At 27.5% G+C, this 144,179-nt stretch overlaps 28 protein-coding genes across 38 annotated transcripts in view; 12 read left to right on the top strand and 16 right to left on the bottom strand.

Annotated features, from left to right (window-relative positions):
• LOC128956294 (homeobox protein extradenticle-like) overlaps positions 1-2,373 on the bottom strand; it is a 149,685-nt gene extending 147,312 nt beyond the window's left edge. For 2 of the 3 annotated variants that reach the window (XM_054301991.1, XM_054301989.1), the window contains exon 1: positions 438-2,372. In XM_054301991.1, the coding sequence (XP_054157966.1) occupies positions 438-709 (272 nt within the window). In that variant the 5' untranslated portion in view covers positions 710-2,372. Of the gene's footprint in view, positions 1-437 lie in introns of all 3 variants that reach the window. The other variant, XM_054301990.1, reaches the window with a different exon arrangement.
• A 548-nt stretch (positions 2,374-2,921) lies between these two features.
• On the top strand, positions 2,922-8,992 carry LOC128956313 (target of rapamycin complex 2 subunit MAPKAP1-like). Of its 2 annotated transcripts, none has more exons than XM_054302014.1 (8): positions 2,922-3,199; positions 5,404-5,612; positions 5,666-5,857; positions 5,918-6,440; positions 7,593-7,699; positions 7,844-7,957; positions 8,375-8,629; positions 8,796-8,992. In XM_054302014.1, exons 2-8 carry the CDS (start codon positions 5,456-5,458, stop codon positions 8,990-8,992), a joined length of 1,545 nt encoding a protein of 514 aa, XP_054157989.1. In that variant the 5' UTR covers positions 2,922-3,199; positions 5,404-5,455. The 2 variants fall into 2 exon arrangements, with proteins under 2 accessions (XP_054157989.1, XP_054157988.1); XM_054302013.1 differs by having other exon boundaries at positions 5,326-5,612.
• A 5,496-nt stretch (positions 8,993-14,488) lies between these two features.
• On the bottom strand, positions 14,489-16,930 carry LOC128956091 (aspartate--tRNA ligase, mitochondrial-like). The gene is made up of 6 exons (XM_054301773.1): positions 16,130-16,930; positions 15,866-16,042; positions 15,611-15,790; positions 15,432-15,518; positions 15,109-15,342; positions 14,489-15,034 (listed from the first exon to the last, which is right to left on the bottom strand). The coding sequence occupies exons 1-6, from the start codon at positions 16,928-16,930 to the stop codon at positions 14,489-14,491; spliced, it is 2,025 nt and encodes a 674-aa protein (XP_054157748.1).
• Positions 16,931-17,652: 722 nt separating this feature from the next.
• On the bottom strand, positions 17,653-20,024 carry LOC128956342 (kelch-like protein diablo). The gene is made up of 4 exons (XM_054302060.1): positions 19,628-20,024; positions 18,561-19,526; positions 18,047-18,478; positions 17,653-17,967 (listed from the first exon to the last, which is right to left on the bottom strand). The coding sequence occupies exons 1-4, from the start codon at positions 19,836-19,838 to the stop codon at positions 17,819-17,821; spliced, it is 1,758 nt and encodes a 585-aa protein (XP_054158035.1). The 5' UTR covers positions 19,839-20,024; the 3' UTR covers positions 17,653-17,818.
• Positions 20,025-20,894: 870 nt separating this feature from the next.
• On the top strand, positions 20,895-21,514 carry LOC128956089 (uncharacterized). The gene is made up of 2 exons (XM_054301772.1): positions 20,895-21,088; positions 21,163-21,514. The coding sequence occupies exons 1-2, from the start codon at positions 21,012-21,014 to the stop codon at positions 21,512-21,514; spliced, it is 429 nt and encodes a 142-aa protein (XP_054157747.1). The 5' UTR covers positions 20,895-21,011.
• A 354-nt stretch (positions 21,515-21,868) lies between these two features.
• Positions 21,869-23,542, bottom strand: LOC128956088 (meiosis 1 arrest protein-like). The gene is made up of 2 exons (XM_054301771.1): positions 22,932-23,542; positions 21,869-22,861 (listed from the first exon to the last, which is right to left on the bottom strand). The coding sequence occupies exons 1-2, from the start codon at positions 23,448-23,450 to the stop codon at positions 21,869-21,871; spliced, it is 1,512 nt and encodes a 503-aa protein (XP_054157746.1). The 5' UTR covers positions 23,451-23,542.
• A 1,485-nt stretch (positions 23,543-25,027) lies between these two features.
• On the top strand, positions 25,028-25,707 carry LOC128956087 (tetratricopeptide repeat protein 32-like). Its single transcript, XM_054301770.1, has 3 exons — positions 25,028-25,216; positions 25,318-25,475; positions 25,559-25,707. Exons 1-3 carry the CDS (start codon positions 25,089-25,091, stop codon positions 25,705-25,707), a joined length of 435 nt encoding a protein of 144 aa, XP_054157745.1. The 5' UTR covers positions 25,028-25,088.
• Positions 25,708-25,888: 181 nt separating this feature from the next.
• Positions 25,889-26,601, bottom strand: LOC128956086 (uncharacterized). The gene is made up of 2 exons (XM_054301769.1): positions 26,076-26,601; positions 25,889-25,980 (listed from the first exon to the last, which is right to left on the bottom strand). Exons 1-2 carry the CDS (start codon positions 26,599-26,601, stop codon positions 25,889-25,891), a joined length of 618 nt encoding a protein of 205 aa, XP_054157744.1.
• A 751-nt stretch (positions 26,602-27,352) lies between these two features.
• Positions 27,353-28,542, bottom strand: LOC128956085 (cap-specific mRNA (nucleoside-2'-O-)-methyltransferase 2-like). Its single transcript, XM_054301768.1, has 2 exons — positions 27,424-28,542; positions 27,353-27,370 (listed from the first exon to the last, which is right to left on the bottom strand). Exons 1-2 carry the CDS (start codon positions 28,540-28,542, stop codon positions 27,353-27,355), a joined length of 1,137 nt encoding a protein of 378 aa, XP_054157743.1.
• Positions 28,543-33,107: 4,565 nt separating this feature from the next.
• On the bottom strand, positions 33,108-33,758 carry LOC128956084 (uncharacterized). Its single transcript, XM_054301767.1, has one exon. It carries the CDS (start codon positions 33,756-33,758, stop codon positions 33,108-33,110), a length of 651 nt encoding a protein of 216 aa, XP_054157742.1.
• Positions 33,759-53,688: 19,930 nt separating this feature from the next.
• Positions 53,689-58,764, bottom strand: LOC128955047 (RNA helicase aquarius-like). Its single transcript, XM_054300679.1, has 3 exons — positions 54,898-58,764; positions 54,575-54,828; positions 53,689-54,511 (listed from the first exon to the last, which is right to left on the bottom strand). The coding sequence occupies exons 1-3, from the start codon at positions 58,523-58,525 to the stop codon at positions 53,819-53,821; spliced, it is 4,575 nt and encodes a 1,524-aa protein (XP_054156654.1). The 5' UTR covers positions 58,526-58,764; the 3' UTR covers positions 53,689-53,818.
• Positions 58,765-59,055: 291 nt separating this feature from the next.
• Positions 59,056-59,800, top strand: LOC128955338 (HIG1 domain family member 1A, mitochondrial-like). The gene is made up of 2 exons (XM_054301003.1): positions 59,056-59,434; positions 59,508-59,800. Exons 1-2 carry the CDS (start codon positions 59,245-59,247, stop codon positions 59,708-59,710), a joined length of 393 nt encoding a protein of 130 aa, XP_054156978.1. The 5' UTR covers positions 59,056-59,244; the 3' UTR covers positions 59,711-59,800.
• A 2,497-nt stretch (positions 59,801-62,297) lies between these two features.
• LOC128955149 (partitioning defective 3 homolog) lies at positions 62,298-69,021 on the top strand. 4 transcript variants are annotated; one of them, XM_054300790.1, is made up of 10 exons: positions 62,298-62,382; positions 62,485-62,703; positions 62,778-65,490; positions 65,662-65,799; positions 66,027-66,101; positions 66,441-66,833; positions 66,915-67,777; positions 67,917-68,054; positions 68,236-68,745; positions 68,829-69,021. In XM_054300790.1, the coding sequence occupies exons 1-10, from the start codon at positions 62,347-62,349 to the stop codon at positions 68,988-68,990; spliced, it is 5,247 nt and encodes a 1,748-aa protein (XP_054156765.1). In that variant the 5' UTR covers positions 62,298-62,346; the 3' UTR covers positions 68,991-69,021. The 4 variants fall into 4 exon arrangements, with proteins under 4 accessions (XP_054156765.1, XP_054156766.1, XP_054156767.1 ...); XM_054300791.1 differs by lacking the exon at positions 66,027-66,101; XM_054300792.1 differs by lacking the exon at positions 67,917-68,054.
• Positions 69,022-70,614: 1,593 nt separating this feature from the next.
• LOC128955163 (mitochondrial import inner membrane translocase subunit Tim9-like) lies at positions 70,615-71,194 on the top strand. The gene has a single exon (XM_054300807.1). The coding sequence runs from the start codon at positions 70,806-70,808 to the stop codon at positions 71,061-71,063; it is 258 nt and encodes an 85-aa protein (XP_054156782.1). The 5' UTR covers positions 70,615-70,805; the 3' UTR covers positions 71,064-71,194.
• A 1,066-nt stretch (positions 71,195-72,260) lies between these two features.
• LOC128956343 (zinc finger CCCH-type with G patch domain-containing protein-like) lies at positions 72,261-74,228 on the bottom strand. Its single transcript, XM_054302061.1, has 3 exons — positions 74,041-74,228; positions 73,853-73,961; positions 72,261-73,740 (listed from the first exon to the last, which is right to left on the bottom strand). The coding sequence occupies exons 1-3, from the start codon at positions 74,110-74,112 to the stop codon at positions 72,287-72,289; spliced, it is 1,635 nt and encodes a 544-aa protein (XP_054158036.1). The 5' UTR covers positions 74,113-74,228; the 3' UTR covers positions 72,261-72,286.
• Positions 74,229-75,037: 809 nt separating this feature from the next.
• LOC128956345 (beta-1,4-mannosyltransferase egh-like) lies at positions 75,038-76,915 on the bottom strand. Its single transcript, XM_054302062.1, has 2 exons — positions 75,765-76,915; positions 75,038-75,654 (listed from the first exon to the last, which is right to left on the bottom strand). Exons 1-2 carry the CDS (start codon positions 76,585-76,587, stop codon positions 75,062-75,064), a joined length of 1,416 nt encoding a protein of 471 aa, XP_054158037.1. The 5' UTR covers positions 76,588-76,915; the 3' UTR covers positions 75,038-75,061.
• Positions 76,916-77,188: 273 nt separating this feature from the next.
• On the top strand, positions 77,189-77,962 carry LOC128954867 (60S ribosomal protein L21-like). Its single transcript, XM_054300467.1, has 2 exons — positions 77,189-77,315; positions 77,413-77,962. Exon 2 carries the CDS (start codon positions 77,414-77,416, stop codon positions 77,897-77,899), a length of 486 nt encoding a protein of 161 aa, XP_054156442.1. The 5' UTR covers positions 77,189-77,315; position 77,413; the 3' UTR covers positions 77,900-77,962.
• A 30-nt stretch (positions 77,963-77,992) lies between these two features.
• On the bottom strand, positions 77,993-79,564 carry LOC128954866 (tRNA (guanine(6)-N2)-methyltransferase THUMP3-like). Its single transcript, XM_054300465.1, has one exon. It carries the CDS (start codon positions 79,288-79,290, stop codon positions 78,103-78,105), a length of 1,188 nt encoding a protein of 395 aa, XP_054156440.1. The 5' UTR covers positions 79,291-79,564; the 3' UTR covers positions 77,993-78,102.
• A 66-nt stretch (positions 79,565-79,630) lies between these two features.
• On the top strand, positions 79,631-82,038 carry LOC128954865 (glomulin-like). Its single transcript, XM_054300464.1, has one exon. The coding sequence runs from the start codon at positions 79,884-79,886 to the stop codon at positions 81,789-81,791; it is 1,908 nt and encodes a 635-aa protein (XP_054156439.1). The 5' UTR covers positions 79,631-79,883; the 3' UTR covers positions 81,792-82,038.
• Positions 82,039-82,230: 192 nt separating this feature from the next.
• LOC128955100 (N-acetylglucosamine-6-phosphate deacetylase-like) lies at positions 82,231-85,041 on the bottom strand. 2 transcript variants are annotated; one of them, XM_054300738.1, is made up of 4 exons: positions 85,011-85,041; positions 83,526-83,764; positions 83,321-83,430; positions 82,231-83,248 (listed from the first exon to the last, which is right to left on the bottom strand). In XM_054300738.1, the coding sequence occupies exons 2-4, from the start codon at positions 83,740-83,742 to the stop codon at positions 82,346-82,348; spliced, it is 1,230 nt and encodes a 409-aa protein (XP_054156713.1). In that variant the 5' UTR covers positions 83,743-83,764; positions 85,011-85,041; the 3' UTR covers positions 82,231-82,345. The 2 variants fall into 2 exon arrangements, with proteins under 2 accessions (XP_054156713.1, XP_054156712.1); XM_054300737.1 differs by lacking the exon at positions 85,011-85,041 and having other exon boundaries at positions 83,526-83,816.
• A 3,735-nt stretch (positions 85,042-88,776) lies between these two features.
• Positions 88,777-92,436, top strand: LOC128955141 (putative sodium-coupled neutral amino acid transporter 11). The gene is made up of 12 exons (XM_054300781.1): positions 88,777-89,298; positions 89,711-89,855; positions 89,944-89,999; positions 90,127-90,204; positions 90,343-90,418; positions 90,559-90,624; positions 90,865-90,971; positions 91,127-91,206; positions 91,348-91,418; positions 91,519-91,793; positions 91,863-92,000; positions 92,069-92,436. Exons 1-12 carry the CDS (start codon positions 89,221-89,223, stop codon positions 92,372-92,374), a joined length of 1,476 nt encoding a protein of 491 aa, XP_054156756.1. The 5' UTR covers positions 88,777-89,220; the 3' UTR covers positions 92,375-92,436.
• A 1,428-nt stretch (positions 92,437-93,864) lies between these two features.
• LOC128956362 (cyclic AMP-responsive element-binding protein 1-like) lies at positions 93,865-96,387 on the bottom strand. 2 transcript variants are annotated; one of them, XM_054302090.1, is made up of 6 exons: positions 96,220-96,387; positions 95,821-96,009; positions 95,007-95,117; positions 94,489-94,867; positions 94,208-94,370; positions 93,865-94,119 (listed from the first exon to the last, which is right to left on the bottom strand). In XM_054302090.1, exons 1-6 carry the CDS (start codon positions 96,220-96,222, stop codon positions 93,975-93,977), a joined length of 990 nt encoding a protein of 329 aa, XP_054158065.1. In that variant the 5' UTR covers positions 96,223-96,387; the 3' UTR covers positions 93,865-93,974. The 2 variants fall into 2 exon arrangements, with proteins under 2 accessions (XP_054158065.1, XP_054158067.1); XM_054302092.1 differs by having other exon boundaries at positions 94,498-94,867; positions 96,220-96,384.
• An 867-nt stretch (positions 96,388-97,254) lies between these two features.
• LOC128956361 (mucin-2-like) lies at positions 97,255-104,822 on the top strand. The gene is made up of 3 exons (XM_054302089.1): positions 97,255-97,630; positions 101,329-101,587; positions 101,803-104,822. Coding segments are annotated over exons 1-3 (3,222 nt in total). The 5' UTR covers positions 97,255-97,628; the 3' UTR covers positions 104,764-104,822.
• Positions 104,823-106,394: 1,572 nt separating this feature from the next.
• LOC128956083 (neuronal PAS domain-containing protein 2-like) lies at positions 106,395-108,893 on the top strand. The gene is made up of 4 exons (XM_054301766.1): positions 106,395-106,410; positions 106,787-106,862; positions 106,987-107,401; positions 107,463-108,893. The coding sequence occupies exons 1-4, from the start codon at positions 106,395-106,397 to the stop codon at positions 108,891-108,893; spliced, it is 1,938 nt and encodes a 645-aa protein (XP_054157741.1).
• A 2,064-nt stretch (positions 108,894-110,957) lies between these two features.
• Positions 110,958-113,401, bottom strand: LOC128956082 (striatin homolog). The gene is made up of 6 exons (XM_054301765.1): positions 113,288-113,401; positions 112,676-113,181; positions 111,814-111,898; positions 111,581-111,716; positions 111,241-111,495; positions 110,958-111,160 (listed from the first exon to the last, which is right to left on the bottom strand). Exons 1-6 carry the CDS (start codon positions 113,399-113,401, stop codon positions 110,958-110,960), a joined length of 1,299 nt encoding a protein of 432 aa, XP_054157740.1.
• A 1,785-nt stretch (positions 113,402-115,186) lies between these two features.
• LOC128956081 (nose resistant to fluoxetine protein 6-like) lies at positions 115,187-126,427 on the bottom strand. The gene is made up of 14 exons (XM_054301764.1): positions 126,420-126,427; positions 123,959-124,374; positions 120,938-121,170; positions 120,736-120,847; positions 120,035-120,661; positions 119,218-119,411; positions 118,951-119,030; positions 118,445-118,526; positions 118,082-118,122; positions 117,469-117,779; positions 117,233-117,300; positions 116,919-116,993; positions 116,336-116,667; positions 115,187-115,199 (listed from the first exon to the last, which is right to left on the bottom strand). The coding sequence occupies exons 1-14, from the start codon at positions 126,425-126,427 to the stop codon at positions 115,187-115,189; spliced, it is 2,592 nt and encodes an 863-aa protein (XP_054157739.1).
• Positions 126,428-126,526: 99 nt separating this feature from the next.
• LOC128956080 (33 kDa inner dynein arm light chain, axonemal-like) lies at positions 126,527-127,856 on the top strand. The gene is made up of 5 exons (XM_054301763.1): positions 126,527-126,540; positions 126,638-126,813; positions 126,894-127,072; positions 127,172-127,336; positions 127,839-127,856. Exons 1-5 carry the CDS (start codon positions 126,527-126,529, stop codon positions 127,854-127,856), a joined length of 552 nt encoding a protein of 183 aa, XP_054157738.1.
• A 1,365-nt stretch (positions 127,857-129,221) lies between these two features.
• On the bottom strand, positions 129,222-141,618 carry LOC128954871 (laminin subunit gamma-1-like). 3 transcript variants are annotated; one of them, XM_054300473.1, is made up of 9 exons: positions 140,968-141,618; positions 136,316-136,748; positions 136,033-136,220; positions 133,728-133,913; positions 133,516-133,633; positions 132,520-133,415; positions 132,034-132,219; positions 129,621-131,885; positions 129,222-129,537 (listed from the first exon to the last, which is right to left on the bottom strand). In XM_054300473.1, exons 1-9 carry the CDS (start codon positions 141,473-141,475, stop codon positions 129,284-129,286), a joined length of 5,034 nt encoding a protein of 1,677 aa, XP_054156448.1. In that variant the 5' UTR covers positions 141,476-141,618; the 3' UTR covers positions 129,222-129,283. The 3 variants fall into 3 exon arrangements, with proteins under 3 accessions (XP_054156448.1, XP_054156449.1, XP_054156450.1); XM_054300474.1 differs by lacking the exon at positions 132,034-132,219; XM_054300475.1 differs by lacking the exons at positions 136,033-136,220; positions 136,316-136,748; positions 140,968-141,618 and adding an exon at positions 134,071-134,197.
• Between the last annotated feature and the right edge of the window lie 2,561 nt (positions 141,619-144,179).

The raw sequence follows: 144,179 nt of genomic DNA, 5'->3' as shown, positions 1-144,179 counted from the left end.
CAAACTAATATAAATAATAATAAAATAAAATAATTAATTTTTTTTAATACTAAAACCTAATATAAATTTTTAAATATCATTAATATATTTTTTTGGGGGTAAATAAAAAACAACAATAATAACAACAAATTAGTGTAATAATAATAATAATAATAAATGATAAAAATGCATGAAAACAAAAAATATATAATAAAACTAATAATAATAATAAATAAATAAATCGATCAGTAAAATAATAATAATAATAATATTTCTATTATTAATAATAAAATACTACTAATAATAATAACAATATATAATCGTTTTTTTATTTTATAAATATCATATAAGTTATAATATATGTATTATTTTATATAATACTACTAAATTAACTAAAATAATAAAACTTTTTTTTATAAAAAAAATACTAAATTAAATGGCAATAAAACAATAAAAACCTGTTATTTGATGACAATACAGACCTGGCCTGAGCCTCATCGAGACTTTGGTCAGTTATGTTCATAATTTGTTGCAATATTTCCGATATATCGTGTTTACGTTGATCGGCGCCGCCGACTCCGCCGTCACCGTTGCCTCCTGTCTGGCCAGCCGTCGATAGGTCGCTTAGTCCGCCGTAGCCGTGCGGCGGCTGCGGTACTACGTGGGCAGACATTTGTTGTGAGACGGCATGCATTATGGATAGCGAATGAGAGTGTCGGCTATTGTCCATAATATGATGAAAAACACACAATTATTTTATTAATTTTTAAAAAAAAATTTATTTAAAAAACACTAATAATAAAGTTTGCGGCGGCGGCGGTAATATAGTCTCCCGGTGCCGATGAGTCAAATATGGACACAATTTCAACAATCAATTGGGTGTCCGCTTTGATTTGATTGATTCAATTGCCGATTATTGGCCAATCAATTATTATTATCTTAAAATAAAAAGTTTTTCACTATTTTTTGTTTATTGAGTGTTAATTAATCCTTCACTAAAAAAAAATGTTGGCCACCACCAGTTCCCGACCAGTTCCACGGGTCGCGTGAATCGGGTGCGCGCGAGAGCGGTATATATATATATATAACACACACCGAAACTGCACGTGTTTTCTATTTTTTGTGATTTAGTTTCGGTTGATTAAACCGTTGCGGTTATTGTGTGTCTTATTTGCAACAAAAACAAGAAAGTCTTGTTTTTTTTTGTTGTTTTGTTTATTATTATTATTATTTAATGACAATATTGTTGTCTTTGTTTTTTTTATTTGTTGTCACAAATCGCACGACTCTCTCTCGTATTGTTTACTATATGTGTGTCACAAGTGATGGTAGTGATGTATCTTCGCGAGTATGTCTCTCTCTCTCTCTCTCTCTCTCGCATCCAATTGGTTAAACAAATTAGATTTAGTGATAATTTTAAAAAATCAATTTTAATTAATTGACAGATCAGATGGTGATTGGGATCAGATTAGACACACCGCACACATCAACAACAATAATAATAATTAGACAGTTGTCTACTTTTAAGTGGTTAGTGTCGGTGATGGGTTGATGATGATGACAAACAATGTATATATATATATATTATTGATGTGTCAACTGATTGATGGCTGCTGTCTTAGCTGATGAGGAATAATAAGACACGGCATATGTCACCACTAATCAAAAAAACACACAAACAATTTGGCGGTTTGTTTACAAATTGAAAATAAAAATTATTTTATTTTTATTGTTGACACTAATTATCCATTAATTTTTGACTGATTGGTCTATCATTTAATTTTGTTTGATGTCTTCAATTGTCAGCAACGACAACAACAGTGGTGGTACACATGTGACAGTGTGTGACAGCAATATTGATAATAGCAGTCATCGCGTTGTTGTCGTTGATGTTGATGTTGTTATTGTTGTCGTTGTTATCATTGTTGTTGTAATGACAATAACAAACAAATATTATTATTATTATTATTATTAGTATTACTATTACTACTAATAATAATTGTTAGACAATTGAGAGACATATCATTCTATTGTAAATCAATGAGAGTGAGAGTGATATAACTTAAATGAATTGAATGAATGAATGAATGAATGACTGACTCGACTGATAGATATATTATACACAACAAACACAAACACAACAGTCCTCTCAGTGCTTATCAAACAGTGTTTTAAGCACTAGTATTGCAAATCAATGGCAAATCAGTCATACATACACACACAGTGTTGTTGTCTATCAAAAACTGTATGTACAGTATGTATACACTACTATACAGAGAGAGTCTGTCAGTCTGTTACAAACACAACACTACTACTAGCGCTCAGTTAGCAAAAGTTTTATTTTGATGGACAGCCAGAGCTATTGAAGAGAGCGCGCGAGGAGATTACCAGTTCCTCTCTTTCAGTCTCTCTCTCTCTCTCTCTCTAAAAGGTGGATACCATTTGTGAAATGCCACTCAAAACCCAGCCATCAACTCTGGTGTATGACATGCCTACACAACTATTACCCCCCCTTTCCCTTAATGTACACACATGTTGACAGTGTGAGAGGGCGTGTATGTGTTTGAGAGAGAGAGAGAGAGAGGGCAGACCCTATATAATAGGTTTCGCCGTTTTAGTAGTTTTTTTTTGAATCGGTTTCGCCAACCAATCGGTGCCTGAGTTACAAACACGAGTTGCACTCTCTCTCCTCTCTCCTCTCTCCTCTCTCTCTCTCTTATCTATCTAACAGTGCTGTCAGGGGTCGCCCTAAACGCTGGGCTCAGTTAGCCTGACGTCAGGCGGGTTTTGATTGATTGCTGGAATCGCTGGCAAAACCAGGAATAAAATACCGGTATCGCCTACCCATTAACAATTTGGTACTATTCTATACAAATAGGATTGTATGCAAACTCTATCCAATTGATTCTATATGAAAAGGTACCAAAACTACTGGATTTTATAACATATACTGAACCACAATGGCTGACAAACTGGTTGTCTGTATGTTTTGGTTGTGTTATGTTTTTGACTGACAGCTGTGTTGTTGTGTTTGTGTTATGCTATGTGTGTGTGTGTTGTGATGTGTTTGTGTGCCGGGAGTTGAGTTAGTGTTTAACATACAGTTTCTCTTAAATTAATAAATGTTTTGTTGAAGAAAATTAGTTTTTAACAAAAAAAAACAATTAACTAACTAATCAATTGGTAAACCAATGATTATGATCATCGGTACAACCATTTTGTAAGTATATATATATATATAAAGTTTATAATCATATTATGAATAGTCAGTCAATTTTGTTTTGCATGTCTTTTCATATGTCAATCCCATTGTAAATGTCTGGTTAGTATACACTATGTGTGGTACTGTATATCCTATGTATGCCCTAATTGATGACTACCTGTGTGTGTGTCTATGTGTGCGGTGGTGTCGTTGTCGGTGCAGTCATATCTGGTGTCATATTAGTAGTTTGATAGTCTATATACTGACCATCAAATATTGTTGTTGTTGTAATAGTATGTATGGGTTATGTATGTATGTATGATATGCTAATCGGTTATATCATCCAACAAAATGTTAGGTTTTTTTTAATAACAACAACGAAATGCTATATATTTTTTGTTGGGTCCACATATATATATATATATATATATATAATGCACGTACAGTTTATATGCGGTATAGGGTTAGAGTATGTGTGCATAAAGTGACGGCACTCGCACTGGGAAAGGGAGATCACTCTCTAACTCTCTCTCTCATAACTACTGTACGGCTCCGGTATGTTGTGGGAAATCGAGGCATACAATCATTAATTCTAATTTTACTTTATATATATAGATATCTAGTGTTGGATTTTCGTGGGTTATTGTGTTTAATGTGATGTTGAGTGACATTAATGGAAAAACTGTGTATAAAACTTATCATCAAAAATAGTTGAGTAGAAAAAAAGTGAGACTGAGTTAGCTATATATTCATCTATAGTATATAAAGAGCTGATCCAATGATCATATATATATATATATATATGATATCCAATCGACAATAATAACAACAACAATACCACCAATGCTTTTGTGTGACTTTTGACACAAATCATCATATTTTTTGCTCTCTCTCTCTCTCTCTCTCTCTCTCTCTCTCTCTCTCTCACTCCCCATCGCTCATGTATTTTATAATACATTTAGAGATAATTATTATATGTTTTGTCATAAATGTATTATATGTGAGACTATATAATATAATATATTATAATATATTTGTATTTTTTTTCAACAACAAAAAAATTATTCATAACTTTTATTGTATTTGACATATCATATCATCTCTCTCTTTCTCTCTTAAGTTACAAATTAGTTAGTATTATACGGTATTAACTATTACTTTATGTATTATTATTTTTTGTATATTTCAAAATCATTACTTTTAATAAAAAAACGTTATGTTATGTTATATTAAATGAAAATCAAAATATATTAGTTACCGATATAATTACTTAACTTATATTATATAATATATATATATATATAATAAATTTGCATATCATTTAGGGATATCATTTCATAATATTTTATGATAAATGTGTTTTTTTAATATACCATTTGATGTGATAGTTATTTAATATACTTTATATATACTCTCTCTTTCTCTACCATATAATCACTTATTACCACTAATTACTGATTTAATCAAAATAGTCAAAATTGAATTGATTGGTGAATAGATTTAAGAGCTAAATATACTGTATGTATATATATTTTTTTATATGTGTGTATAAATAAAAGGGTTTCTAAATACTATTGCTATTAATATATAATATAATTAAAAATTATATTTATTTATAAATAATAAACTGATGTATGAAATGTTTGCAAAAAAAAAGTTTGAGCGACACATCCAAAAAAAAATTTTTTTTGATGACTTTTAATGAAAGAAATAGTCATTTAATTGCCAGTCCTGTCAATCAAACAAAAAAACGGGTGCTCTGAATGTATTAGAGAGAGAGAGAGAGAAAATATATATTTAATTTTGCATTAATTTCTTGTGACTGTCAAGACTTCACTAAAAACTCAATTTTATAAAAGTTTTATATCAGTAATAGTTTGTATGCAAAATAAAATAATAATCAAATCTTATTTGTTTATGACATCATAGTTAATATGTTTTTTTTCTCTCAAAAAAATATACTTAATTAATAGCTTTTTTATATAACAACTAAAAATTCTTGACTTTAATTTTTGTAAATGTTTAGAGAGAGAGAGAGAGAGAGAGAATGAGAGTGAAAACAATTTTGAATAAAATTAAATTATTATAAAATAAATTTAGTATTTATTAACGTTAGTTTATTTTCTCTATCTATTATCAAATAGGTTTACGACAATTACCTGTTAATACAGTGATAACTTAGTTTGTTTTTCTTGTATACAAATTTATGATTGCACTGGTAGTTAGTGGTGGGTTTGTGTACGTTTGTTTGGGTATCCTCTCTATAAACGGGTGATGGCTTTCTACGATGACAAGAGTTTTATACTATCGCATATAAGACACTCGTTTATTACCTGCGATGACACCGGTATGTGCGAAATGGTTATGCTTAACGAATCCATACGCAATCAATATGACGATAATGATGTCGAAGATATGGATCTATTGAAGAGTATGTGTATTAGAGTTTGTTGTTGTTGTCTAACTTTTAATGCAAAAAAATAGCTATTGAATTGGAAACCAAATCGGAACTGTTAGAGGCGGCCCAGTCCTACGATATTATGTCCGATATGGAACTGATTGGTGTCAGGCGCCGATCAAATACTGCCCAACGGCTGGAAAAGTTAAAACTTGAAAAGAAAAGCCAGTCTAAAGTCAAAACAATCCAATGGAAGACAAGTCCGTATTCGTTGACAGGTTTGTGTTGGTGTTGTCGTTGTTGTTATTATTGTCAATAATTTTTTTTTTGGTTCATAGACTATGAAATAAATGAGTTGTTTCCGAAAAAAGAGCTCAAAGCCGACGATAATGATGTAAAACTGATTGAACAACAAACGAAAGACACGCCGAAACCATTGAAGAAAAAATCGGCACTAAGTTTACAATTGGAAAACTGTCCGAACATTCCGAATAACCCGTTCCTTGAATACGCCCGTTTCGACGGCCGGGTCAGTGAGGGAACACCAACCAAACGGATAACAATCTATTTGACAATGTTAGCCGGCGAACAACGTCAACACCCCATGGAAGTGGTCATACAGATCAATGCCCGAGTCGGCGACCTAATCGGTCTCATTTGTTGGCAGTACACCAATGAGGCCAAAGAGCCCCGACTCAAACCCAATGTTGCCAACTATTCCCTGAGGATTGCCGAAGAGAATGGTGAAGTTGATCCCGATTTTCCTAGTCTTAATGCTAAAGAATTTATGGCCAAATTCGGTTTCCCGGTGCTGGCACTGGTCGAAAAAGATGAACACGAAAACAATATATTAGTTACAATGTAATTGCAGTGATATATATATATATACAGTCGATGACAAAATTGATGAACGAGGTTTTTTGTGTATATCTTTAGAATGGAAATGAACTAGAACAAAAAAAATTTTTTGCTACTATTATTTATTGGGACGGTCAGTTTGGTATTGCCACTTTTTTTGTAATTGGGCACAGGTATGCAAGGACAGGGATGGTCAATATCTCGAAAACTATAATAGATATTAAAGTTTTATAAATTGCTAATTATACTAAATCTGATAATATTGGACACGTGTTTTGGCATTTTTAATTTTATTGCAAAGTATTCAAACAAAATTAATTTTTTTGTTGCAAAAATCAAAATTTAAGAGACCATATCTTTTAAACGCATCATTATATCATGATTTAGTTAATTGATTTAAATTCTATATTTTAGTACTAACAATTCATCTATACATTAAATTTAGTTAGCTTGTTTAGTTTTTTAAATATTTGTAAATTAATTTTTTTCTATTGTAATTAAGTACTAATTATTGTCTTCTATTACATAACATTGATAACAAAATCTATAAATAATTACAATAGAAAAAAATTAATTTACAAATATTTAAAAAACTAAACAAGCTAACTAAATTTAATGTATAGATGAATTGTTAGTACTAAAATATAGAATTTAAATCAATTAACTAAATCATGATATAATGATGCGTTTAAAAGATATGGTCTCTTAAATTTTGATTTTTGCAACAAAAAAATTAATTTTGTTTGAATACTTTGCAATAAAATTAAAAATGCCAAAACACGTGTCCAATATTATCAGATTTAGTATAATTAGCAATTTATAAAACTTTAATATCTATTATAGTTTTCGAGATATTGACCATCCCTGTCCTTGCATACCTGTGCCCAATTACAAAAAAAGTGGCAATACCAAACTGACCGTCCCAATAAATAATAGTAGCAAAAATTTTTTTTTGTTCTAGTTCATTTCCATTCTAAAGATATACACAAAAAACCTCGTTCATCAATTTTGTCATCGACTGTATATAGCTTATATAGCTATATATATATATATATAAGTATAGACTTATATACAGTATATAATAATGATTATTATTTGATAATTTATTTTCTCATTTATTATTTTTTTTTTATATTGTTTGTTATTATCTATTAGTTATATCGATGAAGTTTTTTCCAAAATTCAAGTCAATAGTCTTCAGCTAACACTTCAAGAGCTGTTGGAGTTGACTATCAAAAAGAGAAGACCATCTCTAGTGAAAGGTATATATATATATATATATATATACAGTATATAAATATAAGTGATTGCTATCATCAATGGGATAGCGCTCTCTCACTCTCTCAAATGTTTAGTCACTTATCATCATTTATCCAAATTATTTTTGTTTTTTTTTTGTATTATAGGTGTTAGCTATAAGCTGGAGAAGCGTAATGAGCCCGGCGTTGCCTTAGATTTGAAGCAAACATTAAGCGATTGTAATACACTTGAGTTTGTATTGGTACCCGACCAGCCATTAGGTAATATTAATAATAATGATGTTTTTGTTTGACCATTATTTTGTTGTTGTTATCATACCTTATCGGTAATACAAATACAGTAATACGGTAATACAGATACATACTCTAATATTATTATTTTATAATTAAAAATTATACAAATTATTTAGTATATTTAAAATTTATTTATTTATTTCACTAATTTTATATTTTACTATATTGTATGAGACAATTGATTGCCAAATAAAAGCCAAATATTATATAATATAATAAGTTTGAAGTAATAGTAATAAAATAAAAGTTAACTTTATATTAGTCATATCTATATATAGGTTATATAAATTATTTTTACAAATAATTAGCTTTAATATATGATTTTTGTAAATTATCGCTAAAAATAAAATTGATTTTTTTGTTTGTTTGTTTCAATTTGTTTAGTTGAAGTCAATGATAGTCGTCCGACAAATCGTTATGACTTAGATATGACAGCAATGGAGGCACCACTCTATAAGTCATACACTGTAACGGCTATTAACAAATACGGCCGAACCGCTGAAGTCGAATTGGGTATCAGTGGTGATAAAATAGAGGTCACACCGATGGCCAACAAAGGCTTCTTTCAATGGCAACCAAAAGCGGTTACCGTTAATGACGAAGACGTTATACTTTGCGAATTGTTGGCACATAAACTCAGTTTAGTTTTTTTATTGTTTTATTATATCGGTGTATAATATAAGTGTGTGAGTGAGTCTGTGAGAGAGAGAGAGAGATTATTGTAAACTAAATGATAATTATTTTTTAATTTATATATTAATTATGATTTTTTATTATTTATATATATATATATATATCTGTATAGATACGGGAAAGTCGACATTCAAAGTTGTCTACTGGAATGGTATAGACTATAAGCACTGGACATTTGAAGCCGAAACTAGTATAACAAATGAAATATTGAAAAAATTACATTTTGTTATGAAAATGAAATCCAGTCATATCCGAGACGAGTACTTTGTACTCAAAGAGCATAAGAATCTTAAGAAATATAATTTTTAAATTTATTTTATATAAAAAAAAAATTTTAAACGAGAATTTAGTCATTTTTAAAAAGTGTATATTTTTAATGTGAATGTAAATATATATATATTTTGAATTGTTTGTTAATATTTGTAATGATTTAATAATAATATTTTAGAATTTATTGCATACTTTTTAATACAATATTATAGTTATAACTGTTTTAAGTTTATTATAGTTATTAAAGTCAATAAAAAAAAGTTATTGGAATATATGAATTAAATTATTATTTTATTGTTAATTTTTAGTTACTAATTATAATGCAATTTAAATATTATATACTAAAATAATTTAATACTTACCGTATATACTGGAAAATACTATGTTTTTTACACTCAGTATTTGTATACTATATTATTTCAATCAAATAATTTTATTTATTTTATATCTATATATATATATGACTAATTACTATTTAAAATCAATAATAATATTATTAAGTAATATATATTTGCATTGTTTTTAACTTTAAATTTAATTATCAAGTTTTAAATATTATTTTTTTTAATCAAAATTAATTTTAAAAATAACTTACTAGATATGCATGCGACATCTAGTGTATCAAATATTTAAGTTAGCAAAAATTATCCAGTTAAAATTTAATAATTTTAATTAATTACTAATTAAATTATAGTTAATTTATATATATATATAATTTTTTAATAAATAAAAACAATTTATTTTTTTAGAGATTTTACTCACCATTAATTGTTTTGAAATAGTTTAACATTTTAATTATTAATTTATTTTTTAAATTACAAAATAAATTGCACATGTTTGAAATTGAATACAAAGTTTTATTATTATTATTATTTTATTTTATTTTATTTATATTTTATCACTTATTGAACACAATTTAAAATTTAAATTAATACAATTGCAAAAAATATAAATAAACTAAATTATTATTATTATTAGACTTTAATAATTTATGAATGTGTTAGTAATATTTTTCAACTAAAAATTTTAATTTACTAATTTTAACACTAATTAAACAATTTTTTTAATAACATGAAACTTTGATTATAAATAATAAATAATAATTTACATATCTATTAAAAATAAATGTTTAAATGACTTTATTTGACTAAATTTTATTAGTTTATAAGTTTAATAAAATTACTAATTATTTACAAAAAAAATTATTTATATATTATTAATAGTTTATATTTTTAACATATATATATAAAGTTATATATTTATACAGTAGAAATAGTTCAATTAGTACAGTATTGTATATAATTTTTGTAACCACTATTTGGTGTTATAATAATATAATAATAGCTATAAATTTTATTTTTTGTTTGTTTTATTAATAAATAGTTATATATTTATTATTTTAAAAATTATTAATAATTCCTTATTAAAACAATATTTATATTTAATTAATTATCAATTATAATTATTTTAAGATTTACAGTTTGTAAAATAAAATTTATTATATATATATATATATCAGGGTTAAGCAATGTTTTGGATTTTAGGGGGTAGACCGGGGTAAAATTTACAAAATTCTCGAAAAATCTTGGGGGGGGGGAGGTATTGGGTGGGGTAAGATTTTTATTAAATTTTTAAAGGGCTCTTTTCAACAAATAGGCAATTTTTAATTTTTTAGTTTAATATTTTAATTAAAATTATGTTATTTTTAGATGAGTTTTAACGTTATTTTTAACTTTTTTTTACTTATTTTTAATCAATAATTAGATTCATATAAATTTTAAAAACAAAAAAAATTTTAGGGGGGGTCAATTTTTCCCATTTGGTCAAAAAGTCTGGGGTTGTAAAATCCCAAAATCTCGATCTTAGGGGGGTATTTTGGCCTTACCCCTCTTACTAACCCTGATATATATATATATATATATCAATAGTATTATTTTTTTTCATTAAAAATATATATATATATAATTAAAAAATGTTTTTCTAAAATTTATAATATTTTCAAACTCAATAATAATTTTAGTTATAATTATTTTTACTTAATTATTATTTGTTATTTAAACATTTAAATATTAAATAAAATATGTAAGGCTAATAAATTAAACTAATATAAATAATAGCTACAAAGTTTTCATTTATTATTAATTTTTATTAATTTTTTGTTTGTTTATTATAATATTAACATTAAGTACGGAATTAATCGATTTAAAGATTTTTAATAATATAATTGAATTTTAAATTAAAATTATTAGTTAACAAAATTTATTATTTAAAAAAAAAACGCAAAATCATTATTAATTTACTTAATTAATTATTAGTTATATATTTTATTTTTTTTAGTATTTATTAGAACTATTATTTTTTGCTGATAAATACTAAGCAATATAAATTTAAATTTAAATTTATTAGACAGTTTTATTAAGTTTTTAAATAATAAAATATATTTAGTTTAGTTAATGTAATGTAATTTATAATAATAGTTTATTAATATTTATAATTATTTGTAGTTTTATTAATGCATTATTTTAAACTAATGTTTTTTTTTAAAAAAAAACAATAATAATATTAATATTAAATAAATTAGTAGAAAATAAAATAAAATTTAATTGACTAAAACAATTTACGTGAAAATTAATTATTTGAAAAATAAAATATTGCCAAAACTTTATATTATTTTAAACGAGTTTAACATTAGATTCGTTGAGATAATTATTATTTAGAAAATATTAATAATTATCTATCGATTGTTAACAATATATTCAGTTATCTAAGACTTGTTTCACATTTTTTTTTATTGAAGAATGAATAGATCGCCAAAAGACTCGTTCGAGCGCTTCGGCGACGACTTAACTGAACTGTTGTTAACTTATCTGACATTTGAAGACAAATTCAGATTTGAATCGATATCCAAACAATGGCAACAATTGATGTTCAATACAGTCGATGAACTCAATGTCGATGTAGTGGTAATGTTAGTCAATGGCAATACATTTGATCCATTAATGTATCCGAAACTCTGTTCAGATAACTGGCAGTCAGTGTTGAGAAAGTGTAGAAACATATCGAAAGTTTGGCTTAAAATTGATTACAATTTGGAGAAAAAAGTCAAAGAATTGGTAGTCAATGATGAAGAGTCAGATAATGATGAACATGTAGACAGTGATGAAGACGTAGACAACGATGAAGAGGTAGTCAATGATGAACTGGTAATCAACGATAACGATGACAATATTGACGACGATATGGTCGAAGAGGAAGTAGAGATCGATGAAGAATATATTGAGGAAATTATGGATAACAGAAAAATTGATGCCTTTATAGACAAAATCTATGATGAGTTGACTGTTTTGGTGGTCAACGAGTTGAGTCAATTGACACACTTTACATCCTATGCCAAGCATTTCATTAGTGACAAAACGGTCGTCAAATTGTTGAACAAATTTGGCGGACAATTGAAGTTATTTAAAATTTCCGAATCAATGAGAAAACAAATAAGACAATTGTTACCATCGATGCCACGATTGCAAACCGTCAGCTATTGGCTTACCATCGATGACATTGTTATCGGTAATGTTGACGATACTACCGGTGAAGACACAACAAATTTGATTATTAAACAACTCAAACGCTTCTACATTGTCCTAACTAATGACTATTATAACAATACTGTCGACAAGTTTGTATTGTTTGCCGATATTTGCCGCAAAAGACAAATACCGATATCAGAGCTCATGTTTTGCATTACTAATCAATACATTGAAAAACTTATGAATTGTTTTACATGTTTCGGTTCATTAACTGATGTCAATATTTTTCTTTTCTATGGAAAGTTTAGTAGACAACAGTTCCAGCAATTGGTAGACAATTGTCCAAAATTGAGACGATTTACCTACAGGTCAGAAGTTTTTATGGATGACTTCAAGCCATTGATCGATGATATCAATGCAGTGTTTGGCGGCACTCGTGTGACTGGACTATCAGTTTCTGGTTATCCAATAAACTACAAAAACTTTGTGCTGACCAGCGATATGTTGAACCGATGTCGACAATTGACACAATTGACTATCAATGGCGTCCAAATACAGGATCCGTTTTTTGCCGATCTGGCCGTCTATTTGCCAAAACTCAATCATTTGATATTAAGTGGTGTTGTATTGACAGACACGGGATTACAATCGTTGTCCAAATTGGAGCGATTGGTCCGATTGACAGTCACACTGTCAAAGCAAAGCACATACACCGAGTCAGGGCTTATGTATCTGAAAATGAGACCCAAGTTTAAACAATTTCTAATTAAACAACAAATTTTCTATTGATATCTTAAACACTTTTATTTTATTTACTTTTAGTTAGTTTTTTTTATTTAATTTTATAATATATTTAATTTAATTTATTGTAAATGAAGTTTTTTTTGTTAACTAATTCAATAGACAGTATTATATTAGATAGTATTTAATAAATATTTTTTAAAAAATATAAATATTTTGTTTAATTTGTTTGAACAGTAATTTTCAATATATATAATATATGTATTTTTTTAATTAATTTAAATTCTATTAAAGTCTATTAAAAATTCATATATAGAGTAGTAGTATTACAGAGACATTGAATTTAGATACTGTTTTTTAAAATACTAATTTTAAAAATAGTATTTTAATATAGATTTTTTTATTCATCATAATTAATACAAATTGTTTATTGATTTATAAAATTGTTTTATTTTTGTAATACGTGTCTCGATATATCGGCCAATGATTAGACATTATGTCAATTATGATTCAATTATGTATTATTATCATACTTTACAATGAATGTTAAACAGTCATAGTTGTGTTAGAAATATTTTAAAGTATTATTTTATCTTAAGAATCGTCTAAACTAGACCAAAAGTTTAAGACCAAAAATTGTCTTAAAAAAGTAATTTTAATAGACCTTTGGGAAAACACACCGGAAATTGGCCAAAAATGGTCTAAAAGCATGGGATCAAAAATATTATCAAATTTAGGTTAATATATGATCTCATATTAAAAAAACAAATAATTTGAATTAATAATAAAAATGTTATTAGCAATTGAATTTGTTCACGTACATTTTGTATCAACCAGTATAATTCTAAAAATAAATAATACAATAGTCTTTATACTAAGTTTTTATGATTATATTAGCTTTTTTCTAGCATTTATATAATTATCTATAAATAAATCTTAAATCATATATAAATTAACACAAAAAAAAACAAATAATTGGGTAATAAATTTAGTTTTCGATGGATCGGTAATATATTATAGATAAATAAATAGACAAACAAACAAACAAACAAAGAGAGAGAGAGAGAGAGAGAGAGAGAGAGAGAGAGAGAGAGAGAGAGAGAGAGAAGAAATAATAGTATTTTTATCAACTTTCATAAAATAATTCAAATTATTTCTAACTCTTTTTTCTAAAAATATATACAATTTTTTGTAAACACTTTTTTCTTATAAATTAATACAAAATACTATATTTGATATATTAATTGCAAAACAGTTTTCAAAAAAATCATTAATTTAAATGATAGTGTTGTCTGACGGCTGGCGCCAACGGTGCCGGCGATCCGGCCATCAAATCGCGACCGTTGGCCGACTTCGGGAAAGCCATTACATCGCGTATCGATTCCTGTCGACACATAATAGCTATCAGGCGATCCAAACCCAATGCAATGCCGCCGTGCGGCGGACAACCGCTACGTAAAGCGTCCAAAAAATACTGCATCGAATCGGTGTCTTCCTTAAGGATCTGTTTGAGTACAAACTCTTGCATTTTATGGTCGTGTATTCGTATGGAACCGCCGCCCACTTCCTGGCCGTTGAGTACCAAATCAAAGTGTCGGCCCAATACTGATAGCGGATCAGTGTATAACTGTTCCAAGTGTTGCTGTTGTGGTGCTGTAAACGGATGATGGGCTGACTCCAGGAGCAGCTGTGATGAGTCTTTTTGTTGTAAAAACAGTGGAAAATCTGTGATCCAAATAAATGACAACTCTTTGTTGTTGTTGTGGCTATTCGTGAGTTTAACCCAATCGGCTCGCAATCGACCCATTAATTGGTACTTAAAAATAAAAATAATTTACTGTTAATTAAGAAATTTACGGTAATTTTTAGGGCTAACACCACATCGCTTACCACATCATCTTTGGCACCGATGGCAACAAATAAGTGATCATCGCTTGTTAGATGACTACTACTACTATCTAACTCATTGGTGATACTAGTCTTCAAATTGTCACCGATTTGATCAAACGATGATAGATAATCTTCACAACAATCAATACAATCGAGTCGTCCATTGTATTGAAACTCTCTCTTGATTTCTGCAATAGATTTCTTTAATTCTGTTAACTTATCTTTGGTTTCCATCTATTATTTTTTTGTGGTAAAAAAATTCAATAAAAATTACCGATAATTACAGTTAATAAATATCTTTTTTTTTATAAATCTTAACTCACATCTGATGTATTGATTAGATAAGTGACACAAATTTCATCGTCAGTATTATCACTCATTAATTGATGTTTAATATTGATTTCTTTTAACTATTAAATTAATAGATTTATAGAAAATAAAAAATAAGTATTTAATTAAAACTACTATTTATTTTTGTATTGACGACAACACAAACACACACTTTAGTATCAGATCTAAGATCTGGTTTATCAGATCCATAGTCACGTATGGCATCTGAATATGTCATTCGCCGAAACGGTAGCTGAATATTGTCATCACTAAATGGCCAACAATACTGAATCACTTCCTCTATCAGCGACATTATGCCGTCTTCATTGGTAAAAGACATTTCTAAATCTAACTAAAAGATAAAAAAAAAGTTTAATTTTCATAAACAAATCAATTGATAAACAAAACAATTATAAATCCAAAATACTTGTGTAAACTCTGGCTGTCGATCGGGTTTTGTTCCTTCATTTCGATAGCATCGGGCAATTTGGAAGTACCGATCGATACCGCCGATCATCAATAGTTGTTTGAATTGTTGAGGACTTTGGACCAGATTGTAGAACTGATCCTTGAAATCGGTGGACACAACAAACTCTTTGGCGCCCTTTTTTGGAGAGAAAAAGAGGTTCAAACAAATCAATTGAAATAAAATAACAATTCTCTCTCTCTCTCTCTCTCACTCAAGACATACACCGGGTGTTGGTTTGAATAGTGTCGGTGTCTCTACTTCGACAAACCCGTACTTATCGGCCAACAATTGTCTCATTTTGTTGATTACCGCTGATCTCAGTCGCAACACTCGCTGCAATCGTTGATGTCTTAAATCAATGTATCGGTACTCGAGTCGTGTCTTTTCCGTTACTTTATTATAGTCGCGGACAACAAACGGTAGGTCGCGGCGACATTCGTTCAAAACGGTCACCTCATCGGCAATCACTTCAACCGAACCGGTAGACAACTGGTTGTTAACGTCTTTCGCTGGCCGGTTGACTACTTGGCCGACCACTTCAACTACCGATTCGGTGGTTAATTTGTTGACCACTTTTTGCAGCCGTCTGTCGCCGAGCATGACTTGTGTAGTTCCGTACGAGTCTCTAATAATCATGAATTTCCCGTATCGTTGATATTGAATCCAACCGCTTAGCCGAACCCTGTGGCCAACATCTGCGGCCGTCAATTGGCCGCACGTATGACTACGGTTGACAAATGTATTGACGCCGACGCGGCTGTTGTTGTTTGATATGGCATTCAATGGTTGATCTTCTTCATCTGGTTTATGGCCGGCATTGACGGTATGATTAATGTCGTCCACTTTTTTACCGATGATTGTTGACGCCGACAACGAGGACGACCACCGCTGGCCGCTATAATAAGCGGTAAAAATTGAAGATTTTTTATTAATAATAAAATGTTTGTTAAAAAGTTTTTTTCGTATAAAAAACATGTGATTTGTTTGTCCGCGCAAACAGTTTTTGGCCACTGATTGCAACATAACTGACGGATATTATTATTATTATATCAATCAATGGTTTTATTGTTTCACATTTGATGTAATAATTGATTGATTTATATGTTTTTGTTATAATAAATAGTAATAATTATTTAATTAATTATTAGTTTTAAATCACAATTTTTTAATTATTTTATTACTGTATTATTGATTGCATCACATATTTGTTAATAACATTTGTAACCATAAAGTATGTGTTTATGTATTAAATGTGTTTTTTTAATAGATATGATAAACTAAAACACAATTTTGTAATAATAAAAAAACCAAACCTAAAGTTTTTTTTTTTGAATATAAAGTTTTAGTATAAAATCCTATTTTTTCTTAGGTTTTTAGGTTTATTAAAAAAAATAATCAATTATTAATAGTAATGATAATAATAAATTTAACTATTATTTATATTAATGTACAGTAAATATAATGTAAATTTAAAGTTAATTTTTTCATTATCTATATATATATTTTAAATTATCTCTTTCATTCAAACCAAAATTGTATCAGTTATAACCTCTCTAGTTTGTACATACCCCACCCCACGCCACCCAAAAAATATTAGCCTGTTCATTTTTAATAATAACATTTCTATTTTATTTCAATTTATTTTTTAAAAAATAAAGAAAAAAATTCATCATAATTAACAAGATATATATAAGTGTATCGACACAAACAAAAAAGTTATTATTAAATAAACCAATTATTTTTTTTAATTAACCGGTAAAATGAAAAAATAAAATAAAAAATAAACAAACAAATGATAATATCTTTTGATTCAATGATTTTTGAATAATAATTTAATACAAGTTATGGTAAGTTTTTAACAGACAGACAGACACTACTAAAAAAAATCAGTCAATCAGTCATCTGGTTATCTCATCTAAAATATGTTTCCAGATGTGGTATACGTATAACACCGACACCGCCTCCCAGTCTCCTATAGTTCATTGACCCGCATAGACACCATTGATTTTTTTCCGGATCGTATACTTCAATTGTCTTCAAATATGTTGATCCATCAAAACCTGAAACAAACAAACAAAAAAAGTGATTATTATTTCAATCAGTATTACCGTATCAGTTATCAAAGTAATCAATACATACCGCCGACAGCGTAGAGCAAACCATTAACCACTGCTAGACCGACACCCGAACGCCGGGAGGTCATCGCAACAATCGGTTGCCATTGATTTGATTGGGGATTATATCGTTCGGCTGAACTCAACTCAGTGGTATCGTCTCGGCCGCCGACAGCGTATATCATATTGTTATAGACAGCGCATCCTAAATGTTTGCGACGGGTGCCCATCGGCGCCACTGGACACCATCGATTGGATCTGGGATCGTATCGTTCCACTGTATTCAACGGTGATGTACCATCCGAGCCGCCTATAGCGTACAAATGGCCGCCGAGTACGGCTACGGCTACCCCTAGACGTTTGGTACTCATTCCCGATACTTTGTTCCAGCGATTGGTTTGCGGATCGTATCGTTCGACAAAATTCAGACACGAAACACCATCCTGACCGCCAACAGCTGGAGATCCAATCGGGAATCAAATTGAGTTAAATATATACATATATACCGGTAAGTCATAATATATTTAGTATTTACATACCGTAGAGAAACCCGTCCAAAACGGCAACGCCTACCGACGTCCGGCAAGAGCTGGTCGGAGCCACATCACTGCACCACTGGTTCGTATGCGGATCGTAGCGTTCAATACTGTTCAGATAGCTTTGGCCGTCGTGTCCGCCGACAGCGTATAACAGGTCGGATAGGACGGCACAGCCGACACCGCATCGGCGTTTAGTCATCGGTGCAACCATTCGCCACTCGTTTGATTGGGGATCGTAGCGCTCGACACTGGCAATGGCATCGCCACTACACCAGCCGCCGACGGCAAACAAAACTTCACCGCGACGGACAGGCTTACGGGCCCTAAATCGCGGTCCGACCATCAATGGCCGTTCCTGAGGCAATAGCAAATAGTTTTTTGCTTCATCCACTAAGTCACGGCAGGCGTCATCGCTTTTGATTAACAAATCCGAACCTACTGTTCCCACCAAATATTTGGCCGTCAACTGCGACAGCCGCACGTGTTGGAGAACATGTGCCAAATGCTGGCGCCGTTCGCTAACATTGTACTTAACCCATAACATTAGGGCACTGTAGACCTGTTCCTCTGTTCGGACATTCAGTTCATCCGACGATATGATATCAATGAGTTGATTGACAGGCAATAGGAGAAACTCTTCGTTTTCGATCACCTCCTGGAACCTGTCCTGAGTGTACTTATCGGCAAATAGTAGCAACTCTTGACACGAATGTGTGTCAGCAAAGGCACGAATACCCAGACAATTGCTCGGATCTAACTGTTTCTTCAGGAATTCGCAGCAAACTTCTTGTATTTCGCTCATCTGTAGCAAACAGGCGGCTGGAAGTAGGACCTGAACATTGCCTTCTTCGACCACTATCTGCGAAGAGTAGGCAAAATCTACCAGCAGTTCCATAGCGTGTTCGTCAATGTCACGGATGATCACTTCTGTCTGTCGGCTTTCGGCCAATTCTCCCGTAAACATAGCTATATATATATATATATATATAGAGAGAGAGAGAGAGAGAGAGAGAGAAAGTGGTTAAAACATGTGGTCACCCGAATCATCAGCCAAAAAAAAGTCATACCTAAAAAATATGGACTACAAGCCGACAGTACTACCCGATGGGCCAGAATCTTCCGTTGGCCGACAATTAGGACAACATCGCACAGTTCACGCCGACGGCGCAAAACGTTCAACGAGTCCAGTATAAGTCGGGAATGTTTTTCCGATGTGTACTCCAATCTGGCCGGCGATGGCGGCCTTTCGAGGTCGCACTCGCGCAGAATGTCACCCATAGTGGCCAATAAAGTGTTCAATAGTCGGCCCGGCCGATAAACCAACACAAAAGTTGGTCACCAATCAATCAATCGGGTGGGAGGGAGGGGTTGTTATAGTATCGCCGCCGTTGTTGTGGCTGCCGATGAACTAATCATCTTTGTTGGCCAACAGCTGTTCCCGTCATTGAAGAGTTTAAAAAATCAATTGCCGTTACAATTGATATATCATTTAAATTAATTAATTATTTAGTTATTTATGATATTTGTGTCAAACAATTGATTCAAAAAATAATTATTATTTTATTTATTTTTATTTTATTTATTTTTATTTTATTTTATTTTCTCTTTCAATGTTTACTATTATTATTGTTATTATTATTATTATTACTGTATTTAATATACGCGAAGCCATAATATACAGTTTGACTCATTTATATTATACATAAATAACGTCACGTATTATTCAATAGTTTTTTTTATTTATTGTTAAACTATTTTTTATACTTGTAATGATTAAAGTTTAATATTAATAGTTATAAATTTGGTTCAATTATATGGTTACCAAATAGTGTATCCACAAAAAAAAATAATTTCTGTATATTTATTTTTTTTGTATTATAGTAATTAATTTTTCCAATAAAATTAGTTAATTTATTTTTGTAATAAAAATATTATCAAGTAACATTTACTGCTACTACTACTACAAATATACGTGTTTTTCTAAATTAACATTTTTATAAAAAAAACTTTACTAGTTATTTTTTTAATCAATTAATAGCAAAAATAATATTATTTTTTATATATTTATTTTTATTTTAATTAGAGTATTTAATATGTTCTTGATGTTAATTTATTTTTTTTTTAAAATTATTTAATCAATTAATAATGTTATGTTAAATCATACTAATTATCAAAATAATTGATATACAATTTTTTTAGACAATGTTTTCTAAAAAATAAAAATAAAATACTAAATAAAAATTTTAAAATTATAAATATTTTTTCAAATTCTAATAAACATTAAGTACTGTATAGTAGTCCTCCTGATTGTTGGTCACTCTATAGTATAGCTATTAATACTAATGCATTGCGTGTACAGCATATGTAAAACCATTAGACACAACAAAACTATTGATTAGCCGATAATTGTTGGACACATCCGACGACTAGAACAGCAATTTCCCGCCGCCAATGGACAACAATCGACGAAACAGTGGCCATCACGACAGCGGTGACGGTGGTCACCGGGAAACGAGTTCACCCGCAGTGTAAGCAACTAATTGTCCACAAAAATTATCCAAAAAAAAAATCAAACAAACTTTTAACTAATTAATTACCGCAGATCTGGCCATAAACACCACTACCGATATAACGCCAATTATTGGTTACGTAACCGAAAACCTGTCGACTATTCTGAAAACAACATTAAGATAGAGCCGGCCATCGGCTCCACCGCCGCAAATCAACCGGTGGCCACATTAAGCCGTAACGATATTTTGGTCAAATTGCCGATTGAGAAAAGGCACGCCATTATCGAGTTGACCATCGCTTGTGTTGAATCACCTAAACGTAACCATAGGGTAGTTGTCAACATATTTCAGACCAAAAATGTTACCAATGATGACAACAATAAAGACAATAATTTACCGCAAGTTGTCGACAAACTGATAATCAGTCAGCCAATGGTTTTTTAATTTTTGTTAATTATTATTATTATTACTGAAAACATTTGAATTTATCGGTAAATATCATATTAAATATCACATCATTTGAATCGTTGTTACCGTAATATGTTTTAGTTGTCATCAATCACTTCATTGAAATTTTTTTTTTTAAATAAAACAAATTGTATTTTTTTATAATTGGGTTTAATATTTGATGACAACTAATAATTATATTATTATTATTATATAAATTACTGTTATATGAAATTTTCTAGACATTTACAAAATTTACTAAACATATAAAAATAGTTAAATGAATCAATAAAACAAATCTATAATCAATTAATTAAATGAAAAATTAGTTAAGTTTGAGTTGGTTTGGGATTAGCCATTGGATCCGTTTGATGATGAGGTCGACGACAACGATAAGTAGTCGTATAAATTATTTTTAACATACAATGGATTATAGATATCATTGTACGGCAATCGATCCAAATGTCGATGAACTGTGTCGACGATGTCCTTCGATGGTTGCCGAGTAATCAGCGAGTCTACCGAATCGGTAAAATACGGTAGAACTAGCTCTTTAGTGGCCACCGATTTCATGACCAATGTTCGGCTATCGGGCGATGACATACACGCGTAGTAACTCTTCAGTAACGATGACGGAGAGGTTGTCGTCGACGACGACGAAGAAGATTTGTTTATCGATTCCAGAATAATAACCGATTTTTTCTCATTCATGGCATCGATTAGACCATAGAATCGATTCCAATTGTGTTCCAATTCTTTCAATGACATCTTCAGCGATCGGGTGGCGCTTAGAATATAGGGAACGCCATAAATAACTGAATCGCATAGTCCTTCCCGTCCAACCAATCCAACTATTTTCAGATCAAAGTACTCATCCTCTCCGTGGCCGCCAATGTTTGGCAACAATTTCATTAGATTCATCTGATCCGCTGTCAATTGTTTGCCATTTTTATCGATTGGTATACTATTCATATCGATTAACGATTCTTTGATATCGCATTTAATGATCAACTCTTGATCACCACAACCATTGCCATCAGCGATATTATTATTACCGCCATCGATATGTAGGCTAACTCGTTCGCTGATAAAATCGATAAAATGTAACCAAACTTTAAAGTAGCCATCGATGGCAAACTCATTGTTATCGATGGTCTGGACTTCGACCAATGATTTCAGTTCATCCGATATGGTTTGCATTATTGATTTGTCATTCATTGATTCGGTTATTACGCCCGACGAACTGCAAACAATCGGCTCCATCGTAGACAATGGATTCGGTAGAATCGGTAAATAACGTGACTGTAAATAGTCGTCGTCCGACTTAATACAGGCTATATTGAGCTATAAAGGAGAACAATTACAACAAGATTTTGGTATCAATTGATAGGATAAACAATAACAACAAACAAACCACTGAAACAAACTCCAAATCCATTTGTCTATCGGTAAAAAAGTGGTCAAAATCGCGCAAAACCTGCGCCGATGGCCGACCGCTAACATAGATCACGTCGACTGATTCCATGGCGTTGCTGGTGACGACCAGATTGTAGATTTGTTTGAGCGCCGACTCTATGGCCGGCAATACGTTGCCGACTGTTGTGGCCGATGGTGTGATAGTGGACGTCGCCATACGGCTGCCGACAAAGCGATTCAGTTGCGATAGTTTGTCCAAAAATTGTCGCCGAAATCGCTGATCGTTGACACTCATCAATGGTATCACTTGCTGGACATCTGTGTTGTTGTTAGTGTTGTTAGAGTTGATGACAATTAGGGCAAAATGTGTGACCGTCTGACAGGTGTCCAATCGGCTAGCGGTCAGTAGCAACAGTTGATGCAACGTATTGCCGATCAATCCGATGGTGCGGCCGCTCAGTCCACCCGATGTTGTCGTCGTCTCAATGATTACACATTTGCCGCTTAACTGAGCCATTGATTGATTGAATGAATGATTAGATTCAATGGTTTTGATGACAACAACAACAATGTTATTGATATCAATAGATGACTGAATCGATTGATTGATTGTTTGAATATTAATATCTATTTTATTACTAATAATACGGTTTAATATGTTTTGACAGTTCATTGAAGTGTTAAAAAAAATAGACAAAAATTTATTGCCAAACCATTTGAATAATACGTATAAAAAATTGTTTAATAAAAAATGTTAAAAATAAAAAATCAATTAATTAGATTTAATTATAGTAAAAATAAATTATAGATTTTTTTTATAATTAATGTAAAATCTATATACTAAAATATACTAAAAAAAAATTATTTATTAAATTTTAAAAATCCAAATCCTAATAATTCTATAGAAACTATTTTTTTTTATTAAATAAATCTTATTAATAAAAAAATGTATTTATAATTTTTTACTCAAATAAATATATAAATAATAATTTATATTATTTATTTCTACAAATATAAAGTTATGTCCGAAATATTCAACTGATATCTGAAATATTCAACTGATGTCCGAAATATTGAACTGATGTCCGAAATATTGAACTGATGTCCGAAATATTGAACTGATGTCCGAAATATTGAACTGATGTCCGAAATATTGAACTGATGTCCGAAATATTCAACTGATGTCCGAAATATTCAACTGATGTCCGAAATATTCAACTGATGTCCGAAATATTGAACTGATGTCCGAAATATTCAACTGATGTCCGAAATATTGAACTGATGTCCGAAATATTGAACTGATGTCCGAAATATTGAACTGATGTCCGAAATATTCAACTGATGTCCGAAATATTGAACTGATGTCCGAAATATTCAACTGATGTCCGAAATATTGAACTGATGTCCGAAATATTGAACTGATGTCCGAAATATTCAACTGATGTCCGAAATATTGAACTGATGTCCGAAATATTCAACTGATGTCCGAAATATTGAACTGATGTCCGAAATATTCAACTGATGTCCGAAATATTGAACTGATGTCCGAAATATTCAACTGATGTCCGAAATATTGAACTGATGTCCGAAATATTCAACTGATGTCCGAAATATTCAACTGATGTCCGAAATATTCAACTGATGTCCGAAATATTCAACTGATGTCCGAAATATTGAACTGATGTCCCAAATGTTGAATTGATGTCTGTTTTTAATTTTATGTTATCATATAAATTATATATAGTTCCCAAACAAACTATTTTTAAGTAGTTATTAATAATTATATATATATATATTTAATGTTAATAACTTTATTATAATATTAACTTTTAATAATTTTAAAAAATTATATATAATTAAAAATAAGGTTTGCAAGCTTAAAAAACATGTAAAATTACTAAAAATAAATTTTAATGATATTTTTTTTAATTTAAAAAAATTATAACTTCAGAAACATTTTAATACATTATTTTAGTGTAGTTTTTAAAATTATTAAAAAATACATAAACTGTATATAAATTTTTTTTTAATATAAAAAATTAGATAAACATAAACATCACGTGATTTTTGTTGTGTTTATTATTAATTAATTATTTTCAATACAAACACACTGTCTGTGTATATCATCTTATATTTGATCCAATAATCAACAACAATGTGTGACAATAATCATAGTCTACAAGAATTAACAGATAATATCGACAAATTGATGGTACAATTGGCAACATTAAGACAACAACAACAACAACAATCAGATGATGAAGAAGAAAAAGTGGACACTTTGTAAGTCTTTTGTTTTTGTTTTGATTGTTTGGATCAACCAATTGGTGGATCAAATTCAATGGTGATAATAATCAAATGTGATTCAAATTGATTTAGTTTAGATGTAAATCATTGGCACTGATCTATAATAATAGAGGTTTCTGTTACTACAAGTCGGTTGAGTTTAATTTGGCCGCCGATGACTATACTCGAGCCGTTGAATTAGATCCCCGATTGGCAGTCGCTTACTATAACAGAGGAACTATTCACTACCGGATGAGTTAGTAGTAGTGGTCATCATATTATTTGATTAGTTTGTCTACCGATTACTAACCGATTTAATTGATTGTAATTTTTTTTCAGACAATTTTGACAAAGCAATCGTCGACCTGAAGTTGGCCACCGATTTGGAGCCGCAGAACCAAGAGTTTCGGTTGGCTTACGAGCACTGTTGCCAACAGTTGGCGGCGATGGCCACTAATACCGATATCACCGACTCTGGGATCAGTTAATTAGGTGTTTAAATAGGTGTTTAGTTTTTTTAAACAATAAATAATTGTATTTTTATTATAAATTGTTTTCAATTTTTTTTTGGTTATATTTTTCAATATATCATTATTTTACTAATTATTATAACAAAATAATATATTTTTTTTAGAAATATATATATAATTACCTGTAAATTACAATCAATCACAATATCGGTTCAACGTTTGACATAGAGATCAATATGTTAATCATTTGTATGGTATTTGCATTATAGACGGTCTCATAGAAAGTGTTATCTATTGATTTATATTAAATCAAAAAATATATTATAATGAAAATCAAATTTATAAAAATTAATTTAAATTAATTTTTGTGTTGAATTAGACTATACCTGACATCAGGTGCGGCACTGATATCACTTCAACCAACTCCAGGAGCCCATCATTATCATTGACATCACGTCTGGTGTCTAAGTTTGCCAACAATCGTCTTAATTGATCATAACTTTCATTATTATGTTGACTATCGTCACCATCACTGGTGTTTCGGAACAGCCATATGAGTCCTTCTCCAGGTCTTTGATTGCTATCATCATCACTACTACCATCTGATCCCAGACATGAAGAAGGAATCACCGAATAGTTATGAAAACCTTGTGATATCATATAAATAGTTGCAGTCATCAGTCGTGTTAGTAAAACACTTGTATGCAGTATAAGTAGGCCATCATTAGTGGTGCCAATTGAAGACTTGAGATTCAAGTATTGTTGGATCAACTGTTTGATCACAACTTTTTCATCGCTTAGACTATTTAAGCGAAACTCGTTTTTGATGGACAACTCTTGACAAACATTTATAACATATATATTTCTTTGATTATCATTATTAGTACTATTATATCCGATCTCATCTGTCATTGACGTAGTCATCGGGAGTTTATCAACCAATTGGTAACCATTTAATAGGCTAAACAATTGCCGGATAAAATTATTATCACAATTATTATTATTATTATTAAGACAAATAACAGTATTTTCTGATTTAGTTAAATTGTAATCAATTAATAATTGTTTGATTATCTCATTATTATTATTATCGGTAATATTATCATTAAATCTAACATTAATTTTTTGTTTCAATTTTATCAATGATTTATTTTGTTGTTCACATAATAATTGTCTTAATCTATTGTATAGTATAACTAGCGATAGATCGCTAAATTTTGAATTTTTTATCTCATTATATGGTAAACCATAGATGTAGTCAACAATAGATGATAATTGAATGGTTGGATCTGATTGTTGTTGTTGTCGTTGTTTCCAATATTTGCATTCAATTAATTGTGTCTTAAATTTCAATTTATTTGTCCATTCAATTAATAATTTATTTAAATCATTTATCCAAACAATGATTGAATCAAAATTATTACTATTATTATTATTATTCAAACTTTTCCTATTAGTATAGCTAATATTATTTGCTAGAAAATCGTTAATTTTCTTAAAATACAAACAATTATTATTAATATTATTTTGATTATTATAGTTTAGTTTATCGTTAAAACTAAAATCATTATCAATTAGACAATTATATACTAATTCATCGCTCGGTTTAATACTAAATATATTTAATTTTTTGATAAACTTTTTGGCAAAACTTTTATTTTCATTAACTATTTGCCGTTTCCTGTGTTCAGTCATTATTGTCGGTGAAAATAATTGTAAATTTCTTGCAATTACTCGACACTGATTGTCAACAAAATATCGGATACAGTCTTCAAGTTTACCGAAAAATCTGTCGGATATTGATTTCATATTAAATATTGGCCGAGATTTACATTCGTTAGCTAAAAGTTTGCCGACAATTGTCGTCAATCGAGGACTAGACTTGAAACCCAAACCAATTACGTAGAGTTCAGAGTTACCCGATTTGCTGGCCGTCGGTTTGAAGACATGTAGCCGACGGAAGGCACAGCACAGAAGATAGAGAAGACATTGTGTTTGACAATCAAATAGTGTAAACAGTTTCACGATTAGTGAACCGTCTGAGGCGAGAACAGTCAATCCGGTCAACACTTCTTTGGCTACCAATGGTAGGACTACTTCCTCTTGACGTTCAGGACAGTCAACACAGTTGATACTGCCATCGCATGTGACTATATTGAAGCCGTCGTTGGCCGCTATCTCTCGCCTATGCATTTCCAGGCGTAGATCATCAACGAAATCATTGTCCAAAATATTACCAGTATTTTTGGGTCCAAACCACCAGTTCGGGTAAGACATCGGCTGACGTATAAACCTGTCGTCAACAATAGTATAGTCAATGTCTTCGTAGTACGGATTCAATGTAGTGGCCAACCATCGGTAGTTAAGTCGGTCACTCGTTAAGTCGTGACTTTTCATGTAGTGATTGATGGCATTAACGAAACCGCCGGGACATTCACAGAGAAATAGTACATCAAGTGATTGTTGTCGTCGTTGTCTTTTACTATCTTTAGGACCACTTCTTTCTTCGTCTTCGTCTCCTAAGTGGCGCTCAATTAGTCTCAATTCGCTAAGCATTTCATACATCTTCAGCCAGGCTTTGGTCAGTAGAAACGGCTGACGTGACAGTTGTCTACGCAGTGCTGGTATAATCAGCGATGACTTGTCCGTCAGTGCCGTATGAGCTGACCATCGGTCAAGTGGTATATCGTTCAGTTGACTCTTGACGGCCATCAACTCGACCCGCAATCGGCTTATCGCTGCTGTTGTTGGCCAGACTTGTCCGCCGCCGTCGTCATCGTCATCACCGTCGAGACAGTGGCGCTCATCGGGTATATCATAGACATCATCCGTGTCTTTGAATATGTAATTCATGTCTAATATATTAGATATATATCTTTAAAGTCAATTGACTTTCAATAAAAAAAAGACAACATTTGACAGAAAATATGATATTTTTTACGACAAAAAAAAACTTTTTAATACATTTTGTTTTTTTGTTGTTTTCATTTAATTATGTTTTTAATTATTTGTAATTATATTACACAAAAAAAACTAAATAAATAAATTAGTAATCAATTAATTGCAAACAAAACAATGTGTTGAATAAAAATTGATTTTTTTTTTAAAATAAAATAATTTGTATTTTGTTTTGAAAAAATATCAATACATTTACATTACTGTATGAAAACACTTAATAAACATTTTAAACATGTGTTGTATATTATGTGTTATTATTATTATTATTATATGTATGGCATCTATCGGACAAAATTTTTTTGAATATTAGATAATAAGTGATTTTTGATTAAATATTTGTTTTTTTTTAAATTAAACAAAAAAACAATTTTAACAAAAAAAAATCCTAGATTTTATTTTCTATAAACAATTGTCTAACAATATCTATTATATTGAATAATATATTCAATACTATTAATAATAATAATAATAATAATAATAATAAAAAATAAATTCAAATTTTTCATACATTTGATTTTTTGATTTTTCAAATAACTGATACAAAAATTTTTGAAATATAATTGAAAATTTTTGTATAAACAAAAATAAGAAAAAAATGCTTAACCTTAAAATATAATATATAATATATATTATTATTATTATATTTTATATATATTTATTTATAAATACTGTATACAGTAGTAAAGTATATAATGTTGAATAAAAATATATTATAAATCATACAAAAATAAAATATTAATTATATATAACTTGAAACATATTATATTTATATAAAAATTTATATCATTCCAGAAATTCCATATAAAAATTGATTAACAAAACAAAAATAATAATAATAATAAACTAATAATTTATAAATTAATTTTCCTATTAAAAACATATTATATTTTCTGATGAACTATTGAACAAATTTATATAAGATATTTATTGCACACAAAAATTTCATATTAATTAATATAATAACATTTTATGTATTAATAAAAAAACTTTCCACAAAATAATATTTAATAAATAAATAAATAAATAAAAATAACTGACAACTATTTCTAATTCAACAAAAAAATATAATAAATTATTAGTCAATTAATTTAAAAGAGTATATTTTTTATTACAAATAATATTTACAATAATTACTTAATAACAATATAGTAATAATATTTTAGTTATCAGGTATTATTGATAATCTATTAATCTAGTGATACATCATTGTTATATAAATTATTAGTATTAAATTAGTAAAAAAATATAACAATTATTGAAATAACAATTGAAAAAATTCAAAGTTTGAATAATTAAATTCAGACAACAATTGACACCCATTTATTGTTAAACAATTAATTAAGTAGTAGACAGACAAACATTGGTAAAATTAATTAAATTATAACATCAATTAAATCCACTTTATATGTTTAATGTGTTGACTGACCTATTAATTAATTGGCTAATCTCTCTCTCTCTCTCTCTCTCTCTCTCTCTCTCTCTCTCTCTCTCTCTCTCTCTCTCTCTCTCTCTCTCTCTCTCTCTCTCTCTCTCTCTCTCTCTCTCTCTCTCTCTCTCTCTCTCTCTCTCTCTCTCTCTCTCTCTCTCTCTCTCTCTCTCTCTCTCTCTCTCTCTCTCTATGTTCAATAAAATAACTTATAATTATACAGAATCTGTATATACAGTAAACTAAAAAAAGTTAATCAAAAAAAATCTTATAAAATTAAACTTTATCTTTATTGTCAATATCTATGTCAAAATAAAAACAGTTAATTATTGTTACAATAGTATATACTATTACATATATGGCACCTGTATGTTAGGTCTATTGATAGACACTAATTTTTACAACAAACAACAACAACAAAAATTGCACATTTAGTTTTAAATAAAATTTACTAATAATATTAATAAAATAAAACTAAAAAAACATAAATGACCAGTCTAAATAATAATTGACTAGAATTAAATGATCTAGTTTATTTGAGGTATATTATTTTTATTTTTATTGTGTGAAATAAATTAAACTCATCGGTAAATAACAATTAAAAATTTCTATTTAATTATATTTATAATAAAATCATTTACAAATCTGTGTAAATGTTTAAAAAAATTTTGTTTGTTTGTTAAAATACAATTAAAAACTACTTATAAATATATTTTAATAAATTTTTTTAAAAATAAAATATTAAATATCGCATAATCCATATCTATAATTGATGTAATATTATTATATAAAATAAAATAATTTAATAATGTTATATACTGTATATATAAATAGTTTAGTGTATATAAAATAAAAATATTAATATTATATTAATAATATTTAATATTAAATATATTATACACACAAAACAAAATTATTATTTTATAATCAAACATTTATATAATGTATTACTGAATCAATTATTAAATTTTTTGTTGTTGTTAATCGATTTTTCAATTTAAATCGAAATATAATAATTTATATCTAATATTATTATTATTTTTTTTAGTCTATTAATAAATCTCAATTATAATTTTTTTCATTCAAATTATCATAAAATATAGTTAATGATTTATTTTATTTTATTTTTTTGAGTTTATATAAAAAATAATTGAATTTTGCATTTTTTTCCAATTATAGCTTATTTTGTATACTCTCTTATTGACAAAATATGATTTGAAAAATATTTATTAATATTTTTTTTTCCTAACATTTAAAGATTTTTTTAGTTCAAATAGATTTAAAGTTATTATATATTTATAATATAATATTTTTATTCAAAAAATAGATTTGTAATTGTAATTTTTAAAGTTTAGTTTATTTAATTTTTAATCGTTTTTTATTTTGAATAAAATATATACAGTAATATATATAAATATGTTTTCAACATTTTTGAATTAAATGTAAATAGAAAATAATAATAAATATTTACTGTATTTTTAAACAGTAAATAATATTGTAATATTTGTTGAGATGAATTTTTATTTACTATTTAATAGAAAATATTTATATAAATTAAAAAATTGTTTTTTAAAAAAATTTTAACGTTCAAATAATTTATTTTCTAAATTTATTTATGTGGGTTATAAATTTTTTTTATTAAAAACTTATATTTATTTAGATAATCATTAATGTTAACTAATATAATTAATATATAACATAATTATATTTATCATACCGGTATAATAAGATAAAACAAATATTTATATATTAAAAGTAAAAAAATTGCTGAATTTATTTATATTTATTTTGTTAGCAATTTTTAAGTTAATAATATTAAAATAAAATTTTAAAAAGTAGTTTTTATTTATTTTATTTATAAATTAATATAATTAATTACTACATTAATCAATAAGTAATTTTGTTTTTTAACATCAATAAAATTTTTATTTGTGTAATTTAATATGTTATAAATTATTGTAATTTATAATATTATAACTTATATATAATAAAATTTATGTTAGAATATTACACAAAAAATACAATTTATAACAAAGTAATTATATTTATATATATATATAATTAATTATTTAAAATTATATTATAAATATATAAGTTAAATTAATATTTAATTTTTAATTGTTAAGTAATGTTCATTTTTTATACAAACTAAATGACAATTTTTTGTTTGTTTGTTAATATTAAATAGGAATGCAATATAACAAATGTGATATTATATAATATATGTGATAAATAATTAAAATAAATAATATAAAAATAACAAAATTATCAACAACAAAAATATAAAAATAATAATAATAATGGCCATGAAAATGTTTGCACACACACATACATACAATTAATTTTAATGTACTAAACAATTACTTAAATTGTTTGTTTATTATATATATATACTAACTAATATATAGTATATAAACGATATATAAAATGATTATTATTAATAATTTAAGCAAACAATATATATATATATTTAATAAATACATAAATGATTAATTCAATTCAATTTAATTGACATAAATAATAGTGTGATATAGTTGTTAAACTAAATTATAATATATTGTTATAAGATATTACTGTATTAAAATGATAATAATAAAATTAATAAAAAAGTTGTTAAACATTAAACATTTATTTTTTAATTATTTTTTTCTTGTATATAAATACAAATGTGCATGTTTGTTTGTTTGTTTTTAAACATTAAAATTTGATAAAAATATGTGTTAATGTAATAATAATAAAAATATTAATAGTTAGTAATAATAATAATAATAAAATTATTTTTAAAAAATTAAGTAATTAATATTTTACTAATAATAATAAGTAATACTATATTTTAAATAGTTGTTAATAATAATAATAATAATATTTATTATAATTCATTTTTAAAATACAATTATATAATTTAAAAAAAATTTAACATTATTAATAAATATAAATAATAATTATAATAAACTATTATTATTATTATTATTATTATATGTCTAAACAATTAGTCAATTAGTCATTCAATTTAATTCAATTTAAATTAGTATACTTATCGCCGTCGGCGGCCCCACCTAAGCGGACCGCCCAGTGGTCGGGAGTGTCCCCGAGCAACGGCGCTGATCATATCGGGTATGGTCTCCTCGTTTGATGTATAGTGCGATGGTTTCCAATGGGCAAACAAACTCAGGGCTTTCTTGGCCATCACTCGAAGTCGGGGCGACTGACGATGAGCTACCAGTGCCGATGATTGCGGCGGCGGTCGTCTACTATTATAGGCGACTCTCAACAGTGTCCTTAAGTCATCACCGTTGTTGACATTGTTGTCCAACCTTTCAGCTGATGAGCCACTATTACTACTACTACTACTACTCCTGTCATCGATGTCGACGACATCATCGACTACAACATCATTGTCATCGTTGACGACATCATTGTTATCATCGACATCATTGGTACCAACATTACTAGCAGTCGTCTGTAACCTATTTCTTGTTAGTAATTTGTTTTGTAATTCTGGATCCAATTGTAATAAATAAATCAAATTTTTTGTTTGGTCGTCGACTATCGGTTCCGACGGTTCCGATAACGGTTTCAATTGTCTTGTTGTTGACGATGTCTTTGTTGTTGTTGTTGTCTTTGTGACCACTGGTGGTAGAGCTGAACAGTTTACTACCATCGATGACGATGTTGTCGTTATCATCCATATCGACACAATTATTAATAATTTAATAATTATTAATTTGTTTGATGTATTTCCTATACAGTCTTCCATAGTTTTTTTGATTTTATTTTTATGAAAAATTAATTTTCTATTAGAAAAAAATGATAAATTTGTATATAAAAAATTAATTAGATTTAAAGCTTCAAAAATTGCTTTTAAATTAAAAAATTAATGTTATTTATAATAATTATATATTATTTTTTTTGACTATTATTAGTAGTAGTATTAGTATAATAAATAATATTGAGTTAACAAAAAAATATAACTTTTGATTTAAAATTAATGCAAAAGTTTCACAATTTGTTTTTTTGGTTGTATTTTAGTAAATGTATTATTAATACTAAGTTTATTAAAAAAAATATATTGCACACAACTATCACTTACATAATAAAATATTAACATCAATATACAGTATATTAGTTAACTAATATAATAATATAGTTAAATGTGTTAAAAATTTTCATAAAATAATAAAATACTGTAAATAATATGATAATATATATTCATTTATAATTTAATTAAATACAGTATTAGTTTAGGTATTTATATATATTTTTATCATCTAAAAGTTTTTTTGAGTGAAACAAAAAGTTATTAATCAAAATTTATTATTAAGTAGTAGACTATACATTTTGTATTGTAATATTTGCATATTATTTTGTATTTAAAATACAAAATTTACCTAATTTTATGGTAAAGTTCACGTAAAACTATTTTTATTTTATTTTTATGAAAAAAATATTAAATATATATTACAGTAATATATAATTTTCTGTCTAATCATACATTGATTACTTACCGAGAATTGTAGTCTAATTTTAATATATATATATATATATATATATAATATAATATAATAACGCCTACAATATATAATATTTATTTTATAATATACAGTATATAATTGATACACAAAATATAATAATCAAATACGGGTTTTGTATTATATTATTTATTATTATTATTTTTAATAATACGTCAAAATAAATATTATTAAAATATATTTTACTATATTATACTTTTAGTAATTATAAATAATGTTTTTTTTAATAATATTATTATTATCAATAGTAAACTTTTTAAACAGATTTATTTATAAATTAAAACTTATACACAATAAATAAATATTATATTTATATTTATAGAAATTATAAAATTATTAGTATTTTTTATATCTATACATAAAAATAATATCTATACATGTATTTGAATCAAGATAATATTTAATAATACCAAATAATATTACTAATATGACAATTTTATATGACTACACACTATTATATATAAATATATATATAATTAAAGCATAAAATTATTAATGAAGTTAAAACATTGTAATATCATTAACTATCACTTTAGAAAATAATGTAATTTAAAAAAATTTATTTTATAAATTAATGATATCAAAATTCATTATAGTTTACTTGTAATCAGTAAATTACTTAAACAATAAAAATATTATAAAAAGTTATTATTATTATTAATATTATTGGTATTACTCTAATGTTTATATATTTTTTTAATAATTTAATAAGAAATTATATTAATTATATATATATATAATGCAAATATTGAACTTATAATTTTAATCTATATTTTTTTATTTACATAATATGTTTTTATGTATTAAATATATTTACATATGTATTGTACTAAATTTGATTTAATAGTGAAAAAACTGTACTAGGTTTTGTACTAGGTAAACTACAATGATATTTATTTTGTATTATATTAACTGTATTATAATTTTTTACTAACATTTGTGATTTTATCGTATTTGTTCAATGTACTTTTATTAAAATTATTTTATTATAATTTATATTAGTAATAATATTGTATTATAACTAATATTATTATTATTTATGTATTAAATTATATATGTATAATTTATATACAGTAATATATTTATATAAATATATTATTATTATAGAAATTATAGAAATAAAATTTAAATTCAATATATTCTAAACAGTTTAGCAAATAAAATATTTATTAGTATTTAGTAGTAACTACTTAATTCAATAGTTAGTATTTTATTAAAAAAAATTATAGATTTTAAACATAGATATTTAGAGACTATATTATATATTTTTATAGAAATTAAAATTTTATATTATAAAGTTATATTACATAATTAAACATTATTATAATTATTTAAGAAAATAAGATTCAAATGGCAATATTCTCATCCATTTCTCTCAACAATTATATAATTTAGTTTAAATGCCAGTAATTTAAAAAAAATTATTATATTGATTATACATATGAGTGTTTATTAAAAACAATTTTATCAATAATAATAATAAAAAACTTAAAATTACAGAAATGTCACGAATTTTGCAATATTATAATATATATATAGTATATATTAGTTTTATGTGTAATTTTTTCTATAACACTATAGTATAGTTGTTTTTTTTATAATAAAACTGTGAAATTATTATTTTGTTATTTTTAAAAAAACATAAAATATATATATATTTTTGGTTTTTTTTAATTTGACATTAATTTAATTTTTGACGCCTACTATTCAAATAAATATTGTCTAGATCAATTTAGTTGTTAGATATTTTTTAAAAAAACTTATAAATAAAATTTTATATACAGTATAGTGTTTATATACTGTTTAACATTAATATCTTATTATAAAAGCTTATACAACAAGTATATACAGCGTTATAATAATAGATTTTGTTGTAAATAGATATATAAATTTATATTAAATAAATGTTTTTTATATATATAAAAAAATCTAATCTATTTTTTTCCTTTAAATAATTTGACACCAAAAATCTAACGTAATATAATTTTTTGTCTAAAATAATTGATAATATAAAATACTTATATATATATTATTTTAGCTTAAACTATTGATTGAACCAAAATTTATAAATATAATATCAACTCATAATTAGTAAATCAAATAATTAATTTAAATATATATATAATTATTAATATAAATTATTTATTTAATTTTAATTTAACATGTACATTTTTTTGAAAACGTTGAATTAAAATTTTCATTAAAAATATAAAGATATAATAAAGATTATGTGAAAATTACTTTAATCAATTGAATTCAATTGCTTGGTTACAAATTATTTATATATATATTTACAGTAAAAATTCAATTTATTTGGGAAATAAGTTATTTATACTTATAGTGTACTATTGTATATATATAATGTAAAATAAATCTAATAAAATATTTATTTTTATAAAATTTTTTAAATGTTTTATAATCACTATTAAATTGGTATTAATTATATATTTATAAATACAATCTAAGTTAATGAAATATTATAGTAATTTTTATTGCTGTTTAAGTTTTATTTTATTTAAGTAATCTATTTATAAAAAACTTATTATACTTATGAGTAATTTATTATTTAATTTAAAATATATTTTTTTTAAATCATATCATTTTTGTGCACATTTTTGCTGTTGACTTATATTAAGTAATAATAGATAACAAAGTTTTAATATATATTTTAACAAATAGTTTATATTCAATAAACTTAACAAAATTATTTGTTATATTAATTTATTAGTATTAGTATTTAAAACAATGAATAAATAATTTAAAATTTAACTATTAATAAATAAATAAAAATATTTATTTATAATGTATTTCCTATTATTAGGAAATTAATTAATTAATAATAATTAATAACATATTTAACTTGTTTATTTAATTAACTATAATGTTATACCTATTTATCTAAGTTTGTAGTATTGAAGCTAATGCATTACTATTATAGAAAAATAAACTGTACTAGTACATTTAGTCAAGGTAAAATTAACCTGTTAGTGTTAATTTATTTTTAAAATTTATATACAATATATATCTCTTATTTTTTAAAAAAAATAAACATTTTAATTAGATATTAATCATCATAAAATCACAGTATTATTATAAATTAATGTTAACATATTTTTAAGTTATCGTAAATTATCATAAATTATATAAATATATAGTAAAATTGGGATTTAAAAATAATAATTTAATATATGACACATAAATCATCATATGATAAAATATTTTATGTAAAATTATTATCAAAGCAAAACATGTTTATTATATATTAGTTTAGTTTGGCATATGTTTAACACAATATTTTAATTGTATGATAAAAATAAAAATTTATTTTTAAAAATCTATAAAATGTTTGTTATGTTTAGTTAATACATCTCTCTTTCTTTCTTTCTTTCTTTCTTTCTCTCTATTTCTGAATATATATAAACTTATTTTATATGTGTTAACAACAATATTAAAACATCATAATACACTTTAAAATCAAAATTTTTCTATCTATAGCTTATTGATAAATAATAATAATAATAATGCAATATCACACATAACCTAGATAAAATTATGAATAAAATTATTGAAGGTTAAAATGATATATTCTCCGTATATGTTAAAATTATAATTAAAATGTAAGATTAAAATGTCTAAAAAATAAAATTTAAGTTTAATCAATATCCTAATATTGAATAGTAAAAATATTTAGACATATTTATTTAAAAAATTACATTAAGTTTAATACTAGAAATAATAATAATCAATAAATTGATTATTATTATTATTAAAGTTAATCATCTAATTAAAAATAATTAAATAGCTAAACTTATATTGACACATACAAGGTTAATCATTTTTTATACTATACTAATAAATATTATAAATACAATTATCTCCACTAAATAAATATTGTGTCAAATAATAATTGTAAAATAAATGTGTGAAAACATATACTGTATATATATATATTTGTTTAACTTATTAAACATTTATTTCATAATTGTTGATCAATATTGTTTATTCAACAATAACATTATTTTATTTGAATTATCAAATCATAACAATTGTTTTTTTTAAAAATTAATCTAGGTCAATCAATATAAGTCATTGATTTATTAAATAGTTTTATTTTAAAATAATTTATATAATATATATATATATAATGTACTTATATTGCACTTTAGGTACATTTAGTACAAACATGTATTGTATTTTTTTATACAATTAATAATACTATATATAATAACTTATTAATATTATATAATTATTAATAAATTATGTGATTGCTATTTATATAATGATTTTCAAATAATCAATGAATACTATATAATATAATACAATAGTGTAATAGTTTTAATGATAATTTAATGTTACGGCTAATTATGAGTAACAAACAAAAAAATTGGGAAAATCTAGACACCAATCCCCTGACCAATAATAATCATTGACATATTGATGATAATTTATATGATATGATATATATATATATTGATATATACAAATCTACTGTATATTATGATATAATGCTTATTGCGAAACTATTGTACAAAAAATACAGACAAAAAATAATCATTGTTTTTAACTATATGTATACTTTTATTTAAATTATAATATATTTTCAACAATTTGTTTGTTAATTAATTTCATAAATATATTGTCGACTTATTTATGTGATTTATGAATATCTCTCTCTCTCTCTCTCTAACACACACACCCACTCACACTCAAACACAGACACAATATTACATAATTAACTATTACTTTGATTTAAACAGATTAATCATTTCATTTTATCATAAAATAAGCTTTTTTGAAAAACCAGAAAAATTATTAATTAAAAATTTAATCAATCATTATATATTGAAATTTCTTAACATTATATTTAATATAGAGTATATTATATATTAAAACACAATGTAATTTATTTGCTATTATAAGTTATAATAATTTATAAGTATGTATTAATTGCGGTAAATCAATTATTATTTGTTATATTTATGCAAATTATATAATAATATACTGAATATTATAATATACAGTATATTATGATAATGTTAAACATAATAAATTATTGTTGCTATCTATCTGGACACATTTTTAAAAACACGTTTTTTAAAAAAAAATTATTTAGACAAATAAAAAATTGTGCAATCATTCAATTAGCATTGATTATAATATTAAATATACATGCTAACTTTTTCAAATAAACTGGGTATTACCACAACAACAACAAAAAACCGGGACAATAATAATAATTATACAGAAAAATAAATCATTAATTTTGTGCTGTTTATACAATAAATATCAATATTATTTTATTATAGATAATTCATAATAGATTTATTTACTTATTTTTTTGGTGGTATACAAAGTAGTTTCTAATAAACACCACACTATATGTATAATATAACTTTAGGCTCAACAACAACATCAACAACAAAATTTGATTAAATATAAATTAATTTATATCCAAACAAAATATAGAGAGTATATACAGATATACTATACTTTTTTATATAAAAGTATTTTAATTAATAAATTAGTGACCACAACACACCAACAACAACAAAAAAAACCTAAACTAAACAACAAGTGTTCAAACAGATTGCTAGAGAAAGAGAGAGAGAGAGAGAGAGAGAGAGAGAGAGAGAGAGAGATAAAAACTTAATATCTATTTATATATTTTTTTATATCACTCACTAACTTGTGTTTTATACGATATATACTGTATAAGCACATTGTGTTTAAATAAAAACTAATATTTAGTAAATAATAAAAAAACAATATTTTACACATATACACACATTTTTTGTAGAGTACTAATAAAATTTTTTATAAATTTTAGTTTTTATTGATATTGTACTTTTTTTTGTTTTATTTTATTTTAAATGGTTGGAGATTTATTTATTTGATTTTATTATGTGAGTGAGTGTGTGTGTCTGTGTCTACTGTATATTATTTTTTTTAATAATGTCTATTACAATATAAGTGTGTATTAAATAAATTTGATGATGTGCTTGAACTTTCAAGTTATCAATAATAATAATAATAATAATAATATCATATTAAATGAAACACAAAAATAATAATAGCTATTTATTAATTATTAATATTTATTATAATTATATTATATATTACTGGATTGTATTGAAATACCGGGAGTGTTGTACAAAAATAATTAAATATTTATTATTTATGTATAATATATAATATATATATATATATATATATTATATATTTACCATATAGTATTGTATCATATAATGCAAATTGAAAGCAAACATTAATTACAACAACAAATAAAACAATTAATGAAATGTTTTAATGTTTTTAAATACAATTAAAGTGTTTTTGCTATTATTTTATTATATGTGTATTATATTATATATTTATATATATTACTAGTAGTAATCACATGTTGTGTCGATTACACATAGAGAATATCATATGTTATATATATATATATACAGAATATTCTGTTGAAATATGAGAAGCGTTTTATAGGATATTAGTTAGTAATTCAAGCATTGAATTTATATAGCAAATAAATTCAAATAAAACTAATAGTGTATATATATATAATATAAGATATACTGTATATCCTATATACATAAAAACATATATATATTTTATGCTTTAATTGTTGTGCTCAATTTTTAACTATCAAATAATAATATTTGGTTGTGTCAATTTGTATTGTATATTAATCCTAATGTTTTTTTTCAATTGTTTAATATGATAATATTAATATACAGATATTACAAATTCAACAATTTGTTTGGACTAAAAATATTATTATTATTACTTGTTTTTATTTTGTTGGAAATACTAATTGAAATTTTTATTTATATTAATATTTTTTTAATGTCAAATTTCGATTGTTTAGTATAAATTAATTATCATTTAATAAGATATATATTAAGATTGTTTTAAAAACAATATAATGTAATATTTTTTATATTGTTATATAAAATTTTCTATTAAATTAATTTGTCAAAAATTGTAATAAATAATTATTTATTTAAACATAATTATAATTTTTAAATATTAAATTAATTTAACAATAAATTTATTGTATATTTAAATATTAACAAAAAACTGGTAAATTAATATTAGTAAATATATTGTTTAAATTTAAATATAATAATATATTTAAATTTTATACTATTATTGTTAAATAATTTTTCAAAAATATAATATAATAGATAATGTATATAAAATAGCATTACTATTAGTAAATAATAGGGAAATATTTCAATATATAAGTCACTAATAATATTGTTGTCATTTGACACATAAATGTAATTCAATATATTTTTTAAAAAAAACTATTTGAATATAATATAATACTGTATAATAATATCTATGATATAATAAAATTTATTATTTTTTGTGTTTAAATAAAATAATATTACATAACAAAATAAATTTTATGTATTGTCTATAAATGTATATAATTTAAAACATTTTATTATTACATATATTTAATATATATATTTATGTAACATTATTATTACGGTATTATAATTATTATTATTACATTTAAGATGATGTTTTATATGAAATTTTATTATTAATATATGTTTCTATACCTATAAAAAAAACTAAAATATTTGTTTGATTTTAACAAAATACATAACAAATATTGTTTTATTTATTTATTTATTTTTTATGTAATATCAATCAATGATATAATAATAATAATGATTTGCTTAATGGATAAGCAATCATAATAGCAAACATTAATAGACAATACTAATGTTTATATAATATTATATAATCAATCAAAAAATGATTAATTATTATTTAAAAAAAATAATCCATAATATAAGTTAATTGAATTGAATCAATTATAATCATTAATTAGTCTATTAATATCATTTTTATTGTATTTTAATTTTTATTTTGAGATATTTACTAATTATTTATTTTGAGATAATTTATATATATATATATATAATATTATAAACTTGAATTATAAACATATAATCTCTATTTATATTATTATATCTATTTTGTCATTATAATGATATCTCATTAATTGTAAATTTTATTTTTTTTAAAACAATATATAATATACAAAAATTTTACTATCAATATTACAGTATTAATCAAATATAATTGAAAAGTTAGTTAAGTGGTTATAATATTTTTAAAAATATTTTTTCAGAAAAAAAATTAATATGTTTTCGATTATTTTTTAATCATTTTTCTTAATTATAAAAAATTAAAGTGGTTTTTATAATAAGTAAGTAAAATTATTATTATTTAAAAAAAATCAAAAATAAAATGTTATAATACTATTAGTAGTACTAAATATTAAAATTATTTTTTCTTATAGTTGTTATTCAAATATGACATTAGATTTTTGTTTTGTTTTCAATATCTTTTTGAGTGTCTAATACAAAATAAAATACAGTAATAGTAATAATAATAATAATACCAGTGTATTATATCATATAATTTTTATGATATACTGGTATATAGTTAACTATTACCTAATATTGTTTTTTTTGTTTGTTCGTAAAATTTTTATTTTTTTGAGTATCATTCACACACACACACACAATATATATATATATATATATATATACAGTACTTATACAGCATATGATAACTTGTCTAAGATTAACTCAATAATATGTTTATTTTATATATTAAATATATTTAAGATTAATGATATAAATTTGTTTTTAATGAAAAGAAATTTTTTTATTATCATTATTTTATTTTCACCTAAAAGCAAATCAAAAGTAAATTATTTTTTAATTATAATCTATTGTGTGTTTGTTGTTAATACTATAATACAGTATATCTAATATATATTAATAAAAAAAATGCACTTAAATACAAAAATTTATTTGCATATTATATTAGACACAATAAACATTATTAAAAAACAAATTAAATTATCAAATTTATTTTTATATCTACAAAATAAAAATGTCTATATCTTAAAACCATTAAAACACATATAATTATATATATATATATATATATAATAGATAACATTTCAAATAATAATAATAATTTTTTTAGATATTAATTTAAAAAGTTGAATGACGCTTTTTAAAAAAAAATCATATATATATATATAATAACTTTTATATATTTATTTATTATTTTTGAAACATTGTTATTTATAATATGAATAATAATAATAATATAAATAATAAATTAATAAAAAAAACAAGATTTAAAAATAAAAAACATTTTCAACATTACGTAGGATTAAATAAATGGACATTTTTTATATTATTATTATTATTATTATTTTAATAAGCACCTAGCTAATGTCATTGTATCATTTTAATGATACAGGTAATATACTGTATATTTTTTTGTAATAATACTAACAATACATTTGACAAATATTATATTATATTAATATTAAGTTATTGATAGCGTGTTTTATTTTTTAAAAGTCTATTAACATTATAAATGTTGTTTAATTTAACTTTTATTATTAACACATTATATATTTAATTATATTGTGTGTGTTTGTTACTATATTTAAATGTACTGGATGTTTAATGTGTGATATAAATTGTATTTTTAAAAATACTAATATTTATTATCTATCAGCTAATTATTATCATCAAATAAAATAGAAAATTAAAAAATAGTACATAATTTATGATTAAAATAAAATGACATTTAAAACTATTATTTTTATATACTATAATTTACTCTAACAAAAATATATTTTATTATATTTATATAAAAGATAATAATTTTATGTATACTATATAACTATAGTATAAATGTAATGTTATTTTCAAAAAAATATTTCTAATTAATTATATATTTTTAAATTGTAAATTTTTTGTTCATTAATTATAATTAGATACATAATATATTTTTAATAATAATGTAATAAATTTATATTTAAAATTTTTCGAAATAAAATTAATACTAAACTTACCCGAAAATAAATAGCGAATTTGTTGCACAGTTTTATTAAATTAATTTATTAAAAATTATTTGTTTTCAATAATAATGTTGTTTTTTCTTTAATAACAAAATGTTTCCGTAAATATTCAAAAAAATATTTTCTTTAAAATCGCAAATTTATTATAAACAATAGTATTAAGTGTTATTATTATTTATAAATTTGTATTAGTATTATACAAATAATTAATTAGTTTTTTATGTGCTGTTTTCAAAAATATAAAAATTGTTGAAAACAAATATATATTTTAATAACTAAATATATATATATATATGGTTTTATTAGTAAATATTTTTTAATTATAACAGTTTCAGTTTTTTAGCTGTTTTTTATATTTTAGCCAAAAAACTAGTTAAATAAATATATATTTATTATTATATAATAGTATTATTATTAATAATATTATATTTAATAATAAAGGGTGTCTTCACAGTTTACTTTACTGTATTTAATAATAATAATAATAAAGGTTTTTACTATTATTTTTTATTATTATTATAACTAGTTTTATGTCTCAAATACACACATTTATTATATAATAATAATAAAGACTATTTGAATTGTATGAACTTATTATATATATATATCTCTCTCTAAAAACTTATTTTATATGAAAGCAAATCTTTCAAAACACAGTTATATATACACAGTATATATATATGTTTGTGTGTGTGGTATGTTGTATGCTGTCTGTCCACACAATACTTAAAATATATCAAAACATTTAGAGACTATATATATATACAGTATGTGAGGTATATTAGTTGATAAACTACTGTATATATACAGTATATACTGTATATATTGCCAGTAGTTGTGAGCAAATAGAGTGAAGGTGTGTATGTGTTTGGAGAGCGAGAGGGATGTCATATACTGAGAAAAGGCATGACATAAACCATTTCATATAAACTATTACTAACAGAATATGCTCTCTCTCTCTCTCTCTCTCTCTCTCTCTCTCTCTCTCTCTCTCTCTCTCTCTCTCTCTCTAAGAAATTGAATGTCGCACTGGGATCATAATATTGTGATACCCAGAGAGACAGACAGATAGATAGACAGATACTAAACAATCAATCTGATAGAGAGAGAGAGAGAGAGAGAGAGAGAGAGAGAGAGACGCGATATTACTCTACAATCAGGAAATACTGTATAATATATATAAATTTATTTATTTATCTACAATATATTAAAGTTTCAGTGAACTTATGTAAACTAATTATTTATTTATTTGGTTGTAAATACTATTTGGTATTATCACATAATAATAATAATAATAATAATAATAATAATCAACAAATTTTTATGACGCAAATTTTGCATCACTGTTTTTTTGTTGTTGATATAATTAGTTGTTTTACACTGTTTTATATTAGCAATAAAATTTTAGTTTTTATTTTTATTACTATTTATTATTATTATTATTATTATTAGTACTGTATTATTAATGATATAATTTAGTTATTTATTTCCATTGTTTTTTGTTGTTGTATATGTTGTAATAACTAACTATAAAATAAAATTTCTAGTTTTTGAATAATAATTTTTTTTGTTATTAAAAATCTTATAGTCTATACCTGTATATACTATACATAATCTTAAACTAATTTTTTTTATATGGGTTCACAATTTGAAATGAAAATTTTTATAATATTGATAATACAGCAGTTTTTTGTTGTTGTATTTGGTATAATTATTTTATCAATAGATTGAATTGAATATCACTTATTTATATATTCAAATTGATAGACTATAGTATAATTACAAGGTTAGCAATACTAACTACAACAACAACAAAATTTGAAGCAGGGTCCGGCACACATATCATAAAATAAAATATGATTTACTTATAATCAAAAAATATGATAATTTTAATGTTAACTATTACATCAAACTGTTGAAATGGCTACTATTTTTTATTATTTAATAAACATATATTATATATTGTAATGTAGTTTTTTTCAGTAAATATTAAATTCAGTTTTTAAAAATTGCTAAAATTAAACTTTTTTTATTATCATTTTTTTCCAGAAAACCCCGCCCTCCCTCCCTCTCTCTCTCTCTCAAATATATTATACTATTCATAGATTTTATTATTTCAATTATATAATTTGCATTTTAGGTCTTCTCTCTCTCTCTCTCTCTCTCTCTCTCTCTCTCTCTCTCTCTCTCTCTCTCTCTTTGAAATAATATTTTTTTGAAATTTTTATTTTCATTCAAATAAATAAATATTGTAAATAAAGTGTACTTAAAATATATGCGTAAAAATACTTTTTTTAAAAATCCATTTATATAATGTATATAATAGAGAATGTAGTCTATTATTATTATTATTATTATTACATAATTATTGATATAATATAATATAATAGTATTATATTTCATTTATTTATTCAACATTTTTTTGTGCTAACATTTCAATTGCTTTTATTTCAATAAATAAATAATTATTATTCACTCTAAACATTGCGGTCATTGAATCTCTCGGATAATATGAATATTTAATTTAAATATTTAATATAATAATGAAATTAATTATAAATGATAACAAAGTTAAACATTGTTATTATTAACTATTTATGTTATTTTAATTACTGTTATTATTATTATTATTATTATTAACCCTAACAATAATACAATATTATACAACATTAAACAATGTTATATTTAATTTGCTTTAATATTTTTTTTACTTTATATATACTGTATTAGTTTTCCATATATATATATATATATATATTATTTTAATATATTTTTATTAGATATTTGTAAGGTTTATTTAAATAATAAAATTATTATAATATTTATTTTATCATTAATAATAATATTATTACTATATATATATATTATTTTTATTGACTCTTAGCGGTTTTATGAATATTATAATAACTTTGTAAATATTGTTTTTAGCATAATATTAATATACAGTATAATATGATATATTATATATTGTATAGTATAAGTACATAAAAATATTATATTTATATATATATTATATAAATACATATAGTATTTGATGGGTTAGTACAAGTGGTGGTGCTTTTGAACTGATTGTCAATTTTATATATCTATACAGTATATATATAAAACAGTATTTGAAATTTAATAAATATTATACAATGTTTGTATATATATATATATAAAGTAAATGTATACAAATTTAATGGTCAAACAAAGATAGACTTAAAACCACACAAAAAAATGATTTACCGATAAAAAGGGGAAATCCTTTTTTTTAGAGATTCATATATAAATATATATACAATATATTCTGTATATACAGTATATATATATTAAAAATTGAAAGTTATAGACAATACTAAAACATAATTTTTTTCACTCAATCAATCATTCATTCAATTATTCATTCAATTTATAAATCCATTCATTCATTCAATCATTGATTCATTCACCCACTCACCCACACAATTACATTACTACTACTGATAATAGTAATAATAATAATAATAATAATTGTGTCCCCAAACCATGTCTACCTAAGAGGACGTGACCAATCATTATAATAATAATATCATTTATTATTATTATTACGTATAAAAAATATTATGTAATAATTTAAGCATATATCTTATTGCATCAAATTTTTGCTATTTTTTCAACAACAACAAAAAATAAAAACCATATTTTTATATTTAGTATTTATTATTATCATTATAATATAATTAGTCTATTAAATTATCCGTTTATATTATATACTAGTAGATTATATATATATATATAATTGTATTATATTTATCATAGTATATGTTTTTTTGTATATATAATTTTATACACATTGTACTATATATTGACTAAATTAAATTTGTTAGCCAAAAATAAAATCAAAAAAAAATTAGGATAGATTATGTTATAAATTAATTATATAACATTCAATAGTAAGTGAAACAATAGTAATATATATTTTATTTATTGGTATTAAATTAGAAAATCAATGAATCAATTAAAACATCATTAAAGTTTGAAATAATTTTCTCAAACACACACACAGATTATTATAATTATCATAAATTTTATTATTATTATTATTATTTATTGAAATTTAAAACATTGATTTGTAGGTTTAGTATAGTAGAAAACAAAATTTACAAACAGACAAACAAATAAAAAACTAATAATATAATACCAATAAATATAATTAATCCCATTATTGGGCATTAAATTACAATTAAAATAAGATCTTATATTGACAGTTGTTTAGTTAATTTAATTTATTTTTAGTTTTAGTTTTGATTACTGATAAATAATATACATTACAATTAATTAGATTTTTTTTGTATTTTTAGCATAAATCATGTATACTATATGTATTGCTTAACAATATATAGTGTATATAAAATATATATACAATTTTTATACGGAGGTGTAGTTTATTTTTATTTATTTTTAATAATAATAATTATTTATTATTATTATTTTATAAAATATTAAGAAATATATATATACTAAAATTATTGCTAACTAAAGTATATACATTACAATTCATATATCTATTACATGTATACACTAAAATGTAATTGTAATTACAAATGGTTTACAAAAAAACAAAATTACTAAAAGAGTATTTTCTAGAAAATTAAAATTAAGAAAATTCTTGAGTAAGTTTCTAATAGACAAAATAGTTTAATATTGTCTATGTTAAATACTAATGTTTTTAAAAAAAAAATTATTTTTAAAAGTTTATATTTGTATTTATAGATAATAAATTGAAAGTGATTTAGTGTATAAAAGTAAATAATAATATTAATAATTATTTTTTTTTAATAAACAAATTATTACTATAGAAATGTTGAGAATTTGTGAAATATTAATAGTTTAGAAATTTTTGTTAACAGAATATTTTCTCTGAGAAAAATTTACTGAGAAATTTTCATTAGGTAATTTTTCCAATAGAATTTCCTATTAACCAATTTTATTAACTATAATTAAAACATATGTATAATGTAAAATATAATTGGAAAATAACTGATATTAAGTATATATATATATTTATATAATAATATATAATACAGTATTTACTAAGAAATTATAAATCAATTTATTGATAATTAATTTGTAATAAATATCAATAAAATTTTATTTTTTATATTATATTATATATATATATTGTATATTTGTTAATAATTTGCTTATAAATTATAAGCTATACTGTAATACTTAATACATATATTTTGGAAAAAAATAATATTATTTCATAATTCATTTCAATGTTTTAGTACTAATTTACTAAAATTATTGTTAATTTATTTATTACTTAATTATAGTTCTTAATTTTTAATTTTAATGTAATTTTTAAATATTATATATTAATAATATATAATATGTGAACAACACTTATTATACTTATTTTTATGACATTTACAAAAACATTAAAAACATTTTTCAAAATATGATATATAGCTATATATATATAAATTATATTTAACATATAAATGTCAGTAAATTTTTTAAATAAAATTCATATTATTTGCAGGTCTAGTATATTAGGTTTTCCATATAAAAATAGTGTGTGTGTGTGTGTGTGTGTGTGTGTGAAAAATAAATATATTGTAAATTTAATATACAATCGAAATATATATAATTTATAATAATCAGAAATTTTTTTTTTAAAAATTAGCATAATGATAGATATTATATTTTTTAAATAAACAAAATTTCCCAGAATATTCTATATTACATATTAGTTATCCATAAAGACAGTTATCAACAATTTATTATTATTATTATTATATTATTTTTCTAAATATTACAGTCAATCCTAATAGTACTAAACAAATCATCAAATGTCCTAAAAATAGCCTAAACTTCTTGGAAATTGATAATAATATTTCAATTATTTAATAACAAGAAAAAAAAAGAAAATTGTTGTAAAATTTTTTAATGATGATATATATCTATATAGTTATACACTATAAAGAATTATATCTTATTGTATATTAATAGTGATACCCCTCTATCGCTTAGTTTATATAATACACAGTATATCATAAAATATTAGCTTTTTTGTGACTATTATTATTAATAATAGTATCTAAACAAACATAAATTATACAGTATTATGTATGAATACAAAAATTTATATAAACGGTATATACATACATATATATATAGTGTATTGTATATAAATATACTGTATAGTATACTATGATATCAACAACAAAAATAACCACTAAATGCTAATACTATTAGTTCAATAACAACACTACAAAAAAAGATATTTTTGGTAATAAACTAATAGTAGGCGTTTGTCGAGTCATTTGACATCTAAAAAAATATATTATATATATATTTATATATATAGTACAGTAGTTTTGTAGTATAATACAAGTGCACACAAATAAACACATACACATACAAACATATACAGTATATACAAACATTAATTGTTACTATTATTTATTATCATATAAATTATTTTATAGTGTATATGATGATGTTGTTTGATAGATGAGAGAGAGAGAGAGAGAGAGAGAGAGAGAGAGAGAGAGAGAGAGAGAGAGAGAGAGAGAGAAACTTAAACAAATGTTATGACTATTGCATAACATATACAGTATAAATATATATTTAGGGACAACACAAAAATCTAACTGAGCCAAGAAAATGCCACCAGTAATGTGATCTCTATCTACTATATCTCTCATCTCTATATAAAAAAAAACTCAATGAATTATACTCTAATAAGTTTTGCCTATTATGTCGATTAATATATTAATATTTTATTATTACTAACATTTTTTTTGTTGTTGAAACGACTCATTAATTTGTATTTTTAATTCAACAACAAAACTAATAATAATATTTATATATATATACTATACTTAGCCTTTCGTCAATTATTTTTGCACTTTATTTATGACTTTTATCATTTAATATTGTATTTCAAGTGAATTATTGCACTTTTATTTTTAGTTTAACTCTCTCTCTCTCTCTCTCTCTCTCTCTCTCTCTCTCTCTATTTCATCAAAAAATTATTTTACGATTATTACAATTATTATTATATTTTAGTAAAACGATTCGGAGTAAGTGATATATAATATCAAATATATAATATATATATATAAATATATAGAAAATTTTTCGGATAAAAATGACTTTTAATTTCCCAGAAGACTAGACACTACTAAAAAAATTTTCTAAAGAATTGTTGTGTTTTTAATAGCGATTTTTCTAATGGTTTTTATTTTTATAAAACTTTATGTAAATATTTTAATACAATATAAAAATAATCTTATTTTGTTTGAATAATTATCTCAAAAAATATTAAGACATTTTTTAGTAATTAAGACCTCTTTTATTGTTTTATTTTTTGGTTTTTTTTCGGTGATATAAACTTATTGTTTGTTATATTTTTAATGACTTCATTTATATAGTGAAATGTATGGATGAATAATCTTTTTGTATAATAAAATTACTAATTATATAATAATAATAATAATAATAATAATAATAATAATAATAATACAATAATAATAAATGTTAATAACCAAAACAACTAAATGCTTAATAATATTCATAAATTATTTTATATAATTATTTTGTTAGTTTTATACAATATAAACGCTTAACATGTCTTATAATTTATAATTTTTTATCTCTCTCTTTCTTTCTCTCTTTCTCTCTCTCTTTCTCTCTCTCTTTCTCTCTCTCTCTCTCTCTCTCTCTCTCTCTCTCTCTCTCTCTCTCTCTCTAATAAATTATTAAATAAATATTTTTAACTTATTTAATACGTTTATGACATTTTAAGTATTTTAATATTAATTCCCACACATATTCTATATATACTGTATATACTATATATAATAATAATTGTTATTATTATAGGATAAGTATTACATACAATGTATAGACTATATATATATATATATACTGTATATGTATAATATTTTTTGCATTATATTAATAAAATAACATTTTGTTATTTAAAAAAGACTAATTTAATTTAGTTAAATGTTTTTTTTTTGGGGGGGGAGGTTTCCATCAATTAATGTAATACATATAATATTACATTCAATTTATTTAATACATACTCTCTCTCTCTCTCTGAGTATATTACATAATTTATATATGAATTATATATAATTATTGATAAATTGATTGATTATTTTCAAACAAACAAACAAACAAAAAAAAGTACAATGATACGAAATATTATTAATATAAAAAATTTCCATTAATTCAATTTTCTACTAATTAATCAACAAAATAAAATATTCAATTAAATAAAATTCATTACCTTTAATTTTTTTTTTATTAATTAATCAATTATTATTATTATTGACCACAAGTTTATATATACTGTATATTTCATCGACAATTTAATAGCGGGGTATATATTCGTGGACAACATTTTGTTATCAATTTTGTTTACTTGGATTTGTTTTATAAGAGAGAGAGAGAGAGGTTCACAATCACTTAACACACATCCGACTGATCCATCGGATCCATACGCGCTGGTCGTCACTGACAGCCCATACAAACAGTTATTTTTTTGAAGACACACTTATATATCTGTATATATAGTATACTGTATATCGGTATAGATAAAAGCACTGGTAGTAAGTAAATTATAAGCACCTGTATATGAAATCTGTTAGTGACAGGCCATACATGTATATAAATACTGCAGTATATAAAATCAACAACATCAAAAAAATAAATAAAATAAATAAATTTATAATCACAAAATATATTTAGCACATCAAATGTCTACTACTACTACTACTAGAGTAACAAATAGTGCAATAAATAAATAAATAAACAAATTATCAAGTACATTTTTCAATAACAACAAAATAATAATCAAACAAACAAATCAATAGTACTGGGTTAAATTTCATGTTAACTTGTGTGTAATATTATATTAATTGATATAGGTGAGTTTATAATAGATGACTGTATTTTTTTTATATTTTTTTTTTTGAAAAAAATTAATCATAATTTTTCAAGTTTTATCCTAACATTTCCAAATATACCGTAATATTATATATTACATAGTATTATATTACGAAAAAAACATATAAAAATGTTTAATTATTTTAGAATATATGTGAAAAATTAATAACTTATTTAATTAATGATAAAATTATTTATTTTATTTTTTTTAAAACATATAAAATAGTAAATGTTATGATAATTATTTAGATGAATGAATTTTGACATTGATTTTATTATTATTATTATTATATATATATTTATTTATTTTATTTTATTTTATTTTATTTTATTTTATTTTATTTTATTTAATTAATTAATTTAACAAATTTTTGTTTAGTCATCTGTTATACTCATGTTTTCAACAATATCTTCAGTTCCCGTATCGTCTTCTGTTAGCTTTTCGAAACCTAAATCTTCCTCTTCTTCATCGTCTTCTTTATCATCCATTTCTTCTTCTTCTTGTTTGTCATTATTGTTGTCGTCGTTATTATCATTACCACCAGATTCTTCATTATCATCAGCCAATGATTCCGTCATCACTTCATCTGCGGCCGATTCTTGTTGTTGTTGGCTCTTATTGTTTGTTTTATTCAGTACTCTATCCAACATTTGCGGATCAGTTTGTTTCCATTGTTCGACTTTTTGTTGATAATATTGATAAACAAATTGAACCATTTGTTGCATATTTTTGATGACAACTTTGTCGCCACCGCCGCTGTTGTCCTTCACTTCGGGCGTTTCCGAACTATCTGTTTCTAATAGTTTTCGACTACAATCGGTAAAGTTTTCCGCCGGTAACAGATGCAAACAATCGGGTCGTTGTGTTAACAGTTTGAATGCATCGGACAGTTCGTAGCAATTGCGAAACAGGGATATCCGGGCAAATATGTATAGTCCTAACCGGGCTCTGGACAGGGCTACTACCAGACGCCTGACATCGCGAATATGGCCAACCGTTTTCGTTCTGACCAATGATAGTAATATATAATCGTTTTGTTGGCCCTGATATTTATCGACAGTTGTTATCTAAAAATAATAATAATAATATAAATTTCAATCAATTATTTAAATTCAAAGACACAAACAAACCTTTGATGGAAAACCAATGAACGGATTTGTGGCACATCTTTGTTTGACAACATCGCGAATCAAATGTTTCTGACCATTATAGGTGGTCAGTATTGTTATCTTATCGGCGGGATAGCCCATCAATCGCATGTACATGAATGTGGCCACCAGGTATTCGGCTTCGGCTAAGTTCTGATAGAAATGGGCTACGGGTTCCGATTCGCCGATACCGTTATAGTCGTCAACATCAATGAGCTGGTAGTCATACTTGAATCCTATGAACAACAACAAAAAATCATTTTAATTTTAATAATACGGTAATTAGTTTGTGTGTTATACCGTACCGGGATTTCCAAACTGATACTCGGGTAACGATAGTACATGTTTGAGATCACCCAACCGTTTGTAGCGCCACTTATACAACGAGCACAGTGATGGTCGGGCTCGGCCCTGGGCGTCCAAATCGACAGTACCGACACCCAACCGCACGAATCGGGTGAACAGCGATTGTTCCAAATTGGAAAACTTCTGGAATGTCATATTTTTGATAACGGGTGGCAACTGGTGATGATCGCCGATCATTATCCATCGTTTTAGTCGATTGTGTCCATTCTCAGAGTTCTGCAACAATAATGGTATGAATGTCTCAATTTCGAGTATCTGTGCCGACTCTTCCATCAATATATTGTCGTATTGGAAACCAATTTGGACCAACTCTTTGCGTTTGAGTGCCGCATGAGTACAGGTCATGGCTATGATTTTCGCCTCTCTGACCAGCAAATAGTTCGACCGATCCAAACCCGATCGTAACATTTCAAAAGCTTTAAATTCATCCAATTGGGTAAAAATTTGCTTTATATGTCGATAGCAACCTCTGGCTAATTCCAAGTCATCGTCAAACGACTGTCCCCTAAACAACGGTTGCGGTGCAGTCGCGAAAAACTTGTGAAATGGAAACAATTGGGCGACGACTTCGGGCGTCCTAATCGTCCGGTCAATGGTTCGCAGTTTTGATAGATACCGTTCCCAACGGGACAGTATGTTATACAAATAGAAATAGCCGGCCGTTTCGCACGTATAGCCAACATCCGATTGGATGTTCAATGATTTGGCCAATTGTTCGACTTGGCCTAGTAGATCCAATCGTTTGGCCAGAACATAGTTTACGCGGCCGTATCGACTAAAATCTTTACTAGTGTCCAGCGATTCTTCGCCGTGACCCAGACGTAGCAGATGTCGTTCATCGATGTCCAGTGACATAATCTTTTCAAACAAGGCATTCAGTGCCTGATTCGAATGGGTAACAATCAGTGTCCGCTGATCGGGAAAGTTGTGGTAAATGTTTGATATGATTTGTACGGCAACATCAGTTTTGCCGGTTCCCGGCGGACCAACAATAACGGTAAGGCCCGGTTGTGTACCCGATTTGATAGCCTCCACTTGAGTCGGTGTAAAGCGTATAGTATTTTTCTTGTTGACACCGTTTTCCATATCATACGGACCTCTGTTTGGCAAAACATATGGGACAACAATTAGCGATTTGGTCTTCTTGTTCTTCATTTCATTGTCATCGCCATCTTCCTCATCGCTATCATCGTCTTCATCATTGAATGTCACTTTAAACGGTGGAATCAATTGTTTTGCTGCTGAAGAATCATTAGTTGTTTGAATGTCATAACCGGAAAATGACTCTTTCAGGTGATCAAAATCGAGAAACGTATCGCAAAAGTCGATTGTCGACAATTTGGTCGCCATATTCGAGTAGTGAGCCGCCGATGGATCACCGAATCCGAGTAGGACTTCCTGTAGCCATTCGGGTACAACACATTCGGTATTCATTAGGTCTCTAATGGTTTCCAAAACAGCTTTGAAATTGTTTTCTTTAGGTTTACGTCGGACCAGTATATTGAACGAATCGTAGATATCTTCGGCGTCGCCGCCACTGTCACCGCTTCCGCCACTAGTCCTGTCCATGTCTTCCTTATATTGGTTACAATCTAACCAAACACGAAACGTACGGAAATCTGAATTATAGAACGGTTTGTCGAGTGATGTTTCGTCGACAATCTTTCCGTGCGGATCGAGCATACCCTCGATTTCGCAACCCCTAACATAAGTAAGTCCTACTTGAGGTATAAACGGTTCTTTGTATTTGTAAGCAGTTCCCGGTGGACATCGGGGTCTGACGGTAATCAAAAAACAGACATCGTGTTTGCGCAACATTTCCCATTCGTGCTTGACATCTTTGTGTACATTCAAGTTGACCACAATGTCGGCCCGGACTCGTGATGGCTGTTTGTCGCCGAGATTTGGTTTGCGTACTTCAATGATAGTAAAACTATCGATACCGATGGCCATACGGGCCCAGCCGCCAAACATTAGGCCACCGTTTTCCGTACGCCACGGTTTCATATGGGAGACGGCCTGTTCGATGTCCTGTCGAATCTCGTAAGTCGATTCCAGTCGAAACAAATGAAAATTTCGAAGCAAATAGTCATGAAGTGTGAGGAACTGTAGGTTGAGTTTCGGTAGCGCCAGACAGGCATCACTCGAGAAATACTGAGACGACACCAGATTTTCGTCCCAAATAATCGCTTCCGACGGATATAATGGCATCTCATTCAGTGACTGAAGACGAGATGTCTTGCGTTCGTGTTTTTTGTAAATCAATTCCTTAATCAGATTCTTGTCGTACGATTCTCTCAACACATCTTCGTCGCCGAAACCCAACAGTTCGGCCAATTTAAGAAGATCTGAATCCGTAAGCGATTGAAAGTGTTTGGCAAGTGTCGATCGGGAATCAATTGCCGAAACATTGGCCAGAAATACTTGTCGAAGTGCAGGAAAATGTTGGAACACTTGGATCTGTAGCCGATGAATGGCATCGTAGTGTTGTTTCATAATCTGCTGATAAGTCATCGCTTCGCCGGTCATGTCGTCGATTTCGAAGTCGGCATAGAAGACCAACATTTCGAGTAATTGACCGAACAGTTTGGACTCGCGACCCGTACGTTGGGCCAGATTAGACATTCGGGCTCTAATAACAACGTGTTGGTCGTCGAAGATTGCGTTAAAAAAACGTCGGGTCTGGAGAATCGATTCCAAGTCGATCATCAGTTCGAGAAATCGTTCGCAATAGTGGACACAATCGTACAATCGTTTGTCCAGTTTTGCGATCTCATTGTCAGCGGCGGCCGGAATCAGTGACAGATAACCGAAAAACTGTTTGATTAGATTACATAAAAAACTTCTTTCAAACAAAACTCTTTCACGGGTTTCACTGTCCATCTGTTTGTCCTTCTTTTGTATGGCCGACCAATACTTTCTTAGTTTCGGTACTTTTTTGAACTCCATTTCCCGGCGTTTTGCCGACAAATTTGACCAAATACTTAGCGACACATACTTTTGGATTTCGTCTCTGATTATCTTAACTTCTATACCATTGAAACAATGTATGATAAACACCAGTAAAGCTGTTCTCTCTTTGAACGACAAGTTATCGGCGGTCTCTTTCGCGATCATCAGCCGAGTCACTTGACTGACCAATTGGCCGAAAAACTGGGGATTCATTTCGAAACACTGCCAAACGTTGACTCGTTCGCGAAATTTTTCGTTAACCATCACAACGATTGACATTAGATACTCGACACCGACAGCAGCATCGGCAGTCACCAATTGGCCAAAATTTGGCCACAAATAGTTTTCAAGATAACGGCTCAACTCGAGTATAACAATACGTCTGGTATTGAATCCTCCGCCTCTGTCGGCACTGCCGCGGACACCGGTGGTCGACGACGACGAGGACGACGCTGACGGCGACGACAATTGAATCTCATTCTTATAGATATCGGTAACCAATTGCCTATCAAACGGTGACCATTGGCCGAAAGTTGCCGGCGACCAGTACTTACGGGACAAACCGATTAGATAGTCGTCGTTTAGTTCGCTATTTGTTACGACTATTTCTGGCATTATTTTTCTGTCTGTGTGTGTGTTGTTGTTGTTGTGGTAATCACTGGCGCAATGGATCAGCTAATAGTGATGATGACATGCAATGGTGTCATTGATTTTATATGTTTTTTTTGTGGACACTATTTAATTGACACAAAAAATACTGTAATAATAACTAAATATATTGTTTACTAAATAATAATAATAATAATAATTGGATTCAATTTACGATACAAACCGCACACACAAACACATTGATGTTTATTTGGACATAAATTACGTCTATATTTGTTATTTTTAATTTATTATTATTATTATTATTAACTAATTCAACAACAATTTTTAAAAAAATTAACATTAATTAAGTTTATATTACTTAAAAATTATGGACAGTATATATAATATTATATAGTTTTTTTAAAAAAAAACATTTAATAGAAAAATTATTTTTTTTAAATACAAACATATTTATCAATCATTGAAAATATTTTTTTTTTTTTAAATAAATAACTGAAACATAATTTATGTGACAAAAAAACTTAACATTGCATTGAAAAATCATATGATGTCATGTATTGCAATGATTTCAATATATCAATGAATTGATTGATAAAATAAAAATAAAATTCAATCAATTATTTTTCGGTCCGTTTTTTTTGTATCGGTATATAAACCAATTGTGTTATAAAATAACCGACCGTTTAGGAGACGATACAGCACTGGTATCATCAGTACAGTAGATGCCGAGCACTGGTAGCCAACAGCATAACATCGACACAACAACTCCGCCGACGACGACGACATTACCGATGGCCACACAAACACATTCAGTAGACCCCCGGCAACAACAGTCGGCGTCCTATTATACTGAAGAGACTTCGGGCGGAAAGTTGACCCGAAAGGCTAGAGATAACCCGTTTTTCCCGATCGGTAAGTCACACACACAAAATATTACCGCCCGAGATATTAATGGTCACCTTTTTTTTGTATCTCACATCTATAGCGTTGACTGGTTTCGGGTGTGCGGCCCTATACGGTGCCTACCGTTTCAAACATCGGGGCGATATGCCCGTATCACTCTATCTGATCCAATTGCGAGTGGCCTCCCAGGGTATCGCCGTCGGCACATTGACCTTAGGAATGGTCTATATGTTAGGCAAACGGCTATACAATAACTACTATAATATACCCAATGATCCCAAATAATAGCATTTTTCTAGTTATTATTATTATTATTATACGGCTATTAAATTGGTTATACACTTATATAAATGATATATTGATTGATAGATAGATAGGTCTTCTAGTATTTAATTTAATTGTTGTTAATTAATTAATTAATTGATAAACTATTATTATTATATAAAATATTGGTATCCAATTGTATTTTATTTGTGCATATTTTATTAAGTGATATACAATATATGCTTATATTATATTGTATTGTTCACACATTGCATCGTTATTTTAATTAATATTAACTTTAAATGTTTAATTAATTAGATTAATATATATATATTTGATATTATGTATTAATATTATATTATAATGTCATAAATAAAATATATATTTTAATAGTAATCTTAGGTAATGTTGTAATGATTTTTAAAGTTTTATTTTTATCGTTAAATATCTAACATATAATACATAACTATGTAGTTAAATGGTAAGTACACTGTATATAATACAGTATATCAATGGTATCCATGATAATTGATTATTAAAATAATAGGTACTGTGTGTATGATCAGTGTATTAATTTTGTAAAATAAAAAAAACAAAAATTATTATTAAATTATTGATTTATAAAATTGTATGATTGATATTGACAACAACAACAAAAAATATGTAACTTATATAATACATTATTGTAGATTTTTTTTTTACAATAATTGGTATGCATGCTATTTTTTTGTTTGTTAAGTACAGTATATATATAATTATCTAGATACAATTTAATCATCAATTTCATAGCAACATGGACAATTTAGATAGTTTTAGCAGGTTAAAAACTATACAATAGAAAAATTATACAGTATAAACAGTAATTATGATGAATAGAAAGTTAAGCCCAATTGAATAGCATATGTGATTTAACCATGCTAATCTAATATAATTATGTATTAAAAAATAAATTTTTTTAAAGATAAAATAAAACATCTATACATTCATTGGAAAATAATATGGGTACCTGACCTTGATATTAGGGTAGATTTCACATACATACACACACACACACACACACACATAATTTACATACAGTTTCTTGGAAATACATTAGTTATACGAGTATTACCTCAACAATAGGTAATGGAATTCAGACTAATGTGTCTATGTGTAGAAAAAATTTTATTTCCCCCCTCACCCCCCCCCAAAAAAATGTCTATACACTTATGTGGGGCCCGACACATTTCACACACACACAAAATAATAAATTCTAACTACCCTTTCCAGGGGTGACATAATGGTAGGACCTCTCTCTCTCTCTTTATTTACAGTTTTCACTAAATACATACCAGTGCTCTATAGAAATAATATTGCATAATAATCCATACATAAAATTTAACTTTCTCTCAATTTTTTTAAAAAATAATTTATATAAATAGTAAAATTATGATAACAACAACACACATACAAACATTGAACTTATTTTTACAACAAAAAAAAATCTGTATATTCATTGCCATAAAAAAAATTGTTTTTTTTCTAGTGTCATAAATAAATATAATTCCTATAATAAATGACATGGTAAAATAAAATAATAATTAATTAATTATTAAGCTACAAATACATCCATAAGCGTAATAACTACTAAGTGAGAGTGCATAACATACCAGTGCGGCGGCACTCATATAGTATTAGTTTAACCCGACCTAACCCTAACTATTATAATATGACAATTTGCACACATAAGCTATTAATAGGTACAGTACTATACACTAGTATAGCAAAAAACAATTGGTGTAGTGTTTCACGTGATATATGCTATTGCATTGCATAATAGCATTTATTTATACACGTTTGTGGGGTCACACCCACCCCACCCACCCATTCATTCATTCATTCATTCATTCATTCAATTCATATCACTAATAGTAATAATGAGTTATACTTAAAAAAAACACTACACTATAAAAACGTTATACATGTATATTACATACATATGTGTGTGTGTGTGTGTGTGTGTGTGTGTGTGTGTGTGTGTGTGTGTGTGTGTGTGTGTGTGTCATATCATCACCACTGGGTATTAGGATAGATAAGCCAATTGTTTGTCGACCTTCATAGCAAAGAGCACAGGGAGATAGAGAAAGAGAGGCCAGTCATTCAAACCCACTTCCGGTACGTTATTTGTGGCGACAGTATATAGAGAGAGAGGGAACAGTTTGGGGGGGAATATATTTGGCGACATTGGATGAGATGGAGTGCCACTGAAAACTAAAAAAACTGTTGGTTTATAAGGTTGTTATAGACATAGCATTCAATGCACTGAAAACATATATACAGTGAATATGTACAGTACATATGCATTCAAATTCAAATACAGTATATACTGTATACAGTGACTAATGTTAGTGATATTCAATTCAAAAATGCATACATAGTTTACATACAATAATATTATAACCAAAACTAATATTCATTGTATTGAACCATACATTTAGAGAGAGAGAGAGAGAGAGAGAGAGACTCTAATACAGAGAGAGAGGAGAGTCAACACAACAGTTATGACAATAATATTACACACACAAAAAAATACTAAAATATTTTTTTTTTTGATATTATTATTATTATTATTTTGTTTTCGACACTAAATATAATATGTTAGGAATGTTTAGACAAAAATGTCGACAAAATTGTTGAATAAAGAGATCGAAAATGTAATTAATTTTAAGCGATTATAATGAATGCTATAATTTATTAATTAATTTTTTTTTAATGGACACTAACTATTGTCTTATTTGCGCCCAATTATCATATAGATTGACCACGACTTAAGTGAATTGTCTAAACTGGAACTATTGGCACAAAGAGCTAACGTTAGGACACAGTTGGCCTATGAGGTCAACAGATTAACATTACGGCGAAAACAATTGATACGCCAATTGGACACATCATCGCCGCCAACAACAGTGGTGGACGATACTATCGATACCAACAATCATTTCAATAATCACAACAACAATAGTAGTCAAACCAAAGTATGTATTGTTGTCGAGTTTGCGGTGATATTGTTGTTTACATATACATTGTAATTGTGTCAATCAATTTCTAGGACACGACAACGTCGGCGGCCAGCGATGAAGATAAGGCACATTCGGTGAACTCTCTGTCGCCAAACAGTATCAAAGAGGAGGGCTATGCCAGCGAAGACAAGTCAGAGCACACACCATCGTCGACCACCAGTAATAATACGTTCAGCCGATTTGCCAGAGGTTCGGCCCGATTGTCGATGAACGTCAACAGTCTGGATATTTGGTCCGATGCTGCCGATAGACAACGCTCGCCTCAGCGTAGTTCGGCTAAAGAGTTATACAAAAACTACAATTCGCTGCCAAAGCACATGATCTACGGTTCGTCAAACAAAAACAACAACAACAGAAGGTCATCGCCGTCATCCTCATCATCGGTAAATAGATCGCTATCCATTGAGGACATTAAACAACAACAAGAGATAGCCGATGCCGATGATCATCATAACAACAGTAGTGATAATAATAGCCATCCAAACAATAATTCCGATCCACACATCAAAAATGTGACAATGACTGTACAGTCGACTGTGATAGTAAAAATGGCCAAAGAGTCGGGTCCACTGGGCATACATGTACTGCCCGATAGTGATAATATGTGTGAAAAAGGTTTGCTAATTATCGGTATCGAACCCAATGGCCGCATCGATCGTGATGGCCGATTCAATGTCGGTGATGTTATCATCGACATCAACGGCCAAAGTCTTAACTATATGGACTTTGATGGCGCTCAGCGTGTATTCAAAGATGCCCTAACCAGTGATGAGATTAAACTTTGTCTAATTAAATGTAATCAAAATGTTAGTGAAAATATCGGCTCAATTAGTAATAGTGGTAGTAGTTTGCGGCTCAAGCCGTCGTGTCCGCCACCGGTACTGCCGAAGCCAGTGAATGTTATGCGCCAACATCAACAGCTTCGGGCCATCGAAGGTATGGTCGAAGGTGAGGAACGAGCTGTTCAGCCAACTAAACTGGCCACTGTTACGCCCACCAAAAAGATGACGCCAACTATTATTACTACCAATAGTGCTGCTATTACTACTGCTACTACTACCGGTAATACCGGTACTAATCATAAACCGACTCCCACTACTGCAGCATTAGTTGTGGCCAATACACGTAAAATTGGCAAAAAATATCACATTCAACTTAAAAAAGGTCCCGAAGGACTTGGATTCAGTATTACTACCCGTGATAACCCTACAGGTGGTTGCGCTCCCATCTATATAAAAAATATACTATCGAACGGTGCCGCTGTCGAGGACGGCCGACTTCGATCAGGTGATCGCCTACTCGAAGTGTGCGGCATCGAAATGACTGGCAAAACCCAACCCGAAGCTGTAAATATATTGCGTACCCAACCGATGGGTACGATTGTCGATCTGATTGTCTCCCGTCAGGAGGTTGATCTGTCACCGTCGCCTATGCAACCGAGACAATTGCCGCCGGAAAAGTCAAGTAGTGTTGAAACAGCTGTTGGTGGCAATGAACGCGAAGTATTGACATTTGAAATACCATTGAACGATACGGGTTCGGCCGGTTTGGGAGTCAGTATGAAAGGCAAGACAACTACTGTCAGAGGTGTTACCGAAGATTTGGGTATTTTTGTCAAATCGGTGATCCATGGTGGCGCCGCTTCCAAAGATGGCCGCTTGAAGACCAACGACCAGTTGGTTAATATTAACGGCATTCCATTGTTGGGAATGTCCAACAGTCAGGCAATGGAAACCTTGCGTCGGGCTATGATCCTGAGCGACGGTCCAATTGCCAATCCGAATGCCATTACCGTAACCATTGCCCGAAAGTTGTCTTCGTCGGCAATGTCGATGACTAATCAATTTCATGATATTAATAATGGTGTCCCCAATTCGGCTCATCAACGAAATGATTCCCAGTTGAGTACCGTATCTAATGAATCGTCAAATGGTTTATCAAATTCAGATAATAACTACAACTACTGTCAGAATACTACTATGAATTCAGACGATTATTCGTATAATAATTACAACGATAATAGTTATCCATCGGCCACCAGTACCGGCGGCGACAACACTGTTATATATCATCCAAGAAGCGAATCAATACAGTCTAATACCAGTAGATCACCGCTAAAAGAGTCACAAAACACGCCGTCCAGACAACACGAGTTGTCACCGACGATGATGATGACACCGCCGCAGACACCATTGAAAACACGCCAATCATCTGCTGATGAGACATATATTAAACAATTATATACGATTGATGGCCAAACCATTTATGGCTCAACGAAAACGCCGAATAATAATAATATCATCACTCGAAGTGATGTACTTATCGAAAGAGATTGTACCGAAAATGATACTATTTATAGGACAGGTGGTGTTGGCAGCGGTGGTGGTGGTGGTGATAGCAGTATTAACGATGGCAACAACAATAATAATGGTGGTGAACATCAACTACAAAGTCAACAATCGCTTAATGGCGGTAACAACGATGAAGAAGATCCCGATGGATTCAGACGCGACGGTTTCGGTAGGCAATCGATGTCCGAGAAACGACACGCACAGTTGGACGCAAAAAATACCGATACCTATCGTCGGAACAAAAAGACCAAAGAGGAAAGGGAACGACTGGGCCGTGAAAAGGAACAACAAATGCCAGATTCGACACCACAGTCACAACAACATCATCAACAGCAACAACAACCGGTGACACCGATCCACAATCAATCGGATCTGAGTCCACATGAATTAGGTTTGTGTTATTAAAAAAAATATCATTTCAATGAAAAAAAACAAAACAAATTATTATTGATTATCAGTTATATAATATTGAATTAAAAATTAATTAACTTTTTTTTATTAACTCCTATTTATTATTATTATTCTTTCTTTTTTTTCTTTTTCTCTCTATCTTTGGATATAGTATTTCATAAAACAGTTAACAATCTTTCATTAATAAATCAAAGATCTACTTCTTGTGATTCTTTAACTTTTACCACTACTTCTACTACTCCTACTACACATCAAACAAGGGTTAAGGATCTGACTAAAAGCAATCAAAGTATGTATATATCTATGATATCTATTTATAAATCATATATCATAGATGATATGGTGATGTTTTTTTCAATAACTTTTATAAATTATTGGTTAAAATTGTTTGTTTGTTTGTTTTTTTTGTGGTTATTAATGGGATTTTGTTGTTTATTAACATATAATATCTTGATATTTGTTTTTTTGTGGTGTGGTATTTGGTTATTATTACAACTACTACTACTATATTAACAGAAAAAAGTGGCCGACAATCAAAAAGCCGAAACACAATTACAACTACAACACTGTTTTCGCCGGGGGTTTGTTGTTGTATGTGTTGTATACATATATTGTCTGCACTTTTAATTTTATTTGAATGCACTGTTTGTTTACCGAAATTATCATTTTTTATTTTTTTGAACATTTAATTTGCATTTAATTTTTGTTAATTTGCATCGTTTTGTTTGCCTAAATCTATTATATTTTTAAATATGTTTTATAATAATTTAATTTTTTTTCATTTATAATTTGCATTTTTTATTTGATTGCATCCGATTGTTTGCCGAAAAATCTATTATTTATTATTTTTTAAATTTCTATCATTTTTTAAAATATTTAAATAATAATCTGTATATATATATTACCGATAATGTCATAATATTATTATAGGGAAGTGTCGATCGCCCGGTTCGTGTCCATATCATACGGTTCGTACATCATCCGGTTATTCATCATCGACCAATGGCCAGGAAATACGTGTCGGCGGTCCGACTAACCGAGAAACATGTGTCGGACCAGCAGCAGCTGGTGGTGGTGTCGGCATACGACGATCGTGTAGTTTAGAAAGTTTACAGACACTGATGCAAGACTTGCAAAAGGAACAGTTGGAGGCAACTGTCAAACCATTTTCAACAATAGCCCGACATTCGACTACATCATCGAGAGGTCGTGTTTCCCGAAGTCGCGAAACAAACGAAAGCTTTAGGGTTGCTGTCGACCGATCGTACGATTTGGACAATGACGACGACGATGAAGACAATAATCATGAAACTATGGAAACGGGTAATTGATATTACAATTGATTATATGATTGGATTATATCAATTATCGGTAAATATATTAATTATTTTTTTGTTATAATAGTTGCCGAAGAGTGTGACGACAGCGATAGTGGTTCTTCAGTTGAAAATATATCACAACAACGTCATCGACATCATCAACAACAACGTCACCACCAGCAGCAGCAACAACAACGACAACATGAGCCCCAGCAACACATTTACGGTACGCAAACTATTTATCTGAAACCTGCTGCCGGTACTGCTCACTCAATGGCCAGTACACACTGTACGGCCAATACGGCCACGTCTTCACAGTTGACCACCGAAGACGAAGCTCAAGGTTTTCTGAAGAAGAAAAATAGCGGCAAAAAGAAACGTTTGTTGAAAACATTGTTTAAGTTGGGCTCGAAAAAGGGTCGTAAGACTGATAAACAACAACAACAACAGCAGCAACAACAACAAGGATTAGCTGATGATCATCATCAGCCATCAAATGGTACGCTAAGCAACCATCACCAAAATGCACAACAAGTCTATGTCATGGAACAAGAGAGGATACAAATGCACTACAAGAGACTGATGGAACAGCAACGACAGCGACAGCTTCAACAACAACAACAACATCAGCAACAGCTTCAACGTCAGAATTCGGGACAAATGGTACGGTCAGTACAGCCAATAGCGGCTCCGCGACAACAACAGCAACAGTGGAGTCAAACAAATCACGAAACATATGGAAAGATTACGCCGATCTACGGCACAGCCGGTGATCATACGGCCAACTATGATAGCAATGAACCGGCAGCCGGTATGTCCCGTAACGAGCGTATGGCTCTACTCAGGGCTCAATACCAGCGTATGGAAGGCAGACATCGGATCTATCCGAACGATAATAATGTGCCCGCAGTTTATGATACCTATAGTTCGATCAATAGGAAACATCAGGTATTTATACCAACAAAATATCAACAATATATTATTAATTAATTAATATTAGTCAATATACAGCACATATACATTATACCTAACGTTCCTCTCTCTCTCTTTCTCACTCTTTCTCTCTAAAAAAAAATCTTATATATAGTTTGATCAAAACAACGATAGAAATCTGCTAAACAATGCTAACCATAATAATAATACTCAAATATATGTATCATATCCTATATATGCTAACTATTCTCCCAGTCCTCGGCATTTGGTTATCTCCTCCTCTTCCTCTAAGGTATTGGTGGGCTCTTTATATAATCTAAATCTATAGTAATAAATGCATGTATTTTGTATCTTAACGTTTTTTTGTTTAACAAACAAATTTTAACTATATATTAATTCAATTATTTTTGTTTATCTCATATATATATATATATATATATATTTGCATTTTATATAATAATAATAATATAAAGGCAAATAAAGATATCTATGATAAACCATCCAATGGTGCCATACCTTCCAGTGCTCAAAATAGACAGCCTATCTATATATCATCTAATGCGGAGAGGATACCCATGTCATCATCACATCAGCAGCAACAACAACAACAATTTCAACGCCAATATTCCGGACATATGCCACACCGGGGTGGTGTAGGAGGTCAACAACAATTACCACCGATAAGACAGCGATCAAAGTCGGCAATTGGCGAACGATTTGGTGGTCATAATCGCAGTGGTGGTGGTGGTGGTAGTAGCGATCATCAACCAAAACATAGCACACCTAGCAGCAGCAACAACAACACCTCACAATCGCCAACAGCAACGACAACAGCAAACCATGACTCTGGAGGCAGTGATGACCGTATAACCAGAAATGAACGAATGGATCAATTGAGAGCTTTCTATCAGCGGGTCTATCCTAACGATCCTATCTATGATTCGTACGCATCAATCAATAGGAAGAAACAACAACAACAACAGGTATTGTGTCACTGAACTACTTCTTGTGGTATTAAATAGAGAAAATAATTCTGTTTTTTGTTGTTGTCTTTAATAATAATTAGCAATCGATTGGTAGTCAACAACAACAACAAAATGGTCAACAATTGTACGTTTTTGATAACGAAAGGTCACAATTACAGCAACAACAAGTATATCATAAAAATAGATCACTTTTAGATCAACAACAACAACAACAACAACACTTTGAAAACCATTATTATTGAATCTTCAATACATTATTATATTATATTTTATATACACAATCATTATATACTTAATTAATTAATTATATATATATTTATATTTATAACTACATTTATAATATGTTAATTCAATTTGTTTTATTGATCGAGTTGAATTGTTTTATTTGAAAGTATACCCACATAATTGAACTAGATTCTATATTTATATTTATATTATACATTTAATTATAACCTATATATAGTTTAAATTATTATTATTATATATAAAATAATATTGCACATATTTTTATATTTACATTTATACAAATATATATTTAGCTAATAATCATTGATTGAAAGTGTTAACTGAAAATTATTTTAATTAATTAAAGGTAACTACAGTATAGAAATAAATAGAGAGTGATATAGAGTTTATTTATATAATTATTTTTATATATTATATACACTTTTAAATAAACAAACAAAAAATCAATTGTTTTTTAAAAAATAAATAAAACAAATTGTGTGCTATATTATAGTTAATTAATATGTGTCTTAGAAAAAGTTATTGATTTTTAATTTACTAATTATCTAAAAAAATATTGTTTTTTTAGAGTTTATTATTATTATTATATTTTATATATTTAACAAACAAACAAATACACCAAAAGTTGCACAAAAAAAACAAAATGTTTGTACAAAAAAAAGTTAAATTTGTATTCATTGTATAAATCACTAATCATTTTTGATATTATTATTATTTGTTTGTTTTGTTTCTTATATCATTTGGGACCAAAAAACACATACACATTGATTGAAATATATTGTAAATTATAATAATTATTATTATTAAAAAAACACAAAACAAACAAACATTTTTTTATACTAAGTTTTTTATTTAAAAAATGTAATTTTTGAAGAAAATACAAACAAACAAAACGGTGCAGAAAGTGATTTTGATTTGCATTTACCGATAGTATTATTAATTGATTTTTTTTATATAAATTTTATTATTGATTGAATAAAATAATAATAAAAAAGTATATATTATACCGATTTATGAATTTGTGTATAATTTTTTATTTTTTAAATTTATAATTATATTATACTAATAATAAATACTAATTTTTAAAATATTAAAAATAAAAAACTTCAAAGTTTCAACAAAATTTATATAAGAAATTATATTAATAATAGAAGAAAATAACTTGATATATATATCATATAACTTAATAAAAATAATATAATTTTAATTATTATTATTATTAATCAGTTTGAATATTTTTTTAAAAAAGTTTAAAAACAAAATTTTAAATAAATATTTAGTTTTAAAAAAAATAAGTTTTTATTAATTGTGCTTTTACATCAACGATTAATTTTTTTTTTGGGGGGGGGGGGGAATTAAATAACTACTAATTTTAAACATGATTAAACCCACATATAGTTTAAGTATAGTGGGGGGTGGGTGCGGGGTCTAAGTGAGTAGTAATTGTATCAATTGTCCGGCAAATTGACAAAAATTAGTTGAATAAAAAAATTGATTTTTAACAAAAAAAAAATCTATTGAAATCCATGCGTTAATCACATGACTTTTGAAGTTTGCATTGCATTTGTATTGATATAATATTTAACAGTCAAATACACAGTAAATACAGTACTCTAGACTATAATCACTGTTTATATATTACACTATAAAACACATGTTTATTATACAGTAGTGTTAATATCACAACAACAACACAAACAAATTGCAATTTGTTAACTAAATTATAGCAGTTATTATCATCACATTTTTTGTGGTGGTCTGTCATACTATCCCATCCATTCACCCGCCGACCGATTGACACCAAACACAATATGGCCGACCAGACAACCGGTGCCGATCAGATCAAACAGTTCAAGGATTTTATATTGAATTATAATAAACTATCGGAAATTTGTTTTACCGATTGTGTCCACGATATGACATTACGTACGGTTACCACCAAAGAGGAACAATGCGCTAACAATTGTTTCGATAAGTTTTTGAAAATGAATCAAAGGATTAGCCAACGCTTTCAAGAGATACAACTTCAGCAAACAGATAGACAACAACTTCAACCACAACAACAATGATGATGAAGATAATGACAATCATATCAAATGACAATAATAGCCATACATTTTTTATAATTAATTAATTATTATTATACAACACTTATTTAGATATGATATCTTAAATAATAGTCTTATTATTATTATTATTACATAATATAATTGTTTCTCAAATAAATTAGTTAATTGAATGATTGATTTTTATTTTTAAAAAAACTAAATAAATAATTAGTTTAATTGAATGATTGATTGTTTTTATAAAAAAAAAACTAAATAAATAATTAGTTGATAATTGATCTACAAAATATATATACACACATTTTTTTGTATTGTAATTTTAGTGATAATTGTTTTGTTTTTTTTTGTATTGTAATAAATATGATTTAATGATTTATATTATAATTAATAAAAAAAAATATTTCTAATCTGATGTTTTTATTAATTTGATATTAAAATTAAATTATATATCATATATTTACATACAGTTATGTTTGATCCATAGGATGGCCATCGATGATAGTTTCACATAATTTTTGTTATAAAAAAATTAAACAATTACCGGTAATCAGTGGTATACTAAACAATTGATTGACACACACAATCAACAATAAATTAATGATACATTTAATTATTTTGTTTAAATTAATTTTATTTTTTTACTTATAATTAAATTAGTGATTTGACATACAAAATTACAAAAGTTACGAGATTATATATCATCAAACAATGTATATAGTTAATTTGATTAATAAATAAAACACACCCTGGTTAACTTTTAATATTGATATAATAATTATTAATCAGGGGGTAAACTTATAATTAGCAATTAGTATTAGTGTATCAGTTTTATTACATTATAATTACTACAGTATATACAATGTTAAATTATATCATGGACGTTTTTTTATAATAGTCAAGTTATATAATTTACTAATATATATATACTTAAAAATCTATGACAGAGATTTTATTTACAATATTATTATTACAATATAATTATCATTAAAAACAATTGATATTTTACAATAAGATATGATTTATACAAAAAAAAAAACAAATTTATTATTTTACCAGTCATTTAATATAAAATTAATAATATATTTTTTACAGTCTAAATTATCTAGATAAATTTATGCACCCCCCCCCCCCATTAACTTATCATAATAGTCTACATGATAGTGGTGTAATTTAAGTCAAAAATTTAAATATTTAATTAATTATAATTTTTAAAAATAAATAATAAATCAAAATATAGTTAACTTATGTTTATTAGATCGACTCAATTGTTCCCTTTGAATCATTGACTCCTTTTTCTTAAGATTGGCAATCAATTGGATCTGTTTATCAACTTTTTCTTTCAACTGACTATACATAAGACCACTGTCTGATCTATTCTTATGTCTAACCATTGAATCTTTCAATCGTTTCAATTCATTATCAGCTTTACTCAAGTCTTCCGTTACTTTAAATAATGTTATATTCAATGACTGTATGTTTGATGTCTTTAGCTGTTTAGTGTCTATTGATTTGGTATCACTACTGCTGCTGGAAGTGATTGTTTTAGTCGATGTGGAACTACTTGAAGTTTTTGCAAATATTTTTGTATTAATAAAATCAAAAACATCGGTCTTTTTATTGCTATTGTTATTATTGTTGACTCTGTTATAGCCGTTTGCTATCGACTTCTGAATGCGTCTCGACTTTGCTTTGGCTTTGATTTTCTGCTTCAAGTCATCCCCTGATAGATGTTTATCTCTTAACTCCATACATGTGTCCAATGATTTACCCGTCGGGAAAACATAGGCTTCGATTGGTTCGACAATTCCCCGACCATTCTGTCCGAGTCCTTGTCCCCAAACGTAACCCATTTTCATCAATAGCTTCGAACCGATACCTTTGGTATGTGCTTCCCATTCAGCCATCGCTGAATCACTTTTAAACTCAGTTACCACTAACTGATTGTCGCTGTCGACGTCTTCTTCATCATTCAAACTCAGATTTGGTTGTTGTAGATAATTGTCGCCATCAAAACAATCATTATTATCACCATTAAGTGGTAATAGATCTTCAATGTCGACAGTATCCACACATTTGTCTCTATCACAGTATTTGACAATAATTTTATCGTTATCTTTGTTGATGTCATCGATGATGGCTTTGTGCCACAGAGAGTCTACTGAAGATTTGGCCAAACATAGCGAATCGCGCCGCAAACCCGTATAGTCTATCGGTTCAAATGGCCGGATGTTGGCCAACGATACGGAAAACCCGTGAGAATAACGACATTTTTCTGGCGGAAAACGACAACTGGCCGACAGATAGTGAGGACAGGCAAGCATTGAGTTGTTCATCGGATACATAAAGAAAACTTTGACTTTAATCGCTGACAAATCAGTGGCACCGCTGTCTTCTTCGGCAGTCATAATGATAGCGTTATGATAACTGACTGAACCGTTTGATTGACTTAATGGTACTCTACATTCTTTGCCATTCAGTTCGCTGAGGATATCGTCAATTGAATCGTTTGGTCGTTCACTTGTTGTGTCCTTCGATGATGATGTCGACGATGATGATGGTTGTGGTTCACTATAATTATTATTATCACTTGAATTAGTTGCAACTTTTTCTTGTGGCTGTTGTTGTTGTTGAGACTCGATTTCAGCCAATAGTCGGGCTTTTTTAATAGCGACCAAATCGGCTAAAAGAAGCGGAAAATCTCTTTCAATATATCATATATTGTTGTCATTCATTCAAAATTGATGGACACATCCATCATCATCAACAACAACAACAACAGCTAACAAACAAACCTTCAGTTAACGATATAATCTCTTGAAGTTTGTCTCTTAACTCCCGAATCTCTTGTTGTCCGCCGTTATTTTGGTCATCGCCATCGATGGTTGCATTGACCAGTGATAACTAAAAAATAATACATAATAATAACCATCAAAATCCATTGGATCTGATGAATTAAATCACTACTACTACTACCACCAACCTCTTGTCTGTATTGTTGAAGACATTGTTCCAGTTGTTGTTCATCATTATCATCACTGGTGGTGGTGGCCATAGTTATCTGGTGGTCATCGATAGGATCGGCTATTATATGATATATGATATGATATATCCTATTAAATATCAATCATATGTTTGTTTGTTTGCCACAAAACAAATCAAAATAATAATAATAATAAACAAACAAAACATATAAACATTAATAGAAAACTATTACACCTATAATAATGTATAGACTTTTTAATGTATAAATGTTATGCAATACTATTGTAAATTAAATATATTTTTTTTGTAAAATTTTGTTTAATTAATTAATTTAATTTAAAAAGTTTAATAATTAATGTTTTATTTGTTATTATACTGTATTATTATTTTTTTTAAATTCAGATTTTATTTACCTAGTTAATTTTATTGTTAGATATTGATTCAATTTAAATGCTTTTAAATTTTTTATAATATATTATTGAAATTATTGTAACTTTTTTTATAATTATTATTAATTAATTAATTATTTATTGATTTATTAAATTAAATTATTTACAATTTTATATATATATATAATTTTTTAACTACAGTTTTACATTTTTAATTATTATTAAATCTATGCACAGGGGGGGGGGAGTGGGGTTGGCTAAACCTAATATAATCTAATGAGTAAATTATAAGTATCTATAAACAATTATAATTAATTTTTTTTATGAATTTTTGTAAATAATAAATTAAATTTGTTCGCTAAAAGCTAATAAAAATTAAACTAAATAATATAATAAAATTTAGGAAATAATATAATCGTAATAATAATAATAATCAATTGTTTTTCATCAATTATACCAAGTACATTACCGTATTTTTTTAACAATCATAATTAAATAAATTATCTATTAAAAAATAAAATGAGTAGGGTAATAATAATAATAATAGAGTTATAACTTAGTATATCAATATATAACAACAATTTATATATATATATATATTATGTATAAACTAGAAAAACAAACAATAAATCAAACATTAAACGATGGTTTATATTGTTTTTGAACGATATAGAAGGTATGCTTTTTGCCGATAAAACCCCACAAAACGGCAACATTTTCGATGACTATATTGAATGGGATGGTCAGTACGGCACCGACCAGACATAGTAGATAACGGCCAATGCCGATACGGGTCAATGTAAACGATTTGATTACACCAAATATATACATATAGATGGATACGGCACCGACAAATGTGGACAAAAAGTTACACCAGGATGTCGATGGCAGAGGATATATGCTGGCAAATATCAGATTGGATGTACTCAACGGCATTGTTAGCCATGCGTATAGGGATAGGGCCAGAAATATTTTGTTTTGCAAGGGTATGGCTGGGGAATGGACCACTAGAAAGATACCCTGCATCCAACGTTTTCGTTGTTTAAGAAAATCTAATAAAGTAAATGGACTTTTTTCCCACATTTCTCCTTCGATAAAGTCAAATGTATAGCCATTTTTGTAGGCAATCATCGAAAAATAACAATCTTCGGCTACCGAACCGTCCAGTCCGTGATCGAACGATACGGCTCGTTCGGCACTGAGTTTTGTGACCACATACGAGCCTATTGTCAAATATCGGTTAGTATTAGTAAATATACTATATATATATATATATATATATATATATATATATATATATATATATATATATATATATATGATATATACATACCTTTCCAACTAAACAATGGCCGATGAAACATATAGAACTGGAACCGAAGTTTGCCCATATCATCGGCCACACGAAAACTATCGGCCAACGTAGTCCACCAATTGACTACATCCTCATTGGCATACGTAATCAATCCCTGGCCAAATTCATGTTTATTGTTGACCACAAAATTTAGTATACCATGAATGGCATTCTCAGTCATAATAGTTTCTTCATCCAAGTGTACCACCCAATCGTTATCACCTAATATATTGTTATCGTCTTCCAGACAGTATTGCAAAGCTCTGGCCTTAAATAGGGCACCAGTTTTGGTCTTATAATCAGTGGGAACTACTACTTCACGTAGACGTGGACTCTTGACCAGACCAATGGGCCTATCGGTAACCACTTCGATGATAAAATTGTCGAGACCGGCTCCCAGACACGTATTGAGATTCCTGTTGACATTGTTGTGTATCAGATCGGGATAGTCGCCACGGGTTACCGTCCGGATGCAGATAAACGGTGCCAACAGTGGCGTACCTTTTAGTGTGACCTTCGAAGCGAAAGCATTGTATAGAGTGAGGCCCAAGAAGTTGCACAACACTTGCGGTAGTGATAGCAATGCTAACGCCCGGAGTATATAGAGTCCAGTGGCTGTCCAATAGCCGTACGCCTGGAACGGATCGATTGGCGGTGAGTCACTGTCGGTATACCACAACTTCAGGCCGCCGGACATCGACTCGAATGTCAGTATCACAATCAATAAGAGAAGACAGTGTAGGATGTGTTTGTCACTGGCGGTGATGCTCAACAACAACGACGACAACGATATAAACGCCATTCTTGTTCTTCAGGTATATATATAAGAGTGAGACACGAGATTCTTCAGAGAGATTCTTCAGAGATATACTTCCGAGAGATTCTTCCGAGAGATTCTTCAGAGATATTCTTCAGAGATATTCTTCCGAGAGATTCTTCAGAGATATTCTTCAGAGATATTCTTCAGAGATTCTTCAGAGATATATGTTGTGATAATTGGTTTAATGAGATAATAGTTGGCGGCCGACGGCAACGGCAACAATAACAACGGCGGCGACAATTGCGGACATCATTTGCCGCTAAATATAAGAGGAAGAGATTCACATGCAGTTGAAGACACAAACACAGTGACAGACAGTGAAGAAAACAAATCAAGTCTTTTTTTGATTACATTTTGTTTTCAGTGAAAAAAAATAAATAAAATACTAATTAATTAATTATTAATCATAAAAAATAAATAATTAATTAAATTATTTAATTAATATTTAATTGCAATCAAAAACAAACTGTCAGTCAATGACTACTACTGTATGTAATAAATACCGCATTAAAAATAGGTGTTTCCCTTATTGGCAACGTTTCCATAACAACCATATACTACAGTACTATATGGGACGTCGTTTATGGACAACACCTCTTCAACACTGAAACGTTGTTATTATTTAAAAGACTTCTTCCTTTTCCTGTTGTGTTTAGCCATCAAATAGTTGTCGGAAAAACAACAGCAACTGCTGAAGACTACTGATCCAAGTAAGTGATCCATTGATATCCTATTTATCGGTAGTTTTTAACAAACTGTTTGTTTCCCTACACACCATTTCCTCACTCCCGCCGCCGTCGGTAATAGGATGACAAATCCAAAGGGTATCAGACGGGGAACCCGTTATATGTTTGCCCGTAAATTCAAACAACACGGCGTCGAACATCTGTCCACTTATCTGAAAGTCTACAGACGGGGCGATATTGTCGATATCAAAGGTAACGGTGCCTTTCAGAAGGGTATGCCATTCAAGTACTATCACGGCAAAACTGGACGCGTCTACAATGTAACCAAACACGCTGTCGGTGTTATCATCAACAAACGTGTCCGCAATCGTATTATTGCCAAGAAAATCAATGTCCGAGTGGAGCACTTATCTCATAGTAAGTGTCGCCAAGACTTCTTGGATCGGGTCAAACGTAACGAACAGTTGAAAAAGTTGGCAAAAGAAACCGGCGAACGATTGTTATTGAAACGTCAGCCCAAACAGCCGCGTACTGGCCATTTGATTCGGGTGTCGACTGTTAACAAACCGCAGAATTTGCAACCCGTACCGTACGAGTTGATTGCTTAAGAAGTTTTTTTTATTATTGTTTTCTGAATGTAATTAAAAAAAAGTAATATTAAAGAAAAACAAAATTATTTGCGATTTGTTTTTTTTATTGATATCACCGATTGGTTTAGTCATTGAATATTGTATTTACAATAAGTTATATATTATTATTAAAAAAAATATATTATCAATGAAGAGCTCTCACTCAAGAGGAAGATATGTATTCATTCAAATGGTACGGCATTTCTTCGGGCAACAAATATGGAAGCGTCGAGACCGCCGATGCGGACGAACATTGTTCGGACAATTTTCCAATACTTTTTCACTGCGGGATTACCTAACGAGTAGTTCATATTTCGTTTGTCTTGCGTTAACAATACCATACGGCCGGTGCCCGCACGCGAACAACGGCTAAGCTCAATGAGTAGGGCCGGATAGAGTGTCCGATTGTCGTGTTTAGATCCCAAACGTTTGCCGAACGGTAAATCGGTACAGAATACGTCTACTGAATTGGTTCGCAAGGGTAGCGCTCGGACGTCAAACCTGATGACATCCACCAGCGACTGGTTGTGGCCGTTGTTCATCTGAGTACGTTCGACAGCTACCGGATGATTGTCACCCGATAGGCCAAACGTTGGCCAATTGTGCAAACATTCAATAGGTATGGCACCCGAACCGCACATCGGATCGCAAACCAAATCGCCGCACTGAATGTTGGCCATCCATAGCATATGGAAGGCTACTGTCGACTTGAGACTGGTCGGCCCGAATACAACCAGATTCCGTTTGTGCAACGATTCCCGAGTCAATGCCAGTCCTACATATAGATGACGGTCTTTGATTGTAAGCACCACTTCGATGTCAAACTGTTTCATCGATACCTTCCACCGGTAGGTTTCGTTGATAACGGCGCCCAAATGTGAGGCACATTCGTTTGATGTAAACTTGTGTCGACTACCGGTTCGGTTACAGGTCACCCGAAAAGCCGGCTTCAATTCAATTAGTTCGCTGTTGTCGGCCGTACAGTTCGTGTCCAATATAGTATTCAACTGGCATTTATTCCATCCGAATGTCTCCGACCATATCCGAAGTCCACTTTCCCATTGACAGTCAGACGACACGCGGGCCAACAACTGTCTCAGATCATCGCCAGCCGAATCAGTGGCGGCCGGAAAATCATCAGTAAATTCTTTATCATAGATAACAACATAGATATTGTCGCAAGACTTCAGTTGTAGTACTTCGGCAACTGGTCGGTCGGTTTCGATGAACACACGGCCGTCCATTTGTCTAACAGTTTTGGGCGATAACTTTTGCTGACACTCTTCGACGGCTATAAACTCGCAACCAGTTCCGACAGTGGCCTCATATGTGATGGTCATCGTTGCCGACTCCGCCGCGGCCGCTGTCATCGCGATAATGATGTCGTCGCGCGACAGAAGTTTCTTGAGCTGAAAATTACAACAACAACAATACTAGTTGTCGATGAGTGGATCAGCTGTTATGGATATGATGTCCTGTCCACTACTCATTCACTCAAAGTTGTCCCGTAAAGTATTGGTCAAAAAAAAAACTTGCGGTCAAACAGACAGACAGACAGTAAGTGATTGATAGGAGAGTTGAATGTCAATCACATGACAACAACGTGTGGTTTTTTGACTGAAAAAACTGTTTTTACATTGAAATCTATAGTCAAAAAAAAAAATATATATATTTATACAGTAAAACACTCAATACATACCACATATACCACAGTAGAGTACAGTAAATACTGTACTATTGAATAGCATTACACACATAAACACAACACACACTTGTGTTTATCGCCATAACATTGTATATACAGAGAGAGAGATATATATATTACAGTCAAACCAAACAAACCTATCGATCGATCGATTCAATTGATTTGTGTCACTCAGCTGTTTGTTTGTCAGACACGTGTGGATCAACTCTTTATCTTTAAGCTGACACCTTAACCGGCGCGTCGACACCGACACCGACAATGTCGGCACAAGATGTCAAACAGATGTTCTTATCGCAACTGAAATGCTATTTAGATAAACATAAGATGAGGGAAGCGGTCGAACTGTTCCGCAACGATCAGATGAAACAGTTGATTGTCACCGATTTCGATATTGTCTGGGATCTCATACCGTTGGTCTGCAATCGTTTGCGTGGTCTCAATGAGTTCCGATTCAAGACGTTCAATACGTGCGAACAGTTGCTACTCGAAGTCAGTGTCTTATGTAAGCCGAAAGAGGTGTTGATTGCCTTTTTGGCCGAATTGGAAAACGATACGATCGGCGGCAGCGGCGGCGACAGTGGTAGTGGTGGTGCGACCAACGATGACTATCATCAACAGCTGTGCGATCATAATGTCTTCAAAGCCATACTGAAACCGCTTGAGTGTGTATTGGTTCAGTTGCCGACCAAACGTAATGAGACATTGAAATGGGTTTTATCGACATTGAATTCGCATATAACTCGTCTGTCGACCGCAACCATCGATGACTATCAGTTTGATGGCCAAGAAAAGCAATTTATCGATAATGATATTAATGCCAAACAGATTAACAGTGTATTACCGCTGTATATATCGTTTTTAGCCACATTTGTCAATGAAGTCGATGTTACCAAACAAAGTACAACAACAACAACACAAACAACCGGAACAATGACAGACAGTCAGACAATAACGACGACAACAGCAAACTGTAATAGCAAGACATCGGATCCACATATCCAGCGAAATATCCTATTGAAGGCATTGTTACGACTACTGGATCATCCATTGCTTCACTTGGATCTCACCGATGAAACTCAAGGAGAATCCCGCGAGTTAGCCATCAATGTAGTCCAACTGATCTCCCGTTTACAGTCCAACTATTATATGCTATTCGAACGGCTCGACCTCATCAGCAATAATAAGAGTGGCAGTAGTAGTGATAGTTCGGACATTGAACTAACAAAAGAGACATTTATCTCGTCGATGGCCAATCTGTCATATCTGGTACACTGCGAGACGTGTTGTGCCATCAATTTTCTACCGACTGTCTACACCCATGTCTATGTCTTTGAAATTCATCTGCAATTCATTGACCATTTGCTTCGGTCGGACGTATCGTTGATCTACGAAAAGGGTCTGCTATTGGCTCAGCAGCTGTTGTCCCAAATCAACGACAGGCAACTCGAGGCCAACTTCTTGGACCTGATCCGTGCTATACCAATTGAAAAGTCACTTGTCCAGATAATGGTCTATTCGGCCATTGAAAGTCATCGTAAACGAGCTCTAACTATCTTTCGGCGTCTGGTCGTCGCCTTCGACAACAGTGGTCGCTATAAAATTCTATTGTCATTACTATCGCAACCCCAACAACATTCGGGTCTTCAGGGACTTGTTATCAGTATATATAAAGATTTTATGTTTACATCGGATCTGTTTCTCGGCCAACATTTACATCGAATGCTTAAGTCGGCCATCAAGTCATCGCTACCCGAACAAGTGGCCAGCGATCTACTGGAACAAAACGATACAATATTTGCCACATTAAACCTAATCAGATATATTTGTCTAAAAGACAGCCGATCGACAAATGAAACAAAACTATGGGATCTAATGCCTTATATCGGGGACAACCTGTTGAAGCCGTTACATAAAGCCCTGGACTTATCCCGGGCTCACTATAAACTAGAATTATGTAAATTGAAAGAACAGAAGACCAGCGGTAGTGTCGACAAAAGCGGCAAAAATTCAGTCAACTTTGAGGTGAAGATCGGCGGCGCCCGGAATGGCGGTGTTTTGCCTAACATTCCCATCGAACAGAAGCATCAGATTGTTTTGCTAGCGCTCCAGAACTTTGATCTAATCGAAAGTATTTTAGTTAGAGTCGAGGAAATTATCAATGAATGATACCATCAATCAATCAATCAATGAATGCAAATACTTAACACCTAAAAAAACCCGACCATCCATTCAACCAATTCTATGGATAACCCCCACCTTCTCCTTGTTTAGTCATCTCTCTCTCTCGTTATCTGTATTTCTCTCTTTCACTATCTCTGTCTATCTATCTCTTGTAGATTAAGATCCCTAATCCCCGCCTAATCACAAACACTTGATATAAATGTGTTAATCATTTTTATTTGTTTTATTTCACTGCTAATTATATACTGTATATGAAAAATATATAATAAAAAAATATATATTTAATAATTACCGAAATAAATACTAAGAAAAAATAATAATAATAATCATAAATGTATGTTTTAATTATATGAATTACTTGTATTGGTTGTTATTATAAAAATAACAAATACGGGTAGTATTGGTATTACCGTAATATTTTTAATATACAGTTATTTATACTGTATTACCGTAACTTATAATTAGTTGTGTGTGTATAAAATTGTTTAAAAATTTATAGAAAAATATTTTTTTACCTAATTTTTCAACAACAAAACACATCAAATAGTAATGTCTAACGTTTCGTCATTTTTATGGACACATTGACCCGAAATAAAAGTGGCCAAAACATTCAACTTATCGTCCAGTATGTTAAAGTCGGCATCGGCACCAAAAGCCAACGTTCCCTTACGGTCAGCCATGTTCATTACTTGTGCCGCGTGCAGTGTCGCACATTCAATGGCCTCTACTGTTGAACACCCGGTTACTTGACGTAGATGTCGGACACAATAGTCCAGTGCTGCTATCGAACCGCACAGGGTATCGGTTCCCGAGATAAATGCTTTGTTATTGTCTTTGATTTCGATGTCCTGTATGCCCAGCTTATGTCGGCCGACCCCTAAACCAGCTGCCGATATGGCATCGCTAACCAATACCATACCCTTGGGATTGGATTTGAATGCAATTTTCAGGGCTGCATAGTGCGTGTGAATGCCGTCGGCAATAATACCGTAATAGATCTGTTTCGTAATGCCGGTCGATGTCAATAGGCCCACCAGACCCGGGTCTCGGTGATGAAACGGTAGCATAGCATTGAACAAATGGGTAATAAAAGTCGCTCCGGCATTGATACCACGTTCGCCTTCCTCTAGTGTAGCCATCGAATGACCGACCGATACGGTAATTCCCGATTTAACCAATTGTCTGACAATTTCACCGCTTGGGTCCAACTCGGGCGCCAATGTTATAATCGATATATTGTCCATATGTTTGTACATGTCCTGGATGTTAGCATACGATCCAATTGGCTTAATATAGTCGATAGGATGGGCACCTTTTTTCGATGGACTAATAAACGGTCCTTCGACGTGTGCGCCCAAATTGGTTGAGCCATAGGACTTGGAACCGGCCGTACGTTTGATTTGAGGCAAAATTTTGTGATAACTATCGCGCGATTGTGTCACCTGAAAAAAGTAAAATAAAAAAAAATAATCGTTAATCTTAAGATTGTTTATTTGTTTGTTTGGGTGACCGACTAGTGTGGGACAAAAAGCGGTAACTCCGTGTTTGACGAGTCCCAGTGCTGTCTTATGGACAGCTTCTTCGATATCGATATCACAGTTGGAAAAGTCGTAACCAAAGTGGCCTACAATTTGATAGTATATTAAAATATATATATATACCATAAGTTATTTAGTCATAGATTTGATTAAAAAAAAATTTTTTATAAAAAAAACATACCATTAATCTGTAGGTCTATATAGCCCGGAGCTATGAGCCGATTGTTGCAGTCAATGACAATATCGGCCAATCGTTTCTCTAAATAATAAATCGGTTCCGGATTTATAATCTTTCCGTTTCTGACCCACAAGTCTTCGCTTATTATCTTATGGTCTCTAAGTATCTGACAATTTGTGAACCGAATTATCGGTAAATTATTATTACTATTTGAACACATTTTTCTGGTGACAATTTATTTGCTAATAACAAAAATAAAATTATTGAAAATTTATTTTAATTAATTAGTTAGCATTGAAATATATATATACAGTATATCATATATATATTGATATATCAAAATCTATTGATTTATAATAATTTTTGGTTTATTAGTAAGATATTAATAAAATTTAATGTCTATTATTTGATATCTAATCAATTTGTTGTTGATGTAAATACTATATACTGTATATTGAAATATATTTTTTTAAAAAAAGATAATATTATACAATATTTTAGTAATAGACATATAAATTAAAATATGTGTGTCAATCGTCAAAATATTTTTTTACTATCATTTATATAAATGTTTTTTTTAAATATTTAAAATTAATTTAAGATATGTGTATTCAATTTATATACAGTAATAATGTATTATTTAAATTGAAAGTAAAATTATAAAGAATATTCTTGGTCATAATTTTAATTTTGTTATGAATCAACAATATTTTTAAAAATTAAATTTAAATTTATATATATATATWTATCACGAATAATAAATAAAATTTACACCAAATAATAATAATAAAATTATAATTTTCTATTAAAAGACAAATTTAAAAAAATAAATAAATTTCAGGTTTTAATAAATAATCTTAAAATTATTGTTCAAATATTGATATTATTTAAGGAGATAACTATATTTGCAAAAAAAATATTGTTTAATAATCTTTAGTATAATTATAAAAATTTTAAAAATTATTATATCATAAAATAAATTAATAAAAATAAATAATTGACCTTGGCAAATTTAATTTTGATTATTAACATACATATTATATTAATAAAAAATATCACGTAATTTATTTTAAATTTGTCGAAATAATCAAAACAAAAATATTTAATTTAACATGTTATATTTTTAAAAATTAAAAATTATAACCTAGACAATTTATTATAAATTATTATATTAATAATTTTTTAAAAATTAATTAATTATTAACCATAAAATATTTCTACTATATTATTATTATTATTGTATGTATAACGATAGTTTATTGTATTTGGACGTTTAGTGAAAAATAAACATGATAAATTTGTTTTAAATATGTGATATATTTGTCAATTAAAATATAAAATAAATTAATAATTAAAATTTATTTTTTAAAAAAAATGGTAGCATTAAAAATATAAAATTACTAATATAGCATTTTTAAAAACTAAATTTTAGCTAGTTAATAATAATTTTTTTATATAATATCATATTATATTAAATTTGATATTTACCTCGATTCAAAATGTTTATATATCATTTATTAGGTAATTTTTAAACTTAACAATTAATTGACACTGATCAAAAATTATATTTTATATATATAATTATATGATCTTAGATTCAATTTGTAACATAAAATACAGTATACACTGGTTTTTATTGAATTACATTATTATTTAATACATGAAATTTTTGTAACATTTAGCTAATATATAGACACACATGTACTATACTATATGTACCCTTAAAATATAGTGTGTAATAATAATAATAATAATATCAATAATTATTATCATATTATTAGTAATATATATGTATTGATATCCTAATAGTATGTATAATAATATGACAAAAGTTTTATCAATTAAAAAAAATCAATTATAGTTTTAATGTTTTAGTAATTTATATTTAATTTTTTTTTCAATTATAATAAATAGATAATACTATTGGAAATATAATACACACAAAAAACTTGTTGCTCTAAAAATAGTATCCAACTATTTGTTTAACATTTGTTATATTTTTTGGTGTATTTTGTTGTTGTTGTATAATATAGTTGTATAATATTTTATTTGGTATATAAAAGTAAATCATGATTACCTCTACTATTTGTAATGATTTTTCTTATTGATTAAAAATAAAACATGATTTTATATTGATTTACAGTACTTATATATATATATATATATATATATAATGTATAACTATTATAGTTTATAGATTATATTATACCGGTATTATAAATGTTTAGAAATTGGATGATTATTATCATGCGATTGTATCTATGTATGTAAGTATATATATATATATATATATATATATATATATATACACTGTATGTGTGTTTAATATTTGTTTTATAAAACTTTATGTAAATATAAAAATCATATATAGTTTTTAAGTTTACATTGATGATTTAATTTATAATTGTATTTACACACCCATTGAATCCAACAATAAATAAAATCAAATACACTTAGATTTAAATCTATTATTAGATACTAAAAACATGAGCTGAAATTATTTTGTCGTCAAAATAATATATTTAATATACTGTATAATAAATTTTTTGTTGTTCATATATTTTATCGATTATTAATTATGATAAACTAGACATGGGTAATAATATTAATATGAAAAATGTTAAAATTTATATTATGTTATAAATAAATAATTTTGTAAGAAAATGTATAATATTTAAATATATAATATGTTTTTATTCAAAAAAAATATATATCTTATCAATATTAATAAAATATTAATAATACATTTTTATATAATAGACTACAACATGTAGTATATTATACGATATATATTATATAAATTATGATTTATTTATGATATTTTTTATGTTTAGTTTATCATAATATTGTTATTTTATATACCCGTCAAATAAAGTTAGCATGTTAAATTTTTAATATGATATAATATTACTGATATCACATACAATATGTTTTTGTAGATAACAGTATAATAATAATAATTATTATTATTATTATTACTGTATAAAAAATATTATTATTTTAGATCAATCACCTAAAACAAGTGTATTTAAAAATAAAATAATGTTTACTATATTTTTTACAAAATTTTTTTTATAAACATTATTATTTTTTATTTATTTATGTCTATGTTTTAAAAATCATTATTATATTATTATTTATTAAAATTTTGTAAGTTTAATACAAGTTGTTTTCAAAAATTTTTAGTAGAGGTATAGTTTTCAAAAAAATTATTTGTAGTAATAACTAGTAGTAATATTATTATTATTATTATAAAAAATAAAAGTGCACTTTAGATAAAATAAAATAATAGCTTTTTTGTTATTGTTTGAAATTTGAACACATTTTTATAAATGTCAAACTACTGTACCGGTAATATATATATATATATATATATATAGTATAATATTATTTAATTTATATATATAAACATTAGTTAAATTAAAAAACATTAGTTAATATATATCATATAATTAACTAATTAATTAAAATTAAAATCTCGTAATTAAATTAATATATATATATATTTATTATATATAATTTTTAACGAAAAATTTCCATTATATAAATAAATATAAATATTAAGATATCTAATACTATATAAAAGTAATTATAGTTTAAACATTTTTTTAATTATTTAACTATACATACATTCATTCAATAAAATATATGCCAAAAGCGGAAATACCATATTTTAAATAAATAAAATAAAATAAACTATAAAATAAAATACACTATTGAAAAAAGCAAACCATATCTTTTTTTAGTAGTGATAAATAATAATATTTATAAATAAAAATAAAATAATGTTTAAACTATTACTAAATAAAAATGATAAAAACTTTTTATTAAAAAATATAATATAACTTTTATAAACTTAACAGACACTAAAAAAAATTATACTATAATATTAATAATATAATGTATATAATATTTTTACAAATTAATTTGAATTAATTAGTTATATTAGTAGTAATTATTTTTTAAAAAAAATAAAGCTTTAAAATTAATTTTTAAATAATTATATTAATTAATTAAATCAAATTGCTTAAATCATATTTTATATTATCACTTATATTATACAGTATATATATTATTGTATAATAAATGTACAATAATTGTTGCATACGTTTTTACCATTAGCCTTGTATGGGTATTAATATTATTAAAAAGTAATAATAATAATAATAAAATACTACTATATATTATAAATAATGGATTTTTCTCATTAATGTTTATCATATAGTATTATATAAGATTTGTTAGGCATTCAACTAAAACATAATCATTATTATTATTATTATTTTTGTTGTTTAAATACAATACAACATATTAGGTAAGAGACTCATATATATTATATTATATTATATATATATATATATACTACCATATAATTACAATATATACTGGTATACTATAGTATTGTTTAAAATAAATTAGTGTCAAAACATACGTGGCGTTTAATATTTTTTTTAAAAATAATAATAATAATATTATAAGTTTTTATATAATATATATATATATTCAAACCACTACTTAATAGTAGAGAAAAATTATTATTAAAAATTATTATTGTTTATATCAGCCATTAAAACAAAAATATCAGATTTTTATTTAACTTAATTGTGTGTATAATATAACAACAAACTAAAGTAATAGTTTTATATTTATATATATATATTTATTTAAAATACTGATTTTTGCATCGATTAACTAACTAACACATGTGCGCTGTATATACAATATATAACTTATATATATATATATATATAAACAAATTATCTAATAAAAACTATATTAATAAAAATTTAGTAGTTTTTGGTTTTGGTTTTACTATTAAGATATGACCCAAATTTATTTATTAAAGTAGTTTACTAAACAACAAACAACAACTAAAAAAACTAATTCATTAAACTAAAAGTAATGAATAATACGAAAAAAAAATTGTTGAAATTATTTGTTTAAAAAGCGAAATATTAATATTTCTCATATATTTTTCTATTTCACTAACAAATTTCAATTTTTGAATAACATATTTGTGTCTATTTTTTGTTTGTTTGATAATTATTTATTCATTGAGAAAATTTTGTATAATTTTTTTTATGTTATAATCATTATAATAATCTTCATTCATATGATTTATGAATAATTTTAATTAAATAGTATTTTATTTAATTAAAACAAACAACAAAAAATAGTTATATATATATTTGGTCTATCATTCATTGGCTATCAAAGAGTTAGTCAACAAATATATCGATCTTTTATTTCGCTGAGAGATTCTGTGAGTTTGTTTGGCGACGGATAGACAGACAGACACATACATGAGCTGTACATATGTGTGTATGAGTTATACAGTTTACTTATGAGTGCGCGCTTTCAATATAACCTACCAGTGCTTATAATATGAAGAAACAAACACATACACAGTGGTAAAGGTTGGCTGAAAATCGGATAGTAATTATCATATCCTGTGTGTGTGTATGTGCTGTCAATTGTTATTTCATATTATTGTATTTTAAAGTGTTGTTGACATGTATTTGTTATTTTCTAAAAGATTTCTAAAATAAGAGTAATATAAATATTTTTACTTTTTTTTGGGTGTCGACACCTCCAGAATAATAGCCAACTGTTTTTTTTTTTGGGTGAATATCTGGATATTCTGTGTGTTTGTTTGTGTCTGTCATCAGATTATTGTTATATTATTTTTGTTGTCCATATGGCTAATGAAAATACTTATATACTTCGGGAGACCACCACATCACAGATCAGTACAATTAACTCGACTAATAGTCAGGTAATTCATTAATTAATTAGTTTATTAGATAATATTAAAAAAAGTTAAATATATTATTATTATTAAACTATAGAAATAAATGATTTAATTATACAATAATTTTTCAAAGCACACATTTGAAACATATTAATATATACATACATATATATAATATTAAATTTAATTATATATTTAATTAGTTGTAATTTTTAATATTATGAAATGTATAATTAAATTTATTTTATCATAGTTTTGAATGTATATAATTTTTTTTTGTTAATAGTTATTAAATATCTAAATATATATCTATATATATATATATAAAAAAATTATATATGCAGTACATATTTTTCAAAATAAATTAATAAAATCTAATAAAATTTAATTTAAAAATAATACTCACCCCACTACCCCACCCCTCCAAAAAAAACAGGCCGATGATGAAACATCATCCCAGACAACTACCGATACCAAACAATTGGTTATCGAGCCGACCACCAATCGGTTAGGTGTTACCAGTAATCTACATCAAACTGGCTTTAATTTTGTCAATAGTATTATCGGATCGGGTGTTATCGGTAAATTAATTAATTATTAATTTTTTGTAATAAAATTTTAATTATCTAAAAAAAAATAAATAAATAAATCATATGATATTTTTGACAGGAATTCCATACAGTCTTAAAACTGGTGGTTTCGGTTTCGGCATCTTTTTGATTGTGGTAATTAATTTAGTTAATTGATTAATTAATTGATTTGATTTACAATCAATACTTGCATATTAAATTATTATGTTAAATTTATTAAATTAGTAATTATAATTAATCAATATTGTAATTTTATATTTAGTTAATAGCTATAATCACTGACTATTCATTATGTATAATGGTCAAAGCGGGCAACTATGTTGGTGTCAATACATATCAGGTTATTATTAATATTATTATAATTAATATTATTAATAATATAAACATATTGTTTATGTTGATATATGATAATTAATTATAAAATAATTTTTGCAAATAATTTTTTTAATTATATATATATATATATATATATTGGTAGGATCTGGTGCGGGCATCATTTGGATCACCTGGGTATTGGCTTTTAACATTTATCCAATTTTTATATCCATTTATTGGTAAACAAAATAAATTGTCTTTTAATATATATATATAAAATATTTTTCTTATTAAAAATATAATACAAAATTCATATAAAAATAATTATTCAAAAATAATTTTTTTGTCTGTTATTTGATGCATTTTTTCGCATTTCTAGCAATGATATCATATAATGTTATAATTGGCGATACGATTACTAAAATATTGATCCGCTTATTTAATGGTATATACAATATTTATATCAATCATTATATAATTATATATAAATATAATATTATTATAATTTAAATATCATATAAACATATAATTATGATTATTTTTATTATTTATTTATCACATATGTATTATTATTGTTGTTTGTAATTTATTATACGATATATTATACGATATATAAACTTTCTTTATTATTATTATTAATAATTTATTTGTTATATCTATTAATATAATTATTATTATTATTTAGTTTCAACGAGCAGTTTACTCGCTAATCGCAATACATTAGTGTTTATATGTTCAATATTTATCACATTTCCGCTATCAATGTATAGAAATATATCGAAATTAAATAAAGTAAGTAGTTGAAAATTTTAATCAATCAATTAATTAATTAATTAACTTAAAAATTTAATTAATTATTATAATATCTAAAAACAAATTAAATAATATTAATTAATGTCTTCAAAAAAACAAATTAATCCCAAAAAAAAAACAAATCCCTATTACAGGTGTCACTAATCTCTTTATTCTTTGTATTCGTGATTCTTGTGTTTATTTTTATAAGACTCGAAGCATTATCCGATAAAATGTAAGTAATGATAATAATAATAATAATAATATCATATTTAATACCACAAAATTAATTTAAAATTTTTATTTTTATAATTTATATTTTTCCTAAATAATAATCCGAAAAATATAATAATAATAATAATAATGAAAACATTAGACCACATACTGCTGATGAATATCAATTTGTTGGCAATGGTATTACAGAATCGATAGGAATTATAGCATTTGGTAATTATATATTATTTATAATATTTTATAAAAATTTTGTTGTTATTAATTTCATTGATCATGTCTACCCCAACCCCATCCCATCCCACGCCACCCCCAGCATACATGTGTCATCATAGCTCGTTTCTGATGTACGAATCGTTGGAAAATCCGACCCAAAGTCGCTGGAATCGTATTACCCATATATCGGTGGGTACTTCCTGTCTGATCATATTGTTGTACGGAATCTTCGGGTACGTCACATTTGGCCAGTATAGTCAGGGCGATCTATTGGAAAACTATTGTATGTCCGATGATTTGGCAAATTTAGCCCGAGTATTGTTTGCGGCCACCATTTGTCTAACCTATCCTATCGAATGTTTTGTTGTCCGAGAGGTATGGTATACCACCTAAAAAAATATAGGATATATCTGTATATAATAATACCTGTAATTATCTAAATAGGTATTGGAAAACGCCATTTGGGACGGAAAGCCACCGCAAACCCGATGCCATCACATAATGATAACAACGGCTATTGTGTTGACTTGTTTTATATTCTCGACGTTTACCGATTGCTTGGGTATTGTACTCGAGCTTAACGTAAGTTATTATTATTATTACTTTATATATAGATTTTTAATACCTGTTTGTTGTTGTTGTTGTTGTAGGGTGTATTAGCAGCCGTTCCCCTGGCATTCATACTGCCAGCTCTATGCTACCTAAAACTAGATCCCGGACCTAATCTTGAATGGCAAAAGTTTCCGGCATTCCTGATGGTTCTGTTCGGCTTTGCAGTGGCCATTGTCGGTACGTTTTTGGCAGTCGTACGGGTCATCGACGGTGTCCAGTGTAGTCACGGCCGAGAGTTAGACTACTGTACGGCAGGACATCATATCGTCAACAATACGGCTACTTCTTCAACATTGTTGTCGTTGATCCGCAACAATACCATTACAACAACTATACAAACTTAAAAAAACACATAAAAAACTTACCCACAAAATAAAACATAACAAACAAACCAAAAAAGTTTATAATATATTTATATAATATATTAATAATTATTTCCTTAATATATATATATATATTTAAAAAAAAAAATTTTGTTGTGAATTGTTATCTGAAAATTATTTCTTAATCTATATTATTACTAAATTAAATAATTATAAATATATACATATATTTTATTATTATTATTATTATTATTACAATTATTATAAATTTTAAAAAACTTAAATGTTTAAATGCTAAGCAATTATACGAACCAAATATATATATATTTATTGTTAAATGTGATATTTTTAAAAATGTATTTATTATTATTATTAAAAACAACACAACAAATTAATTGGTAATTAATTTTTTATTATTTGAATCAATACTATTAAGGACTTTCGGACTTTTTATTATTTATTTATAATTTATTTATGTAAATAATATTTTGTTTTTGTGATAATATCATTCATTATTTATAATAATAATTATAGTATACATGTGTTATATTATATATATATATTTTATCCCTTAAAAATAAAAGATATAAATTTATATATATATATATATAATTCAATATACACTGTTGTATTATTGTTGTTGTTGTATAATATTTTCAACAAAAAAAACAATTATATATTTACCGCATTTTGTTTGTTTAATAAATTGTGTGCTCCAAACAATTTCTATATATAAATATATATTAATCGCATACTAAATTATATATATATATATATAATTTAATTTACAAAATTTATATCTATATGTATACATATATATATGTGTGTGTATGTATGTATGAGATCTTATTAAATTTTTTTTGTTGAACAATATTTTTAATGCTTATTTACCAATGATTGATAATGAAATAATTATATATATATATATATAATATATATATATTTAAAAAATAATTAAATGTAATTATAATAAGAAAAACAATTTTTGTTTCGTTTCACATTCAAGATTGGTATACATAGGCTCTACTAAATGGAAACATAAAAACAATAATAATAATTATAATAATAAAATTGCGTTAAATTAATAATTAATTAAATTATTAATTGGATTAAAAAACGTCTATAAATTTGTTTATAGGTAATAATAATAATAATAATATAATAATAATAAACAGACGCTAATATATATATATATACATATATTCACTGTATATGTATAGTACCATAAATTCAATAACAATTTGATATTCACAAACAAAAAATTGTCCAAAAAAAAATAAGTCTAATAATAATGATTATAAAAAAAAGCAAAATTAATTTGTTGGATAAAATTGTCAAAAAAATAAAACAAAATGATTGATTGCTTGGAGCACTTTTCACATACAGAAATATATATATATATATACCAATAGATTGATTGGCGCGTAAAACATAACAGAAAAACTATATTATATAACATATAATTATTTTTATATATATATATATATATATTTATATATAAATTTATATATATTGTATATATACTCAAATGATATATACGATTATTATTTTTTTTTAAAAAAACCGTAAAAGCAATGACACCAACAATCGTCTTCGTCATCATCATCGGCGGTGTGGGCTTTCAATCGGATTTTTGGCAATAAAGCTCTTTAAGAGACTTTAGTTCTTCGATTAGAGCCTTGTTTTGGTTCTCAAGAACTGCTACTCTATTCTCGAGGCACTTAATGTACTCTTTTTTCTTTCGTCGACACTCTTTTGCCGCCTCTCTATATGAATGACATAAATAAATAAATAAATTTCAAATATAAGACAACAAACAAAACAAAAAACCCAATGACAACAACAACTGCTAACCTATTCTTCAATAGCCTGAGCTCTCGTTTTTTGGACGCCTCTTCAACCACCACTTGACCCGTTTGTAGGCCACCCGCCGATGTCATTACGACTCCCTGTGCAATACCCGTTTGCGATGGCGCTCTAATCTGATACGTTTGAAGGTCGGCCGCTGATACCGTCACTGTTTGTTATGGTCATACACAACAACAACAAAAATAAATAAATTATAATAATCATTGAACTGACGGAACGGGAGATAGAGAGGAATAGGAGATAAACAATAACAAAATTAAAACTACCGTAATTACCAGGAACATAAAACTGGCCATCCTGGCCCTGTGTGGCGTACTGTACAATAGTACCGGCCCCACCAGCGCCGGCATTGGTCATCGTCAGTGTCTGAATACCCTGAATAGTGCCGTCCTGTGTACCCAACTGTATGGCCGATGCCGGCAATACTTTGATATACTGGCCGTTAACCTGTATGGTAGCCGTGCCGTTATCGTCATCTTCTTGTTTGATAATTTCGGACGATATAGTTGTCACAGCACCGGCCGCTTCCGTAGACGACAGGTCATTGAATATCTTTCGATAGCTGGGCCTTCGGGCCAATATTTCCTGGCGTTTTCGCGAGTCGTTCTCGAAGATTACATCGCCGTCATCATTCTTCGACAGTATCTATGTGTGTGTGTGTGTGTGTGTGTGGGGTGGGGGAGGGGATTACCGATCATGATAAACAAAACAAATATATATATAAGTAATTTAGACATAAATTATAAATTTTTAAAATAACTATTCATTAGTCACAGACACACACCTCCACCTGAACGGTGCCGTTGTGTACATCGGATTCACTATCAGTGCTTTGAATGACTGAGCTCTGACCTACTTGTCCTCCTTTTAATAAAATCACGTTTCCTTTAGGTAACTGTTATTTATTTTTATTTTTTTTGAAGACAAAAATTTTTGGAAAAAAAATATGTTAATTAATTTAAGTTTTTTTGTGGAAAATTTTAAATGATATGCAAAAAATAGTTTAATTGCAATAAACATGATAAGTGTTAATAGGGAGGGGGAGGGGATAGATCCAGTTATTACTATACAATATATATTGACAATAATTATTATTTTATTATTATTATTAATTAATATATGATATCCTATGAATGATATGCAATATGTTTATATTATATTTGTATTTAAAAAAACATTAATTTATATATGAATATACTGTATATTATATACACACTATAAATACAGTACATATAACTGTATATTTAATATCATAAATATATTTGTATACATTCATTATAATACACTATAAAATTAATTACATACATATAAGCTAACCTAACCTAATCTCATACCTACACTATAACCCACCCACACCTAATCAACCCCCACCCCTGGACCCCACCCACCCACCCCCTGCCAAACATTCAATATCCGTCTACACTGTAAATATGTTTTATGGATATCCTAAACAACAAAATTAACAAGGATAAATTACTAATAAAAATAAAAATATATACACATGTGTATATTAAACACTGGACCTAGATGAAATATATTACACACCTCCCCTCCCCCCCCCACTGCCCTCCCGCCATAAATTATTTTCAAAAAAATACCTGTACAGTTTGTACGGACGTTGCACCGCCAGTGGCCTGAATTACCGACTGTTGGTTCGGCTGCTGAATGGTGGCCACTGTGTGTTGTTGTTGTTGATTGTTGTTGTTGTTTGACGGCAACAGTTTGACTATCGATACGACACCACCGCCGCCGCCGCCGGCCTGTGGCAGGGCTATGGCCTGAGTCGTCTATAGATATAAGTGGGGGGTTAGGGGTTGGGGTGAGAGTCGACCAACAAAAACAAACAAATAATTAGATTTGAAATCAAAATAATAATAATTAGAATTTAAATATAAATAAAATCAAAAGTAATAATAAATAATAAATAAAATAAAGTTTTTATTTTTTGGGTAACATTTAGTTTACAAGAGTTAAGAGTCAGTCGGCTTTGGGTTTACCATTGGCTGAGACGTGTGTTCGACGTATATTAGGACGCGTTTTAACAGCGAAAACACAACATTAGTATTAGTATAACACAGATATCATATAATATACAGTATGTTATGTGTGTTGTATTAGTGCGTCATATGTTAGACGGGTTTATAATAATAATACCACCAATACGTAGGACACTATACAGTCATGTAGTCAACTAAACTCATCAGTGATCACGCAGTGAACACGTCATCAATATATATATATACAGATAGAGAGAGAGAGAGAGAAAGAGAGAGAGTGTGTATGTGTGTGTGTGAGAGAGAGAGAGAGATAAATACAGATAAATAGAATTCTAGCGCCAATGCGCGCTAACCTAACCAGCACACATCTCTAATTTAAATATATTTAGAACGACAATGTACAATTTGTGTGTGTGTGTGAGCGTGTAGAGGTGTCCGTTGTAATGTGTGTGTGTGTGTGTGTATGCATGTGTGTGTGTATGCATGTGTGTGTGTATGCATGTGTGTGTGTATGCATGTGTGTGTGTATGCATGTGTGTGTGTGTATGTGTGTGTATGCATGTGTGTGTGTGTATGTGTGTGTATGCATGTGTGTGTGTATGCATGTGTGTGTGTGTATGTATGTATGTATGTATGTATGTATGTATGTGTTTGTATGTATGTATGTGTGTGTGTTTCAGCAAATATTATACTGTAATACATGTATAAATTTTTCAATGTAGAGGTAGTATAGAGATTCTATACTATTACTATACAATTAGTATATAGTGATGCCCTGACATCTAACGGTTGCCCATAAACTGTATTCTGACCTAAATTTTTTTGGTGGCGGCGGCGGTGGCATCGTTGTCGTCCAAATAGATTATTCAATACTAGAATTACTAATACATATCATCAGTATTACAGTTATATATATATATTGGGGGGTAAAACTTGTTTCCAAACCGTGGCCTTAAAATATATATATATATATACCGTATATATAATATAGTTTTGTAAAACAATTTTATTTCCAGTCTCTCTCTCTCTCTTAAACTTAAAGTGAATCATTCAATAAAGTTATATACGGTATACACTGTTATATAAAATGTGTGTTATATAAGTGAATAATAAGTTTTTTTCTCTAAAAAAAAAGTTAGTAGTGTTTAGAGAGAGAGACTAGTGTTTTAGGTCATCACACAAAACAATTTGATTACCGTATATATACTGTCTATATATATATATATATTGTCGCCGACACTCATATATATCTATTGAGAGACACACACGTAGTAGTAATAGTAGTAATAGTAGTAATAGTAGTGATCATCGACTAAGTGCTCATTTACTTGATAAGTGATAGCTTAGTAAGTCATACATACAAAACTAGTGACTGACTGACCGGGAATTTTTGCGGACACACCATAAAAATGTATGTATTTTGTTGTTGTTGTTGTTGTTGTAAACTCTATTATATTTAATATTGTGATTCCGGTAAATATAAAATATAGATATGTATTAGTGATTATAACAAATGCAATATTTATCTCATATACTTATATATATTATGTTATTTATTTACTTTATATATAAAAAAAAGTTTTCTTTTTAAATGTTAAACTCACAAAAAATTTTAAAACTTTTTTTTATTATCATATGATATTTAGTTAATACACTCATTAATTGAATGCATCGCTTGTTAAATATGTTATCAATTAAGTCGATCTGTTTCCCCCCTCTCTCTCTCTAATCTGAAAACAAATTGAGAAAATAAAATATAAAAAAATTTCTCTCTCTCTCTCTCTCTCTGCTAACTAAATGTCCAATCAATTAATGATGTAATGATGGATAAGTTTTTAAGCTATAAAATAACTTGTGTTAATGTGTATGTAATTTAAAGCCCTCAAAACATTGTAAGATATTTTTTTAAAAATATTTTTATTTAATGATTTTTCTATTTCATGATATAAAGCTTTTTAAATATTATTATCAATTTTGTTTTTATTTGCCCAAAAAAGTTTATATATATATACTGTATATAAATCATTAGGTAACGGTGCTAAAAATTTGCGGTATTTTGTTTTGAAAATAAAATAAAAAAATTTATTTCATAGAAAATATCATAGAAACTAATAAGTTATTAAGTATATTATATAATATTAATTGAAAATATTAATTTAAATTAATTTGTTTTGTTTTTAAATTTTAAAATTATTTGTTTTATTATTAGCACATTTATATAATAATAATACTAATACTAGTAATTTAATTTATGTAATTAAGTTTTGTTTTGAAATAATTATTACATTGAATATTGCTTTACTATAATTTACTATAATAATTAAAAAACTATAAAATATACCAATTAATATATTTTAAAGCTTTAGCATACTAATAATAGTTAATAATACTAATACTAATAATTTAATATTGCTATAAATAATTTATGTATTTTTAGTACCGATAATGTTATTACCATATCAATTATAYCCAGTGATGTTAAATGTTAATGATTTTACTAATTTTAAAAAAATTTAGAATAAACTATTTACTATTTGAYTGACAATGATTTTTGTAGTGTTTGTTTATTATTATTTTAATAAATAATTAGTTGAAAAAAATAGTTGAAAATATATCAAAAAATAATTTTTTTTAGGAATATTCCGATAGCTTAGAAATAATAATATACAGTATATTAATACTGTATATATGTATATATATACTATATATACTATATTTCTAATAAATTAAAATATTTTTCTGTTAACTGTGAATAATAAGTTTGTAAATACATATAATTAAGGATATAAACTACATTTATGGTAGTTAAAAAGTTTTATTAAATTATTATTATTTAATTATTTTGATATTAATAATTGACAATAAACAGGAACCATAAAATAACATTGTTTATTGTACAGTAACTTGGTCATATATATATATAATGTTGTTATGCCCAAATATATGTATATATACTATAAATTTATTTGTATTTTTATTAATACAAAAATAATAAATTAATATTTTTAATATTTTTACTTATTTTTAAAAAATTAATGTATTTGTCTGCCCCTTATAATTATATGTTTAGTTATAGTCTTTCTATTATTTCTATTATTTGTAAAATTAAGTGAAATGAACTCAAACTCAAAAAAAGTATTATATAAATATATCTTTTTAAAAAATGTATATATATTTATATACAGTATATATCTATATATAATAATAATAATTATATGTTATGACATATTATTGTACTGTTATATACAATAACAAAAAATTTATAACGATTTAGTCTCGAAAAGAAAATTAATGAAGCGATTCAATAGTCTATATATATATATATATATAAATACAATAAAGTATATGAATATCACTATTAGTATATAACTATAGTATAAAACCTACTAATAATGATAATACAAATATAAAAAAAGTAAAAAATTTCATTTTTATTATTATTTTGTGCCTAATTTTTTGTGCTGAAGAGACATGAATGCAGGAAATGTACAAATAATTTGTAGTTTTTTTGAAGATATATATATAAAGAGAGAGAGAGAGAGAGAGAGAGAGAGAGAGATTCCTAGCGATTGATTGTAGAGCCGACACACTTTAACCACTGACAACACCCTATGAAAGCTATTTAGTATTAAAAAATATTTGGTTGATATATATATATATATTTCAGTGGAAAAATTAAGCTAAAATAATAATAAAAATAACAATTTTTTTTTATTATTATTATAAATTAAATGAAATTTTTGTCCGGAATATTTGTATGTGTTTTTAATCTTATAGAGAAATTAGAAATTTAAATTAAATTTGGCACACATTCAAGGTGTCAACTCATATATATATATATATATATATATATATATATATATATATATATATACATATCTATCTATATATTTATTTGTGAATAATATAAAATATAAATAAAATAACAATTTTTATGAATTTCTAATGAATCACTCACTCACTCACTACTACTTAATCCAAAAAATATTCCCAAAAAAGACTTTTTTCTACTATGAAATCATTTATAATATTCAACACACATATATAGTAACTGTGTTTTATACTAAACATAATTTAATAAGAAAAAAAAACAATTGAAAAATATATAATATATTTGTAACTCTAGTAATATGTGCAATATATCATATATGATGATGATATAATATTATATGAATATTTAAACAACATGTTATGTGTGTGTATATATATATATGTGTGGGCATACAAGTGGTATTCAAAATTATTTTTATTAAAAAAGTTTTTATATCTAAGTTATATGTGTTTTATTAAATTATTGAATTATATGTATTAAAAGCATAAGTTTAGTATTAATTTTATTTATTTTCTAAAAAAATAATAAATAAAAATCTTTTCCATCAATTCAGCKATACTTTTGTTGTTTAAGTTTTTATACTGTYTTATATCTTATRTTATTATGTTATGTATGTAAAAGCTTAACCCCGATATAAGGCTAACCCCGATATAAGAAACAAAAAACTTTTGCCCCAAAGGCTGTGTATGTATGTATGGTATGTATGTATGCCTAACAAACCTAACTGTTCCCTCTAAATGAAGGTCAGTTCATAATAAGTTACACACAATTTATATAAGATAAATATATTGTATATTAAATACATGTTTATCCATATATAATATTTATAGTGCAATTAAAATTAAAGCTATTTATAGAAAAAAAATTATTATTATTATTATTGCTATTTAATATATTTTATATAAGTTATTAGTTATGTGTGGGGCTATAAACTGATCACTACTTTTTTTAGCATCACTTAACTAAATAAAAACTTTTCAAAAAAAAAGTTTATACACTTTTTTATAATATATACAGTAATATATAATACTGACTTTCATGTCAAATAACAGTTATATATATAAATATTTAAAAAAAATTAAATAATCACTTATAGTATTTCATATACACTTTTTCTCAGTAATTTTATTACCTGTATATATATACCGTATAACTTATTTTTGTTTCAACAAAAAAAGTTATTATACATTAATATTAATGAATTATTGAACTTAAAAAACTTAAAAAAGTTTATTTACACTTAACTTATAATTGTATTATTATTATTGTTTGTTAAGGTTGTTGATACCATCATCAACATCATCGACATCATCATCAATGTTGGTCATCATCATTGTTGTATTAAACATACTAATCGGTGTAATACTGTCGACACCGTTAACAGCACAGGCAGTACTACAACCGGCATCACCACTGATACCGGCAAACAATGATAATAATAATAATAATAATAACAATTATAAGATAACATCGCGTTTTAAACGTCAAACTTCCTATAATTTCAACCAATTTCACGCAAACTTTTCCAATCCTTATGTAAGTTAATTAAACACTTAAAACAAAAAAAACAATTAAAACAAAAATTAATTATTATTAAGAAAAAATAATAATAAAAAAGTATTAAAATAAAACAAATGATTTTTTTTAATGTGTGACTAAAACAATTAATTTTGTTTTTTTTCAATTCAATTGTATTATTAAAACTAATTTGTTTTATATATATATATATATATTTATATGTGTTATTAAAGCAATTTCCACCGCAACCGGACCTAAGCTCAACATTCAGACAACAGTTTCATCAATTGGGTTCACCAGCTATTGTCGGTGGTGGTGGTGGTGTCGACCCAAATAGCAATCAAGCATTCAATACAATCAGACGGTTCCCACAGTTTCCATCCAATAGTAATTTGAATACAAATATTAACAACAATCAGCCGTCACTAGACTCGTCGTCGGCAGCTCTGTTACCCCGTCAGCCGCAGGTCATATCGGTACTGAGCGGAACGGGTGTAGGTCCGCATCAGGCCGTATCGTGGAATCCGCCGCCAACAATAGTACCGCCAGCGTCGGTGATCGGCAACAACAACAATAATCGCCAGAAACAGACTTATCAAATCAATCCGCAACCACAGTCCACACCACTATCATCGTCCGTATTCGGGTCATCGCTAGACGGCGGCGCCGGCGGGTCGTTATCCGACAAAACGGAATCGGAACGCCAGAATCGATATGTTGGCCATCAATCGCAGCCACAATCGCAGAGTTTCTATCCGCCACAGCCGCCCACTCGCGAGTATGATTTTGCCGGCGGCGTAAGCCGTAGTGGACTCCAGTCGGCACATCATCAGCAGCCGTCTTCGTCGTCTCAGTCATCGGGAGCAGCAGTAGAGTCGGCACTTCTGGCATCTCGTCAACCATCGCCACAGCCTTCAGCCGCGTCGTCATCGTCGGCCACCAGCAGTGGTGGCAGTAATAAGCCTTCAAGCGGTGAGAATAAGCCACAAAAAGATGATGTCGTCATCTATTACTACTACTATTATGACGACGACAAGAATGGCACCAATAAGGCTGGATCGTCGGCATCATCGGCCGGAGCCGCAGGTGATTCAAACCTTGACGCCATACCATCGTTAGAATCATTTGATCAAAACCGTGGGTCTAACAGAGCCGGTGGTGATAAACCGGGACGAGTTGTCATCAAGAATGCCGCCAATGATAACAACAACAACAATAGAGATAATAATAATAATAAGGAAACAGTAGTTTCATCCAGAGATAAGTCGTTTGGTCGCCAGGATTCTTCGCCATCGTTTGGCGACATACGTAAGCCATCGCCGCCACCGCAACCGCTGCCGGCACCTGTGGTTCCCAGTAGTCAGCCACAGTCGACGCCACAATTTTTCATAACTCCATCGCCATTCACACCGCCACCACCGCCACCACCAACACAATCATCAGCAGCAGCTGATAATCTACCATTCGGTTCATTTCAAAGTCTTCGAGAGATTCCGTCTGCAGGAGCTGTAACCCAATCACCGGTTGAAAGGAGTCGCGAAACGGTTAGCGTTTCAGTTTCGGAAAACCAGAACAACGCCGCACCGGTATCTAATGTTTTCCGTTATGGATCATCGGTTAGCTCACAGCGAGGAGGAAACTCACCGTTTGACAGTTCCCGCGGAGGAGGAGGAGGAGCATCGCAGCCACAACCACAACAGCCGCAAACTTTTAGCAGCACTAGTAGTGTCCGAAGCAGTAGTTCCAGTAGTAGTAGTAGCAGTTCGAGCAGCAGTTCCGGTGGGGTATCGTCGTCGTCGTCGTCGCCGGCTTTCGGTAATGCCATCAACAACGGTGGTCATCGCGGCGATCATCATCAGCGACCGCAGAGTTCGTTTTCGCCACAATTTCCCGGCCAAGCGTTCCGTCACATTCCGTCGTCGTCATCGCAACAACAACCGGCCGCCCAACCACAGGAACCGTCAGTTACTCCAGGTTTTGTAAACTTTGGTCGCATTACACCGCCGCCGGCATCAGCGCCAGTGGACGACTTTCCGCCACCCAAACAGCCAGTAGACAATCAATTGGATAGTCTGGGTCGTCCGGCCAATGCGTTCGAGTCGTTTTCGTTGGCCACTTTTCCGCCAACAACGGTAACCATACCGACACAACCATCAACAACAACAACAACCACTACGACTACTACCACTACAACCACAACGACAACACCTGCACCGCCACCTCCGTCGCCATCCACTCCCGCGGCCCCCGAGGAAGAAGCGTCTGAAGCGCCGCGAAGATTCGGTAATAGGCGACGACCTAACGCCGCCTCCAATCGAAACTCATTCCTCCTCAACAGAGTTCGTCCGACTATCGGCAGTACTACCACTACGACAACCACTGCCACTCCACCGACTACCAGAGCTGCTCGTATTACAAGACCCACGGCTGGCGGCAACAGTGTCGGCGGATTTCGACAAAGACCCGGCCGATTCAGGAAACGGCCCGGAAATGATGATAACAACAACGAATCAGATACAACCGTAAGTGCAACGACAGCGGCCAGTGTAGCACAACAACAGCCATCGTCTACCGAAGCCGCTGTAACCGCAGCGCCGTCAACACCGCGTAGATTTTTGGGCGCCGGCGGTGAACGTCGACGATTTGGCGGAACTCCACGTACGCCGGCCACAATCAACAGACTGTCGCCGTCATCGCAGTCATCGACAGCAACACCATCGGCTTCAGCAACATCGGCACCGGTAGCAGCCACTACCAGATCACCGCTATCATTGAGACGGCCAGCTAATCCATTAATCGGTTCCCGAAATCGACCTCAACTCAGAGGCCGACAGCCGTTTTCGAGAAATAAAAATCAAGAAAATACCGACGAAACAAGTAGTCCGGCGCCCGCGCCCGTCGAGTCATCGCCTGCATCATCGCCGCCGGCGAGTAGCGAATCGTCAGTCAATGTGCCATCAGATGACAGTCCGGCTGCTGCTTTGGCCGCCGCCGATGAAGCCGGCAATCAGCCAGCAAACAACAATCAACCAGAGGTTTCGTCATCATCGCCACCGCCAGCCAGTGAGCAGCCGCCAACACCTGACCAGAAGCCGAAAGGCCGACTACAGAGACCATTGTTTGCCAACCGGCAGCGATCCAGTCTGTTTGGCCGCAGAGGTGCCGCCGGCGCCGCCGCCAACACTGGTAACTAAACATAACACATGTGTAGTCATCCCATCCCTCTCTCTCTATATATATATATAAACAAAAAAAGGCCAACAATTGTTAATTAAAATTACAATGAAATCAACAAAAAAATATTATATTTTTTATATGATATAAAGTTTTTTTTATTAGTAATTGATTATAAAATTAATAAATTTCTATTAATTATATAATAATAATATAATTTAATTATATATATACAGTATTTATACATTGATTGTTATATTGTTAATTAATAATATTGATAATTAAATAATAATTATATATTAGATTTTTATTTTTCTTTAATATATAACTAAATGCCAACTAAACTAACAAAACAAATTGTAATGACATTTATTTTATTATATGTTTTAAAAAAATTTAATTTACAAACAAAAAAAAAGACTATTAACTCAAAGTTATAATCTCATTGATCGCAAATATTATTTTTTTTATAATAATTGAACATTTTTTACATTATTTTTTTGTTTTTGTTTTTTTTGAGAAAAAATATGTATTTACATTTGTAAAGATTTTTTAATATTTTGATATATTTAAAGCCATATTTATATGACATGTATGTGTATGAGACAAATGCAATATAATTTTAAGTAATAATAATACAAGAATATTCTGTACGCATAACTAAATTTGATTTTTTAAAAAAGTATATATAATAATATAAAAATACTCATTTGAAAATCATTAATTTATAAATAAAGTATGTTTATTATAATAATAATTAAAAAATAAACAATTTTACAAAATAAAACAAAAATGTTTTTTTAATTTTATTTAAATATTATATATTTTTCAAAAAAATGTAATTAAGGTTTATATTATAAATTTATATACAGTATATAATACCAATTTGCTAAAAAAATTTTTTTTTAATAATATTAAATACGATATAAAACTAACTAAAAAACATGTTTTATATAATACATAGCAAAGTGGTTATATAATTGATTTTTTGTGTGCCAAACATTTTATAACTATACTATTATATACTACACAAAGTGTTAGATAACAACTAAATAATATTATCGATTTAGTTCATCCACTCAACAAGTTCTCTCTCTCTCTCTCTCTCTCTCTCTCTCTCAACAATTCAAACACACAAATGTAATATAATATCCAATATACCTATAATATTATTATTATTATTATATAAAAGCATACCTTTTTTAATATCATCATCATCAATGTGTTTGTTGATTGGAGACAACAAATATCAATATAATAATATTATATTATATAAAAAAAATCATCACAAAAAATAATAGACAATACAGTTATATAATTGATTACAAATGAAAATCACAAAATCATATATATATTGAATGATTTCTCTAGAAAAATCATTTACTGATTATTATTATAATTATTATGATTAGTATATTATTTTGTTTTCATCAATCAATGAATGATTTTTTGAGACATTAGATAAACTTTTTTTTGTGATAATATACACACAGTTTATTTCAAATGTTATATTAAAATCATTTTAAATAAATGTTACTTTTATGATGAAAATATGAGTAAAAATTTTTTTGAAATAAATATATTGATATAATAGTTGAAATTGTTTTTTTAATTAATTAATTAATTATGAAACGATCATATTTTACTGCCAATGACTCCAAATATTTGTAATTAATTTATATATTTAATTAATTAATTTTTATTTTATTTATAATTGTATTCATAGTTTTTCCCCCAAAAATTACATTACCCTTAATTTACAATATTTGTTTAAAAAAACAATTAAGTTAATTTATAATTAGCATAATTATTTTTAAAAAACCAATTAATTATCAATTATTTTAGTTATAGATTTTATTATACATATTATTTTTTATAGTTTTAATTACTAAAAAAAATACAGTAAAAATACTTAAAAGTTTTATTTTTTGATAATTATTTTTTTTATAAAATATTAGTAATTGTTATTTTAATTTATAATAAAATTATTGATAATTTTTTTTATATATATAATTATTTCATTAAGCAATTTAACAACAATAGATGCAAACGATTTAATGGAGACAACAAACAACAATTTGGATGACATGGATAATGAAGAAAAAGATAAAAACAAAAGGTTTAAAAAATAATAAATATATTTATTTTAAGTAAAAATTATTTATATCTAATTTATTTGTTAACCCTAACCCTCGGGGGTCGTCCTCCGCCCTTCTTTGCCAAAAAAAATAAAATAATAATAGGATAAACAGGAATCTAAGTGAGAAAAAAAGACGGGATCAGTTTAATCTATTGATCCATGAGCTGAGTACAGCAATCGGTTATAATAATTCACTGCCGGCCGACTCTTCCGGGAGGTTATCCGATCTGAGTGTTGGCGGCGGCGGCGGTAAACACAAAACGGATAAGTCGTCGATATTGAGGGCGTCGATAGGTTTTCTGCGTACAAACTCGCAGATTGACAGCAACTGTCCAAAAAACAATGACATCAATGGTAGTCATCATCAACGGTCTGCCGGTGGCCAAAGATCTGGTGGACAACAATCGACGACCAATTATGATACTTCTGGCGGCGGCGGAGTCAGTGGTGGTGAAAGTATTTTCTGTTGGAAGCCGTCGTTTCTGGTCAACGATGAGTTCATACATCTTATGCTCGAAGTAAGTGGTGACCAAACAATCGGTTGTTTTTATTGGTAATACTATTTTCCGCCGGACTCAGGCATTGGACTCATTTCTGATTGTATTGGAGGCCAACACCAGTGGTCGCATAATATACATGTCTGATACCATATATTCACTGTTGGGTATGATATCGACAAAAGAAAGCCGAAAACAAACGTCAGTTTTGTCCGCAGCAGACAATGGCGTCGACAACGACGACGACAACAACACACAGTTGTCGATATTTGATTTGATTCACGAAGAAGAGAAATGCTATGTCGAAGACTTTCTCCACTATCGGTCAGTAGTGGACAACATCGGTGGCGACTGCGATGGCGGTACGGGTGCGGCGTTTTCATCGATTTTGCTTCACTTCAAAGATCGCGATTTCGATGACAGCGACGAAACCGAAATCTATCGATTGGTTCGTCTGGTCGGCTCTTTCTACGAGTCGGGCCAACTGAACACAAAACTGTTGCGATGCCGACCGGGAAACCAGTACTTTGTCGGCATTGGACGTCTGCAGACACCGAAATTTCTCAAAGAGCTTAGCTATCAGTTGACAGCTGATATGGGTAGTGGTGGCAGCGGTGACGGCGGCGGACGTGAGTTTATCTCCCGAAACTCGTTGGAGTGGAAGTTCCTCTATTTGGACAGTCGGGCGCCGCCTATTATCGGCTATTTGCCGTTCGAGATTCTTGGAACTTCGGGCTACGATTATTATCACTGGAACGACTTGGACGACATCGTTGCCGGTCACGAACAACTCATGAGGACGGGTGAGGCCACTTCATCGGTCTATCGATTTCTGACCAAAAGTCAACAATGGATTTGGTTGCGTACCACCTATTATATAGCCTATCATCACTGGAACTCGAAACCCGAATACATTGTCTGCAGGCATACAGTGGTCCGGGAGTCTGAGGTGGCCGAAGCCCGGGCACAAAAAGCCCATAAATATGCTACCGATAAGTGTCGACAGGCGGAAACAATACAACGATTGGCGGCTGCGGCAAAAAATATCGATAATGGCCTCAATGGCGGTAACGGTGGTCAACCATTACCTCAACAGACATCAGCCTCAATGGCTACGACAAAGAATTGGCTTAACTGTTATCCGGATGTTGTTATCTCTGCCCAAGAATTTCTCGGCCCGAACGACATGACTGGTGGTCTGGTTATGAATCAGCAGCAGTCGATGATTGTTGGCGGCGTCGGCGGGAACCATACAGTAGTTAGTGACCGTCAGTCATCATCTGTAGCTTCTCATCATCATATGATGTTAAACACATCATCGATGGCTACTATCGATGATCCTGAATCGGCGGCCACAGCGGCGGCGGTGGTGGACAATAAACAACAGTCACTTCTTCGGCAGTTTTTGAAACAAAAACAACAATTACTCGAACACCAGATCCGTCAGCAACAGGAAGAACTGAGACGAGTTGATGAACAGCTACTACTGGTTCGAGCCGTTGATAATCAGTAAAATAAAAATTGTATTAATTTTTTTTTGTTTTATTTGTCTTTTTTTGTATATTCATTATATTATATTTTTTTCCTTTTTTTCTTTTCTTTATATATTTTCATTTTTTTATATCATTTTCATTTATTAAGACAACCAAACAAACAGAAAAACTGGTAGTTTTTTGTGTTTTTCTCTGGTTTACCAGTAGTTTAAATAATAATAATAATAATAATTATTATTATTTGTTTGTATGAATTTCAAGGTCAGTTATATAATGTTGTAAACATGTCTTAATGTCTAAAAATTTAGACTCTAAATATATAACTTTATATATATATATATATATATATATATGATATAATTACAGAGTATATATATATAAATTTCTATTATAGTATATCTAAAACTTATATATAATTTTTCTCTAATACTATTATTATATATCAATAATATAAATATCACATCAACAAAAAAAAAGATTAAGATTAATTCAACCATAATATTGTTGTTATTGTCGTAAGTAGCCATAAGCTTATGTTACTAAAATAAATTAGTTATTATTAGTTATTATTATTATTATAAATACATATATTGCTTATTATGTCTACAATTATTATTATTATATTAGTTTGTTATAATCATCTTCAATGTTAGTACAATAATAATAATAATTTTATTAACTTAAATAATAATAATAATATATCATTTAAGTTATACTGTATATAAAAATAGTATTATTATTCTTAAATATTTTAAATTAGAGATATTGTATTAATTATTAATATTTAAATAATTATTTTTTTGTTGAATATGTTTTAGATTTCCGAAAAAATTTAAATATTGTTTTAGTTTTATTATCTTATTTTATTTTGTTTAATAAGTTGATAATTATTATTTTTATTATTTATTATTAATACTGTATGGTATAAAATCTATAATATATACAGTATATAACAATACAGTATAATATAACAACAGTTACATTGATATTACAGGTATTAATATAARTATATATATATATATATATATATATATATATATATATATATATATATTAATTTATATATAATATTTGTTATATAAATATGTTTGTGTGTGTATATATATTTGTGTATAAAGGTAAATATTTATTAATATAATTAAACTTATATTATAATAAAATCTAATTTATATATAATATATCAATTTTATTCAACAAAAATATATATAATTATATATATTTTTACAAAAAATAATTCAATAAAAAATAAGAAAATTATATAATAATCTTAAATTTCACTCATTTTGTTATACAGTATTATTATTATTATTATTAGGATTATTAACCTATTTTTGGAAAGCACTTATGGGAAGTCATATTAGATAATCATATTATATATAAATTATTTATATATATATAATTTATTATATTTATAGATACATTCACACTCAGCATCCGTATTGTTATCAATATTACATTAGTATTTATTTATAAGTTTACTATAATAAATATATATATGTGTGTGTTTTATCTACTTATTTTGTTAAATATAAAACAATAGTTACATTAATATGAATATACTATTTGTATAATAATAATAAGTATAATTAATTAACAATCTTATAAAATAGTATTATAAACATATATATAATATATTTTACTAACAGTGTAAGTATTATATAATATTATATATTTATAAATATATATTGTATATTATAGCACAATATAAGGTTTAGGAAATGTATATATATTTATATTAATATAAGATATATTTATAATTTTATTTTTTTATAATAAAAATCTATTAAAAATACTAAATAATATGTAAATATAAATTAAATAACTGTGTATAAAACACGCACATGTTTTTTGCACAGGTATTATATATAATGTAAATATTAATAATATAACATAAATAGTATACATATTTCTATTATATACTCTCTAATATCTAAATAAATATTGTTTAGTTATCAGAAATATATTTATGATATATACTGTATATATATATTGTTATTAACAAACTATTTAGTGAAATATAACTATTAGATAGTTTATAATAATATTATAATATAATATATAGGGATTGTTATACAAAAAAAATGTCATACAAAAACTGCATGAATATCGGTCTCCTGTTCCTCTTTAATGCTCTGTTGATGAGTTATACTGAGCGCCCGGTGCTGTTGCTGTTGTTGTTGTTGCGGTACTATCGGTGCTGCTGTCGATGTTTGTGTCGTAAATTGTCGGTAAATATATTCACTTTTATAGTCAATTGAATAGTCTCGGCGTTCAATAGATTTATAACCTGTTTTTTTAAACAAACAAAAAATATATAATTAAATTACACAACAAAAAAATTGTGTATTTTTTTATTGTTATAAATACCCGAATCATTTTTGGTCAGTTTCTGGGGTCCAACTATCGGTAGACTATCGGCAGGTTCGGCGACAGCGGCGACCACTACTATGTTTGCTGCCGTCGCTGCCGATGCCGCGTCCAGCGACTGATGGTCTAACGACTCGTCCTCTTCGGCCTCATAGGTGGTCCTCAAATGCCAGAGATCTTTATACTGACGGCGCAACACATCCTTATCAATGGTCTTGTCCTCCAAAGAGTTTCGGCGACGTCTTTCCGATAATTCTTTTAATCAAAAAAAAAATAAATAAAAATAAATAATAATAAATAATTTCACTATTGATATACCGGTAAATAATTAATTGATTACCAATTTGTTGATTATTATAACTGATATCTTCTTCGATGTCTTCAAAACTTTTTTGCCTAATAATACCGGCCGACAATCGTCTTTGTTGGCCATTATTACCTYTTTTCCGGTGACTATCATTTGATACAATTTCATCCTATTATATGTTAAAATTTTTGTTGTTGTTGATATTTTAATTTGAATTAATTAATTTAATAATTATAAAAATAATTTTTTTGTATAATAATAATTACAGTTTTATTATCGTAGCAAATGGTTACAAATTTACAGGGAAGCGATGTTTTGCGTGTACTAACCAATGGTGGTCGGGTAGAAAATCTGGGCCATCCATACAAATAAATAAATAAAAATTTAATTTTTAAAAAAAACATTGATTTTATATAATAACATTTCAACTAAAACGCTATATAATCTATCTATTTCAATATATATATATATATAATATACTTATTATATAGTTATTATTATTATTATATTATATAGTTATATATATAACTTATTTGACTAAATTTATTGAACAAATAAAAATTTTAGTTAATTTTACAAATTGGTTGTTGACAATACTTTAAAATTACTAACCTTTTAAAAATTTAATTTATAATTAGTATTAATATTGGTAATGTTAAAGTTAAAGGTCAACCAATTTGTAAAGTTAATTAAATATTTTTAAAAAAAATTTAGTCAAACTTTTATATAAGTTTTTACAACTTTAATATAAGATATATAATATATCCATAGTTTTTATAGCGTTTTTTTGTTGTTGCAATGAATATCATCAATGTGTAAATAGCATAATTAAACAAAACAAAAATTTATAATATTAAATTAATATTGATTAATCATGTATTTATACTATATATATATATATACCGGTATATATTAATACTATATAAGCACTTATATATAGTACATTATACAGTATATATCCTTATAAATTTATATACATGTACCAGTATACCTTAATATATATATATATATATATATAAATTTATATTATAATTATTTATGAGGGAGGGAGGTAGGGAGGGGTATAGTTAACAAAAATTAATAAAGCACTGGTAGTTTAATTAATTAATTAATTAAGTTGTTGTTTACTTGACTTGATGAGATGACGATCGTTGTCGTTGTTGTAAATTAGGAAGAGCTGATGATAATGGTTGTGCTGATGATGACGATGATGATGATGGTAATGGTGCTGCTGTTGTTGATGATGATGATGATGGTAGTGACAATGGTGGTGTATGTGCGCCATTTGAATGCTGTGATAATGGGGATGTAGTTGTGGTGGTGGTGTCGGCGGCGGCTGAAACAGTGGTGACCATTGCTATTGCCGTTGTCGGCGTCGGCGATGTTGTTGTACTGCTCGGCGTCGTTGTCGATACCATACAGTTGTTGTGTGTCTGTACGGCAACCACCGTATTAGGTGAACTGACACAAGTGTCCGGATTGGTATCGCTATCGGCGCCCGGATTATAGTCGCGAGTGTAGAAGCTATCCTCAAAACAGCCGCTATTGTAGTCGATATTATTTTCGTCCGATGTTGTCGTTTGCCTTTCAAATACTATGACACTATCGGCACATCCATAGCGGGAGTATTTAGGCTTAATTGGGGTATAAAAACAATATTTTTAAATAAAATACTACAAAATTATAATAAAAACTTTTAATAATAATTTAAAAAAAAATAAATATTACTGGTTATCATACCTTAATAAGCAATTGACAGCATATTAGTACAGCAAATGCCAGTGCAATAGCCAGTCCACAACCGGATAGTATAACAATTATAGCTATTTTTTCAAACTCACTGTTTGTATGCATTATTATTATTATTATTATTATTGTGAAAATAATAATAATAATCAAGATTACAATTAAAGCAATTGACTTTTATGTACATATATTTATGTTATTATTTCTTTGCGATTAAATTATATTAATATAACTTTATTACATATTATTAAAGCAGTATTATTATAATGAATATAATAACAAATATAAATATTATTATTAATTATATTTTTTTATTAATATTATATTATTAGGCACTGGTTTTTTGTGTATTGGTTCTTATATTATTATTATTATTATAATTATTATATAAGTATATGTTATTATAAAACATTAATTAACTTAAAACATTATTATACTGTATACTGTATATGATATAAATAACATAATATTAAATATATTTAATGATATTATTATTATTATTATAATCCGATTAATAATTGCCATTATTAATACATATTATTAATAAATTAATTGCCATTAATTTAATATATAACAACAAATTCATTATTGAAAGATAATTGTCGTATTGTTTGATTAGTTTCTGTAATAATAATAATAATAAAAAAACAAATTACTAATAAAATAAAATAAATTTAAGTTTATTATATAAACTTGAATATATACTATATTTTATTATATTTTAATATTTAACATTTAAATATAATTTATTATTTAGAAAAATTATATTAAAATTTTTGTTGTGTGTGTATGTGTTTACTTAAAATTGAAACTAATTTGAAAATTTAATTTGAAAAACTATAGCATAAAATTTAGCGCAAATATTCAATAAACAAATACATTAGAAATATTTAAAATACTATAAACTATTAGATATTTCATACATGTATTTACATTATTATTATCAAATAAATTATTATTATAGTGTATATATTTGCATACACACAGTATAATGTAAACTAATTTTATTATTTTTAATGTTTTTATAAAGAATCCTAAAATTTAATTATATATTTATATAATTTAGTCTAAATATAAATATATTTTAATAATAAAAAAATTACATTATTTATGCATGTATATATATATATATATATATATTTAGTATTTAAAATATTTATATAAATAAAAAAAATTTAAACAAAATACTGATAAAAAAAATTCTATAAAATATTCAACAAATATATATAATATTTATATATAAATACATATTATATTCACACACAAAAAAGTGTACATAAAATTAGATTCCGTTAATAGTTTTTTTTATTTAAAAAAAATGATAATGAAATTTTAAAAAATTATATTAAATATTAAAAGTATAAATAAAAATGTTTTACCATTGTTTGATAGCGAAATTATTTTTATGACAATTGATAAACGATAGAGATATGTAGTTTAAAAAAATGATAGCAATTCAAAAAAAAAAATTACTTATTATTATCATTATTATTATATTTCAAAATATTATATTTAGAATATTATCCGATATTTTTTGTTTGGTCACAAATAAAACATTTTTGATTTATTTTATTTTTTTTTGTTTTCGATGATAGTAGTAGTAGTAGTAGTAGTAGTAGTGGTGGTGGTTAGGTAGTAGTGGTTTAGGGGCTAACTGAGCGCATGATTGCACCACTCATTTACGTGTTTATAGTAACCAAGGATATCCTATCGATTGGATGTATGTTTTTTTTGTGAAACTTATTATTATTATTATTAAATATATGGATACATACTATCTCTCTCTCTCTCTCTCTCTCTCTCTCTCTCTCTCTCTCTCTCTCTCTCTCTCTCTCTCTCTCTCTCTCTCTCTCTCTCTCTCTCTCTCTCTAAATCACTCACCCGCTCACTCACTTACTTTACTTTACTAAATATGTAGCAATATTTTTCATATATTACATAAACCTCATAAATTCATTTATAATGTTTGCTTAAAAGACATTCACTAACTAAAAAAAAATTGATAGCAATATATATATTTTTAATAACTAACATATAGAGTAAATGTGTGTACACTATATATTAATAATAATATCATATGTTATATACTGTACATATTTATATATAAATATATTTATACAGTATTTATATACACTGTATATTAAAGTATTAAAGAAATTTAAGTATTATTAATGTATGATTATTACTATTATTACTATTATTATATTGATATAAGTTATATATAGAAATAACAAAATATAAATATATAAATATATATTAATACTGTATTTATAGATATTATGAATCGTATGATATATGAAATTAGTTGATAATTGAATTTTGATTGTTTGTCTGTTTTTATTTTATTTATAATTATTATTTAATATAGTTGTTTGTTTTTACTGAGATTGTTATTTACTTGTAATAAACATAATAATTAAAAATAATAGACATTGATATAATATTTAAAAAAATAACTAACTAAACTAAATTGATAATTTTGATTTAGATATTTTCTATTTATAAAATAGTAATAAAGTTTTATTAACTAAATCACCAACAATAAAAAATCAATGTATCTATTAATAGTTATATCATAATATATTATATTAATATATTAATGGATTAATAATTGATCTTTATTTTAAAAAATTAACATGATAAAATTAACTTTTTTTTATCATATTATAATATTGTTTATAAATTAGTTAATAAGTAAATATCGTATAATAAAAAACACAATTTCTTATTTTTTCAAAAATATTTTATTAAAAATTATTTTTTTACATCATTTTAAAATTTTTTTATTTATTTATTTAGATCACAATTATAATAATACTAACAAATTAAATACTAATATGAATTGAATTCAAAAATAATAGTTTTCATATAATAATAAGTTTTTATTTTATTTATTATAATTTAATTTTAAAAACACTATTTGTTTCCGTGTTTTGATTATTTTTGATATTATTATTATTATTAATATTATTAATACTACTATTAGTATTAGTATTATTATTGAATCTATAGTTTAAATTTTGTGGCAAATTATTGGCAAACGATGTCAATGTATTAATGTATTTATCGCCAAAAAATTGTTGCCTATTATGAGGTCTATCGTTGTTTTCATTGTTGTCTTGTTGGCCACTATTGTTGCTAATAAAATATTGGCCACTGGCCGTCGAATCGACACTGGTTACGGCATACAGCCGTGGCTTATTATTATGGCTGATACTACTACTAGTACTGCTACTGTAGCTACCGGTGCTGGTGTTGCTAAATAACTTTTTATAGACTATAGTCTCCAACGATACAAACGGATATTCAATGACCAGTGCTAACAGATATGACACAATGTATGTAGTGGTCAAATGTGAGAAAAATAATTGTATCTATTGAATTGGGGGAAAAAATTTATATATATATATATATATATTAGAAATTTGGGAATTTTTTTTGAAATTAAATATTTTGATGGAAAAAAATTATAATTAAATTTAATATTATATAATAAATAACAACAACAAAAAATATATATATAAAAGATTATAAGCGTGTGTGTGTTTTAGAAAATAAGTAGAAAATAAAATTATTATTATTTTATTTTAGTATTTTATTTTATTTTTATTTTTTTAATATTTACCACAAAATAATGGCTAAAAGCGTAGACATTACGAGTGCTGGCAATAAACACATACATCATTCCCGGATGTATTAACTGTTCAACAACAAAAAATAGATATAAAAAAATATTATTTTATTATTACTATTATTATTATTTTAAGAAAATAAATATTTTTTATCTATATATATTGTAAAATTTATTATGCTTTTAGCTATAATTATATTTTTTTGTTGTGGATTTTTTTCTTAATAATAATAATATATTGATATTTTTTAAAAATAAATGGTCAACAAAATGATAAAACAAATTTTTTTTATAGTTAATATACATACATAAGCAACATATGATAGTCTACTTAATGGCACAAACATTGATGCACTCAGTATTGAATTTAATGTACCTATAAATATATAAAAAAAAATATATTTATACAAATAAATTAGCATGCTTATATTAATATAAATATATTTTATATAAAAATATATAAATCACTAAATAATAATTTTTTTTATAAAAAAAATTATTATTTAATTAGTTGTTTGACTTGTATTTATTTTTTATTTGTAACCTCCAAACCCATTATGACAGGCAACTATAATCCAGGCCATAGCCAGTGCCCATAGAGTCCTGGATAGGCCGGCATAGAGTGTCGACACCAATCTGGTTGGTTCCGAGTGGCCACTGTTCCAGATCCAAGTGCCAAATATTTCCAACACTACGACCATTGTAGCCAATAGCCAGCCAATTGATTTGACTTTTAGGGACAGTTTGATATGGGAGTACTGGTAGAGTAGATAGCCGGTCAACATTCCCACTACATAGGGGGCGGCGTGCGGATAGGGTTTAACAAATAATAGATTGCCATATAGTCGTCGAGCACTTTAAGTAGTAATTTAATTGTTGGTTTTTTTGTGTGGAGGCGTGGGGGAGATAAATAAATTTTAATACATTTATTTTATATATATATATATATATATATATATATATATATTCAATTATATTTAATATATATATAGAATATAATATTTTATTTTTTGTTGTTTTTTTTGTATAGATCTTTATATTTAAGTACACTAGTTATTTAGTTATTACTATTAATAAATTATTGCAAAATATAATTTATTTATTTTATATATATATATATATAATATATATATATATATATACTGTATATGACTTACGATGGATCCGGATTATTAAATAACAGTGTAGGCGGTAAGTCCTTTATAGTTAAATGAAATAAATAAATGAATGAAATAAAAAATTTTATATTTTAGCAATTTATATTAATAATTGAAATTAAATTGTCCTAAATAACTTATCTAGTTTATTTATTTTTTGTTGTTGGTTGTTAAAAAAATAGTTAACTTATCTATCTATTTGTTAAATTCTATTAATATATTGGATTTAAAAAAAATATTTTTATAAAATATTTTAATACTTTTTTTAAAATATATATTTATATGGATTTATTAGAATTTAATTTATTTTATTTTTATCTCTATTACTATTTTTATTAAATCTAATAATATTATTTATTATACCTCTATGTAGGTTATAATTCCTGATGATAGGATTGATAAGACAATTGATATAATTAGTAACAATTGTCCCAGGTAGGCGTGTCTATATGTTTAAAAATATATATATATTAAACATTAAATAAATTAAAAATATTATTAATATTAGTATTATTATTAAATTATAAATATATGAGCTCTTTTTGGTGTGAGATATAAAACAAATATTATACGATAGATAATATGATATCAATACTAAATATAAATGCTATTATCATGATTTCATATATTGATATATTGTTTTTTATATATTGATAATCTAAATGTATAATAATATTCACACACACACACACAAAAATCAATATTGATAATAACAGTTATCTACTTATATACTGTATATAAATAAACCAATAACTCATAATTTAACTCATATATATATATATATATATATTATATATTATATTAATGTTTCAATAGGAAAAAAATATTTATAATATTTATTATTATTATTAAATATTTTATTTGAATACCTGTGCAAAATAGCCAAAAATATTGGCGTAAGTATAAATAGCTGCATATCGGCTGCAATGTACCATAAATGTAGAAAACACTTGAAATAACAAACAAAACAAAATTTAGTAAATAAAGAAAATATAAAAAACCAATAGGAAATACATTAGTAGATAATAATAATAATAATAATTAAAAAAAATGCAAACTTATGCATAAAAAAATATTATACATAATAACAAAAAAATATGATAAATAGACACAATTATTATTATTATTATTATTACCATATCTTTGCCATTAATAAAATTGCTAATATATAGTAAATGTGTCCACCAATTGTCCCGGCATTTATGTGCAGTCGGATATATGAGTTCCTGCCAAAGGGGACCATTGCCCAGACGGTAGCCAAACAGGAATATGACTATCAATAGCATAATTGCTGTTTTATAAATTTTTTTTATAGCCACCCCCGATGATTTTTTTGGTTGCATCAAACAAAATTAAATTAATAATTATTAGGCTAAATGTTATTAAATTTTTTTTTAATAATAATAATATTAATAATTTAAATGCTATGAATATTGTATTTGAATACTTACAGTATTTTTTTGTACTAATATTTAATCTTAAATTTTTTTAAACTATTAAATTGTATTAAATTGAAAAAAATTTTTGACTAAACATTTGACTAAAAACTTTACTAATATTAAAAATTTAATCCTCTAAAAAATTATTTCTTATTATTTACTAACTATTAACTAATGTCATTCATTCATTATCATTCATATTAAAATTATATATTTTTTAAAGATAAATTTCACTATTTAATAACTCAATTATAATTATTAAATATATATATATCATATTTATATTAATTTTTAAAAATTAGATAAATTATTAAAATTTTAAAATGGATATTTCATTCATATACTTTATACTGTATATATATATATACCATATTTATTATTAATTATTATTAATAAATATAATGATGTATATTAAAGAAAAAATTAATTAATAATAAAAAATTTCTGATTAATTTTCTAATATAATAATAGAAATATTTATTAATTAAAATTAAAAATAAGGGATTTAGCGCACCTGGAGTTAGCCTAATATAACGGTGTATATAGAAGACTAGCCAATCGGTTAGACGCCAATAACGGTTTGATTGATTCATACGTATAATACAGTTATAAGTGACCAGTAGTCCGCTCAGGAAGAAAAAGGTTTCGATGGCCAGCGAAGCGTTCAGTATTGTCTGAAATATCAGTCCTTTTGGCAGCTCTTTGGTTGTAATCAGTCGACCGGTGGCCCGATAGTCAAGTGTCATATAGGTGTGGGCTATCATTATCCAAACCAGACTAATCACTCGCAAGCCGTTTAACGGTCTGATATGATGATTGGCCGATACGTTGGTAGTGGCAGTGGACATAATGATTGAACTGTTCAGTCGTACCGAAAACGTTAGGAAACAATTGGCCAGAAATTTGCGTATTTTGTAGACGACAGTTGTGGTTGTCGACGATGAAGACAATGTTGTTGTTTGGCCACTGCTATCATATCCATCACCACCAACCATTGTATCGTAGATTGTGGCACTGGCTATGACTATTAGCAACCCGGCTATGACTGCCAGTGGCCCGTATTGGTCGCTTTCGATGGCAAACGATTCGGGTTTGATATCGCAATGTTGTACGGAAACGTTGACCCGAAATCTATAAGATACTGGGGAGGGGGTAGTGGTAATAAAATAGTGTGATTATAATGATTGTTACACAACAACAACAACAAAAACAAACTTCTTTTGGTTATGAGATCCATATCAGTCATCTGACAGCTGGCCGGCACACAGATACCCAACCGGAGTCGCAAATAGTAGAATAACGGTGCGATTCGCGCGAAATGGTGTTCCTATATATATATAGAGAAAAAACAGCAGTTTTTAATACAAAATCAGTGGATTTTCTGACCCCTTTCCTCCCCCCACATACCCATACATACCTTAGCAAAACCTTTGGCATCGGCGGCGTCGTTGAACTCCTTCTCAAGCAAATGAAGCGGCGGTTTTGGTGGCAAATATGGCCTAACATTTATGGCACAGTACTGGCCTTTGGTGTTGTCGGTATCGGTCTGGTCGTCGCCGATTCGGGACTCCAGACAATCATCGTAAGAGCCCAACGCTGTCAGTGTTCCGCCGAGTATACCGTCGGGAACTTTGCCGCTCGAGTCCAACACTTAATATATATATATATAAATAAAATATTAATAAATATTTTTTTTCAAACAAAAAATTTTTAAGACTATTTATCATTAATAATAGCACCTAATTATTATTGTTGATTAATAGCTTATTTAATTAATAGGTAATCTATTTTTAACAACTAATTGTATGTTTAATTATGTGTTTCCTATTATTTTAAAATAATTATTTAGCAATATTTGAAACAAAATTAAATAAATTATTGTATGAAATATGTGTTGCAATCTTAAATTTTATTTTTATATATTTTATTTTAATAATATATTTAATTTTAAGGTAAAGCTATAATTTGTTAAACTAGCTATAAAAAAATGGTAATTAAATATATATTAATTAATTATATCATCAGTCAATTGTATTTTTTTCGATTTATAATTATATGATATATTAAATTTATATAAAACAATTATTTTTATTTAATTAAATTTCTAATCAGTTAAAAAAATTAAATGATTGTGTTTTTTTTGTTGTTGAAAAAACAAACCATAAAGATAATAAAAAATACACAAAAAAAAAACAATAATTATATGTTATATTTTAATCATTTTAATATCTATTGATTTAAACTTTTTTTTTTTGTTGTTGGGGTATACATTTGTTTTAACACATATAAAACAAACAAATATTGTTTTTTTATTAACTAATAGATAACTTTTGCAATGTTTTTTTGTGTGAGAGATAATTGTCATATAATAATAATATGTCGATAAATATACTAAAAAATATTGTTGTTATTGTTGTTGACAAATACTATATCTTATTTTACGCTCTATTATGTAATATCTATTAAGATTGTGTATGAATTAAAAAAATACTATTTTTTAAATAATTACATTTTCAGTAAGCATTTTCACCAACAAAAAACAACAAAATTAAAAACAGTGGAAATTAAAGTTCAATTAGTTATTTGTAAAATAATGTATTTAATTGTTAATATAACTGTATATAATATTAGCACAGATTTGTCTTTTTTATTTATTATTATTATATAACATTATATTGTACTTTATTATACTGTATATTATATTCAAATTTGTGTTACAAGTGTTTATAAGAGCATAAAAGTTTATAAATTAATTAATAAGACACACACACACACACACATACACATACATACATACATGCACACGCATATACAACAACAACAACAAAATATATAATAAATTAAATTGATTTATAAATATAACATATAAACTAATTTGATGTCAAAAGGCTAATATGTATGTATGATATTTGAGATAATGATTAAACTAATCTAAGTTATATTATAGTTATGTAATGTACTATTAAATATAATTTTACGATTAATAAAAAAAATACTGTATACTATCACATACTGTAAATATATATTTACAATGGTATCGACCGGTTAATGAAATTTTTTTAATTATTTAATGACATGAATCCGTGAATTTTTAAATAATTTTATTTATTATTATGGTATTATTTTTATTAATATTATATTAAATGATTAATTGATTTTTAATTGTCGATTATTTTAGGTAAAATAATTTATTTATAGTTATAATAGTTTGAAATACTAATTTATAACCTAATTTAATTATTATGTCATACTGTATATATAAATTTTAATAAATTATACAATATTTACAGTATATGCAATTAATATCATTTAAAAATTTTAAATAAAATAAAATCTTATAAAACATTATAATCTAAATGTAATAAAGTTTTTTTTATAAAAAAACATATTATGAGATAAAAACAATGCAGATATTTATAATGAGATTGAAAAACACATATTAATATCATATATATATATTGAATATACTGTACATGTATTGAAAATAACTACTGACCCATATTAGCAATCAATTCATTTTGAATTTATTATTATTTTTATTAATATTAATTGAAAAGTTCACTTTCACTTAATACCTGAGGCACTGACACCTAACTGCTGGGGTATTATAGCACCGGTGATGTGAACTTAACCGCAATTTTTTTGCCAGCTATCAAATACCTGGGAGTTATTAAATACTGTATTAAATTAATGTCAACACAAACTATAAAAACTATACTAATTGATAGATAAGCTAATAAAGAAACAAATATTTTTGTTATTATTATTATATTCATTCAGATCTAAAAGATATTGAATTTGTAATTAAATTTGTTATAATATATATATATATATAATTTAATTAATAATTTTTTGTTTGTTTTTTAAGAGTGTGGACCCAATGTCAAAGTCATTATGATTTTTAAAATAATTTATTTGTGCATAATTTGTTTGTAAAAATTGTGTTTTAATTAAAAAATAATAATAATTTTAGTTGTTTGATTTTGTATTTTCACGTTTTATAAATTAAATAAATATTATATATTCAATATATCATATATTTGACTAATAATAATAATTATTATCATATTATAATAGCAAACTAAAAATCAAACAATCAAAAAAGTTCAACTCATTTTTATAGTATAGTAAAAAAATATTTAAGCAAACAAACAAAAAAATTAACACATTTTACTCAAATATTTCCAATTAACTTATACTATAAAATAAAATTAAATTGATTAATAAAACTTTGTATAAACAATATATAAACTGTTAGATGGAGAGAAATAAATAATAAAATTAAAGGGAAAAATAGCGGGTATTAAATAATAATAATAAATATAAATAATATAAACGATATAACAAAGGGATGTATACTAAGAAAAACTAAAAGCCAATAAAATACTACTGTACTGTATATATCATTAATATATATATATATTTGAATATAACATACTTTTGATAGCCCAGGGCTGCAATTTTCTTAGTCCCATAAGTATCCTAATGGCATCCAATGTACACTGTGGGGACAGTTGGACTGTTGAACTCATTTGTATCAGTTGTGGCATATATTGTTCAAATAGTTCTTCGAGTCGGACACGTGTCCGACCCATTAGATCATCGAAATAGTCCATAAATTCTGACGGATCTCGTGGTTCGCGAAATTCTGATTCTTCATTGTTGTCCTCATCATCACCGGTGATGATGGTCTCAGCATCGGTGGTGCTGTTGTTGTTGTTGTTGTTACCATTGATGTCATCTTCCGAGTCGTCGTTGTCATTGTAGTCATCATCGATGACAGTAGTAGTAGTTGTCGGCACCAGAGTTGTTGTTTTGTTGTCGACAAGATTGCTATCATCGACGGCGCCGACACTTGTATTGATTGTTAGGAAATTTTCCACACTTTTTGTTGTTGTTGTCGATGTTGTTGGTGTTGGTGTTGTTGTTGTAGTTTGTGTTTCATTGACAGTACATTTGATAGAAATTATTATTAATATTAACAATACATATAATGAGTTGAATAAAATCATTTTGTTGTTGTTTTTTCTCAATAGTCGACAATTATTTTATCATTTTTTTTAAATAAAATAAAATTCTCGATTCCCATAACAACAACAAAAATTTAATAATTTAGTTATCAATTGAAGAAAAATTCAAACTATATATATATATATATATATATATATAACAATTAAATAAATTTAACAAAATATAAACAGTTATTATTATTGTTGTTTGAATGGCACATCCAATAAACTAATTTAAATTAATTCATACATACAAACAAACAAAATTTAAATACAATTATATTCATTCAAAAAACAAAAAATCAATTCAATCAATAAAAAGTTTTTCAATTATTAATTGTCAAAAACATTTTATAAAAGCACTAAAGAATTTGTTAGTTTTATTATTTATCTATTTATTTATTATTATTATTACTAAATTTATTACTATATTACCTGCAATTGAAAAGTAAAAGTTTTTCATTGCTTTCACTTATAAACACATATTCAAACACAAAACTTTTTCACTCTAAGTAAAAGTGAAACTTTAAAACTAATTTTCAATAAAAGTTTTTCAATAGAGAGAGAGAGAGAAAGAAAGAAAGAAAGAGAGAGAGAGAGAGAGAGAGAGAGAGAGAGAGAGAGAGAGAGAGAGAGAGAATAATACATATAAAGTATATTATAAGCCGTTTTCCTACAAAAGTTTTTGAGGTCATGCGCTCAGGTATTACCTCTTGAAGAACAAGTGGTACTTCAATAATACATATGATAACTACTACTCCCGCGAGTTATAGACTCTCACTTTCTCTCTCTCTCTCTCTCTCTCTCTCTCTCTCTCTCTCTCTCTTTGAAAAATTATTTATATTATTAAATATATATTTATATAAATAATAACCAATGGAATAGTAGCTGTATATTACAATTACATATATATATATATACTGTATATATATATATATAAATTAGTTCATAACAGTATTAAAAATAAATTATTTATTAAAATTTTATTAAAATTATATATATATGCGATATTTATAAATATAATAATTGATGATGAACCTATTTATTTATTTCTATTGTATTTATTTTGTTGTTATACAGGTATTCATCAATATAATAAATACAGTAATAGAAAGTGTTAAGTAAAATATTGTATTATTATTATTATTATTATTATTTGTATGGTTTTAAAAATATTGTACCAATAGTTTAAGTTAATTATTAGTTATGTGTATATATATATTTATATTATTTAATTATGTTTCATATATTATGTATATTTTTATTACTATTCATTGACAAATAACAAATTCAATGTATGATTTTAATAAAATATAATATACTAATAAAATATTTATTAATTTTAATCTTTTTTTTTGAAAAAAATAAAATATGAATAATTTTATAGGTTATATTCACATATTAATGTTAAACTTTATACCAGTAATAATATTTGTATTCATATATTATAAAATAGTTAAAATAATTTGGTTAGTTTATATTTTTAATTTTAAATATCAAAAATCTAATTATTATAGATACAAATATTTCTAACATAAATCAAAATAAAATGATTAATTATGTCAATTAATATTTATTTTATTTTTTTGTGAAGCAACACATAAATAATACCTATAGTAATGTATAATACTGTTAAAAATTTGCTACAAAATTTTTATCATAAAATAATTATACATTAATAGGTCTAATAAAAAATAGGTATATATTTATMTATATATAAACTTCCGTTTCTAATGGTAATTGTTATATGAATTTTTTGTTATTAGAAAATATAATACAATAATATTTTATTATTATTATTATTATTCAATTTATTTAATTTTTTTGAAACAAAAATGAATGAAGATTTGCCAATTGAATTAACATTTCTTAAATATAGTCATCCAATACGTAAACATTTAAATAATGGTAAACATAATAATAATAATGACAATAAAAAGAAATTAGACATCAATGATGATAATAATGGAGAAACTTTACAAAAAACATTGGACTCAATGTTTAAAATTAAGTATAAAATTAATTAATTATTATATTTAGTTATTATAAATTATGTATCAAAAAAAATATTTATCTCTTAAATAATCATTAATTATTTATTTTTAAAGATCATTTAGCGATGACTTAAACAATGATGTCTATGAATCGCATGTGTCGACAGTTCCGGCCACAAGATTGGATGTGCTGTCAGTTAAAGACAAATTGGACACTAGTTTACATGAGTTCAGAGCCCGTGAAACTGGTATTTGTCCCGTTAGGCGATATTTGTATGACCAGTGTTTCGGTAATTAGATATATATATAGCGGGACTTAGCTATTATTACTTGAAATTATATTTTTGTTTTATTTTTTTAAAAATTTCAGATGAAATTATAAGACAAGTAACTGTCGAGAGTATAGACCGGGGATTACTATTGTATGGGATTCGCAATGAACTGAAAATGACATTAATGTCTACAGATTTGCTAAGAGATAGTGCCGTAGGTTTCGGTTTGAGGACTGCTTTGCGATACAATTTCAATGATATTCAATGCAAACATGAGGTATGGATATACAGTACATGTAATATATAAAGTTTGTTTGTTTTTCTCTCCAATTAATTATATTATTATTATTATTATTACTAATTTTTTTTTGATTAGTCAGACAAACTGAAAGAGGAAAATGAGTTATTGAGGAATCAATTGTCAATAATGGAGAAACAATTAGCAGTTATTGGTGAAGAAAAAGACAAAATATTAGATGAATTGGATGCCAATCATCGTAAAGAAGTTAAACAATTGAATTCAATTATTACTAATCAAAGAGTATGTATACTATTATATTATTATATATATGAATGAATGAGTCAATCAATAATATAAAGGTTTTACTAATTTTTTTTCATTTTAAAATAATTGAAACTATCATTTAAATGACTAAAAAAATAATATGTGAATAAATAGTGTACAGAAATAATTTTCTAAAATATTATTAATTTTTTTTTATCTATATACATTTTGATATTGAAATTTGTTTTTATTACAAATGAGTTATTTATAAAGTAATAAAAATAAGTTATAAATTTTAAGATATATTATAATTTTATTACTATTAGTACCTTTTAGTTTGTTATCCAATACAATATATACAGGTATATAAAATTTGTATCAATTAATAAGTTAGTAGTTTTTAAATAAAATTTTAATTTTAGCTCAAAAAAAACAGTACATCTGAAAGCATACATTAAAAGATTGCAAAATTTTATTTATTTATTTTTGAATTTTTAAAAATTTAGTTCAATTTTAAAAACATTTTTTTTGAAAATAGTTGCTTAGGATAGTCTAAAAAATAATAATAATAATAAATAGCAGTAATTAAGATAATTTTTGTTTCCTATTTTTTTCTTTGTTGGTTTTAAACTGTATAACTAAAGCAAATTGATTTTTTTCAGTAAAATATAAATCAATTACTAATTGACAGTATAGTTATCCATATAATGTTTATTATTATTATTACTGTTTTTTTATTACAATCATTACAGACATTAATTGAGGCATTGAAGAGAAAATCGGTTGATTTTTGAAAATAAAATCAAATAAATTTCAACTATTATTTGTATTATTATATTATATCAATATAATCATCAATAAAAAAAATCAATTTATCTAGGACACATATTATTGGATTTAATATTTATGGCAAGTTTTTAAAAAAAATTTTTTGTAACAATATAATTATTTTAATGATTAAAATTAAACTAGCTAATATAGTAAAATTTAAATATGTTTTATTATATGCATGCGTACCAACAACAAAAAAATAACTAAATTGTTAAATTTAAATTTAATAATTTTATTACTATTTTAATTAATTAATTAATAATAATTTTTTTTAAAATGACAATAATACAATACATATAATATATATTAATTGGCAGTTTCACAATTGATATGAATAAATATCAATATAATAATAATAATATATAATTAAATGACATATTTAAAAAAACAATTACATAATTTAAAAAGTGTATAAAGTTTTATTACTGTTGTAAGTATATTATTATTGCATTATATATCAATATATATGAAATATATGTTTATTTGTAAATTATATTAAATACAAAACATAAATATATATATTATATTATATTTATTTTAATTAAATCAGTTAATCAAATAAAAATTTTAGTTTTTTGTTTTGGCACAAACGCGAATCCATTAATTAATTTTTTTAAAAAAAACTTTAAAAATATAAATGCATAATAAATATGAAAAAATATATATAAAAAACAACTTTTCAAAAAGACTAAATTATAAAAAAACATATATACCTAGTGTTGGGAATTTATAATCCAATTATATATAATATTAATTTTAATAAATTGAATTTCAAATGAAACACAAAAAAATAATAATATTTGTTGAGAAAGAAAATATTAGTTATAATTATTTCAAAATATATATCATATAAATATAAAACTCAATCGACTAAACATTTATATATTAATAATTATTTTTATAAAAAAAACATTATTATATTAAAAGTTATATATAATAAAAATAATAATATAATATATTATACACAATATAATAATCAATCAATCAATGTATGTGTGGTGTGTGTGTGTGTTGTCGATGCTATATAATTGGATCAAATTTGTAGTTATATTATTAATATATAAAAAAACAAAAATTAACAAAATAATAATAATAATAATAATAATCAAAAAAAAATATTAGCACTTTTGCAGTTAAAAACTATTTTTTTTCTTAAGGCTCTAATTTAACTCTTCGGAAGCATCCGTCGGGAAGCGATGTCCTAATGGTTGCAATATTGGCCACATCTTCCTTGAGTTTGCGAATCTCTTCGTCGTAGTCTCTCATCCAGCGATTCTGTTCTTCCCGAACGGTCTTCAGATCGTTCATACGATTGTCGAGATCAGCGTCTTTGACCTCTTGTTCGGCTCTGGCCAGTCGTCGTTCGAGATCTTCGAGCAAAGAGGCGTCGATATCATCCAAACCCTCTGATATTATTCATGTAATTTGAAAGACAATTATTAAAACCACAAATCAATTTATATATATATATACAAAAACAATTGATTACCCAATTGGTCGAGTATGTCGTCAACTGTTTTGCCCGAAGTGGCCACTTTTCGGGCCGCATCCTGAGCCGATGTTTTCGCTTGATTTGCTTTGCCCAACGCCTCTTTTGCCAGTCCTTCATCGGTCTTTGCCTGATCTTCGTAGCCCTTCATTCGTTCGGATGTTTCGTCCACTTCGGCGGCCAACTCTTCCGCTTGTCCTTTCAATTTTCCGGCCCGAGTCCTGGTATGGCCGGCTTCCCCGCGAATTCTATCGGCATCAACCGACGCTTTTTCCGCTATACGCTGTGCCTCTTTGGCCACATCGCGTGCCTCGACGGCATCGGTCAGAGCGCCCTCTAAAGCCTGTTCGGCGTCGGTTGTCTTGCCCTCGGCATCAGTGATCAGACGTTCAATTTCGGGTACTTTTTTCAGCGCTTCTTCCGCTTTGCCTTTGCTCTCTTGGACAACGGCGTCAAACTCCTTGAGTGTGGCCAACGTATTCTTCGCGTCCTCCAATATCTTCTCGCCGCCAGCGATGGCCTGTTTAGCCTTTTCCAGAGCGGCATCGGTATTGGCCAACAGTTCGTCGGTAATCTGTTGTTGTCTGATAGCTTCTTCCAGCAGATCTCTGGCATCTTTCAGCTGATACTTTGTATTATTCAATGTATTTCCGTGCCGTTCGAGCAGATCGTCGGCATCTTTGACCAAACGTTTTGCCTGTTCGATGATATCGATGGCATCCAATCGATATTTTTCCGACGGAAAACTTTGGACAACAATAGCATTGACGTCCGTATACATTGCCAGTGCATCGGCGTGGGCTTTGGCCGCACCTTTGTTGGCCTCTTCGGACATCTTTTCGGTTCGCAACAACAAATCTGTTGTGTCTTCCAGTTGATCGGTAATCTTCTTCAGCTCATTACGATTGGCCTCCTGAGTGTCGATGGCATCTTTGGCCAATCTGAAAGCCGTATCCGAAGTATTCAATGCCTCGCGAGATGTTCGCTCAATGTCGGCGGCTTCGGTCTCGTGTTTATCGGCCAGTGTTCGCGATTCGCGTGCAATTTCCGACATACGTTGCGATTGTTGGCCAAACCGATCGGACCGTTGCTGAGCTTTTTCGAGTGCACTCATACCGTCCGAATCGAGTAGGCGTCGGGCCTGCGATAGGGCATCGTTTGCCCGTTCAATGATCTGTTCGGCCAACGATATGTTTAGCTGTCCATAACTGGTGGATAGGCTAATATGATCCGATTGGCCAGCAATACGGCCAGTTGTTTCCTGTATTCGTTTGATTCGGTCTTTCAGCGACTCTAACTGTGCAATCAGCGACCCATCGGATCCCTGTGCCCGTCGGGCGTCGTCCAACAGTGACTGGACTTTGGTGTTGACTTCGGACAGTTGTCGTTCAAAGTTCATGTCGTCCACTACTTGCGGATTGCGTTCAATTTCGTCGAGCAATTGCGACAATTCAGTCAATTTCAAGCGATGATCGTTGACCGCTTCCTGGACCAGCCGATAACAGGGCGGACAGTCCAGACAACCGGCCTCTTTGTTGTATTTGTTTTCACGACAACGTTCGCAGCGTCGGCTTTCAACATTCGGACGACACGGACACTGGCCATTGGCATCGCACTGTGAACCTGTAGACCCGATCGGATCGCAGTCACATTTGGTACAGCCTTTCGCCGAAAATCCAAAATTAAGTGGCAAACATTCGTTACACTGTTTACCGGTAATACCCTGTTTACAGTGACATTGGCCAGTTAGGTCATCGCAGGTACGATTGAACGAACCAATTGGATCGCAATCGCAGGCCCGACAGCCCTCGTTAGAGTTCAGATCCCAATAGCCTTCCACACAGACATTGCACTGACGGCCCATAACATTGGGCTTACAATTGCACTGACCGTTCACCTGATTGCACATTAACGGCGACGACGACTGCAACGATGTTGATGTATAGGGACTAAAGGACGGGCGATAGGGACGCGCGGCATCGGTTACCGACTCGGCGTACGTACCAAACGGATGACAGCTGCACGCCTTGCAGTTGCCTTTCGGGTGGGCCAATGCATTGCCATAGAAACCGGGCAAACAGTTTTCGCATTGAAAGCCGTGGGTATTGTGTATACATTTTAGACACTCGCCGGTAGTGGTGTTACAGTTGCCGACAGCGTTCGGGTCGATATTGCCGTTACAATTGCACGGCGAACACGACGCTGACGATGCCGATGATGAACCATAACCAGAGTATCCATCGACACATAGGTCGCACAGGTGTCCTAATTATTTGGTTGGGTTTGGTTGGTTGGTCCACAACAACAACAACAATAGTAAGTAATTAATTAGTGGTTACATTGATTAGAGTGGTTATTATAAAAAGTTATGGTTAATGGGTTGTTAAACCATCACCACCACCAACAACAATACCTCCGTAGCCTTGCGGGCACTGTAGACAGGCCACTGTTTCGTCGGGTAGTACAACACAGGGTCCCTGTTCAGGACAGGGACAGGTTTGACAGTCAGTGTCAGTACCTTTTAGTGCCGTACCGTAATAACCGGACGCACATATTTCACAGTTATCCCCAGCAGTGTTATGTTCGCATATACAGCGACCTATATTTTAATGGGTAAGTGAACCATCACCGTGGAGGGGTGGAAAGGGATGGGGTTTGAGGGGGGGTAGATTATTATGGATTAGTTTGTTTTATATTAATTGATTATTTAAAATGTAAATTTCATATTAACGTATTAGAGTAAAAGCATAAAATTAATAGTATTAACGCATTAACTAGATATACACTAATAAATAACAATATTCTGTATACTAATTATATTAATTAATTAATAATTATTACGATTAATAAATTTATTAGGGATTAAGTTTGTACCCAAAAAAATAGATTAAAAAAATACCTGAGTCCGGGTCACAATACTCGGCGTGACCATTGCAATTGCACGGTACACACTGGCTAAAGCTGCCGCCGCCGGCCGGATCGTGACGATAGCCGGGTGCGCACGACTCGCAATACTGGCCAACATAACCTTCGGGACAGGTACACATTTCGATCCACGATGCCCGCTCGTTGTAGGGCAACTGTTGAGCCGATTCGAGCCGGACATCGTCCAAGGAACCCGATCCGGACGACAAATAGGTTACCCGAATCCTCAATGCCGTCAAATTGGACAGTACACTGATAAAGTCTTTGGTGCTCAATCGCGGTGTCCAACCATAGCGTACGTCTTCGTGCAGGCGAAATTTGTACGACTGCAATCGGGTCGACGGTAACGGGTTTCCCTGGCCAAAAATCGGCTGCGACACCACTAGACCCGATCCCTCAAATACAATATCCTCGACAGTAGCACGGGGGCCTTCCTGGCCGATGCGCAAACTAAAACTAAGAAACTGGTTATAGGATGCCCGCTGGTCACCCAAATACTTGTCGGGCGCCACCAAATAGATCGGTTCGCGCGACAGTGCCGTTACACCGATATTTTTCTGTACCGCATCGTACTGGTGGGGTATTTCGCGGCCACCCCTGTCCCGAGCTGTCCAACGTTCGTTGTCCCGTTGGAATACCGATTCGATTGTATGCATAGAAAAACCGGGTGCACTCGTACACTGCGATGAATGGCCGTAACAAAAACACGGCAAACAACCGAACTCGTTGTCCACTCGCAGGTCAAAGAAACCCGGTTTACATTTGTCGCAGTGCTGGCCCTCGACATTCTGTTTGCAATGACAGACACCGGTTGTCTGGTCACATGAGGCCGTATTGTTCCAACTGCCGGCCACATTGCACCCGCACGACCTGTCCGTAGAGAGAGAGAAAAAAAAATTCAAATAATAAGTATCATTTTTTTAGGAGGGGAGGGGTCAAATTATTGATATCCACCCTGACTCATACATACCGGCACCCGGTCATCGTAAAGTCATAGTAATTGGGCGAACATCGGTCACACCGTTGACCTTCGACTCCTGGCTTACAAATACACTGTCCGGTGCCGACGCACTGTAAGCTTATGGATCCTTAAAATAAAATAATATTAAAATTTAATTAAAATTTACAAATAAATCTATAATAAAACTACAGTATAATGTAATAATTATAAATATTAGTTACCGATCGGATCGCAATTGCATGGCTGACATCGGTTATCCAATGCTGTATAATAGTTATCCCGACACCTCTCACAGTTAGGACCCGACGTATAATCGGCACAGTCCTGACAGTGACCTCCGTGACCAGTCTTTAGCCATAAGTCCCGGTCAAAAGTGCATCGATTGGATCTTCCGTTACAATTACATGCTATGAATTTTTTTTTTTTTTGAATAATAATAATAATTTTTAAAAAATTAAAACAAAATCTATCATTTGATTTATAAATCTTAAGCTAAATATAAATAATTTAATTTCTAATTATTTTTTTTTTAAATTTAATTATTAATTTTTTTATGGTCATTACTTTCCCAATCAGTTCCCGTCCAGACCTGAACCAGATTACCGCTCATACGGAAACCCTTACAATCAATATATTGCCAATTAATGGCTAATAATAATACTATTAAACAAATAATTGAATTTAATTTGAAGATCATCGTTGATATTATTGAGATTCCGAGTTAATTATTATTATAATAATAATAAATAATTATTAATATTATTATTAAAAGACTAGACTTTATTCAGAGATATACACACAAAGTGTTGGAAAACTTTATTATTATTATTATTATTTTATTTTTGTAAAAAAACGATAAAAACTATTAAAACTAATATAACTATGGAGTTAACACCTGTTTAGTAAAATCGATATTTTCTATTAATAACAATCAATTTCCATACAATTATTGTATCTTAATTGATAGATTTGCTTAAAAATCAATATTATTGATACAATTTTTTTCAATTATATTATGAAACCAAAGGGTAAAAAAATTATTTTCATTTATTTAATATATATTAAACAACTATAGAGTTAGTAGTATTGGGAAAAAATACTGTTGTCTCGCTTTTGGCCCTTTACGGGCATATGTGAGCTATAATAATATTACTATAATATTAAAAAAAGTTGCACAGTTATGTATTACTATATATTGGCTGCCGGTCTACCTGTCCTTATAATATGTGGGAAGTTGTTTATCCTATTTCTCTCTCTCTCTCTCTCTTTCTTTCTTTCTTTCTTTCTCTCTCTCTCTCTCTCTCTCTATAGTTAGAAAGTAAAACACACTATTAATGGCTAATATTTATTTGATTATTATTTATACAAATATTATATAATAATATTTTATATAACAGTATATTCAACAACAACAAAAAAACAATTATGCAATATTTGGCAACTTATGCTAGATTATTTTTCTATATAGATATATATTTAAAAAAATTATTATTGAAAATTGTTTTATTTTTATTGATATATGTGGTACAGTATATACTGTAAATAAAGTTTTATTATATAAGAATATACATTAAATTTTGGTTTATTTATTTGTTGTATTTTGTTGTGTATGTGTTTTTTTCAGTCCAATATCAAGTGTGGGAGGACTGGTATCTTATAACTTATTTAAGTCCAGGGCTTATAAGTCACTGTGCAATATATACTGTCATATTATATTATTTTAAGTATTAGCCATTTATTTTATTAAAAATATAATATGTTTTGTTTCATTATATTAAAATATTATACATTATTATAATAATAATAATATCTGATTATATGATCTATGCTTATCTTGACTACAACTATAAAAACTATCATATAATTTTTAATTATTAGCAAACCATATGATTTTTAAAAAATCCAATTTTTTAAAATTATAAACTAGTTATTACAATTTATATAATATTATTACCGCTTGTATATACTTGTATTATGATTATTTTAATAAACTAATTTTTTAATATTATAAATAAATGATATATTAATATATTATTAAATAGTAAATTTCATTATCAACAAAATATTATATAATTTTCTAACAAAAAAAAATATAAAAAAGTGGTTGTAAAACATACTAAATATAATAAACTAGAATTGAGTTAAATCTAATAGAAGATATTTTTCAAAATAATATACAGTTTTAAACTTTGTAATTAAATTGAGTTTTTTTTTTAAATTTTATATACATATTAATATAGTATAGTATCAATTATGACTAAAACATAGCTTTTAAATAACTGCTTATATAAGTAAAAGTTCAAAATAAACCAAATTTGTCATAAACTTTATATTATAATATTTTCCCAATACATTGACTATTTTGGACTTCTAGTATATACTATAGTTTAGATCTATATTTATACTGTATTAATATTTTTTTTAAAATTAATAACTATTGACTAAATTATGATAAAATATGTTATTTGTAAAATATATTAAATTTATAAAAATAAAAAATATATATATTTTAAAAACTGGACATACGTTTGCATTCATAAGCATTTTTAGCGGTGGCCCGTCTCCAGGGCTGGTCATTATAAAACGGTAGACACTCGTTACAGTCGGGTCCGGCCGTATTGTGTTCGCACCGGCATATCAGCCGTCGCTGGGTAGTTGTCCGCTGGGCTCCGGGCGGACTAAAACACTCGCTGGCGTGTCCATTGCATTTGCATCTATATGGGTAGTGGGAGCGGGAAAGTCAGTCAATCATCAATTATATAGCGATAGAGGAAAGTTAGTGGTGTTTTTTTTGTTGGTGTATACATACATCCCGCCGACTGAAAAATCGGAAATTGCATAATAGTATGACTTAAGGACTTGGGGGTCACCGAAAATTTCGTCGCCAAACGTATTCATTCGGTCCAATGTTATCCGTATATCAGTTGCCGTCACAAACTCTTGCAACAGTAAATGGTCTTCAAAGTTGACAGCACTGGGCCGGCCCTCCAGTGTTGTAAATATAACATTACCGCCGGTTAGGGGCGATATATCCGAAAATTCTTTCGTACACAACGGTTTGGTTTCGTTAACCGGCGGTGCGTAAGTCGATTCGGTAACATTGTATTTGTGTAGACAAGTGGCACTGTAGTACTGGAACGGTAGCCATAGGCCGTCCTCTGTTGTACGCTTATAGATGGCAAAACTTTCGGGACGGGGCGACGCAAACTTCAATCTAACGTATGTTATTTCAAATGCTTTTCCTGAAAAATATTAATAATACTAATATTAGTGAAAAATATGAAAATAAATTATTTTTCTAATAATAATAATAATACAGTAATAATAAATAAAAACTATATTATTATTATTATTATTATTGAATTTATAAATAGTATAATGAAAAACTAAACGTCAAATTTTTCGTTGAAAAACTTTAGACAATAATTTCCAAATATGTTCAGCGATATTATATCTATATATACAGTATATACATATAATATATATATTTATATAGATTGGATAATAATAATATGTTACGGCATATTAACAACTTTTGTTTATTACTTTATATATATATACAATTATTTGCCGTATATTTCTAAGTAATTTTCAGCCAATCTTTTTTCTTTTTGTTGTTTGTTTTTGTTTCTAAATTTTTGTCTATTTTAAGAAAATTTTTCAGTGAATTTGCATGAATTTCTCTTACAATTACATATTAAGGATTATATATATAAATATATTTGCCATAAAATTATTTATCATATAATATTATATACTATATGTAAAACATTATTCAAATACAATAGATTTTTTTGTTTGAAAAATTTTATTCAACTTAATTATTTAAAATTATTATTTTTAAAATTTATATTTGTAATGTTTAATTTTGCTAGATGTTTAAATTAATTAAATATATTAGCTTTAAAACTTTCATTAGATATAGTAATTATTATTAATACAATAAATATGTAAATAAATAGCTAAATAAAAATCTAAATATTTTTTTAGACGACCCGAAAATAGTTTGAAAATAATAAATTTACTGAAAAAACTTAATCCCAAACTATAATAGTAATAATAATAAACATTTTATATTTAAGCCAAAAATACTGATTATAACAGTTAAAAATTTAATTTGTATAATCACTGATACAATATGTGTGTCTGTTTTTTGTTGCAAATTTTCATATTGTTTATTATAAATGATTTTATTATATATATATATATATATATATATTTCAAGCTTAATGATAAGTAATATTATATATAATTTTTCTTTCTCTATATAAATATTTAAAAACTTAAAAATCTCAATGTTGTTGAAAAACTATATATATACTGTATATACAGTATATATATATAATAAGTAAAGTATTGTATATAAATATAGACATAATTTTTTTTAAACCAGTAATGTTAAGTACAGGAGGGTTTAAAACTGTATACTTAAAAGTTTAACCTCTCAAATGTGTGTTTAAAATAAATATAAAATCACAGACATCATCATTATTAACAAAATGCGGTCGTAATCTTCAAAAAAGCAGACAATTTTTAAAAATAACAGTACATTTAGTTTAGGTTTAGATTTTTAAGCAAAAAAAAGTCATTTAAAGGGATTTTTCTTATGACTACTTACTCACTCACTCTCTGGCACTGTATATGTCATAACAAACTCTCTCTCTCTCTCTCTCTCTCTCTCTCTCTCTCTCTCTCTCTCTCTCTCTCTCTATGCAAACATGTATTTTGTTAGCTCTCTCTCTCTCTCTCTCCTTTTATTTCACTAGAAATACTGGTACTTAAAACATATATATTTTTTTTTTAAAAAAAGTTAATGTTTTTCTGTGGAGAGTTTTTTTAGCGCAAAAATCTCATTTTTTCATCCCATTTGAAAACTGAATGAAATCTGTCTGTCTGTGTATAGCCCGGGTAGGTCTGTGTGCTTAGGGTTGTAGTGTTTTAAGTGTACTCAACTGAGAGAGAGAGAGAGAGAGAGAGAGAGAGAGAGAGAGAGAGAGAGAGAGAGAGAGAGAGAGAGCTAACTGGTCTCACACATAGTCACCCCCTAAAGATAGCATAATTTTTTTTTTTGTTATCAATTAGTGTGAATAGTAAGAAAAAAAGAAAGTTATTGAATATAACAGTTATGTATCGTTAAAAAAATCACTTAAACTATTATATACTACAATATAATAATAGTATACTAGAGTATAGTATTGCTGTATATGATTGATATCTCAATTATTAACTCAACAGCAAACCAAAAAAAAAGGAAATCTATTATTATATTTTATTATTATTATTACTATTAGTATTATTAGACAAATAATAAGTTTTCCGGTAAAAAATTCAATTTCATTGATTAATAATATGTTAAATACAACTACAAAATAAAAAAAGTGGTAATTATTTAATATTATATGATTATTGAATAATATTATAATAAATGTTATATATTAGATTAATATTGTTATTATCTAAATTATAACATTAACTACTTATCAAATATTAACTTATAGTAATTTACAAAACAAAAATTTTTTTAGTTTTCCTATAATATTAAATTTGTTATTATTAACTAAATACTGTACTATCCTAATAAAAGTTTACAATAAAATTAATTTTCAAAAATTAAATTGAATTGTGAAATAAAAAATAGATATTTTAGACAATTAAATCAATTATTATATTTTTCAAAAATATCATATTGTAATCCAATTTATTCAATCAATTACAGTAATTGTGTTTTTTAAAAACTATATTAAATATTTTTAGATCTTATTAAAAATAAAATTATTTAATTTATGTAAAAATAAGAGTATATATATATATATATATATACTGTAGTTTATATTATGATAACGAAAAACATTGAAGATAATTGAACTTTATAAATTAAATAAATAAATTCAAATTGATTACTACTATTTATAGTTAGTTATGTTATTATTTCAAAGTTAAAATAGTTATAACTTTAAATAAATAATTTATTTTATTACTAAAAGATACTGATGAGAAATCTCGTTAACTGTGTGTATAGTATAKTATATATATATCAAAAGTTTTCAAGGTCACCATGTTGACCATGATCAATTAGTGGGAAAAACTGTCCCACCACCTAAATTATCCATAGCTATTATGGGGTATCAAATTTCTACCCATTACTACCAGTAATTTACCAAAAAAAAAGTGGCAAATTTCCGCTATATTTAACATTTGGTAATATTTTTGTTTTGTTTTATTTGAATACATGTAGTGATAAAGTTTTTAAATATAAATGCACTATATTATTCACAATTGATAGTTTTAAAAAAATATTTTATAATAGTTTTAATTGTAACTAATAGTGCGTTTATATAAGTTATAAATAAATATTAATAATTATATAAAAAAATTACATGAAATTCAAAATACATTAGTATATTAGTAATTAATAAACTCAATTAAAATTTAATATTATTAATAATAAATAGTAATTATTGTAATTTAAAAAAAAAACAAAAATTATGAGAAAATATCTATACATTTCAAATAATATCAAATATTTTAGTTTAGTTTTTTAAAATAAATAAATATTACTATTGCTGTTGAAAAATAAATGTCACAAAACGTATATGTTATGTATAAATTTATTTTAATTTTTCTCATAATTGAAACAACAATAAAAACTATTTTTATTATAACTTATAAATAATTTTATATATATATATAATTTATATGTATTCAAACATTAAGCCTAATATCTGTCTAATAACAAGATTTTTTTTCAAAACAACAAAATTAAATTTGTTTGACATTAACTGTCGCCTCTTATATTAAATATCTTATATATAATTTTTGTGTTTTATATTTATATATATATATACTGTTAAATAGAGATAAATAATTGTTGATAAATACATATTATTAAAACATAATAATCTCAACAGTAAAATATGATTTTAATTAAATGCATATCAATAATACATTATAAATATATATATAAAATGATTGATTTGTTTATATAACTTATCTAACTATTGCTAACCAGACAGTTATAAAAAAGGGTTAATCTATGAATTAATTTTTTTTAAATAAATGCCAGGCAATAACCTAGATTAACTTGGATACAGTATACAAAAATATTGATTGAATATACTAAATATTACATTTAAAGAAAAAGTTAACTAGCTAAAATTAATTTTAATGTTTTAATAAGCAATACAATAAAATGTGCAAATGTATTAAATGATTTATTATTTTTATATTTTATTTCATTATATATTTGATTAATATTCACTACAATAGTAAACACATTAATTTAAAGTTTTAAAAATAAAAATAAATATAATAATTAATTGATTATTCTGTATTCAATTTAATTTTTTTAAAAATTTAACTAGCTAAATATTTTTATAGTTGATAAAACAAAACAAATAATAATAATAATAATACTAAAAAATATTAATTAATAAAAAAAAACATGAAATAATAATAATTTACCTAGATGCAATGTTAGGTTAACCCGATTGGGAAACTGTATGCCCTCGAACATGGTCTCACTTTGCCAATAGGTTTGTTCGTTGTTGTTGTTATAATCGGTCAAATACTTGGCCGGATGGGCCGACGATCGGTTGGCAGCGTCGCACAGTTCGCACGTCTTTTTCGACGCACCCGAAGCACCCGTTTGTACACAGTATTCAATAATACCCGACTGGCCGCACGTATTGGTAGCCTCGACCGGTACCAAATAGGCGGCGTTGACAAACTCGGGTACACAACGTTGGGGTCGATTGCGGCCGTCGTAGCATCGATTGGACTCGTCGTTTGCCGGCCTCGGCTGTTGTTGTTGGCCAACGACCGGACCGGTGGCCGGGCCGACGATACTGGCATCGTTGTTGTTGTGGTTGTTGGCACCGATTAAACGATTAAAATAGTTGTTATAACTATCACTACCACCACTACTAGTATGTTGTCGTTGTTGTTGCTGTGGATGAACTCCGGTTGTCATAAATAATGAACAATAAATAGTATAATAAAATATTAATAAAACTATGCGATTATAAACACTGCGATAACAATGATTGTTATTATGACTATTATTATTACTATTGAGATAATTGTTAAATAAATTTTTTGGTCCGCTTTTGGCGCTACACTTGTGCCGTGTAATCGCCATTATGTAGAATATATATATTTTATATATATATATATATATATATATGTGATATTATAAATATATATATATTTATTATAACTTATCTATATATATACATACATATATACACACAGAATATATCATATCATATATATATACATATATTTATACAAATTATTATTATTATTATTAAATGCAAATCAATGGGTTGTTTAAATAAACCAAAAATTTTCTCTCAGTTTATGGGACCACACAGTAGTAGTAGTAGTAGTAGTGTTGGGCCAACACATGTGGTGAACATATTTCTCTGTCGACACAAGAGTTTTCTCTTTTAGTGAATCCCAAACACACACTACTGTTCCTCCTCTATGTGTTGTCTTAGACTTTGGTCTAAGTTTAGGGTGATTTTTATTTTGAGGGACGCGCTAACTAACTAACTAACTGTGCACTTAGGGAACTGTATGTGTGTGCAGTGCACTGAAAAATTGTTAATGGCCTGAGTAGGCGCATACACACATAACTAACTATAAACTGTTTGTAGTAGTATCTCCTAGATTATATATCTTGATAATAAAAGCACTGGTATGTAAATGTATAGTACATTGTACTTGACTATATGTATTCAATTGTATTGTATTTAGCGGTATGTGGGCTAATAAAAAAAATAAGACAAATAAAACATATATCAACAAGCATAAATATTTGTGCAAATATTTGATTTATACATGTATATGCATTATATATATATATATATTTTATATAGTTATTGTCATTAAAAATAATTATAATAAATATATTATATAAATAAATTCAACTAGATTTAAAATAACCTAGACTAATTTATATTATTTATTTTTGATAATCTAGACACTAATTATTATTATTATCATCATCAGTTAGTGTGACTGTAGCATAACTGTGCACAAACATAGTAGTAATAGTATCTAATTTTTTTTAATTTTTTAAAGGATTAAATTAATTTTTTCAACAAAAAAATGGTTTATTAAATAAATATTTTCAATTCATCAATAGATTTTCAATCATTATTAATAGAAACAAAATTTTTTTAAAAAATGTTATAATATAAATTTATTTAAATTATACTATATACAAAAAATACTACTTTATATATATATATATATATATATATAATCTTAAAATTTATTTATATATAAATTTATATACCGGGGTATAATATATATATACATAACAGTTATAGCCCTTGTTTTAATAGTGGAAAGTCTACTATACTCTAAATATATGGCCTCTAAAATTGTCTGTTATATTATATGATATTATATATATATATATATATATATATATATATATTATGGCACAGTGTGTTCACAATTGTCAAGTAGTAGTATTATAGTTAGTTATTGGGCTCTTATATATACCGTATATATATATATATATATATATATATATATACACTGCAAACATAATTTAATTTCGTATCGCAAAAATATTGATATCATTAACTTTGAACTTTAATAACTTTTTTATTTTTTAACTTAAATAAACAAATTTGATATCAAATGAAAGAACACTTTTCAAAGTTTATAAGTCAATAAATAAAATTGCATTAATTATCATATTATCTATAAAAAAGCATAAGAAGTAAGAAATGGTAAAAAAAGTTATGTACAAAAAGTATTTTCGTGAAATCAAAACTTTAAATATTATTAACAAAATAAAGCTATTAATTTAGTAAAAACAATATTAATATCGAGTATTGCCTCCGTTGGCATCAATCACAGCCTGCAATCTTCTTGGAACACTTTGGATCAGCTTTTCTGTGACTTCTTCAGGTATATTTTTCCAGACATTAAATAACGACTCTTTAAACGCAGAAAAACTTTTTCTTTCGCTCTTTGGCACACGTCTGTCCAATTCATCCCATAGATGTTCAATAATATTGAGGTCAGGGCTCTGTGGCGGCCACTCAAGTGTCTCAATTTGATTGTCAGACAACCATTTCTTTGCCAATTTTGATGTGTGCTTTGGGTCGTTGTCCGCTTGAAATAAAAAATCATCGCTTATTTGTAGATCTCTGGCACTCTGAAGCAAATGTGGGGTCAAAATATCGTTAACGTAAATGTAGCGGTCCATAGTTGATGGAATTTCGACCAAATGGCCAACTTCCTGGCCTGTCATACACCCCCATACCATAACTGATTTCGAGTGCTTCACAGTTGGACATATATTATCAGGATTAATGCTTTCGCCTCTCTTTTTAAACACTCGTTGGCGACGTTTAGTACTAATAATCTCAAATTTTGACTCATCTGACCACAAGACCTTCCTCCAGTATGACATAGGCATCCGGATGTACTTTCGTGCAAAGTCTAATCGTTTTCTCTGATTTGTTAGGCTTATCATTGGACGTCTTCGCGCAATACCACTGTAATAACCCATTTCTTGAATCCGGTGTCTAATAGTGTTTCTGTGACACAAAATGTTTCTGGCGGCCAACTCTTCCTTAATCTCATCGGTGGTCAACTTCTTATTTTTTGCCACAATTCGACTCAATATCCTGTCCTGTTTAGCACTGGTA

This window comes from Oppia nitens, unplaced genomic scaffold, assembly GCF_028296485.1.
Source record: "Oppia nitens isolate AA-2021 unplaced genomic scaffold, nextdenovo-longstitch-racon4-pilon3 scaffold2_pilon_pilon_pilon, whole genome shotgun sequence".
Taxonomy (NCBI): domain Eukaryota; kingdom Metazoa; phylum Arthropoda; class Arachnida; order Sarcoptiformes; family Oppiidae; genus Oppia; species Oppia nitens.
The sequence above is the reverse complement of the archived record's forward strand: the minus strand, read 5'-3'. Positions and strand labels throughout refer to the sequence as shown.

Excerpts from the sequence above, each read along its gene's own strand:
- LOC128956342 (XM_054302060.1), bottom strand. The coding sequence starts at position 19,838 with ATGGGTGACATTCTGCGCGAGTGCGACCTCGAAAGGCCGCCATCGCCG. Across the intron at positions 19,527-19,627 it reads TTGTAGTCCATATTTTTTAG|CTATGTTTACGGGAGAATTG; the intron begins GTATGACTTTTT and ends ATATATATATAG. Across the intron at positions 18,479-18,560 it reads TTTGGACGGGTTTCTCTACG|CTGTTGGCGGTCAGGATGGT; the intron begins GTATGTAAATAC and ends TTGGATCTCCAG.
- LOC128955141 (XM_054300781.1), top strand. The coding sequence starts at position 89,221 with ATGGCTAATGAAAATACTTATATACTTCGGGAGACCACCACATCACAG. Across the intron at positions 90,625-90,864 it reads ATTGATCCGCTTATTTAATG|TTTCAACGAGCAGTTTACTC; the intron begins GTATATACAATA and ends ATTATTATTTAG. Across the intron at positions 91,794-91,862 it reads AATGTTTTGTTGTCCGAGAG|GTATTGGAAAACGCCATTTG; the intron begins GTATGGTATACC and ends TTATCTAAATAG.
- LOC128956081 (XM_054301764.1), bottom strand. Across the intron at positions 119,031-119,217 it reads TTATTAATGGCAAAGATATG|TGTTTTCTACATTTATGGTA; the intron begins GTAATAATAATA and ends TGTTATTTCAAG. Across the intron at positions 116,994-117,232 it reads GACTATCATATGTTGCTTAT|TTAATACATCCGGGAATGAT; the intron begins GTATGTATATTA and ends GTTGTTGAACAG.
- LOC128956091 (XM_054301773.1), bottom strand. The coding sequence starts at position 16,930 with ATGTTGCAATCAGTGGCCAAAAACTGTTTGCGCGGACAAACAAATCAC. Across the intron at positions 15,519-15,610 it reads ATCTTAGATCTGATACTAAA|TTAAAAGAAATCAATATTAA; the intron begins GTGTGTGTTTGT and ends TTAATTTAATAG. Across the intron at positions 15,035-15,108 it reads TCGGTGCCAAAGATGATGTG|TACCAATTAATGGGTCGATT; the intron begins GTAAGCGATGTG and ends TTTATTTTTAAG.
- LOC128956080 (XM_054301763.1), top strand. Across the intron at positions 126,814-126,893 it reads TTTGTATGACCAGTGTTTCG|ATGAAATTATAAGACAAGTA; the intron begins GTAATTAGATAT and ends TAAAAATTTCAG. Across the intron at positions 127,073-127,171 it reads ATATTCAATGCAAACATGAG|TCAGACAAACTGAAAGAGGA; the intron begins GTATGGATATAC and ends TTTTTTGATTAG.
- LOC128956362 (XM_054302090.1), bottom strand. Across the intron at positions 94,868-95,006 it reads ACGGCACCGTTCAGGTGGAG|ATACTGTCGAAGAATGATGA; the intron begins GTGTGTGTCTGT and ends ACACACACATAG. Across the intron at positions 94,120-94,207 it reads CTCAGGCTATTGAAGAATAG|AGAGGCGGCAAAAGAGTGTC; the intron begins GTTAGCAGTTGT and ends TCATTCATATAG.
- LOC128954871 (XM_054300473.1), bottom strand. The coding sequence starts at position 141,475 with ATGACAACCGGAGTTCATCCACAGCAACAACAACGACAACATACTAGT. Across the intron at positions 136,221-136,315 it reads GATTTTTCAGTCGGCGGGAT|ATGCAAATGCAATGGACACG; the intron begins GTATGTATACAC and ends CTACCCATATAG. Across the intron at positions 133,416-133,515 it reads TTTACGATGACCGGGTGCCG|GTCGTGCGGGTGCAATGTGG; the intron begins GTATGTATGAGT and ends CTCTACGGACAG.
- LOC128954867 (XM_054300467.1), top strand. The coding sequence starts at position 77,414 with ATGACAAATCCAAAGGGTATCAGACGGGGAACCCGTTATATGTTTGCC.
- LOC128955163 (XM_054300807.1), top strand. The coding sequence starts at position 70,806 with ATGGCCGACCAGACAACCGGTGCCGATCAGATCAAACAGTTCAAGGAT.
- LOC128956361 (XM_054302089.1), top strand. Across the intron at positions 101,588-101,802 it reads CAAACTTTTCCAATCCTTAT|CAATTTCCACCGCAACCGGA; the intron begins GTAAGTTAATTA and ends GTGTTATTAAAG.
- LOC128955100 (XM_054300738.1), bottom strand. The coding sequence starts at position 83,742 with ATGTGTTCAAATAGTAATAATAATTTACCGATAATTCGGTTCACAAAT. Across the intron at positions 83,431-83,525 it reads TATAGACCTACAGATTAATG|GCCACTTTGGTTACGACTTT; the intron begins GTATGTTTTTTT and ends ATCAAATTGTAG. Across the intron at positions 83,249-83,320 it reads CCGCTTTTTGTCCCACACTA|GTGACACAATCGCGCGATAG; the intron begins GTCGGTCACCCA and ends TACTTTTTTCAG.
- LOC128956084 (XM_054301767.1), bottom strand. The coding sequence starts at position 33,758 with ATGATAACGACAACATCGTCATCGATGGTAGTAAACTGTTCAGCTCTA.
- LOC128956088 (XM_054301771.1), bottom strand. The coding sequence starts at position 23,450 with ATGGCTCAGTTAAGCGGCAAATGTGTAATCATTGAGACGACGACAACA. Across the intron at positions 22,862-22,931 it reads ATTTGGAGTTTGTTTCAGTG|CTCAATATAGCCTGTATTAA; the intron begins GTTTGTTTGTTG and ends TCTCCTTTATAG.
- LOC128956343 (XM_054302061.1), bottom strand. The coding sequence starts at position 74,112 with ATGGCCACCACCACCAGTGATGATAATGATGAACAACAACTGGAACAA. Across the intron at positions 73,962-74,040 it reads TTCAACAATACAGACAAGAG|TTATCACTGGTCAATGCAAC; the intron begins GTTGGTGGTAGT and ends ATTATTTTTTAG. Across the intron at positions 73,741-73,852 it reads GATTATATCGTTAACTGAAG|CCGATTTGGTCGCTATTAAA; the intron begins GTTTGTTTGTTA and ends CGCTTCTTTTAG.
- LOC128955149 (XM_054300790.1), top strand. The coding sequence starts at position 62,347 with ATGTCGACAAAATTGTTGAATAAAGAGATCGAAAAT. Across the intron at positions 62,704-62,777 it reads ACAATAGTAGTCAAACCAAA|GACACGACAACGTCGGCGGC; the intron begins GTATGTATTGTT and ends ATCAATTTCTAG. Across the intron at positions 66,102-66,440 it reads TTCGCCGGGGGTTTGTTGTT|GGAAGTGTCGATCGCCCGGT; the intron begins GTATGTGTTGTA and ends ATATTATTATAG.
- LOC128956089 (XM_054301772.1), top strand. The coding sequence starts at position 21,012 with ATGGACAACAATCGACGAAACAGTGGCCATCACGACAGCGGTGACGGT. Across the intron at positions 21,089-21,162 it reads GAAACGAGTTCACCCGCAGT|ATCTGGCCATAAACACCACT; the intron begins GTAAGCAACTAA and ends TAATTACCGCAG.
- LOC128956313 (XM_054302014.1), top strand. The coding sequence starts at position 5,456 with ATGGCTTTCTACGATGACAAGAGTTTTATACTATCGCATATAAGACAC. Across the intron at positions 5,858-5,917 it reads AAGTCCGTATTCGTTGACAG|ACTATGAAATAAATGAGTTG; the intron begins GTTTGTGTTGGT and ends TTTGGTTCATAG. Across the intron at positions 7,958-8,374 it reads GGTACCCGACCAGCCATTAG|TTGAAGTCAATGATAGTCGT; the intron begins GTAATATTAATA and ends CAATTTGTTTAG.
- LOC128956087 (XM_054301770.1), top strand. The coding sequence starts at position 25,089 with ATGTGTGACAATAATCATAGTCTACAAGAATTAACAGATAATATCGAC. Across the intron at positions 25,217-25,317 it reads GAAGAAAAAGTGGACACTTT|ATGTAAATCATTGGCACTGA; the intron begins GTAAGTCTTTTG and ends GATTTAGTTTAG. Across the intron at positions 25,476-25,558 it reads AACTATTCACTACCGGATGA|ACAATTTTGACAAAGCAATC; the intron begins GTTAGTAGTAGT and ends ATTTTTTTTCAG.
- LOC128956086 (XM_054301769.1), bottom strand. The coding sequence starts at position 26,601 with ATGACAGATGAGATCGGATATAATAGTACTAATAATGATAATCAAAGA. Across the intron at positions 25,981-26,075 it reads AGTGCCGCACCTGATGTCAG|ATAACACTTTCTATGAGACC; the intron begins GTATAGTCTAAT and ends ATAAATCAATAG.
- LOC128955047 (XM_054300679.1), bottom strand. The coding sequence starts at position 58,525 with ATGCCAGAAATAGTCGTAACAAATAGCGAACTAAACGACGACTATCTA. Across the intron at positions 54,829-54,897 it reads GTATCAGTTTGGAAATCCCG|GATTCAAGTATGACTACCAG; the intron begins GTACGGTATAAC and ends TGTTGTTCATAG. Across the intron at positions 54,512-54,574 it reads TCATTGGTTTTCCATCAAAG|ATAACAACTGTCGATAAATA; the intron begins GTTTGTTTGTGT and ends TATTATTTTTAG.
- LOC128954865 (XM_054300464.1), top strand. The coding sequence starts at position 79,884 with ATGTCGGCACAAGATGTCAAACAGATGTTCTTATCGCAACTGAAATGC.
- LOC128956085 (XM_054301768.1), bottom strand. The coding sequence starts at position 28,542 with ATGAATTACATATTCAAAGACACGGATGATGTCTATGATATACCCGAT.
- LOC128956083 (XM_054301766.1), top strand. Across the intron at positions 106,863-106,986 it reads GAAAAAGATAAAAACAAAAG|GATAAACAGGAATCTAAGTG; the intron begins GTTTAAAAAATA and ends AAATAATAATAG. Across the intron at positions 107,402-107,462 it reads TCATACATCTTATGCTCGAA|GCATTGGACTCATTTCTGAT; the intron begins GTAAGTGGTGAC and ends CGCCGGACTCAG.
- LOC128955338 (XM_054301003.1), top strand. The coding sequence starts at position 59,245 with ATGCCGAGCACTGGTAGCCAACAGCATAACATCGACACAACAACTCCG. Across the intron at positions 59,435-59,507 it reads TAACCCGTTTTTCCCGATCG|CGTTGACTGGTTTCGGGTGT; the intron begins GTAAGTCACACA and ends TCACATCTATAG.
- LOC128956345 (XM_054302062.1), bottom strand. The coding sequence starts at position 76,587 with ATGGCGTTTATATCGTTGTCGTCGTTGTTGTTGAGCATCACCGCCAGT. Across the intron at positions 75,655-75,764 it reads GCCATTGTTTAGTTGGAAAG|GCTCGTATGTGGTCACAAAA; the intron begins GTATGTATATAT and ends ATTTGACAATAG.
- LOC128954866 (XM_054300465.1), bottom strand. The coding sequence starts at position 79,290 with ATGACAGCGGCCGCGGCGGAGTCGGCAACGATGACCATCACATATGAG.